This window comes from Saccostrea cucullata, unplaced genomic scaffold (assembly GCF_032062105.1).
Source record: "Saccostrea cucullata isolate Sc308-1 unplaced genomic scaffold, CSIRO_AGI_Scuc_v1 ctg2430, whole genome shotgun sequence".
In the NCBI taxonomy this organism is placed as follows: Eukaryota; Metazoa; Mollusca; class Bivalvia; order Ostreida; family Ostreidae; genus Saccostrea; species Saccostrea cuccullata.
The window spans coordinates 1-115,010 of record NW_026938294.1 but is presented as its reverse complement, the minus strand read 5'-3'; the positions used below and the strand labels follow the sequence as shown (position 1 = coordinate 115,010).

Genomic DNA, 115,010 nt, shown 5'->3' with positions numbered 1-115,010 from the left:
GTACATTTCAGCTACATTTTTACAACTTTAGTACACCTCAGAGAATTATTGTCAAACAAGAATGAATCTAAAAGGGCATTTGATGTCGCTGCTAACAATGTCAAAGTTATGTACTGATCATGACAGTGTATCGTGTCACAGTCCTTTCCTATCAAAGAAGCAAGCAAAGACTGAAAGATCAAGTAGTAGTCTTCTAAATTGTGTCCACAACATTCTCAGTTAAAAGACAAATTAGACAATGTAAACTGATTAAATCACTAACAACAGGCCCAAGGGCCTTGAATCGCTCTTCTGATAAATTGTACAATCTATCACTTCTATTAGAAGCCTCCAACTCTATTAGTATCATAAGACCCAAAATGCATCAACTTACAAAGTTTGATAATATTTAGCCAGTTAAGACTGAAGATATTATAATATAATTATCAAATACCATAAGTAGGTCAAAGTGACCTACCTTTTGATTGGAATTTTCTGAGGACTCAAGATACATTAATTGACAAAGACTGATGATTCTAATTAAATAAGTACCTGAGATATTCAAAAGTAGGTCACCATGACCTACTTTTTGGTCAACATTCTCTGAAAACCCAAGATGCATCATCTGACAAAGTTTGACAATTCTAAGCCAATTAGTTCCAGAAATAATTAAATATAGCCACCAAATGTCAAAAGTAGGTCACAGTGACCTACTTTTTGGACGACGTTATCCAAACATCCAAGATGCCTAAACTGAGAAAATTTGCTGATTCTAAGCCAATAAGTACCTGAGATATTCAAAAGTAGGTCACCGTGACCTACATCTTGTTGGACATTCAATAAAACCGTAAGATGCCTCAACTGACAAAGTTTGATGATTCCGAGCCAATAAGTACCAGATATAATCAAATATAGCCAAAAAATGTCAAAAGTAGGTTACAGTGACCTACTTTTTGGTCGACGTTCTCCGAAAACCCAAAGTGCCTAAACTGACAAAGTTTGATGATTCTAAGCTAATACGTACCTGAGATATTCAAAAGTAGGTCACTGTTACCTACTTTTTGTCGACATTCTCCGAAAACCCAAGATGCATCATCTGACAAAGTTTGATGATTTTAGGTCAATAAGTACCAGAGATACTTAATTATAGCCACAAAATGTCAAAAGTAGGTCACAATGACCTACTTTTTGGTCGTCACTCTCAGAAAACCCATGATGCATCAACTCACAAAGTTTGATGATTCTAAGCCAATAAGTACCGGAGATACTTAATTATAGCCACAAAATGTCAAAAGTAGGTCACTATGACATACTTTTTGGTCGTCACTCTCCGAAAACCCAAGATGCATCAACTCACAAAGTTTGATGATTCTAAGCCAATAAGTACCAAAGATACTTAAATAAAGCCATAAAATGTCAAAAGTAGGTCACCATGACCTACTTTTTGGTCATCACTCTCCGAAAACTAAATATGCATCCACTCACAAAGTTTGATGATTCTAAGCCAATAAATGCCTAAGATACTGAAATATAGCCATAAAATGTCGAAAGTAGGTCATCGTGACCTACATTTGGTTGACATTTTTCAAAGACCCAAGATGCATCTACTGACCAAGTTTGATGATCGTAGGTCTGAAGGTAATCAAAATATGCATTTTAAACAATTTGAAAACAAATGTCGGCAAAATTTAAAAAGTAGGTCACAGTGACCTACTTTCTTATAAATATGTTTTAAGGTCCCTAGATGCATCAAAGTACAAAATTTGATGATTCTAAACCTCCCAGTGTCTGAAATAATGGGATTTAATGTTTTTAAAAGGATAAGTCATAAAGTTCAAAAAGTAGGTCACAGTGACCTACTTTTAAGTTGACATTGTTCAAGGACCCAAGATGCATCAACTGACAAAGTTTGATGATCATAGGCCTTAAAGTGTCCAAAATATGCCTTCAAATCAATTTGAAAACAAATCCTCGCAAAATTTAAAAAGTAGGTCACCGTGACCTACTTTTGAGTTAACATGATGTAAAGTCGTAAGATGCATCAACTTACAAGATTTGATGATTCTAGTCCTTATAGTAAGAAAAATATACACGTTTTTATTAATTGTAAATTTAGGTCAACTTTGAAGTGACCTTGAGACCACGCCCTTTGCCCCAGGGTCATGCCTTGAACAATTTTTAATCTTCAACATATCCTGATCCTTGTATGTAAGTTTGGTGAAAATCTGCCTGGTGGTTCTGGAGAAGAAGATTTTTTAGCAACCAGTACTTTTGGTTTTGTTTTCCTGATTATCTCCCCTTGTTTTAGGGTCCCAACCCTTATTTTAGTACAAATGGTAGCCCTTGGGCCAAGGATACCCTGTGATAAATTTGGTACTGATTGGCCAAGGGGTTCTTGAGTTATGGCCCATATTCTAAAAAGTTAACGCACACCGCACACCGCACAAATGGCCATAGCATTAGCTCTTTGAGCCTTTGGCTCAGAAGAGCTAAAAATGTACATATAAATACATCTTACACATTCAACCTAATGTTTAAAGTTACAACATCTTCATTTTTCCCCTAACAGATTTTATTTGCTTGATTGTTCTCATGACTGTCCTTTAGTCAAAACTGGTCAACAAAATAAATCTATCCTTTTGCATTCTCCCTATGCTCACCACTTTAGGACCCTATTGAATACTGTGTGATATCTAAATGCGAGAATCTTCCACAAAATTAACTTGAAGAGGTTGTGCTTCCAGTTTAACCTTTGTTTTGTTTTGTATTAGGTTTAATAGATGTATGTCCTACAATTTTTATTATATTATACCCTCCTCAATGGATTTGGAGGGGATATAGTAAGGCAATCGTTTAATTTCTTGGAATTTGTGAGTTGAAGCACTGTACAAAAACAGAGGTGAAGCATAACTTTGCATTAGGATTCATTTCAAATGCTGTCTTAATTCATAGCTATGCTCTTTGTGAGGGGATGCTCCACTTTGCGGTGCCCTTGTTAAAATAAGAATCTATGAGCCTGAAATGTCAAATGGAACTCGTCTAAAAGATCATTTACAACAATATAAGAAACTAAAGAAAAAATATGCATATTCCCTACAATTGATTTTGCTAGGATGAAGTTTAAACCCATCAAGTTTGAGGCATTATATAAAAATTGCATTCCTTCTTGGTCTCATACAGAATCATACAGATGCTTGTTGGACAAGTCATTCACTGTTGTGCGATAATTAACTCATCCATTGCTTACAGTGAAACACCCAAACAAGACTACAGCAATACTGGATGCAATCTTTACCCCAGAGTTATCGTTCCACTTATATGTATGTTGTAGCGAAGCGAATAACAACTCTGGGTAGAAATTGTACTGGATGGTGAAACAAAATTAATCTTGATATCATAATCTCATTATCATTTACAGGTAGCATTTAGTTATTCTTGAATGCATCATTTTATCCTAGTAATGTATTTCAGTTTAATAAAACGGTAAAAATGAAGCTGGTCATACTTGAATAATATTCTTATCAGATTTAATTGATGTTCAATTTCAAAACAAGCCTCTCTGCTTCATAATTTACAAAGGTCTACACATTAATAATTTGCAGGCAGGTTTAATTTATAGAAAAAGAAATATGAAAGTTAAAATATTCTCATATGAAAGTGCAGTGGTGTCAACTTTATTTGTAAGAAGTTCAATTTAAAAAAAAATGATCCAAAAAGTTTGAAACTTATCACATATGTTTGGATTTGTCTTTGATGGTATTTTAAGAGCACCAAGAATATCCTGAGAAATTAATACAATTTATGTTAAGAAACTAACTTGAACTCTCTGGATTCTTCACACAGAAATTAATTTCTTGACTGAGATTTCTGTTAATTATACTGAATTTGATTTTTCATGATCCTCAGAAAAATAATTCAGATGCTCACGTAAGACAAGCCAATACTTGTAATGCTCTAGAAGGAACAGAAACATGCTGTAGGCATCTCGACCCCAATTCCTCCTCTTCCTTCTCCGTACAAAGTTACAGATAAACATGAGCGATTCAAAAAATACAGGAATTATCAATGGAAAAGAATTCTTCTGAGTAAGAGGATGCACTAGCATAGCCCCCCTGCCAAGATCTATATCAGCTAACAACAGGTGCCACGCAATAAACAAAATGGCAACATTTAACACATTTAAGTGCAAACCCATCATTTCTTTTTTGACTTAGCCTCTTTTTACTTTTTGTTTGAAAGACGTTTTTAAAAGAACACTTTGTGTTTGTGATCTAATATTAGTTCCTCTCAAACACTGCTAATTTATCATTATCATACCTTTGCCTTTTGCAACTGTTCTAAGGCAAGTCTTTTAGTCTCGGCTTGCAGTGCACTCCGTTCCTCATTTTCGGAAGCATCTGGGGTTGTTTGACTAATGGAGTCTGCAGATTCCTAGAAAAAAAAAGAGAAAATTTCCTGAGTTACTTACTGGAAAAAAGGACAGCAACACAAACCACTACAAAATATCTTAAATTCTCATCAACACTGATCAAAAGCATGGTTATAATGCATTGATAAAATCACAAACAGTGCATTCAGACACACAGTACTTGTCAAGATCAATGCATACTTGATGCCCTTCCAATTGCACATGCATAATCAAAATCAATTGTCCTCACTATGCACTTACCAAGGAAATGGAGGAAGAACTAAGTAAGAGATTGTACTGTTCCTGTGACTGGCTTCCCACAGCCACCATGATCTCAAAATACTGTCTTGTTAGACCCTCACCCACCGATCTTATAAACCCAATAACCACTTCATTTGCACAAACTTCGTTTTCTGTTTCCAATCATATTATTTTTTTTTTGATATATGACCTAGGCCAGGCTTCGACTTCCTAGATGACACACTTTCCGGGAAGCGAGTTAATCTGAAACCTTAGTTCGAATCAATATCCATGCATACTCGATAACTAAGGTCCCGGAGTAAGACTCGCTAGGATAGAGATATCACCAGGTCTCTAATGATCTCACGAAGAACTTACTAATAAACTCTACAATTCCTGAACCATTAAATAATTTTTGGCCACAAAGTTCTTTGTCTTTTGTCAAAAAGAAAAAAATGTGTACGGCACAAATGATGTCCTATCGTCCCGTTCCCCAACTGAATTTTTTGTAAAACACATTAAAAAAAGATATCTGTCACATGACCGTGCATCAATATGGCTTCTGATAGAAAAACACAACAAATGTCTGTACTGAAACAAGGGAAGCTTTTGCAGCAATACCGCATGCACTACTGCATTATGGCCTAAAAAATCAATATGTCTGTGACTGCCCTACTCTCTTACTGATCAATACCGACTAAAAGGAGCAATTACTCATTACCTATGTTACTGACAAAGAGATTCACCCTAATTTACTTGGAAGGATAAACAATCATATCAAAAGAAACCCGACAGATTTAGGAAGAATATCCTAAGCACATATAGGGGCTCGCTATGAGGCAATACAGAATAGACTACAAGGTTTGATTTCAGTTTGATTAACTCCTATGAATATTTTATAAATCTGCTCCTTGTGTAATAGCTTGGAATCAATAATTCACAAATGTGTGTCACTGCTACAACCATACAAAACAAAACACTTGCGAAACGATAATTCCAAATTTCCCTATACTTCATGAATTATACCATGTCGTAATACTAAAAAATTCAAAACTGCCATTGTTTTTTCCCACTGAAGGGGACGGAAATTTCTACTTAATGGTAATGGCCATTTGAATTCAAATTCAGACAAAAACGTGAAGAAAAAAATGCATGCAATATTCTGAAGATAGAAAAAAATAATACATTCATAAATAATTTTCAGCCTGATCTTGATGGATGGAGTGCATCCCATCTTAATGACGTGCCAATCAATTCCGAGAGGCTTCTGCATTTCATTCAAAAGAGTGCAAATTCCTCTTTGCTGTCTGCAGTCTATACATTCTGCAGGATAGGCTTGTCAGCCAGGAGCCTGCGAGAGAGGCAACAATTTTTTTTTCATGCTTCTGAATGAGATGATGATGAGATATAGGGAGACATAAACAATCTCTCAAACAAAGCAGACTGCCTGTCGGTCGCATCTTAATCCAGCCTTTACTGGAAACTCATAAACAATCCTCCATTCAGCGGAAAAACAAAAAGATCCCATCACAAAAATAATCCACAGTGTACAATTCCTTGTGCTCATCATGTCAACAACATTTCAACAATATTATCTTTGCCATAAATAGCAGTAAGTTGTTATTGTAATCAATACTAAATTCTGTTTCTGAAAGAAAAACATTTTTATTGCTGTTGGGAAAATGTGTTAATCAGTCTGGTTACCATACATGCATATTGTTGAAATACAACATGAGATTTATTATTGTGACCACTACGTCAGACATTTTTTTTAGCATAATTAACATAGGGTCAGAGTGTCTTGACCAACATACTAAATCCTCGGAAAATTTTAGTTCTTAGATTACCTTAGAATAAACAATTTAAGTCACTTTCTAAGGTGGATTTTTGTCAAATATGACACATTTCAAGCAGTGCACTAATCTCAGGGCATTCTCAAGTACTACAGTGTACTAGTTAGTAAATGCACAAAAGTTAAACACATTACGTAGCTAGTTACATATAAACGAACACTGCAAAGTCTCAGAAATGTAATATTTTAAGCATTAAATTATTACATTCATGACTTATTTAACATTAATACAATATTGTAAATTGCTACTGTTTAATTAAACACTGTCAAAACCTGATCTCTTCTTTGACATTGACTTTTGACCCTTCTACCATAAATTTCTATTTTCCCTGACAACTAATGGTAGCTTGGCAGCAAGTACAAGACTAAAATTTAACCTCTGTCTCTCACACAGCTACACAAGTTGACATCATACTTTCTCCAGGATAGTTTGAAAAGAAGCCATATTCATGTCATAAGTACTTCATCATAATAATAATAATGATTCTGCATCTGGAAAATTTCTGTTAAAGCCATTCCCAAGATATAAGAATGTCCTCCTGACATGTTTATATCTCTCATATGTTCTCATTTATACAAATGTTCCTAAATATTAGGGGAAAAATTACACCATGCATAATTTGCAAAAAACAATTAATCTATTCAGACTACTCTGTTTAGCTTTTAGCAATTTCCAGTAAAATATTACCATCAAGGAATCTACATCACTATTGTGTTTCCTGATTCGACCCATCAGAAGAAGTTCTTCATTGGATACCAGCTTCCTAATATTGCCTGATCATTCTTCAACCAGCTTAGGGTATCCACAAACATTCATCATGTGTAGATATATCAGTTCAAACCCTTCACCACTCTCCTCACTAGCATTCCATCAAAACCAGTATAAAATCCCAATTGCCTCTTATTGACGGGCAGGACATGCCTACCACTGCCTAAAGCCTAACTATAATCATCTATTTAACTTGCATTCATCATTAATCCAAACAAGGATATTTCAAAACTCTATAAAAACAAGCTTATAATGAACGGGAATAATGGATGCTCCAAAATGGCTTCTGAATCTAGGCTTAAATGCAGATTTCAATACAATATGGAGGCCTCTGTTCAGCAGCAATGGAAAAATCAATAAATACTATATTTCATGGACAAAAATTCTACAATTGTACCTCCAAGTATGGAGAGTTCCAATAAACTTGGAATGTCTGTAAAACAAAGGAGAGTACCTCACATTGGAGTAGAAAGCCTACAATCCTAGTGTAAACAAAACAGTCATAAAACATGAAAGTGAATAAGCTGAGTATAAAGGGTTTAAAACCTCAAAGCATGACCATGCAGAAAAGAACAAGTGCTTAAAGGCCTAAGTTGTATTGTAAAACTTCGATTCATCATTTAGAACAGCTAAATATGGCTGTGTCCTGATCATATATACATGACTACAAAAATAAAATAATTAATGTCACATAACAAAAACAACTTTCATTAAAAAGAATCAGTTTTATGGGGTCCCTATTATACTGATACTGAAATAACATCAACTTTTGAAATGCATTACCATTACCTATCTATAGGAATTCTCTCTCAATCAAATTGATCTTACTTACTGTTATCAATGTCTTTTTTTATTTATTATAGTTTGCAGCTAACTGTAAAGTTTCACGTTACGTCATGACCTTTTTCGTCAGATGCATCCAGCATAAACAATTCACATGATTGGTCAACTCAAATTATCAACATTGACACGGAAATAGTCTGTTGCACAAGCAAACCAATCAGGGATAAGAAGAAAGTTCCAGTAGTAAAGCTTGTGGTTAGGAGGCATGTACAATTTACTTTGAGCACAACTGTCAACTAGATCATGACGTAATGCGAAACTTTACAGTTAGCTGCAAACTATAACATTTACTTTTGGGAAGGGGGGTGGGGGGTGGTTAAGTCATCTTCAAGAATTATTGAGAAGCTGTTGGTATGAGATAAACATTAAAAATTTATGCATCTATCAGATCTGCCTTTAAAAGATCTTATAAATTGCACAAAATTTTTCCAGAACTATTCCAAAACTTGATACAAATGCTAAATGCTTATACCTGGTATACATGTATTAGGGATATATTTTTATACCAGGTATAAACATTAAGCATTTGTACAGTGCATGCATTAGTCATCTTTATGTTTTTAACTTCCCCCACATATATAATACAATATATATAGATTATAGATTTGTAACATTTGACCACCTGTGATGCCATTGAAAAATTTATATTTATCTTCCCACCTAGGAAAAAAAGGGTGTATAGTTACTGAGTGTGAGAGCAGGGCATCATTTGACATTTTTATCAATAAATTTCATTAAATGTTTAAGGCACATATTCCTACTAGTAAATTTTTGTAAACTTCATTTTTTTTTCTGTGTGAACATCACTCCATAGTTGAAACAAAACCCCCAAATTTCTGCACCTTAAACAGCATGGTGTAATGTCATATGTATATGAGAGATTAAACAGTGCAAAATACCCATGAACATTCAAAACAGAGTTATGTAATTTGGACGAGACTCTAATGATGTTACCATTGTTGTTTATAATGCAGAAAAAAGTTTATTTGTGTTATTTATCCTTAAATTCATCTCCAAACAATGAAATCAACTTGTTATAAAAAGGTATAAAAATTGCACTAATGAACAGTTTAATTTGATTGGCAGTTGACAAGAAATCGAAAATTTCAAATAATTTACTACACCAAACTGAGATATTTTTTCCCCAATTTAAATGACAATCAACAATTTACTATCAACTTCAAGTATAAAAGGAATTCAATACTGAATAGTTAAAAAAAAAATTGGCAAATTCAAACAATTAAACGGAAGGGAAATGAGCAGAGACAGCAACCAATAACTTCTACATGCAGCCAAGTATAGAAAACATCAATATACTTTTTAATCTTTCACGTCAAGTAACATGTAATTTGTACCTTGACCATTTCTCAGAGTTGTCTTTCTTTAATTGCAAATAGGAAATTATTACCAAAACCCATCAATGTTTTACATTTGCAGAAAAAAATTTCCCTTCTCTCTCAAAAGTGCACAAGTATATAAAGTACACCGCAAAGAAATTTATAATTTAAAAAATTAGAAAGCAAGTCAGTGAAAAGTCAATTCATGCAGCATATCCCACACAAGTCATATCATATTATATTCCACCGTATTAAGTAATATATGATTTATTAAAGAAATATATATATGTATAAATATAAATGTATCAATATCATGCATGGTGTGTGTACAAGCACAGACTTACAAAGCTTCTCTCGGTTTTGGTGAAGGTATTTTTCTTTGGCCTGTGTTTGTCTTGCGCCATTTGTCTACTCTTATATCCTCAGTTCATCCACACGAAGAAAACTTCAATCAAAATACAGATATTTCAGAAAACAACTCCATACACACACAAACATTACACCATAAAAGGGGTGGATTTATTTTTCACAGAGCTTACAATTAAAGCAAATTCCTTTTTTATGTGCTATACTCCAATAAAGTTTTAATCCACACCTGTTTTATAAAGCCTTCCAGATATATAAACGTTTACATTCCTCTGATATATAATATTTTTTTTATTTTCACTCTGAATGAATCGGCATAAACAACATCATCATCCGATTTTAAGCTGGGAAACACTTGTCCTATATATATATTTTTCTTTTTCACCACTTTACAGGATTTCACCAGCTCAGTATTTTGGCTGGATGTGAAGATAATATTATCACTGCCGATACCACGGTGGCACCCATCCAGATACACACAGTATTTTGTAAGGCACCAATCCTTTGCCTGAGAATGCAGAGGCAGCGTGTTACAGGGATCATCCTAAAAATTGTTTTATCTACCACTGGGGGTCATCTCAAAGGTAACCTAGCTCCCTTGAGCCTGCGTTAATGAATACACCATGACACTAAACATATGTTATTCATATTAACATTTATCCATCAATATTTTATGCTGGAAAACTTAATATGGAGATTGGGGCTTCATTCTTGACATTTTTTATCTATCAAACGCAAACCATCACGTTTATAATATTGATTTCTATATCAAGTTTTGAAAGTTTGCATGATTGTATACATTTTGTACAATACATATTAAAAGTACGCATATATATATATATTTACTTTCTACATTGTCCTATTTTTTTTCAAAAATAAGACAAGTATTTGTTTTTTTTTTAAATTGCACATTACAACATCATGGATCAAAATCACTTAAATCAGGGCTTATCTATATATTTTTATCTTATTAATAATTATTGTTTCATTATTACATAATATATTATATGTATATACATTGTTGAAGCAAATCTTGAAATCATTTTTTTTTTTTTTTAATACAAAATATACATTTAAAAGTATAAAACAGATCACCAACACTAAGTGAGAATGCAGCAGTAAATTTATTTTGTTGACCGGTTTCGACCTGTGACGGTCGTCATCAGAACAAGTAAGCATGTAAATTTATCTACTGAAGTAAAAAATGCGGATGACGTTGCTCTATATACAAAAAATGCGGATGACGTTGCTATATACAAAACAAGAGGCCCACGGGCCTTATAGGTCACCTGAGCATTCTGCAACAACTTTCCAGTTATTGAATTTGATTCATGTTTTAAGCCAGATGCTATATGGCATTCACAATTTTGAAAGAGGCACCATTGATCATCATAACAATACACTTAGCAGTTGCTTAGCTTGGTTTATTGATTTAAATATGCCCAATAATAAGTTCATAGGATCTTCATGAACGTTTCATGAACATTTCATGAATAAAATTCATGAAAAATTCAAGGTAATTCATGAATTATTCATGATCACCTCGCAGGGGTACTGAATACCCATACGCAAGGTAGGGGAAAAAAAATGCATTCCAACTAATCAGTAATATTCAGCAATAATCAGTAATGCCCCTAACACTGTGAAATAAACCCCTGACCCTAGGTCCACACATTGCACAAATTTTAAAAAGGCACCGTTAAAATTGCCTATCAAAAAATAAATAAATGTTTTACAAATACAAAGGAGCAGATTTCAAACAATTAATTCATTTTCAGTATATAAGTAGAGCCCCACATCCACCCCTGACCCTGGGGCCTTGAAATTCAAAATTTTGCAAGATTAGGGCCCTTGCTCATCATAACTATTTAGGTAGTTCATCTGCTTCATACCCAGAGACAGAGAAGAAAATTTTCAAAGATTTAATGTATATTCACTATATAATCAATATCGCCCCCCCCCCCACCCCCACACACCATAACCCCTGACCCTGGGACCATAAAATTCACATTTTGGTAGAGGCACTCTTGCTCATCATAACTATGTACTTAGTTAGTTTATTTAATACCTAGGAGCAGAGAAGAAGATTTCAAAGAATTTATGTATTTTTACTATATAATCAATAGAGCCCCACCCTAACACCAGAACCCCTGACCCTGGGACCATAAAATTCACAATTTTGGTAAAAGCACTCTTGCTCATCTTAACTATGCACTTCGTTAGTTTATTTAATACCTAGGAGCAGAGAAGAAGATTTTCAAAGAATTCATGTATTTTTACAATATAATCTATAGAGCCCCCCACCCCCCCAACACCAGAAGCCTTGACCCAGGGACCATAAAATTATTCACAATTTTGGTAGAGGCACTCTTGCTCATCATAACTATGCACTTAGTTAGTTTATTTAATACCTAGGAGCATAGAAGGAGATTTTCAAAGAATTTGTGTATTTTCACTATATAATCAATAGAGCCCCCCCCCCCCCCCAACACCAGAACTCTTGGCCCTGGGGCCATAAAATTCACAATTTTGGTAGAGGCACTCATGCTCATCATAACTATGCATTTAGTTAGTTTATTTAATACCTAGGAGCATAGAAGAAGATTTTCAAAGAATTTGTGTATTTTCACTATATAATCAATAGAGCCCCCCCCCCTCCCCCCAACACCAGAACTCTTGGCCCTGGGGCCATAAAATTCACAATTTTGGTAGAGGCACTCATGCTCATCATAACTATGCACTTAGTTAATTTATTTATATCTAGGAGCAGAGAAGAAGATTTTCAAAGAATTCATGTATTTTTACTATATAATCTATAGAGCCCCCCCCCCCTACCAGAACCCTTGACCCTGGGGCCATAAAATTCACAATTTTGATAGAGGCACTCATGCTCATCATAACTATGCACTTAGTTAATTTATTTAATATCTAGGAGCAGAGAAGAAGATTTTCAAAGAATTCATGTATTTTTACTATATAATCTATAAAGCCCCCCCCCTACCAAAACCCCTGACCCTGGGGCCATAAAATTCACAATTTTGATAAAGGCACTCTTGCTCATCATAACTATGCACTTAGTTAGTTTATTTAATACCCAGGGGCAGAGAAGAAGATTTTCAAAGAAATCATGTATTTTCAATGTATATAATCAAGAGAGCCCCGCCCTAACACCAGAACCCCTGACCCTGGGACCATAAAATTCACAATTTTGGTAGAAGCACTCTTGCTCATCATAACTAACTACTTAGTTGGTTTATTTAATACCCAGGAGCAGAGAAGAAGATTTTCAAAGAAATAATGCATTATCACTACCTACTTATTTAGCCCTGCCCTAGCACTAGAACCCCTGACCCCAGGGCCATGAATTTCACAATTTTGGTAGAGGACTCAATGCTGATTACAATCATGCAAACAGTTTGACTGCTTGATGTCCAGGAGTAAAGAAGAAGATTTTCAAAGATTGCATTAATTTTAGTGGTTTTGGCCCCACCCCTCAGGCCCCAGGGGGGCAGGGATCATGAAATTCACAATTTTTGTTCCCTTTCACCCATAGATGCTTTGTGCCAAATTTGGTTGAAATTGGTTCAGTGGTTGCAGAGAAGAAGCTGAAAATGTTCGAAAGTTTACGAACGACGTACGACGTACGACGTACGACGTACGACGAACGACGACGGACGAAAACAGATAGCAATAGGTCACCTGAGTTTACTCAGGTGACCTAATAAAATGCGGAGTGTTTCGTACATATGCGGACTTACTTAACAGTGGTACTTTATACAAGATATAATCAATTTACATTTCCTCTAAAGTTTTTCTGACTTAAGATTTAGTCAGTAGATAACATTATTGTTTTATAATTAATAAAATCGTCCATAAATTGTGTGGATTGTTATTCTTCTGTTACATCATCAAGCTGTTTCGGTAGACTGTGACGTCACAATGGAAAAAAATACGGAGGTTTTGTACATGTATATAGAGTACGTAAAATTATACAAGTGGACATTAGATTACATTTCCTATAAATGTTGGGATAACATAAAATGTAGTTAGGTTTCATAAATTTCTACTTCTGAATAGTCCTATTTTATGGAGGACAATAATTGTTCATAAAATTACATTAAAATAATTAACATGTATAAATATAAACAAAGATAATTTCTATAGAATGTTCAAAAGTTCATTGTAGTTTTATGAGGAAATTCGTTCAGACGAAACGTGAAGGTATGTAGATCCTCGCTACAATTCGTCCATTACATAAGAGGGGGGTGTAGATAACAATTACTGGGATTTTTTATTGACCTTGAATGCTTTTGTTGATTCCTTATCGGCTTCCTTCTTCTTCATAAAGTTCGGGATTGCACTTAATAGATTGTTTATATGTTCCATTTCGTTAGTATTTTCTTTGTTTTTAAGCTGGGATTTTAAATCAAGTATTTGTGTATTAATCGTATTAATTCTCGTATTCCAATATTCATAAAGTAAATGGATGAGGCTGCGGCTAAAATTAAGGTGTGCTTCCTCCCAGTTTAGGAGAAATAAAGCATTACTGTCTGGAATTTGTGGAACAATTTTGGCTCTTAGTGTTTTAGGTATTAGGTCCTGTTGTTGGCATTTATTCAGGTATGCGGCATGACCTTCAGTTCTTTGGAGTTTGATATGAAGTTTTCGGAGTGTCCTAAAAATGGCAACATTTTCTTCTGATATTTTCGGTTTCTCGGAAGATCCCACTGGATCGGGAGTTGCAATAGAGGTTTCTTTCCTTGCTGTTTCTTGTTGAGATTTGTTAATTGTTTCTGAATATTCTATATCTGTATCGGATTGTGAAGAATTGCGGAATCTTTTTTTGGGGTTACTGATGTCTACCTTGAGAGATTCATTCACTTTCTGGTTATATGATTCTTTTAACTTTGGAATGGAGTTGGTGGCCATAATGTATAGCGCAGTTCGGAATGGTGGATACCTTATGGTATGCAGGGGTCCCAGTAACAATGTAGAATACAAAACAAAGAAAAGCTGGAGACCAACACCTTGAGGTTAAAATTGCAGAAGATTCTCACGTGTGGATACCGAAAGGTATTCAATAGGGTCTGTAACTAAAGTTATAAACTTAAAAGTATAAAACAGATCACCAACACTAAGTGAGAATGCAGCAGTAAATTTATTTTGTTGACCGGTTTCGACCTGTGACGGTCGTCATCAGAACAAGTAAGCATGTAAATTTATCTACTGACGTTGCTCTATATACAAAAAATGCGGATGACGTTGCTATATACAAAATAAAATGCGGAGTGTTTCGTACATATGCGGACTTACTTAACAGTGGTACTTTATACAAGATATAATCAATTTACATTTCCTCTAAAGTTTTTCTGACTTAAGATTTAGTCAGTAGATAACATTATTGTTTTATAATTAATAAAATCGTCCATAAATTGTGTGGATTGTTATTCTTCTGTTACATCATCAAGCTGTTTCGGTAGACTGTGACGTCACAATGGAAAAAAATACGGAGGTTTTGTACATGTATATAGAGTACGTAAAATTATACAAGTGGACATTAGATTACATTTCCTATAAATGTTGGGATAACATAAAATGTAGTTAGGTTTCATAAATTTCTACTTCTGAATAGTCCTATTTTATGGAGGACAATAATTGTTCATAAATTACATTAAAATAATTAACATGTATAAATATAAACAAAGATAATTTCTATAGAATGTTCAAAAGTTCATTGTAGTTTTATGAGGAAATTCGTTCAGACGAAACGTGAAGGTATGTAGATCCTCGCTACAATTCGTCCATTACATAAGAGGGGGGTGTAGATAACAATTACTGGGATTTTTTATTGACCTTGAATGCTTTTGTTGATTCCTTATCGGCTTCCTTCTTCTTCATAAAGTTCGGGATTGCACTTAATAGATTGTTTATATGTTCCATTTCGTTAGTATTTTCTTTGTTTTTAAGCTGGGATTTTAAATCAAGTATTTGTGTATTAATCGTATTAATTCTCGTATTCCAATATTCATAAAGTAAATGGATGAGGCTGCGGCTAAAATTAAGGTGTGCTTCCTCCCAGTTTAGGAGAAATAAAGCATTACTGTCTGGAATTTGTGGAACAATTTTGGCTCTTAGTGTTTTAGGTATTAGGTCCTGTTGTTGGCATTTATTCAGGTATGCGGCATGACCTTCAGTTCTTTGGAGTTTGATATGAAGTTTTCGGAGTGTCCTAAAAATGGCAACATTTTCTTCTGATATTTTCGGTTTCTCGGAAGATCCCACTGGATCGGGTGTTGCAATAGAGGTTTCTTTCCTTGCTGTTTCTTGTTGAGATTTGTTAATTGTTTCTGAATATTCTATATCCGTATCGGATTGTGAAGAATTGCGGAATCTTTTTTTGGGGTTACTGATGTCTACCTTGAGAGATTCATTCACTTTCTGGTTATATGATTCTTTTAACTTTGGAATGGAGTTGGTGGCCATAATGTATACCTTTCGGTATCCACACATGAGAATCTTCCGCAATTTTAACCTCAAGGTGTTGGTCTCCAGCTTTTCTTTGTTTTGTATTCTACATTGTTACTGGGACCCCTGCATACCATAAGGTATCCACCATTCCGAACTGCGCTATACATTATGGCCACCAACTCCATTCCAAAGTTAAAAGAATCATATAACCAGAAAGTGAATGAATCTCTCAAGGTAGACATCAGTAACCCCAAAAAAAGATTCCGCAATTCTTCACAATCCGATACGGATATAGAATATTCAGAAACAATTAACAAATCTCAACAAGAAACAGCAAGGAAAGAAACCTCTATTGCAACACCCGATCCAGTGGGATCTTCCGAGAAACCGAAAATATCAGAAGAAAATGTTGCCATTTTTAGGACACTCCGAAAACTTCATATCAAACTCCAAAGAACTGAAGGTCATGCCGCATACCTGAATAAATGCCAACAACAGGACCTAATACCTAAAACACTAAGAGCCAAAATTGTTCCACAAATTCCAGACAGTAATGCTTTATTTCTCCTAAACTGGGAGGAAGCACACCTTAATTTTAGCCGCAGCCTCATCCATTTACTTTATGAATATTGGAATACGAGAATCAATACGATTAATACACAAATACTTGATTTAAAATCCCAGCTTAAAAACAAAGAAAATACTAACGAAATGGAACATATAAACAATCTATTAAGTGCAATCCCGAACTTTATGAAGAAGAAGGAAGCCGATAAGGAATCAACAAAAGCATTCAAGGTCAATAAAAAATCCCAGTAATTGTTATCTACACCCCCCTCTTATGTAATGGACGAATTGTAGCGAGGATCTACATACCTTCACGTTTCGTCTGAACGAATTTCCTCATAAAACTACAATGAACTTTTGAACATTCTATAGAAATTATCTTTGTTTATATTTATACATGTTAATTATTTTAATGTAATTTTATGAACAATTATTGTCCTCCATAAAATAGGACTATTCAGAAGTAGAAATTTATGAAACCTAACTACATTTTATGTTATCCCAACATTTATAGGAAATGTAATCTAATGTCCACTTGTATAATTTTACGTACTCTATATACATGTACAAAACCTCTGTATTTTTTTCCATTGTGACGTCACAGTCTACCGAAACAGCTTGATGATGTAACAGAAGAATAACAATCCACACAATTTATGGACGATTTTATTAATTATAAAACAATAATGTTATCTACTGACTAAATCTTAAGTCAGAAAAACTTTAGAGGAAATGTAAATTGATTATATCTTGTATAAAGTACCACTGTTAAGTAAGTCCGCATATGTACGAAACACTCCGCATTTTATTTTGTATATAGCAACGTCATCCGCATTTTTTGTATATAGAGCAACGTCATCCGCATTTTTTACTTCAGTAGATAAATTTACATGCTTACTTGTTCTGATGACGACCGTCACAGGTCGAAACCGGTCAACAAAATAAATTTACTGCTGCATTCTCACTTAGTGTTGGTGATCTGTTTTTATACTTTTAAGTTTATAACTTTAGTTACAGACCCTACTGAATACCTTTCGGTATCCACACGTGAGAATCTTCCGCAATTTTAACCTCAAGGTGTTGGTCTCCAGCTTTTCTTTGTTTTGTAAAATATACATTTGTAAACTTGACCTTTTGACCTCAAAATTAACTAGGGTCAAGATTAGAAACAGTCAGAACTGCAACATAAATTTACAATCCTCAAAGAGAACTAAACTTATTTAGAAACCATTTAAGGCTATAGACAAATTTGAGACCTTGACCTTTTAACCTCAAAATGAAAAGGTTTCTTTCTTCATTGGGGCACAAGGAGAAATACATGTAATATAGAATTCCATTGCAAAAGATTCAGTCCTTTTGGATATTATTAAAAATGGTTTTAAGTAAACCATTTCCCTACACATATAAATTTGTAACCTTGACCTAAAACCTAAATTAAGACAATTTAGCATTTATAATGGAAAAAGTTTGTGCTTATGTGTTTAATGCCTCACAACTTTTTCTCTCAAACCTTTTCTTCCTTTTTACTATGCAAATACATTGAAATAAGTCCAATACACCATAACGAGAAACAAATGATCATAGGAGCTTCTACCTCAAAAGCTTGCTTAATTTTTTCACTTGCAACCAGTTAATTCCATCTAATGAAGTCACCCAGGACCTTTGTAGACTCCAACTTGTAAATATTGTATAGCAATTAGTCATACAAGTAATTGACTCTTATTGTTAGCTAAAATGCACAGGAGAATATAAATGCTTATTCTGGTCCCAGAAAAGTCAATACTAACCTGAAGTTAGCTAGTTAAGAATGCACCTTATACATACACATACTTCATGACAAGACTTCTTGTATTTATGTATTGACCACAACATGGGCTGATTATTATATACATGCAGAAAACCCTTGATCTAAAAGACAAGAGTTATCAGATATTCAATACATGTTATTTACAAGTCTAAAAAATTTTCTCATTCTGAAAGTAGCATTAATCTCCAATTCTATATTATTTTTTTAAAGTTTCAATCAAATATGAAGATAATTAACAGTAATAAAAGTCGGAGGAAGAGCAAACTTTGACCTCTAAAAATAGAGGTGGGATCAGGTGCCATGGATGAGTAAGTATCCCCTGTCAGCAGGTCACACCCAACATGATCTGCTATGTATTCCTTGTCATGACTGGGCAGACCAAAAAATATGCAGACAATTCAATGTGGAATAAATGGCTTAACACTCTGTGTGCAAAATATCTGTTGACAGATTTGTATGTTTGTGTGCTTTTCGTTTAACATCGCTTCAAGATTTTTCAATCATATTTAGAGGCCAGCACTTCCAGATTAAGGGCTGCAAATTTAGACTTGCACTCAGCATTTACGGCCTCTAAGCAGTGAGGGATCTTTTTTAAGCATCTTCTGTCACAGGATCTCAATCTATTGTGTCATCTAAAGGACCGATTTCTGTGTCACAGATTGAATTCGAACCATAGACATCATGATCAGCTCTTTACTTCCAGATCTCTGAACAACTGTTCTAACCACTGTGCCACATGGGCGACAATTATATATGTAAAAGAATCCATAGGATTCATTCATTATGTAAAATCATGATATTATTGTAACATTTGGGGGAAAAAATCATGACATATTGCGATAAGAATGTTATGGTGAAACCCATCCCTATTGGGATACATCAAATTAGTTCTATCTATACAGTCATATTGCTTCTCATTTAAAAACCATTTAAAACCTTATTTTTACTGGATCCCTTTCAAATTGTTAACTTACTTTTTGGCATGAGCTTCTGTGCAAAATGCATTGAAGTTTAATAAAACAGTCAAAACTGACTTCTGCAAAAATACCAATTCCATTTTTTATCAATAATGATCAAAAACCCATTTCTTAGAAAAGTATATAATATTATTCAAAGTTTCGTGCTTTACTTTGCAGTTAACTGTTTGGTGAGGTGGTTTCATGATGACCTTCCACACAGCTGGTCATCATTAACGGGCCCCATGTATTTTACACTTATCTTCTCCCCGTTAATTGCTGTATGTAATGAGAACAACAGTGCCTGATTATGACTGATGGTACACATTATTTTCATGTGCAGTATCAATTATGCATGACTTGGGAGAGCTGTTGTAACAATGATTTTATCAATTAGATTCATCTGTTGCCTCTGTATCATTGGCAGATCCCAACTCTGACTCACATGGGGCAATGTCTGCATGTAAAGGCCTGGGTTTTTCAAAAACGTGTAGGCTATGCACATGCCTACTATTCAAAAAGGAAAGTTTTAGAAATCCAATCGTGCAAAAACGCAATTGTCAGAAAGATCTAACACGGTTTTTGGTCCATGTTTTTTGACAAAACAATGAAGATATTAGCCATGTTTACAGAGTCTGGCATTTTGTTTCTGGTTGCCAAGATTTTAATTACAAGTCATTTTTGTCATATCTATGCATTAACCAATATATACCAGTAATCATAAGGATGAACTGAATTAATGATTGACCTCATATGAAAATGTTCTAATTGTTTTGGCATGAAAATTGAAACTTATAATACCAATTTATATTTTTCATAGAAGAATATTTTTCATATTCTTCCTCACCCTAACTATATATTGTTAGTTTGGTTAACCCAGGAGCAGAGAAGATTTTCAAAGACCGGGGTAATACATTTTCATTGTGTAATTTATATAGCCCCGCCCTCACACCAGAACCCCTGACCCTGCAGGCCATGAAATTCACAACTTCAAAAGAGACCCCCCCCTCTGCTCATCATAACTATGTATGTAGTTAGTTTGTTTAATACACAGGTGCAGAGAAGAGGATTTTTAAAGAATTATGCATTTTCATTACACAATTTATATAGCTTTACCCTATCACTAGAACAGAAGAACCCCTGACCCTGGGGCCACGAAATTTACAATTTTGGAAGAGACACCCTTCCTTATCATAACTATACAATGAATTTGTTTGTAAATACCCAGAAGCAAAGAGGAAGATCTTCAAAGAAATAATGCATTTATACTATATAATCTTTATAGCCCCCCCCCCCCCCCCAAGCACTAAAACCCCTGAACTGGGGCCATGAATTTCATTATTTTGGTAGAGGACTCAGTTTATATTAAAGTCATGCCAACAATTTGACTGATTGATGTCCAATTTTAACTAGTTTTGGCCCCATCCCTCAGGTCCTAAAGGGGGGTGGGGGTGGGGTACTATGAAATTCAAAATTTTTGTTCTGCTTTACCCATAGATGTTTTATGCCAAAGTTGGTTATAATTGATTGAGTGGTTGCAGAGAAGAAGCTGAAAATATTTAAATGTTAACAAACAACGTACGATGATGGACAAAAACAGATATGGTAGCAATAGGTCACCTGAGTTTTCTTATAGGTGACCTAAAATTACAAGGGTGTTAATTTTATTGGGGCCAGTTAAGCCTAGTTTAACTCCATCAGTATTTTTTCTAAATATATATATATATTTTTTTGTGCTGTACATGCGATATTACCACTTGACCAGTGTATCCCAGAGTTTTTGAAATCCACCGATTCAATCGGCAGAGTGGTAAATTGGTAAAATAGACAATGTTTATGAATGGAGGAAATAGACTTTGTATATGACGTCATATTTTTGTCATTCCAAAGGGGTTTTGGTATTTCAGACTTAGTTGGAAAAAGTCAAGAAGTTAGGAATCTTGATCCCGATGCATGTGGAGTCCATTTGAAAACACTTATTTCAATATCGTCATAAACAAATGCAAATACAACATTTGAGATATGCAGAGTTGTAAAAGTAAACTGTGCTCGCACTAATGGTTTCACCGTCGGACATATTAGTTCATAAAGGCAAAGTCTGTTACAGGAAACTCCTTCAAGTAAACGCTGAATCTGACTATTACAACATGATCCCTAAAAGTTCCTGAGCCATAAAACACTCAGTTAGCCAACTGCGCTGACACAACGTGATCAGGCAATGTCAATATTAACTTATATCTGTTTTCATTTAACATGGGGAAAAAGCAATCAAAGTACTGAGACACTCACTCACTGAAAGACGGGGTCAAAATAATCTTCACATTAGATTTGCACAAAATTAATTTTTTTTATCAATATACTAAACACAAAACTTCGCGTTTTTCATTTACTGTGAAGTAGTTTTGAAAATATTTAAGCATTTTTTAAAAAAAATATCTACCGGACACGGTGCCAGCCTGCTTCTAGAAACTATCGGATTCATAAGTTATTTACCGGAGATCGACAGCTGGCCCGTGTCTTTCGGCTTTGCCAACTCCGAATGTTGCTTTGAAAAGAACTGAAGAATTTTTTTTAATTAGCTGTTAAGAGTAAACATAGCAGATACAGGGAAAGCAACCACCATATTAAAATACTGTAGAAGTACTTTTTTCTGTGCTGTATAAATTTACGTTATGTATGCAGTCACAAACTTTCCGTGGAAATTTGTTCCATCAAACTTAATACACATATAAGGCATATAATGAGGTCTTCAGAAATCTGCGTAATTTTCTACAGCGGATTGAAATAAAAGATTCCATTGAATTATGACAGTACATCCCAGTAACCAAGTAGCCATATCAGTATTCAATACTCAGCTGTTCGATCGAGTACCTGGTTAACCGGGTACTTGTAGCTGCAATAATGTAGCCCTCTCCAATTTTTTTTTTAATCTGATGTTTTCTGGAGAGGGCTACAATTCCATAACATCTTCGTAAGGCCATAATAAATATATTCCTAGATTCTCATCCCCGCCTGCCCCGATTTTTTTCACGCCCGCCTCAATTTTTTTAATTTCTGTTTTTCTTTTGTCTTAATTCTGATCGGGATCGGTATTCAACAACCATTCAACTTTCGTTTTAAATCCCGTGAATGTCGGCATGATTTTGACGGCTGAAAAGATGGTAATTGCTATAATACATGTTAAACTAGGGTCATTGGTTCTGAAAGATTGGTGATGATGTGTAGTAAGAGATAAAAGGACCTCTATCATGACTTTTATTAGGGTATTATAGATAAATCTGCACCAAATGAACAGGTGAATAAAAATTCTGCAAAATGGAAAAATATATAAAATAAAAGCTGCTCACGCCTCGATTTTTAAAAAAATTTGGATGAGAATCTAGGAATTGTTTTTATTATGGCCTAATGGTGCAAATGTTTTTTAAATACGGGCCACTTCGGGCAAAATAAATTGTTTTCACATTCAACTTACTTCTAAAAAGACGAAATTTTTATTCATTGTCAACAACATAGCTTGTTAAATGTGAAAAACAGAAAAATCTGCGTGTTTACCTGTCGCTCTACTCAGCAGCCATGACAGTTCACGCGTTTGAAATTAAGAATAACTCAATAAATAAAGTGTCGGTGTTTACAAATAATTCTTTGACTCCAAAAAATTTATTTCAAGGGATCAAATTGACCTTTGAGTAAACATCTGGAAATAAATTAAGAACGTAGTCCAACTCTGTACTGTTTGAAATCTAATAAAATTAAAGAGGTAATAATGTTGTAAAATAATAAGTAAATAACTTCAAAATCATAATGTATTTCCAAAAAAGAACTGTAACATAGGTACAAGTAATCAAAGATTAGGTACTGTAGGATCCTAAATATATGCAAGGAATTAATTATCGCATAATTTCGCGATAAGCACCACATGCAAAATAAAATTACCCGCCTTTATTCTTATTGTGCTGAAATCTTTGTAAAATCTCATGATCAATCAACCATTAGCGAATTATTATTCTCACGATTTGACGTTAAATAGCCCATTTGCGATAATAATTACTCGTGAAAAATAAGGAATCTAAAGAAGCTCATCTCATTGAAGTTTCACACTAAACGAATAACTGTTTATTAGTATATAAGTATACAATGCTTACCTGTTTGACTATTCTTGATGTATCAGAAGAGGCCCTTGTCCCATCAGACAACTTAGATTTACTTCTTCTTTTGGAAATAACTTTCTGTAAATAATCAAAATGCATAGTGTTCATCTGATCTTATTTTAATAACTGAATGACTATCCTAGAAGAAACCAGCACAGACATTCAACAATTTTTACGATGTTGTTTGAAATTCTTTAATACACAAGGTTGTTACAGGTTTGGATTTCACTAAACAATAATATATTCAATTGTCAGTCTGTTTAAAATCAGAAGCCTGTTCAACATAGCGAACATCCGCGAGCGCTTGTAAGAATTCCTTTCACCTCCAATAGAAATGTTCACAAGCGCTCGCTCTGTTGAACAGGCCTAGGTTATATTCTGTGAATCAACATCAAACTGTGTTGTTGTTTTAACGTTGCCACTAGAAGAGTTACCTCCCGCAATAAACATAATTTACATATTTTCTGTGATTTTTCCTTTCAACTCATCAATATGCCTTGAGCATTATATCTTCTGTGTACTATCAAATATTGAGAGCAACATTCTTCTGTGTATTTGTGGTTCATAACAGAACAAGCACAAATCTAAATATTAACCATAATGCACAATGGCCCAAATGGGGTACGATTCTTGGAATAATAGCCCCACATATCTGGCACGATTATCACAGTGAACAAATCAAATTTACTGAAATTAATTTATTGCTCTAAAGTTTGCAAATGCGTAACAGCAATAAACATTTCTTCATACTTATCAAATCTATCTTCCTAGATTTACACTATGGATACAGCAATGGATGCAACCTTTAAATTTGACATTTTGTTTGGAGTATAAACGAGCACATTTTAAGAACAATTCGTCGAAGTAGAGTTTCTTTCCTTTACCTTTCTTACTGTGTTTGACATTTTACCTGTGAAAGCATGCTGTTTAATACAGAAAGAGGCAATGGGTATCTTCATGCCATTGCCTTAAGCCTCCGTCCCAAAAACCAGCCATTGGATTCACTCCTGGTTAAGAAATAAATGTTGGAATAAAATTTTAAAGTTACTGTTTACAAGTCTGCAATCACTGGTTGCTTTTTTCCATCGAAAAACGACGCACAATACGAAAATACACAAATATCAGCTTCGGTCGAGACGGTATCCGCAAATGGAACCGAACGGAATTGTGGGTCAGTTACGTCATATCAACATTGACGGTGGTTTGCGAAATTTAGAATTCCATGACGATTTATAGCATGAATTCTATTTTATTTTATCGAGAAATAAATATAAATGAAATATTTTAGGGGTTGTGGTATCAAATTTAATATATAACGTCAATTATTTGGAAAATTAGATGGATTGAGCTATGAATAGTACACTGAATTTGATTGGACAGTCTTCCAATTTCCGCAGCTCAGCAAAAGGGAAAGGGGGGGGGGGGTTAAAGATTTATCAATTAGAAATAGAGTAACACTATCGATGACAGGGTACTATTTTGTAAATTATTCATTTATTTCTGAAAAATTTAAGGAGAATAAAATTCATTTGGAAAAAACACTTGCATGGAAAAAAAAATTGCATTGAAAAAAGTGCAGCATTTACACATATTTCACATGGAAACAAGAAATTTCATTTGGTAGACAACACGTAACTGTTAATCTTTTTAAAAATAATTTTTCGGGGATTAATTTCATTTATAACTTGTCTTTCAACTATATAAAAATTATAAATTTTCACTTCATCAATCTTTGAAGCCGTGTAAGATTAAGGGTTAAGAACTGCTATAATCAGTTTTAGGTGCGCACTAAGTTATATTGGTATAATGCAATGATAGGTTAGAATCTTGTAAAAAAAAAAAAAGTGAATGGTCATATTCGTAAGGATAAAAGAAAAAAAAATTAATTTAACAAATATAAAATTGGGTCATTGATACTTTTTTTCCAGCGGAATTCATTCAGTGAAGGTTAGAGGATACTGAGATGTTTCAAAGAAGTAAATGAGTAGATGAAGATATAATATTGCATGTAATCAAATACACATATACGAAGCCTTTCAAATAACTTATAGTGAATAAATTATCAAGGAGCACTGAGTTATATTCTACGATATAATTTACCCCTCCTTTTTCGGAAGGGGGGTATTATGAATTTAAAACAATGAAAGGAGTACACATAACTTGAGTGGTATTACCATGTTGTACACATAACTTGGGTAGTATTATCATGTTGTAAATTTTGAATTTACTAGGGGAAGATTAATGCAAAACGTTGTAAATTTCGCATTTTCTCCCCCTAGTAAATTCAAAATTTACAACAAACATGACGGTAATTTTATTCACTTGGTTTGTATTTAAATTAGAAGCGAAACAACTTTAAAACAGGGGAAATTTAATTGTGTTCACTAAATGATTTATAGAGAGTTTTTCCTAAACAAATGACCATATGGCGCATTTTTGGCAAGTTCAGTTAACCAAAATTAAAAAAGATTTTCCATTTCTCTTCTTCCTTTATAGAAATCTCAGGCACCTGAAGTATGGATAATACCCCCCCCCCCCTTTTTTTAATGGAAAAAAAAATGTAAGAGTGTAAAATATCTAAAAAAATATAAAATTTCCCCATCAAACACATCTATATGTCGTTACATGCATGCAGGTTGCACTTTTTCTCAAGTTTAAAGAAGGGCCCTATTCGGTATAATAAGAATATTTTTATTATACCGAATAGGGCCCGTGAGAAAAAGTACAATCTGCTAGCATCTAACGACATATAGATGTGTTTGACGGAGAAATTTTATATTTTTGAGATATTTTACACTCTTACATTTTTTCCATTAAAAAAAAGGGGGGGTATTATCCATACTTCAGATGTATGCCCCAGGACTTTTCTGTAAATTACACATTTTGGATTTACAAATCCATCAAGGTTTCAAAAATATTTTTTGTAACTTAATTTATTCTTTGTATATATTTACCATATATATTCTATGTCGATTAAGTTTTGATGCATTATTCAGGGATCCCATTATTATAGTCGGGCACGAATTTACAGAAAATCATAACTTACTGCGCATGCGCAATTCTCTTAACAACAGTCAACAGTGCGGTTTTGCTGGGAAAGATATGGTTTCAAGGAATACCTAATTTATTTGTTCTATTCTGATGTAATTTTGGGAATACTTTTGGTAAGACCTATTTTGGCAAGTTAAAGAAGATTAAAATTAAGTTTCCGTCATAAAAAAACACAAGACATATGCTTGATATAAACAAGAAAATCGATCATAAATTGCCTTATTTTTTGGACAAGCATAAGTCAAAGAAGATAGTGAGTTGCATGAGAATTCCGGCGTTTGAAGTTCTTCAACAATCTAAGAACATAAATAATTAAAAATCCTAACTATGCACATAAAATGCTATCACATTATTGACATTAAACATCTGGTAAAAAAAGAAGTGTGTTGTTTTTTATTTATAGTATTTTTAAAAACATTTTAATAACAATTTGTTTTACTTTTAGACTGTTTAAGAAATGTACAGCCGTGGAAATACCACAGGACTCAGCTCCATGAGCTATGGTTCCAATCTGTCTGGTGGTTCTCAGGCAAGAAAACCGGGACAGAAAAATAAGAGAGTCCAAGTTTGGGCCAGAGTACGGCCAACATCGGAGTTTGCTTATGATAATTTGGAGTTATTGCCAGATGGAAAAGTATGAGCCTAGAAAGAGATAAATACAAACTGATTATTTACCTCAATTTGTGATATATATATATTAAAAGTATAAATCAGAAAATAAAGATATATGCTCAGTATTTGTTATTTTCAGCAGAGAGTTTGTTTTTGCTCTCATTAAAAACAAACAAAAAATTTTAATGGTTTTTTTTTACCTTGATATTAATATTTATTTTCAGAGTATTAATGTTCATCAAAGAAAAGATACAAGAAGAGGGGTTGTAAACAATCAAATTCTGGACTGGTCATTTCGGCTGGATGGAATTTTTCACAATGCATCCCAAGATCAAGTATTCGAAACAGTAGGTGCAGATATTGTAACCTCAGCCCTGGATGGCTATAATGGTAAGCTATCACCTCTCTCTGTCTTTTATCTATTTGTTTAAATAGGGAATAAAAAGATTGCATTTTTGTGTAGATTTACCATCTTATACAAATCTCAATGGCTAATGATAAATATAGTATATATATGTTGAAATGTATTTTGATTCATGCCTTGTAGGAACAATGATGGCATACGGTCAGACTGGAGCTGGAAAAACATATACAATAACAGGTGCCACAGAGAGTTACAAGCAGAGAGGCCTAGTACCAAGGGCATTGTCTCAGTTGTTCAAGGAAATAGAGGAAAGACCAGAATATGCAATTACTGTAAGGTAAGTCGATTATTTATGATAGGTTTGATTGCTCTTTTGTCAAAATTCTTCATATTTGTAATAACAATATATAAGGATGTGTGATTTTTCACTTCTTTTAATTTGCTAAAGATTAAAAAAAAGATAAAATATATCAATTTTTGGCAGTCAAAATATTTTTTGTAATATGAATCTAAAGTGATCAAAAGTATTGTATTAAATTTTTGAATCTGTATTATACAGTTCTATCAATTATTTCAATCAAACTTTGCAGAGTGTCCTACTTGGAGATTTACAATGAAACAATGTCAGACTTGTTGTCGACATTGCCCGAGACGTGGCAAAACAGAGAAGATGGTCAAGACCAGAACATGGTGGTGGTTGAGAATCAAGATGGAGTATACGTCAAGGGTCTCTCTTGTCATTTGGCCCAGTCTGAAGAGGAGGCCCTCAACCTGCTTTTTGAGGTCAGGGACAGTTTTGGGTCAGAGTTTTAGGGACAGATTTTTGGGTCAAGCTTATAAGGGACAGAGTTTTGGGTTTTCAAGATTCCTGTTCATTTGTGATTATTTCTTTTACGATAAGTGTTGTAAAGAGTATTTTACCATGCAATTGTATAATCATTCTTGTTTTGGTTTCAGGGAGAGACAAATCGTGCAATTGCAGCTCACTCACTGAACAAGCAGTCCTCCAGATCTCACTGTATTTTTACTGTATATCTAGAGGTATGTTCACCATATTGGCTATGAGATAGAACATAATAAAGCAGAAGACTACTTTTTGGCATTTGACACCTTTTTTATGAACTTATTATTAGTATGAACTTATTTATTATTTTTTTACAGACAAGATCCAGAGTACAGTCCAATGCTAGATACACCATTTCTAAATTGAACTTTGTGGATCTGGCGGGGTCTGAACGTTTGGGGAAAACAAAGGTAGTTATTAAGATTTATAAATCATATAAAACAATTTATTTATTCAAAAAGTGATATTGTTAGGAAAAGAAAAAACAATCAGTTTAATGAATTTGAATATTAATTGATGTACCAATAACTCACTTCCATATCTCTAACATCAATATCTCAAATACCATGGATTTGTCCATGTGATTTGGAAGTCACAACTGTTTAGTCTCGAAGTATTTTACCTTCAATATCTCAAATTCTTGGATATTTCAAAGTTTTTCACTGTCCCATTGAATTGAGATAATGAGTTTTGACCATGTAAACTATTGAATATTTTTAATTAATTTTACAGTCAGAGGGTAAGACACAACAAGAAGCAATGTACATCAACAAGTCCCTGACATTTTTGGAACAAGTGATTGTGGCATTAGCAGACAGGAGGAGGGAACACATTCCTTTCAGACAGTCTAAACTGACCCACTGCCTGAAGGACTCCATTGGGGGGAACTGTAATACCCTACTGGTGGCCAATGTGTGGGGGGAGGAGGCACAGCTGGAGGAGACGGTAAGTGTTTATATACACAGTAAAACTTGTTTAATCCAGACACCATTGCTTCCATACATTTATTGGCTGGATTAGGCAACATTCCAGATTACACTACATTTATTGGCTAGATGAATTCACAGAAATAGACTGAAAGTTAAAGTTTTTTGCAATACACAACATTCCAGATCAGAAAAAGTTCACTGTACAAGAAAAGGAGATTGGGAATGCGGAAAAAATTAATAGGGAGAAAAATGCTTATAACATAAAAAAAAGTTTATAAAATGCTTGAAATTAAAAAAAACTATTTTAGGAGATTGTAAAAGTTAACAAAACAAAATTTAAAACAATATTATTCTTGAAATTATATTGTATAGTGTTACATTGAGAACATAAAGAAATATAATGTAGAAAATGAATAGGAAAACTTATGAAATATGTATTATTTTGTTGTTGACTATTAATATCTATAAATTTTAGGTCTCCACTCTGCGGTTTGCCACCAGAATGATGTGTGTAGCCAGTGAACCAGCCAAAAATGAACTCTATGACCCTGTCGTTTTAGTCAAAAAACTAGAGAGGGAAATTCAACATTTAAAGAATGAGCTTGCTATGCATGATACATTGGTATGTATTATAATCATTTTTTTTTGTTGTTGTTTAAATTGAAAAAAAAAAAATCATTTTTTCAATCATGAATGTAAAATTGATTCCTTAATAATAAATTTATATACTTGCACTATATGAATCTTTTAGACAAATCGGAGCATGGTTTCCTATGATCCACTTTCTGAACAAAAGCGATATGAAATCCGACAGCAAGTTCGAAAATACATAGAGGGATCTATAGATGAAATTGATGTAAGTAGAAATTCCTTAAAATATACAGTGAAAATAGCAGCTTTAAAGATATATCCCTGTTTTATTAGACTGAGTGTCGAGTGTGAGTGATATGATTTTAAAAGTGTGATGATCTATTACAGATTGTAAATATTAGGCAGATTCACGGAACATTTGAGGCATTTAAGGAGGTTTGCATGTAAGTAGTGACATTATATCTTGCTTTATTGTAAAAAAAAAAAATTGTTTTATTTTTATATTGTCGTGGCAAATACTCTAAAATGAATATTTGAACAGGGAAAACAAATTCTCCGTCATGAACCCTTTATATGAGGGTTATTTTAGCTATTAGAATTGAAGATTTTACAAAATGAGTTAGTCAAAATGTATTTTTGCGCACCTCTTTTCAAGACTATTTATGTGGTAATAAATTATGCTTAACTTAAGTCATTTATCAAAGAATTTGCAAAAATTTTACCCCACAAAAAATATTTTACATTTACAGATAACTTCCAATGGTTATATTTGCTCTAAAAATAAATAAGTAATAAAAATGATCACTGATTCACATTAAATTTGAAAATTCTACGATGAATTTTATTTTACTACAGTCAGATGGAGTCTGACATTGAGCAAAGGCTGAGAGAAAAGTTTACTCTAATTGACAAATCCGACCCAGCTGCCATTGCTGCTGCACAACAGGTAAATATCACGATTTATCACTTATTTCACACTGTTCACATTTTTGATGTGTTTCAAGCATTCTCTTGTAGGGGCATTTGCATGAAAGACAATGTTTTGTTTTAATTTGATTTTTTTGAGTTTTATTTTTTTTAATTGTTTTATTTTTATTTTAATAAATGATATTATTCTTTAGAAATAGCATAAAAGATAATTTCATTTGTTTTTTAAATAGAGTGAATATGAGGTAAAAATACTTTAGTAATTTTCTTACATTTGTATCTATTTTATTTTTAAATTCTGACTTTTATCTTTTTTACTCCTATTCACATGCTATCTGTAATAATAATTGTCAAGAGCACAAACAATATCCGTTAGATGTTTAATGTTACAGACGATAACTGCAAATAATATCACTCTGTTGCTTATACATATCACAGTATTTCAAAAATGTCCGGAGTCTATTTTACAAAATGCATGAAGCTTTATTAAGGTCATGCATATAACTGAATCATGTTTAACTTGATGTAACAAAATTTACGACAAAATTCACTAATTAAGTTTAGTATTTTATTTATAAAATGTAGCTTATAATAATAAGAATTTGAATTAATTAAGCATTCATTGAAATTTAAAGAAGCCATATAAGAATTAATTCAAGAAATTGAGTTGAATATCTTTAAGCACACTTTCTAAAACTTTTTGTGATCACAATATTACTCAGAGATTTTTTTCCTTTCATTTAGATTTTATCTCAGTCTTAAACATGTTCATATTATAATATAGTCATAAAGATGCTTTGTACAAAAAGTTCTTGCATGATTTATTTTTTTTTTTTATATCAGAATCATTTTTCTTTCATATACATGTACATGTACCAGTAGTTTGATTTTTTTTTTACCAGCAATATTTTACTTAGCTTTGGAATTAAGAGTAGAAGGTTTTTCTGGAAGTATATATATATGTCTATACACTGTGAAATCACTAATTTTCATGGGTGTTTAAATTTTCTTGTTTATTTCTTTTATGAAGATTCCCACTAATTAATGTCCTCCACAGAATTGTAATATTTTCAGCATTAACAAATTGACACTTTTTCCAAGCAATTTCCCATAAATGAAAAACCACAAAAATTTGACCCCCACTAAAAGAGTGATTTTACAGTGTATGTCAGCAGACAGACATGTTGTGATGTAAACCAGTTTATATAACTAAACTTACAGTTTCCAAATTATACTAGAAGAATCACTGGAGAAAATACAGGAAAATATTGAAATCTGATTTCATCCTATCCTTTCTTTAACACAGGCTGGAGTGAACATCACAGACGAGGGGGTCTTGGTTGGGGATACAGACGGTCAAGGATTCGGAGTCGGGGTGGCCCCCAAATCGGCCAAAGCTGACCCCTCAGCTGTTGTCCAACTTAAAAAGAAGGAAAAAGAAAAGGAAAAGGGGGGTAAAAAAGGGAGGGATGCCAAGAGGTAATTTGAATTATATGCACTGTATTGTGTGAGGTATTCATTGGAACTGTGATAGTTAGTGATGACTGAAGACAGATGACTTTGTTAAGTGACTTTGGGTTTAAACATAGTTAACTCAACCCTCCATATCTAAAATACGCAACAGAAATGTTTTAAATTATGAAGAAAAGAGAAATTCAAAAATTTTATATTAGACCCTTTCCATAAATTGCAATTACAGTTTTAATATGAGAGAAACTGCTGAAGGCTAATAAATAAAATACATGTAATTACCTTTATGGGTTAATTAAATACTGTAAAAGTAAGTTTTCATGTGGTGTTGATTAAAACTGTGATTCTACAGAATGGAAAAATTGTGTTTACAGTTTGATTACTGGAATAACTGACGTTTTTTACATTCCTGCTTCAGTCCTGTTGGTGGTAAGAGTGTCAGCAGTCCTTCACACAGTGCTAAGGGGGAGAGGGAGGTGAAATCACCACACCCATCAGTGGAGAAAGACCGGCCTGATCACGAGGATGCCCCTACCCCCGTCAGCTCTACAGGTCCTCCCAGGGCTGACAAGCTCACCCGCCCAAGGTATGATTTTCCAGTGATTAGAAATAGGCATAAAATTCTTTTATTTTCTCAGTAATACATATACACTGAAAATAAATGGGGCATAAATTTTTGCTGGAATAGACAAGGTTATCAGAATTGCAATTTTGCTTTGTAAAGAATGTTGAGAATCATTAAAATAAAGCTTGCAATGACAGTGAAATGGATTGCACAGGTGCTGGATTAGAAAGTTTCTACTCTATATCTGAATAAAATTTAAATTTTTTCTTTCAACTTTGTAGCACCCCACCTAGTCGCACAGCCAAGTTTGAAGAGTTCAAACAGGAAAGAGGGGTAGAAATCAACAAAATCCTTGTAGAAAATAAAGAGATTCTAGCAAGCAAGAAGAAAGCCTATGCAGATTTAGCTAAACAAATAAATAACACAAAGATAGATATTGATGCATCAAGAGAAAAATTGGATAGACTGAAAGAAGAAAGAGAGGCAAATGGTAAGTGTTATACTTGATTAACAGTCCCTCATATTAAAATGATATTTCAATGTTTTCACTGATTTTTGTAATAGTGTATTTTATGATGGCCAGGGTTAAACATGTTTGCATTCAAGACAGGACTTTAGCTGAAGAAGAATAAAAATAAATTCACAAATAATACATGTACAACCTATTGTAAACCAGCTCATCTTTGCTGGACCTTCATTCGAAATTTCACATTTAGAACAAGGAATGCAAGGAAACTTGTTTTGATAATTCCTTATTATTTCACAAAGTCTACAACTAAACTACAAACTCCTTAGTCATTCTTTTTTCTCAATAAGATTCTTTCACCTTTAACCTTTGTGAAAATTAGTTACATACAATGGAAAATCAGATATATTAATTTACCATTATAAAGCACAATCTCTATATGGGTGCCCAAAAACTCGTATATTCTAGCCATCTTTTATTTTCTAAGTTTTGTTTTCCTCATTTCACAGGACCTCAATACAATGAGGACGGTGATGTCATTATCAGTGAGGAAGAGTTCCTGGAAATCAAGAGATTAAAAGACCTCAAACAACAGTACAGAAGTGGTTACGACGAACTGAAGAACCTGAAAGCTGAAGTCCAGTATTGTCAGAAATTGGTTGACCAGTGTCGACAAAGGCTCATCAATGGTCAGTTGTCTTTTCTCGTTTCTGTAGAATTATCTACCTTTGAAAAATTAATTTTTCATAGTGATTAATTGTAGTTGCAGAATTGAATTTATCAGTATTACATCATAAATCCATATTTTGGCAACATTTTTAGCAAGGGTTCTGAGATTGCTGAAATAGAACATTATTAACCTTTATTTTGTACCAATTGTCTCTTGCTAAAATTACTTCTCACTAAAAATATTGTACCAATTTTTTAAAAAGATTGCTAAATTTGAGTTTTGATAAAATTTCTTTTATATACAGTAGTATTATTCATTATTAGTTGTAGATAAGTTTTTAAGATTTGTAATAAAGTATGTTGTTTTCCTGTGCTTACAGAATTTGACACCTGGTATGCGGAAAGCTTCCTGAACCAGACAGATGACATCTCCAGCTCGGCGGCCGGTCACGGAATGAGACCGGGAGTGATCCTGCCATTCAATCCCAACCAAGTGGTTAGTTATATATTTAAAAAAAAAATCATTAAGGATAATAATTTATAGGAGATTAAAATTTACTGAATTCATATATGAGCAAAAGTGAGGATGTCATACAGTTTTTCTGTTAACTGTGATTTGTCAATATTTTAGCCTGAGGATGAACAGGAGAAGTTTGATCGCCTTCAGATGGAGCTACTGATGAACAACCCTGATTCTGCCGCGTACTATAATGCACAAATGAGGACACAGAGACGAGTAAGTACAGACTAGCATGTAAAATACTGTAAACAAACTTTAATTTCAGTACTAGAAGTATCTGCATGTTTCACAAACTTTTAAACTTTTATTTGTGTATATGTACTAAAGTAAATGCATGTTTCACAATCTTTTTTTAACAAGCAAGTTTTTCTAGCTGGGAACCAATAATTCATTTGTGTATTAACTATATTTATGAATGTTAAAAGGAGCAAAACCTGATTCCAAGTCTTTCATTGATCATGAACTTTGATGTTTTTTTTTTCTTCTAGAAAACATATGAACATGCCATGTCCCAACCCCAGCCTTCTCTGCGCCCCTCCCCTGGAATCCCCAAAATGACCGTCAGGAACAAACCTCCAACCATGCTACAAATGTCCAATTAGACAGTATTAATTTTAATTGCAACTTGGATATTTTCTGTAGTTGGGGGATTGGATTATTTCTTTCCTATTCTCATGACAGTGTATTTACCGAATTTTTACATAGATATCATTTTTGATGACACAATGCTAGTACTTAAAATTCTTTCCACAAATATTGAAAATCTTTATTGTATACAGAAGTCTATGTACTTATGAGTCTATATAAATACCATTCAGGTATCTTGTTATTTATATCCACTGTACATCAATATTTCAATGTTGATATATATTTTAACTTTTGTATTATAAGTATATATTTATATGTTTTATTTTCTGAACACTGTTATCACACGGATCTAGTGAGAATGGCTGTGCATTATGTGATTGGATAAATGACTTCTTGCAGTTCTGTTCAAGATTTACATTTCTGTGATATGGTTTTGTGTGGTATGCTTCCGTCCTCTTGTTTTTTTTTTTTTAAACCTTTGGAAGTATAATGTAAAATGTTAAAAATAAAGATCAGGATTTAAAATTTATACATTTTCTGCTAATTATTCATTATGACACACAAAACATGCAAGGGAAACGTAAATGTCCACCTTATGGCAATATTCAAAAAGGATCACATTCAATTTCAGAATGCCTGTACTAAAACTTGAAAACTGATTGGGGGTTAGAGTACCAAGTTTGCTGTCCACTATTAAGGTTCATTGATACTCTGATAAGAGAGATAACTTTTAATGACATAAATGTCTGTTATTCCTTAATAGATTTGCCAAGTTGAAATGTCTTTTTTATCCAATTTTGCCTCACAAGCTATGCTATAATTGTTTGTATTTTACTCATAAAATACATTTCTTTTGGAAAATCATTATGGTTCAGGCAACATTTTATATGTCAGAGTGAGCAGAATGTTTATGAACCTTAAAAGAGATCAACAATATTTCAAGGACAATACTGTATACAGGGAAATTTTCGCCCCAGTTTTATTTTTGCTCCTTTCGCCCTAGCTTCAGTTAGGCGAATTTAAAAAGGGGTGAAATCAAAGAATACTGTATAATTTCTTAAACAAACTGTAACTGGGCAAATTCAAAGCGGGGCAAAATTGTTTGCAAGGGTGAAAGGGCAAAAATAAAGCGGGGGGCAAAAATAACCCTGTATACAGTAACTTATGTCCAGAGTAAACTGCAGAATTTTGATCTTGACATCAGTAAGGGGTTATATGTGCACTAAGATATTGAGATATTGAATATCCTTCTCATCTGTTTGCAGAGAAGTTTGACCCTTGATGCAAGACCCTTGATGCAAGAATCCAATAGAGGTTATCTAAACCTTAAGGGATGGGGGATGCAAAAGTCATGCAAAGGGTTTTAGGATCAACCCCAGGTGTGATGCACTCCTGGGATCAGCCCGTAGTGTGGGCTCTATTTCTAGCCTTTAGGGATCAGTCCTAGGCTATGTATCTTGTTTACATCCTCTCGGGATCATCCAAGAGGTCCGTCAGGTTTTGTTACGTGCTGGGATCAGCCCCAGGCATAATCACTCCTGGGATCAGACCGGAGTGGCAATTTGTGCTTGCCTCTAGGGATCAGCCCTAGGCAATGTTTCTTGTTGAGCGTCCTCTTGGGATCAGCCCAGAGGTTTGTCTTGTTTGAAGCCAGCTGGGATCAGCCCCAGGCATTGTGCACTCCTGGGATCAGCCCGGAGTTGTAATTTGTGCTTGCCTTTAGGGATCAGCCCTAAGCAGAGTTATGTCTAGTAGATCAGGCTGGAGTGGCTTTAACAGTTAAGAGTAGGAAGGAAAGGTACAGAAAGTATGAGTAGCCCCCAGAGCGCGAAACAAGTATTGAGTTTTGTGATTTACATTAATGTATATATTTTTTCTATGAGTTTCAAGTGTTTGTATGGATTTGATATGTTAAATATTGAACCAACTGAACCTCGTAAACCTTGTTTTGTTTTGTGTATAAAGATGACCTTTAAAAGACAACAGGAATCGAACCTTACACAGACTGACAAAAATCACAAGAAATTGACATCTTTTTAAAAATGAATTTTAATAAAAGTAAATTTTTACATTTAACTATCTGGCTTGTGCAGTGAGAAAACTCTTGCTGTGTTGTCCTCTGAAACTGATACCAAAGTTTTTCCATCACTGAAATAGAATTTTTAACAAATCAACCTCAGATTCTTGTACTTACTTTTCTTTTTTACAAGTACATGTAGTAAAACTTTCCCCAAAAATTTTCAAAAGAAAAAGTTATGCAGCAGGTATTTGGAGAAGCTCCTTATTAGTGTTCTAATGCACCTGCATTAAATCTAAAACTTTAAACTGTATAGTAAAACTTGTTTAGTATGAACACGGATATTGCAAATTCATGGATATAGCGAAGTTTACTTTGATCCCCAACTATATAATTTTACGAATTCCTTATACGGATATAACGGATTATGGATATAGTGAATTAATTTCACCGCTCCTAATGACTTTGTTACAACTGAGTTTTACTGTGGTTATTTTTCACAACAATTTGAAAATATACACAACAAAAGCAGTATCATACTTTGACAGATCAAAGTCCAGCAGTGCGTCCTGATGCCCCACCCACTCTGAGGAGCACTTCCCATTCCTAGCGTCCCACAGTCTGATGACCCCGTCCAAACAGGCGGTGTAAACCAGGGGGGAGGCTGTGTCCCATTTAACCTTCACCACACCTCCCTGTAGTAATTAAATAAAGTTACAATTAGTCTTGGTATGAATGTGTTCAAAGCTATTATGATTTGTCTTAGTGGATTTCAATATGTTAAATGTATTACAGTTTTTCTAGGTGGAATTCCATGTGTTCACTGTAGGTATTATGAATTGTCTGTGTGGACTTACAATGCGTTCATAGATATAAAGATTTGTCTGAGTGATTTACTATGTGTTCACAGATGTTACGATTTGTCTGAGTGTAATTACAATGTGTTCACAGGTGTTACGATTTGTCTGAGTTGGACTTACAATGTGTTCACAGGTGTTACGATTTGTCTGAGTTGGACTTACAATGTGTTCACAGGTGTTACGATTTGTCTGAGTTGGACTTACAATGTGTTCACAGGTGTTACGATTTGTCTGAGTTGGAACGTCCCAGATAATCAGCTTCCCTGTCAGAGTGCCTGTGGCTGCTAGGGAGGACTGCCTAAAGAAGAAACCATCTTGTCTTCATATTATTACTATGGGGACAGGGGGAACAAAACCATGGAAAATTGGAATATAAATGCAATAATATATCTGAACTTACGAGTCTGAGAATGCACAACTTTCCACTGAATTTTCTTCCTCTGAATTTTCTTCCGCACAATTAAATGTGGTCACTACCTATACAATGAAATATGGACACAAAATTATTTAAACTTGCACCATAAGTCTATGGACCACAATGCACCATAAGTCTATGGACCACAATACTCACCTGAGTCAACATTCTCTTCCTGACAAAATGATTAAACACTGTTTAGATGAATAAATGGCATGCCCTTTAAATGGCATCAGATTTCTATTTTTCTGTATACTGAGGCTAAATGTTAACTTCATAAACTGTGTCCTTCTTGTTCTTGAAAATATCAACACATATTTCCATTGTGGTACAAACCTAGTCAATGAGATTTTGACAATGACAGTTAGCTATAGAGATGTACTGTATTCAGCACATCCATATACTATTTAATTGTTCTCTGAGTTTTAAACTTACTGTGTCTTTCGTGCTGTGGATAACCATGAATTTTACACTAACCTTGCCTGTGGTGCTGTGGATGACCTTGAGTGTTACACTTACCTTGCCTGTGGAGCTGTGGATGACCTGAGTTTTACATTTACCTTGCCTGTGGTGCTGTGGATGACCCTGAATTTTTCACTTACCTTGCCTGTGGTGCTGTGAATGACCCTGAATTTTACACTTACCTTGCCTGTGGTGCTGTGGATGACCCTGAATTTTACACTTACTGTGCCTTTGGTGCTGTGATTGACCCTGAGTTTTACACTTACCTTGCCTGTGGTGCTGTGAGTGACACTGAATTTTACACTTACCTGGCCTGTGGTGCGGTGAATGACCCTGAGTTTTACACTTACTTTGCCCGTGGTGCTATGGATGACCTTTGCTGTGGCATCCGTGGATCCTGTCAGTATCAAGTTGTTATCTTGGTGACAGTCTACACAGACCACAGATGAGGTGTGAATGTCTTTGCCTGAAGTATACAAAAGTACATACCGTAAATATAATGTCTTTGCCTGAAGTAGGAAAAATGCATTAATACAAAGTAAAGTAGCATTCCAACATTAAAAATTCTATAGGTAAGTGATAGTTTGTTTCACATTTAAAAAGATTAAAATTCTATATTAAGTCAGTGACTGGTTCACATTTAGGTAAATAATATCAAGTTTTTGAAAATCCCCCCCCCCCTCCTCTATACGAACCATTCAAGTGATGTAAACATGTTGCTGTTTTCATGTCCCAGACTTTAACTGTTCCATCTTCATATCCGACACACATTCTCTTTCCTAAAAGAAAATGGGTAAATACCAATATATACAAGAACATTTACATTTCCAATGTCTTTGTCGGAGATAAAATTACAAATAGTAAATGTACTTTATATCCCCATCAATGTATTGGTTCATCAATAGGCACGGTTAAAAACCAGAAGTCTCTGTCGAGACTGAAGCTCTACTGGTTTGAACTTATAGCAAAGGAAGAGAAGAGTACTTAAAGACCCAATTTTTTTACCGTACGGTTACCTGAGAAGGGGGAGTGGTCAGATCAGTACTAATGTTATTTACCTGGAGTGCCCTAAGCTCTAGAGGCCCGTAATCTGTGTACACTATGAAATACACAGGAAGTCAGTCCATGGTCGTTAGAATTGACAATTAACATTACGTACAGGTGTGGGAAAATTTTCAGTGAAATAAAATAATTTTCAATTTTACATTCAATAGTTTTATAATAGACTTCAATCTTGTTATAAATCAATTACAAGTAATTAAAAAGGGGGGACGTCTACTGTAAATATCGCAATAATTTTTTTTTTCACACAACCATACATGTTTGATAATTTTCATTTGAAATCAATTTTAGTTATTAATTGTGAGGACGTTAGCCATCAGGAAATTAGGAATTTTTTTCTCGGATTCGGTGGTCTGAGCTGCTACTGGAACTTCTTCTTCTCTCTCAGGTTCCCAGTCCCATTCATTGAAAGAGAAAAGGGCTCGAATAGCCGCTACTTGTTCTTCTGAAACCTCAAGAGTTATCTTGGACGCCATATCGCTTGGGAGTATAAAACAGCAGTGAAATATTGGGGAAAAAATCCTAAAGTCGAAGTTTAATTATCTACTCTCAATTATTTTTTGAAACATAATTATTATTCAGTATAACAGCGATTGGATTTTTTTTTACCTGTGTGTGTACTAAGCGACTATTGACGCGGTACATGAAAGGGTTTGACGCGCGACCAGGTAAATTGTTATCAAAACACACAATCTCAAATTATCAAGTAGCACAGGTAGCTGGCCTGTCAATCAAATCAGTAGCTATTGTTTTTTTTATGATTGACAGGCGGTAAATTATTGATCTTGAACCAGGTAGATTTTGGGGGCGTTAACATAAAATTGGGTGTTTAAGCAGCTGGGATTTGAAACTTTACAACAGCAATATATAGAATAATGATCGTTGATAAAGTCTCTTTATGTTCTTAGTGTAGTCTACTTGTGTGCCAAGTTATACTGAAATCAGACCAAAACTGTAGGAGGAGTAGCATTTTGAAAGAATTTCACTGAAATTTCTATTTTTAGTAACCACGGCAACACCGTTCATCGAAATCAAAAACCGATACACAGAATTATGTATCTTAGTGTATTCTACTTGTGTGCCAAGTTATATTGAAATTAGACCAAAACTGTAGGAGGAGTAGCATTTTGAAAGAATTTCACTGAAATTTCTATTTTTAGTAGCCACGGCAACACCGTTCATCGAAATCAAAAACCGATACACAGACTTATGTATCTTAGTGTATTCTACTTGTGTGCCAAGTTATATTGAAATCAGACCAAAACTGTAGGAGGAGTAGCATTTTGAAAGAATTTCACAGAAATTTCTATTTTTAGTAACCACGGCAACACCGTTCATCGAAATCAAAAACCGATAAACAGAATTATGTATCTTAGTGTATTCTACTTGTGTGCCAAGTTATACTGAAATCAGACCAAAACTGTAGGAGGAGTAGCATTTTGAAAGAATTTCACAGAAATTTCTATTTTTAGTAACCACGGCAACACCGTTCATCGAAATCAAAAACCGATAAACAGAATTATGTATCTTAGTGCATTCTACTTGTGTGCCAAGTTATACTGAAATCAGACCAAAACTGTAGGAGGAGTAGCATTTTGAAAGAATTTCACAGAAATTTCTATTTTTAGTAACCACGGCAACACCGTTCATCGAAATCAAAAACCGATATACAGAATTATGTATCTTAGTGTAGTCTACTTGTGTGCCAAGTTATACTGAAATCAGACCAAAACTGTAGGAGGAGTAGCATTTTGAAAGAATTTCACAGAAATTTCTATTTTTAGTAACCACGGCAACACCGTTCATCGAAATCAAAAACCGATACACAGAATTATGTATCTTAGTGTATTCTACTTGTGTGCCAAGTTATACTGAAATCAGACCAAAACTGTAGTAGGAGTAGCATTTTGAAAGAATTTCACTGAAATTTCTATTTTTAGTAACCACAGCAACACCGTTCATCGAAATCAAAAACCGATATACAGAATTATGTACCTTAGTGTATTCTACTTGTGTGCCAAGTTATACTGAAATCAGACCAAAACTGTAGGAGGAGTAGCATTTTGAAAGAATTTCACAGAAATTTCTATTTTTAGTAACCACGGCAACACCGTTCATCGAAATCAAAAACCGATACACAGAATTATGTATCTTAGTGTAGTCTACTTGTGTGCCAAGTTATACTGAAATCAGACCAAAACTGTAGGAGGAGTAGCATTTTGAGAGAATTTCACTGAAATTTCTATTTTTAGTAACCACGGCAACACCGTTCATCGAAATCAAAAACCGATACACAGAATTATGTATCTTAGTGTATTCTACTTGTGTGCCAAGTTATACTGAAATCAGACCAAAACTGTAGGAGGAGTAGCATTTTGAAAGAATTTCACTGATATTTCTATTTTTAGTAACCACGGCAACACCGTTCATTGAAATCAAAAACCGATACACAGAATTATGTATCTTAGTGTAGTCTACTTGTGTGCCAAGTTGTACTGAAATCAGACCAAAACTTTAGGAGGAGTAGCATTTTGAAAGAATTTCACAGAAATTTCTATTTTTAGTAACCACGGCAACACCGTTCATCAAAATCAAAAACCGATATACAGAATTATGTATCTTAGTGTATTCTACTTATGTGCCAAGTTATACTGAAATCAGACTAAAACTGTAGGAGGAGTAGCATTTTGAAAGAATTTCACTGAAATTTCTATTTTTAGTAACCACGGCAACACCGTTCATCGAAATCAAAAACCGATACACAGAATTATGTATCTTAGTGTAGTCTACTTGTGTGCCAAGTTATATTGAAATTAGACCAAAACTGTTGGAGGAGTAGCATTTTAAAAAAATGTTTACAGACAGACGAACACCTTACTATAGCATAAGCTCTTCTGGTCTCTGACCAGTAGAGCTAAAAATCACGTGCAGGGCAGGATAAATAGCTAGACAGAAGGCTGGGCTTGGAGCACCTGAATTGGCAGAATCAAAGCATGTAAATATAAGGAATAACTGTCTTATTTTTCAATTTCATGACGATTAGCTTGCGTGATAACTTTATGCATAAACGCCTTCGGCATTTATGCAAATTATCACGCAAGCTAATCGATTGATCTCTTCATGAAATAAAAAAATAAGACAGTTATTTCTCAAGTTATTTCAGCATCTATAAATTAGTTTTTGGAGTTCTGCATAAAATTTGAAAATTACTACATCTAAAAGACTCAACCAGACCTGAATTAGTTAATTTCTATTAGCTTGCCCAATTCTTGAATCAAAAAAATAAAAACTTACTAAAATAGTCGAAAAATGTTACACAACTATTCCTTACTAACCATCTGGCAGAAGACATCCACTTCCTGACGAAGATCCGTGTCCCTGAAATGTTTTACAGTCACCACTGGGAATCTTCCACATCCAAGTGTCTCCATCCTGTGTACCCACAATGAGGACGTGGGCAATCTGGTGCCACTGCATCCACTGAAATAATGAGCAATTATTACTGAAGTTTTGCTGGTAAAATATTGCTCACTTATGCTGGATAATGCAATGGCATACAATCTTAATATTCAAGTGTTTGATTAAAATTTAGTAGTTGTAGCTTAAATGTTGGATAAAAATTTTGTTGTTGCTTAAAAATACTGTAAGTTTTGTTGTTGCTTAAAATAAAATAGATATTGTTTAGCTTTTGTTACATTCATTTTGCAAAAATAAGCCCCTCCGGCTTCTGCTTAGTAATTTAGACCCAGTAATATCTCTATTTACATTTATAAGATTCTGATTTTTATGATCTTATTGTCTTTTTGTGAAAAAAGCTTGTTATGGGTCCTGGACTTGATAATCGACATGATCAAAACTGATCGGTAAAACCATTTATCAACTATTGACTATTGGCAATGAAAAATAGTTTCCTTGCCTCAATATCTGAGCACTCAAATGACCAGACTTCTTTTCCAGTGTCCACTTTCCACACTTTGACTAGTCCACTTAAATCTGCTGATGCTGCGTACACACCATCATGGCTGAATCCAACACACGTCACTGAATCTTTGTGGCCTTTAAAGGATGTAAATATGTTACAATATCCAAATTTGACTGAATCCAGCACAGATTTGAAGTTGATGGATAAAAATAAATACAATGTGAGATATATCTGAAAGACTATGCACCAAGATACACATAAGAGTTGATACTTTAAAATGGTTCTCTTAAAGGTCAGGAGAACCAATTCTGTTTTGACAAACCGGTGTACCCAGATTCAGATTCTTCGGTCTTCCACAAACTTAAAACCAATTTTCTACACATGTACCTCTATCTATAGTGTTTTATATCTCACCATCACACTGGAATTTAGTTTCTCCTGAGGAAGCTGACCAGACATAAGCCGTGTCATCCTGACCCCCCGTGATCACCAAGTCACTTGTCTTACTGTCAATCCGTGCAGTAAACACAGAATCTAGAAAAGAAATCAATGGAATAATTCCAAGATCTTGAAATTATATACATTACTTATCATCAAGGATACAGGGGTTTCAGAATTGGAATAAAAATGCAAAATAATGCAAAGTTTCACATCATTGTGTATGTATGTTATGCAATAGATGAAAGATCAGAAAATGTCATAAATTCACAAGTGATGGCCATTAGAATCATAGGGAAAGAGGGTAAGGGCTCAAATACCCCCTCCTCCCACAAAATGGCAACCTTTCATCTTTAGAACAGATAATGAGTGAAAATTAATAAAATACATATGGTAAATAGATATGCAGATGTAAGCACAATACATGTACCTCAAAATGCTCAAAATTAAAATTTTGAAACAGAATACTGTATGCAGGGAAATTTTTGCCCCTTTGCCCTCTTCTTGATTGGGCAAATTTAAAACGGGGCGAATTCAAAAATTACACAGCATAATTTCTTAAACAGAACTATGACTGGGCGAATATGAAACGGGGCAAAATTGTTCGCAACTGCAAAAGGATAAAAATTTCACAAGGAGAAAATAACCCTGTATACAGTAGTTCTTAGTCATAGTTAAATACATAGCACATTACACTGCTTACCTTCTTTAGCATGATATCAATTTATTTATTCTTCAGAGACATAGACAAAGACATGAATTCACAAAAGAAATGTAAAAAATTAAATTGGAAAAAAAATAATACAGCAAAAAGTTACCTGCATGCTTCTTATAAACAAAGGTAGCATCATCTCTGTAGGTTGCTTCATCATCAATCTCATCCGAGTCATACTGGATTTCATTCTCCAAGTCCATCTCATTTATATCAGCTGACAAATCTGGATTTAAAAAAGTAAATCAAGTTTTGTTCATAAATCAATCCCGAAACTACTAGGAATAATGTCTGACTCTGAAACACCTAGATACGTTGTAGCAGTTTATGACTTCGTTTTAGTGCATGCATTAAATCTGTCAAAAATGCTTAATGCACTTCATGGTAACACCTGCTAGATAACTGAGCATTGCCAAACATACTTATTCTCTATAACAATTTCATTCCATGTATTTAAATTAAAAAAAAAAAATATCAAAAATAGAAATATTTAGCCAGAATATGATTATCAGACATGTCTTAAAATTATCCTAAAACATGTATAATACAGGTTTGAGATACATTACGTGTCTGTTTATTTTTTTCATGAAGGTAAATATTTTGTGACTGTAACCTACTGACTTGCCCTTTGGCCTCTGGGCTTACGAGGTATTAGATAGAGCATTCTATCGTTAAAGTGTTATATTTTCCTACGGACCCGGTTTAACAATTGAATTCATTCTGTGTACTGGTAACTGTTATTTGACAAAGTCTGTGCATTTACTACCAACAATCCAGAGTTCTGAATATAAACATGGCCTGTAAATTTAAAGCGAGAAAAAAGCACAGATTTTTTTTCTTATGATTAATTTGATAGCTATTCTCAGCACAAACCCTTTTGTGATCTTTGAATCATTGGAGGAAATCCGCTTCGATTTGCTACATTGCAAGTGTATTGGAAGTATTCTAACTGTTGTGACGGTTTGTCCTGAGACAAAGTTAGCTTATTATTCTAACTAGAAAGATGTAGAATTTATCAAAGTTAGCATGTTAATTGGGTTTGTCTAGTTAGAATAATCTAACTGTGTCTCATGACAAGCCTTTACCATATCATTTTAACATAGAACATTCTATCTAGGGTACACCTATTCTCTTTAGAGAAGTGGGCAGGCTTTCGCTACGCCAAAGCCTGTCCACTTCTTTAAAGAGAATAGTGTACGTCCAGAAGTTCACATACCGGTACTGATTAGTTAATTTTGCTGCACTGTCTGATTATCTCTGTTTTCTCTATGAAAACCTTTTTGGTAAACTGGAAAAATTTCAATTTTGTTTGACAGCTGATCTGTCAAACAATATATTTTATATATACAAATATCTTTCGGATCGAACACAGGTTGATTTCAGAATCAAAACATTGTGAACAAACCCCCTCCTTCGTCGTCATCATCTTCATCTGGAACAGGTTCATTCTCATCAATTTCAATCACTTCTACTTCTTCTTGCTCAGGATCCATCGCGTGCAATATTATCAAATCAAACCAAAATAGAGCTTAGTAAAGTACTTTATAAAACAGTAGCTTAAAACAGTTAAGTGACTAAGACACTACTCTTTAAGATCGGAGATAAATTTTGTCCCAAATTCCATCTGCGTCAAGAAAACGCTTTAAAGCAGCCAAAACGAGCGTGTGTTTCAAGCGCTGAATTTACAGCGATAGGGTCAACAAAGTTGTGTCCGATTTTCTTTCGCTCATTTTCACAGGAAGAAAACACGCAATAAGTGATTTGTCATGAACAGAAAAAGCAATCGTGGAGGAGACATGCACTCAATTTTCAAAACCAAAAAAGTAATGGGTTCAATGTAAGTACAAAGCTTGAAAAGAGCTATGCTTAAGCTACTTACGTAAGGGACAGAGGAAATTCGAACAAGAGGTCTAAATTCTTTAGGTAAATGATGCAATCATCTATCTATATTTCGTTTTGCTTTTTGATAGGCCAAACGGTTTTTTGCTCACCTGAGTCGAAGGTCAAATGAGCTATCTGTTCGAAATTTGTCATTGTCTGTCGTTTCATTTGTTATATTTTCTCACTACAATGCAATATGTTGACGGTGCGACCGTTAGCACAGGAGTCGGCAGTTTTATAAAAAAACTAAAACTAAAGTCAAAATCAGTAAAAACCTAGCCATGAACTTTGCTCACGAAGAAGTCGGCAGCCGACTCCTGTGATGTTAGGACGAGCGCAGATACTTATACAGTTTTAATTTAGATTGGGCTCGTTAAACCGCATGTGACATTTGGTGCGTTTAGACTCTGACGTCATATGTATGCCGCATTGCAAATCCAAAACCTGATGAACAAGGCTGATTTTAATGAGGAACTGTTTTATTGACTATTTGTCAGCTATTTATTTATTAAATCAAGGTAAACTTATTATCTCTTTAATGTTTGTTGTTATTCTTGTGAGAACGTTGCTTTAAGAAGCGATGCACTGTGGGTCTAAAGTTACTGAGGAAAAAAATTCTATTGAATGAATGTGCAAAGTCCGAATTTTCTCTTCGCCCAAGTGGTGCTGTAAGAGCTTGCAGTGACGAGCATCGTTTCGCGACGCCCGCTATAATCTTCATCCCTGGAGACACTAGGCCAATTGAAATTTCAATTAAACTTCCCACAGAGTATCCATGGGTAAAAAGAATTAAAGTTTATTCTAACAAAGGGCTACGCCCCCGCCCAGTGGGAGAAATGGTGAAAATTGGATGTGGTAAGCTCCATCCTCGCAATGCCCGGGGCCCCGAGTCAACACATTGCCGTTGGACCCCTTGCATATTTTATTAGATATTTTAGGGCTTGCTTTTCTCTTAGTTAAATCTTTTAAATTTATGTATTTGGAAGAAATCTGATAATTAAAATAACTAAATGATAATGAAGTACCGGTAACTCAGTTAAGAATTGTGGCCCTCAGGCCTCTTTTTAATGGTAATCTTGGTTATTGGTTCAGTTGGACAGTGAGGTATTGATATGAAATTTCAATGCAACTCAAAATGAGATAAGCACTACCAGCTGCATTATGGTATGTTGACTTCTAGGTGTTCTTTTATTTTTGAAGGTATATTTTTTTTTACAGGTTATTAGTTGGATTGATTTCTTTTCCCATATTCTTTGTTGTAAAAGAATGGCTTGTGGTACAGAAGAGAAAACACAATGAAGAGAGAAAGAAAATAATCACAGAGTTAAGGAGGAAACAAGAAGAAGCATTCGAGGAGATGGAAAGAGCAGAAAAATTAAAGGAAAGTCAATCATCAAGCTGATAAACCCACAATGTATAGGCTGACTTTGAAAAAGTATTTAATGTTTGAGGATAACTAAGTGGGAGTGAAGGACTTTTAAAGTATCTGAGTAAGTGCATTTCTTTGTTGATGGCAGGTCCAGCAAAACAACAGAATGTACAAGGAAAAAGTTATATATTCCAGGGAACAATATTTGTGATGTTTTGATGCCTGGAAAACAACTGTCTACTGTTGTACATGACATCTTTGTATACTGGCATTAAGAACATTTCAAATTATAGATATTTATTTGCTGTGAAAACAGATTTGATTTATGTTTTATTTTGTATTTGCAGGTAAAATAAATTGTTCATCGATATTAAACATTTTTATTTTTATTTGGCTGGCTTTTTTAACCTAATATTTGGCAGAAGATGGAGAGGGGGATTACTCACTACATTGTAGCTTCCTGCATTATGATTCTTTTTCATGGAAAGCAACTACCATACAGGATGGAAAATTATGGAATCTGTTTTATAATCTTTTCTCCAGGAATCTAGCTAAGCCATTGAACTGTATCATAAAATAAAACACTGGCATTTTTATTTTTATCTTCAAGAGTCTAGACTTTGGTTTAGTTCAAAGTTATGAGTCTTGAAACTAAAGATCCTCTGCTCTCATAGCAAAATAGAATAGACCCCAAATATACTCTTTCTAATGCAAAACTCTTAAGTACATGTACCAATAAACGATTGCCGCCCCTGTGACCCTGTCCCATACTAGCAAAATAATTATGCAACGGTTTGGGCAGTAGATAATATTCATCCCAAGCAACTCAGTCAGTAGACCACCTGTCTAGTGATAAATGGAGACCAGGTTTGAATCCCTTTAGGGTCCATCACATTTTTCTCCCTGTTATTTTAGTGCCATGACCATACCTTGGATGTGGCATTTGAAAGACCAACCAGGGAGGACCTTTGTGTCTTTGGGGGCCTTCAAGGAGGAAGGAATGTGATGGTTAGTAAGGTTTGAATGCAGGTGTCCATATAGCTCAATTGGTAGAGCACCTGACTGGAGATTCTGGGGGTTCTCTAAAATGTATCTTATCAACAAGACATTCTCAATTCAGAAAAAAAAAATTGAAACATCAGGTTTAATAGATTCACACTTACTTTATTAATCATACTTAATAAAAATAAAAATATAACAACAAATCAATTTGATTTACAAGTTGTAGTTCTTGTAATCTACTCTTGAGAATGACAGCTTTTATTAATGTCACTTCACACATCACTCTACTGCAAATCACTAAATTACCATTTGTTAAATTAAAACTATGAAGGAAATTGATGGTGTTTCTTTATGAATTTGATGACAAGTATATTTATGTTGAAAATGACCAAGCACATTATGCAAAGAGAAAAAAGCACTTGAGTGATACTATTATTTCTTTGTATGAAAGTAGGAAGCACTCATTGTTATTCACCACCAAACCTTTCGGAGATTATCTGGTATGTTTTACATGAATGTTTTTTTCCCCGTTGGCACACTTTAATTTTTGCTTGACAATATTCTAGCTTTTGCTATTGAAAATTTTCAAAATATTAGTTTTTAAAACTACTATTTCTCACAGGGTAAATTGTATCCCATATCAAAGAGATAAAAATAGAATTTTTCTTGTATTGTTTCCATAATTTGAATGAAAAAGAGATCAATCAAAAATGAATTCAGGCATATAAAGTACAAAAAGACAATGTTTGAGACAAATCGTTGAAGATGAATTTATTAATATAGAGAGTTGTCTCTCTTGGCAGAATGTCCATTTCTACCTAAATGCACTTCAATTAAAAAAAGAAAAAAAAGCCAAATGCAACGTACAGGGGGCTAGATCATTTCTTAGCTCATATAACTTGCTGCTGATTCTAAACAGCATAACAAATGCCACATTAAAGTTAGGCCTGGCCAAATAACATTTCATACTGTTATTTTGACAACTTAACAAAATGATATACACCAAAATAGTCATAGATCTAGCATGTATTTCAAAGCCAAACATTTAAAATAGAAATCACAGCCTCTTTTTCAGGGTATAAATATCCAATGAACATCATGATCAACACAACTGGGCAATGGTCCAAATTTTAAATCTTATTCCTGAGGTAAAAATTAATTTTTTGTCTTTTTACTACTCCTAAAAAATGCTCTAAAATCTAACACTCTCGGGCATCATCACCTGTCTTTATCACCATTGCTGCAACATAAAAGACAGATTTCAAGTTATCAGTGAATTCAGAGAGGACAAAATCATAGTTTATACAGATTTTTCACTTGCAAATTGGGAATCTCTTTTTTTTTGTTTTATATTAATTCAACCAGTGTCTGGTTTTGCTCCTAACATTTTCTTTGAAAGAGCAAAGTGACAGTGACAACTAAAGATGAAAACTTTTCATGAAAAGAAAAGGCAAACCTTCTATGAAACGAAACATGCACAATAGTGACGGTAAAGCCTATGATATCAATTAATGATTTCATTTGCAACCATTAAAATAAAATTGATGATTTTTCAGCATTGGGGAAATCAGTGCAAACAAAGTTGAAGATTGATAAAATAAATTTCTGACATAAATACCAAAACCGACAAACAAGTGTCCTGGTCCATGCATTAGTAAAAGAAAGGCAAACTTTCACTTGTTAGTAAGAAAAAAAGAAGAGCTGTTACCTGTACTTTCCTTAATTTTGATTACAATCCACAAACAATTTTTAAAACAGATAATCAAATTTATATGTGATTTATTTTAAAAAATCCATATATTTGTGATAATTGTAATCAGAAATTAATGAAACTACCAATTAATATTGTTCTGTTCAGAACAGATGAGAAAGTACTAAAACTAATACATTGTGTACATGCAAACATAAATAGATACAAGTCCTTCAGAGTACAGTAATAATCATAAATACTGTGCAAAAAAGCAAACAAAATAACAATATAAATATATTATTAATAACTAATCAATAAATCCTCCTAGTTGTGCATATTTTAAGTGTCAGTGCAAGAGAAATAGATACATGAGTGCTGTGTGCATTGAGGTGGTATAAATCAGAATTGGAGGTTAAGAGCCAACCTTGTCAGCATATCTTCTATTCCCTTTGTAAGACCATCACACCTGTCCAAGAGGGTCTACAATAACAAATGAAGTTTAACAGAATATTTCACAAAAGATTTTAAAAATAAATACCCCAGTATCTATAGGTCATAAAGCTCAAATAAGTTATATTTTCTTCTTCTTCCACCCTGGCTCCAAAGACAATGTATTCTGCAACTTGAAATTGAGTCCAAGACCTAGGCAAAATGTTGATACTCTGTTGTGAATCCACTCTAGTTCCTGTTTAAACTACTTTACTGTGTCATAATTTAAGGGAAAAGGTGATATGTGCCACAATATATCAAAGAAGTACTGGCTAATATGACTTTTCTTTTTGCAGACAGAAAAAAAATTGATAAGAAAAAATTAAAAAGAGCATTTTGCAAACCCTTAAAACTTCGTTGAGAAAAACCCTTTGCAAATAGAATGTATGAATAATCAAAAGCATGCTCCATAATCCCTGAATGCATACATACCTGAATTCTGTCCACCAGACTCTTACGTTTTGCCCTCCCCCCAGTATTGTGTTCATCTAGATTTAAGCTGTCTAAGGCCTCCAGCATTTTCATGTATTGTTCTATCACATGGGCAACTCTCTTCTTACTCTTCTGTAAAGCTGGGGCCTTTAGAGATTCATCCATAAATCCCTGTAAAAAGAATAAGCAGTTTTGAATGCAGTATTTTTGAAGAATGAAAACAATTTTATTTTGCATTTTCACCGTTTCAAACAGGGCACCGCTATATCAGGTATCCATAAATAAATTTACCTAAAAAAATTAATGAATTTATCATATGTTTTCCATCAAGAATTAACAGTTTTGTTATGAATATCAAAACTGAATGTATTGGATAACATAACTTTGAGGGAAGGAAATATGTGTATAAAATAACATTCTTCCATTTTGGGTGAGAATTTCCCCCTACCCTGTGTATTCCGTCCAGATCGTACGTGACATCACTTAATTTTTCTTCCTCCTTCTTTAGAGACTGCTCTATGTTATGTAGTCTCCCCATCTCTTTGTCATCCAGGGGGTCAGGCTAAAATCAGCAAGTCAGAAAATGTGGTTGACAAAGCTGTACTTAATTCATGTTAACAATAGATAAGCAATATGTTCAAATATTCTACTCTCTCTTTAAAGTTAGTACTATTTATATCTCCCAAACATGATAATTAATGCCCTTAATGGTATATATTTCTGAATTTGTAAAACAGAAAATATATATACAGTATATATATGTGTGTTAAGTATTTACTGAAAAACTGAATATCAAATGTGGTTTATTCCTATTATCTGCTTTCATGAAATAATCTTTGATTATCACAAAAAGGAACCTATAAATTATTGTAGACGGGAAACTTTAAAAAATTAATTTAATAGTTTAAAATGAAAGAATGACCCCCTACCCGTTTTCCAAGAAGCATGACTTTTGCATTGTCACTTAATCCAAGGGAGCTCAGATATGCCTCTGGGTCTTTGTTTAAAGTTTTGCCTAGAAACAAAAATTGTTCTTATGAGCAAAAACAGAAACAATGTTTTATATCAAGTAAGAAATATTTGGACTGAAAAATATATGCAAATAAATTCAAATGCATCTTTACTAAGGATTTTATTATCCCCTCACAAGAGTTGGAAGGGATGTAGAATTCTGAAACATATTCATTTAGGTTGGTTAAAAATATTCTGTATATCATGGATCTTTCTTCAAACAAAACAAGAAAATAAAAGAAATTCAAAATATTCTTTCTTTAAATTTTGAACAAAAAATTATTGAACCCTTTTACCTTTATAAAGAATCTTTTGATTGGCTGGTGGAATTTCTGTAACTTCATAGATCTTTTTCACTAGGTCTTTGACTGTCAGTACATTCCCTTGGTCAGCCTCTAACTTAATGTCATAAACCTTGGTGCCTGTAAAAATAAAATCTCATGTCACTATCACTGATTAGTGCCAACAGTCTGAGCATACATATAAATAGAAACCTTTCAAGAATAATATAAAACGAGTCATCATTTACCAGGTCCAGCACAATCTCTAAATTAAGCTATATAGCTTTAAAAAGCTATATAGCTTTATTAAGCTATTCAAAATAGCTTGATAAAGCTATTTATATGCAATTTTTCACAAAAACGTTTTTTGAAAGAAGTAAACAAAAAGTCGCAAATATTTGACTATTCATATATGTACTATGGACTATCAAAAATACGGGTGTTGCTAAAACGCGGAACGGAAAACGGAACGGAAAGCGGAACGGAACGGAAAACGGAATATATTATTTTGGATTAAATCACTTAAAATACACAAATTTTATCATAAACGATATATCTTGTACATACTCAACCCCCACTGTTAAATAAAAGTTGATTTTGTCATGCTCAGTCTCATATACAAAAGTCGCTAACATAGCAGTCACATAGAATCGAATTTGAAAACAGGGGGGGGGGGACGAACTTGAAAAGTGTTTGACAAGCAAAAAACACAAAAAGAAGACAACTGTTTGATTCGGGAGGGGAGATAAAACACAAAAAGAAACAATTGTTTGATTCGGGAGGGGGGATAAGTTCCAACTCCCAACATCTTTCAGTACTATTTTTTACACTAACTTACTACATTTATTATATTCACAAAAAGGGTGAGAATGTGAACTTGAATGAACATTTCCGTAGTAAAAAGGTTATGACTGGGGGGGGGGGGGGGGGGTATTCGATATCTAAATGAACCATGGAAAGAGAAAAAATGTTTTAAAAAATTATTAAGATTACGTTTAGGGCAAACCTTTACGGCAAGCTCGAATAAACATCTCATACACACTGGTTCTTAAAGCCATATGGCGTATGTACAATGAAAATTGTTAGACTAAAATTATATGAACTTATTAATTGTATCATTACTTATATAAAGATAGAACTTTTCCGTAAATTACAAAATCTAAGTCAATTGCATTATAAAGATTTCACAATTTAATTTGGATTCTCGGAATTTTCTCCGACTCGGAAGAAAATACAAAATATTTAAATAACACAATACAGAGAAGATAAAATCGTATTATTAGATAAAACGAGGTGTTCTCCGTGTTCAGAATTGTATGAAAAGTTTTAATTTAAATGTAGTGAGTATATTTCTTTACTTAATTTTGTATTTTCCAAAAATATATTTTATTGATCAGTTATGCCATATATGGCTTTAAAATTTTATTCAAAAATAGAGTCCTTTTGTGAATTGACAAAGTTGTGGTAGATATAATGCAGACTGCAGAATCTTTGCATTCATTGAAGTTAAATTTTGTTTGTATGCAGCACATATGTGTGCACGTTTTTTTTTTGTTTTTTTTTTTTTTGGGGGGGGGGGTATATGAATTACCCCGTAAAAATGAGTTTGTTTTCCCGCTCATCGGAAATGTCTTAGAAGTTGTAGAAATTGACACTGGAAACAAATTGAAAGAGGGGGTGGGGGTCAGAAAAAAATTCCAACATACAATAAATTTGACAAGCAAAAAAAGGGGGATATGTCCTTTGCCCAAACACGAAAATCCCACTTCGTGTGTGTGTGTGGGGGGGGGGATTTCTTTTAGCATTTTTTCCACGGAGGGTGTGTATAACTCATGAATATATAATAGTTTACAATTAATTTTTATTAGAAATGACTTTTACAACAAGAATATTGCTCTTTTATCTGATTTATATTGAATCTATGTTATTTGTTTGACAAAAAAATTTTCCGTTTTCCGTTCCGTTCCGCTTTCCGTTCCGTTTTCCGTTCCGCGTTTTAGCAACACCCCAAAAATACAACCTAAATCATAGAAAGTTCTAACATTGCTGCTGTTGAATACTTTTAAGCAAAATATGAATTTCCATTGTTTGAGTAACTGTGTGTGCAGTGAGGCATGGGTAAGTATGATTGCTTCTCATTGTGCTGAACTGTTACTAATCAATTATCCTGTTGGCCGTAACTGGACTCCTTTATAATTTCATTCAAGAAATAGCTGTGTGGTCACTCATCAATAGCCCCAAAACTTTTCAAACTTTGAGTACAAAGTCTCTCAAGTAGACGCAATTTGGTGAGTGATTTTTACATGCATTGTATTCAGAAGAGTACAAAGTTTAAGATTTCCACTGCACCAAGGTGCGACTTTTTGCACATGTTGAAAAAATAACACATTAGAGAAAAAAGTCTGAGAAAATAGCTTATTAGTTAATCAAGCTATTCTGAATAGCTTAATAAAGCTATATAGCTAAATCAAGCTATATAGCTTAATCAAGAGATTGTGCCGGACCTGTTTACTACATGTACTACAAGTTACAACCTGCAGGGCTCTCGATTCTCTAAATCTAGGGCCGATATTCGGCCCCGTTCCCAATGCAAAAAAGGTACCTTTTTTTCCCAAAAGAAAGGTGTAAATTTCCCAATTCCCATAGCAAAATATTTATTAAAATATAAAAGTCCATGAAACTTAATAGCAGAAAAAAAGCTCAAACAAAACACACTTGCAAATGAAAGTGAAACTGTATGACTGTTTCATTAGTTCAATCCAAATGCATTTGGTAAACTGGTTCGGGGAACCAGGTTATTATTTTTACAAAAATGTGTACTAACTATGAATGCAGAGTATCTTGTCATGTAGTTTTGACAAAAAAAATCACTTTGGTTTCAAAAATAGACATTTCATATAAATATTAGTACCCTGCACCTAGAAACATACCCGCACTTCGGCATGTTCAGTCTTGCGCTGTATTGGTAAGCAAAGTTGTCCATGTGATCGAGGAAATTCGGGACTATGTGACTAGCGACTGTCACTTAGAAAGACAGATAACCAAAACATCAACACTCAAAGATGGTTATGACAAAGCTAATGTACTTTCATAAATAACCTACATACCCATGTTTGTTCTGTTTATCTGTTTATTCAAAACCAGAGTTATATTGATGATAAAATGCTAGGAAAGCAAAATTTGAGGATTTTTTTAATGAATGTTGGTTATCCAACTTTTCCCAAAATGACGATAATTTTCCCAATTTGAACGGCCCCGGCCCCAATCCCCAAAAGTGGTGTGAGAGCCCTGACCTGACTACTTGAAAAAAGTGACTGTGTTAGTTTCATGCTTGACATAATTTCAACCTTTAATAGCTCAAAGTTTAAAAAAAAAAACATGCCTTAAAGTCTATCACTTTTCAACATTGTTCCTACTGAAAATACTTAACAGTTTTAGGTTTACCGAGAAAATTCGGAATGAGTAAACTGACGTACAAAAGCCTGTGAAATAAAATTTTAAAAACCCATACCATGTTTAACATGGAGTTTCATACTCTTTGCTGGTGGTTTTGCGAATGCCATCAATCTGCACCTTTTAAAGCGATCCTTTTATGATGATTTTGTGTGTTTATTTTTCAAGTTTGAAACTTTGTTGTCATTTAGTTTGTTGTTCTTCAAAGTAAAGCAGAAATAACTAGTACAGAAATCTTTTTCCCGGATGCAGGTGCGCAAACGATATTTCCCGGTATTTTATCTGTTCAGTGTGATTCGTGAAATATGACGAAAGAATTAAGGAATTTCTCTTTTTTAATTGTTTATTTCATTTAATTATTGTATAATTTTTTTGTACACATAATGTTAAACAATTACAAATATGTGAAGAGAGAGGAAAAACACGAATCCCTGGAATTATTTAAATTCCAGAGGTTGAATCAGATGCCTAGGAAGAGTAAACATCCCCTGTTGATCGGTCAAATCCGCGTGTGCCCTCTATATATATCAAATTATAAACGGAAATTCCCGTATAAAAAGGCCGCCTAGAAACAAGTCATCATAAACAGGACTTAATGATTGGTTATCTTTGCTAACAATGTACTGACTAAAAATGCCGACTTAAAAGGAGGTTGTTTATACCCCTGTAACATCAACTTCTCAATTAGTAGCATATGTCTTGCTTTAAAAATTGATTGTACTTAGAGCATTAAGCTGCTGAGTAGCGGATTGTAAGTTTAGGGGACATAAACAACATAAACAGGTAATAATGGGATATTACTACATTAAGACGACAGGAAAGCTGAGTTCATCTTGTTTGTCATACTTTATTTGGTGTATAATTATCGTCTATAGTCATTAAACATCCAAATATCCTGAGTAATGAGTGTATGAAACATACTAGTATGTGGGTTGTGGAAGACTCTGTTGTTTCTTCTATTTCAAGTATATCTCTGTATTTTTGACGAGCATAGCATCTTAGTTTCTTTTATCTCACTCAGTGATTCTTCAATCTTCAACCACAAAACTAAGCACATTTATTAATGACTTCACCTCAGTTATTACATCTACATGTATTTGTTTCAATCAATGCTTTAGAAATAAGAATTTAAGAGTACAGAGACTTAAATAATCAACAAACAAAATTTATGTTAGCATAATGGATGAGCAAGAACGATTTTTTCTTACCTATTTTATTGCAAATCAAAATTTAGAGAACCTTAAAACACTTTGCATCAACGCTAAAATTTATTATTATACCTCATTATAAATATTCTATACAACGCATTATCTGATTGGTTCTAGATTGTCACGTGATCGGGCCTTAAAACTTCATATTTCACAGCCGTCGGCACGCTTTTCATCATATTCCACCTCTTCGGAACACCTAGTGTATTTTCCCGCAATATAGTTTTCGTTCGTTAAACGAAAACTCCCGAGAGTAGTAGACGTCACAATAGCCTGGTTTACGTCACAAAATTGATGATAATGTGTTGATCAAAGGGATATATAGTAACTAAATACGTAAGGAATATTATTATATGATTGAATAATTTCCATCTCTCTGATTGGCTGAGATCCAACTATTTTAGAAAAATACTACGTTGTATTGACCTGCACGTGACGTTCCAGGTCAATACAAGGATTTATTTTGCCTACATTGATCTAAAAATACATCCGGATGTTCCAAATTGATACAAATTGATTTGGAAAGCTATTTAAACTACTATAACTTTTTTTCATGTGAAGAAAAGATAAGCGAATATATATTTTTGGGTGAGGGTGGTACGTAGGAGGGGATGCAGGGACACTCCTCCAACACTTTTAATGAACAAAAATTTTAACTTTTTGGCAGTCAGTTTTCCCTGATAATACTCCTTCCTTTAAAAATCTATCCTAGGAAAAAGACTGACATAATTTTTTTTTCATGGCAACTAAAATTGATAAAAAAAAACTTGAAAAAAAATAAATACGACCTGTCAGGTTGATTAATAACATTTTAATTCTGTTTCTCTCTTCATTGTATTTGGATAGGACTTAATTAAATGCAAACAAGTAATAGGTTTTATCATTTTATTAGTGAATCATATAATAAAACAATTATTGCTGTTTTTTCGGTCAATACAATGATTTAGCCATCTTCGAAGTATAATATTCACCTCGCCCTCCGGGCTCGGTGAATATTGTACTCCTCAGATGGCTAAATCATTGTATTGACCTCAAAACATAGCAATAATTGTATAAAAGTGAATTTGAGAGCGTTGCCGAATTTGAAAGTTTATGTTTATTTCAAAGGTTTTGCTTGTTTCGGTATAATAAACAATTCATTGCATGAATGTTCGGGAAACATGAAGACTTATTCAGCCAAAAAATATATTCCCCTCGGGCGAAGCCCTCGGGGAATATGATTTTTCTTGGCTGAATAAGTCTTCATATTTCCCTCACTATCATGCAATAAATGTATAAACTTGTATCGAAACCGTGAACACAATATAGACAAACAAGTCACATGTGAATGTTCCCAGCAGACAGTAAATACTTAAAATACTAGTTAAAGTATCACTAGTTAAACCAGCTAGAGCAGGAAGTTCATGAGTATAGACGCCATGTCACAAGGTAATTATTCAGTTAGTCTTCATACATGTATAACTGAGGGGAAAATAACAAACAATTTCAGAGAATTTACGGCAAAGCGGAACTTTTTATTATTTTTCAAAATTGTCTTTAGCTGGTACCAACATAATATAAAATTAAACGATTATTGTTTTTCTTATGACAAGGTTCCCAACACACGACAAGCATGTTTTTTTGTGACTCAAAAAGGAACTAGGCGATAGGATTTCTACAAAGGCCCTGTCGCCAGTGTAATGCTATGATACCGAGTCTTTGAACGTGCATGATCGAAGCATCAGCATAATTTTGGTATTGTATTAGTGATTGCAAAAACAATGGAGAATAACCAAAAATAGTAACTGCATTTCAAAATAAATTCCATCTTTTTCAGGCATATCCCAAAAATAATATGGAAGCTGGAAAACATTCCCAGGACGTCGTAAGATGTGATCTTTGCAGGAAACACATAGTTCAGATGTTCTGTTCTCCATGTCTCACAAACCTCTGTAAAAAGTGCGTCGGGGAGCACCTTTCTGACAATTCAAAAAAACATGATATAGTAGCTTTTGATTTAAGAAAATCAAAATTCAATTTCCCCCGGTGTAATACTCACGACGAGGAGCAATGTGAAATGTACTGTGAGGAATGCAAAACTCCTGTTTGTCCACAATGTGTCACATCCATGAAACACAAGAGACATTGTTTCAGACATATACAGGAGATGCATAACTCAAAGAAAGAATTTCTGGAAAAGGAAGTAAGCAGAATTAGGAATAGTATTTATCCAAAGTATAAAGATGCCTCAATTGATTTAAGAACCAATTTATATGGCCTAAATAAGGAATATGAAAAACTTGAAAGCGCTGTAACAAAACAAGGAGAAAAATGGCACAAAGAAATTGAGATGGTTGTTGAAGCATTGAAAAAGGAAATCATTCAAGAGAAACAAAAACACTCAGATATCATGCTAAGGAATTTAAGCTTTATCAAAAGATCAATTTCAAATATTGAAATTACTTTATCTCAAATCAAGGAAATTCTGAAATCAAATGACGTATTCAAATGTTTGTCTTTTGAAATATGTACTGAGGAATTCAAAAAAGATCCACCGTGGGTTGACGTTAAGTTTCCGGCGTTTGTTTCACAAAGTTCTCCGAGACAGCTCTCCAAATTGTTTGGTTTTCTGACACCAATCTCCATAACACATAGAGAGCGAGGTTACAGTAGGAAGGCACCAGAAACTGCATCCTCTCCGCCACTGAAACAGCTGCTCCTTGAACCAACTCTCATAACCAGCATATATACTGGATACATATCGCTAAACAATGTTACCTGCCGAAATGACGAGGAAATCTGGATAGGAAACCTGACCAATGAAATAAAATGCATTAATGTTAGTGGTTCATTGCTGAACACCATTTCCACAAAATCAGGTAAAAGTGCCATGGATCTTGCCATAACAAATACAAACGATCTTTTCTATACCGATTCAACTACCAGAACTGTTAATGTTGTGAGGAATAATGGTAAAACAGAGGAATTGATCCAACTTCAGGATTGGGTTCCTCAAAATCTGTGTGCTACCTTTTCTGGCGACATCTTGGTTACCATGTACAGTGTTAATACAACACAATGCAAACTTGTCCGTTACTCTGGTTCCTCAGAAAAACAAACGGTTCAATTTGATGATCAGGGCAATCCTCTGTATTCCGTGAATTCCGCTAATATGGTTAAACACGTTAGCGAGAACAGAAATCTGGATATCTGCGTTGCTGATTGCGGTGCTGGGGCAGTAGTGGTGGTCAATCAGTCAGGGAAATCGAGATTCATATACAGGGGGCAGGCATCCATTGCCAGAAAGAACCCTTTCAAGCCACATGGAATCACGACAGACAGCCAGGGTCAGATCCTGACAGCAGACACTGACAACCATCGTATACACATATTAGACCAGAATGGCCAGTTTCTGTGTTACATAGATAACTGTGATTTATGTCATCCATATGGTATATGTGTTGACAAAGATGACAATCTGTTTGTGGCTCAATTTACAAGTGGGAAAATTAAGAAAATTGAATACATGAAGTAGTTATAACGATAGATTATTCATACGATTTTCTAGTCTGTTTTTTTTTACACTGCACTTAAGTTGAAGTCTCAAGTGACCTTTTCTGATCGAAAATGTCCAGTCCCAGCGCTTGTCTTTCTTCAGTAGTGGAGTCCATAAATTTTTTCATATTTTTGACTTCTCATCTAGGACCAATAGGCTAAACAAGAATTCTCACTTGTCACACAGCACCCTTCTGTTAAGGGGATTCATGCTTGTTCAAATGAATGAAAATTGGTGAATTTAGAAGAAATGGCGGAATCATATAAAGAAAAGAAAAAATCTGAACCAAAATTAAGAAAATTATGAAAAAGCTCTTTGACAGTTTTGTTTCAAGTTTGTTCGAATGGAGGCCCCCATGGACATGGCGGGCCCACATCAAAGCAACAGTATTTTGCATTGGGATGTGCTACCAATATAACTCATTGAAAGGTTACTACGTACTAGTATATTTACAAAAATGGATGACCAAAGAAATAACAAATTAAAATGCTTATTTTAAACAGGGTAATTGAAATCTCTGTAAAATTAAATTATTTGTTAGAAGCCTGGCGGCTCGGTTTATACTCCCTATCAAGAACATGCTATTGAGTATCGAATATGGTGGAAAACGTAAACATAGTGTGCAGGTGATAGCTGAATACAGTGTACTGTAAACCAACTTTTATTCGCGTGCGATAAATTTTCGCGAGGTTCACGAAAGCCCAGTCATCGCGAATATTTCTCGACGCGAACCGGTCTTTAAAATCTATGTGCCTCATAACATAACAACAGATCCAAAATAGGCTTGATCGCGAAATAAAGTCGTCGCGAATAAAAGTTGGTTTACAATATTTGCTACACACTTAAGGAAAGTATATCTATAGACAACAACAAGTGTTTTTTACTCCTAAAAAGTTTTTGAATGAAGTCTGCTTCACAGAAATATAAAATCAGACTGGCTTATAAAGGAGAGCAAATGGTGCCCATACGAATTCCAGCAGTCCAAAGATTGACGTAGATAGCACATATCGATATTGTCAATGTGGAACTCCAGCACCCTTTCTAAATAAACTTCAGATAACTTGTGTATAGAAGCAGAGATTTTTAACAAAGTAATTTGTTGATGGCCAATCACAAGATGCGGCTTTTTTTTTTTTATCGACCCCCCCCCCCCCCCCCCCCCCCCCCCCCCCCCAAAGTGTCTATGATATGAAAAAGCCTAAAACGATTGTCATTCCAGGAAATATTTTTTCTCTAATTTGCCTTTTTTGCAAGTTTTTGTTTAACGGAACTTTTTCGCCTATTTTCGAAAAAGGTTTTTTTTACATGTATATTTGTTTTGAATATCTCTGCATTTTCAGAAATAGTGTAAATTTTAGGTATGACTGTTTCGTCTTTTTCTACAAATGAACAGAATTGAATCTGAATTTGGAAACTGGTTGAACATTCATTTGGAGCCTGGGTGCAATCCTTATCCAGCATGCATTTCTTGTTTTAAGGCTTATGAATCGAAGGCATGATAAGATATTTTATACTGAGGATTTTTTAAATTCAGCACCTCATGAAAATAATTCTTGTGCGAAAAGAAAAAGCAATATCTTCATGAAACGGGAATACTGAAGTTATTTACTTAGCGGTGGCTTTTTTTTTTTTATCTATTTTCAAAAGTATCATAGAAATTGTTAAGATTTTTGGTTTAATTGCTAGTACAATTTTAAACTAGAACCGTTCTCTCCAGTATCATTGAATAATTTCAATCAACAATTGCATAAAGTCCCTTACAGTCTAAACTTTCAATCAAAAGAAAAAGACATAAAAATGAAGTGTCTCAATAAATGAATTAGAGTAGACAATCGTACATTTGAACGACTCCGCCATTTTCACTTCATCCAAATACGTCACAACCGGTGCGGATATACAACAGTGTTCACACCCAAAAGTTTTTCTCTGATCCTCTTACCATCTTACTACACAACAGTTTTTCCATCATAGATCACTCACCAAATTCTTTCCAAATCAACACTGGGACAAATCTGTGGACTTTTTTTTTTTTTTTTTTTTTTTTTTAGATCATTTGTATTTCAATAGGAAACTTAACAGTTATAGGAAGGCAAACCATTACAAAACTTTACTTATTCATAAATAACCACATTTAATGCTTCTATAAACATTGCATGCTATTTCATCGACCATCTTTTCTCCGGTTTGCCTTTAATGAACTATCCGAAAAATGTCTGTAAAAAGTCATTTACAAACATGTATAAGTTAAATTAATTAAACAAAATGTGTATTTTAATGAATAAAGTAAAAAAAATGTTTATAGCTGGCCTGAAAAAGTTGTCAGTGAAATTTTCCAGATTAAGGAAATTGTACTTAAAAATTAAACTGGTTGAACGTGTGTTCAAACTCCACACCTGATATCGATTAATCTATTATATTGCACTTAAGCCTGCATGGAATTTAAACAAAAAACTAGGAAGAGAACATGTGCAGTTCTTAGAAAGGAATACCCAATTTGCAGTACAACTTTCAGTGTGGTGTTTTTTCTCAGCTTCTTATTTCACAACATCTGGTAAGATATTTTAATTTATATATTATAAAAATGGAAATGACTCACAAAGAACTACTGAAATCGAAAAGTAAATTACATACTATTTTATCTGGGAGTCAATGACTCAGAATACAATACAAATGACAAGAAAAAGTACATGTATACAAATTAAACAAAACTCATTTATTTTTTCTAATCGCACTTTCTTTCTTATACAGAAACATAAACATTTGGTTACAAGCATAAATAAAAGATCAAATTTTATAATTTCTTACAACAGTTGTGAAGAATAGATCATGGAAAAGTCTGCTCCAGCAACCAGCGACAACATATACGTCACCATTGGGAAAGTAAAAGTTCGAGTCATTAAGGGGGACATAACAGACCAACATCCTTACCCTCACCATCATCATCATCATGAACAACAACAATAACAAATCATCATCATCAACAACAAATCATCATCAAATACAACAACTAATGTCGAATGATCTGTTTTTAAAGGTTGACGTCATTGTAAATAGTAATGGACCTGACCTTGACCTGAGTAAAAGATTAGAGCCTCTAATGCTTTGCTCTCGGCTGCTGGGAACAGCATTCAAGCGGAGTGTGAACAGGACTACTAGTATCCAAACGGGATTCAGGACGGAGAAATTGCCATTACCTCTGGAGGAAATTTATCCTGTAATGCCATTTACCACGGAGCCCTGTCAAAATACTCATCAACACAAGATGAGCAGGTATTGTATGCTAAAACACATTAATGGAAAAACCGAATCTCTATAAATTCAAACCCGAAAACAGAAGAAAAGTAAAATTCTGAAAAGAAATTAACGTCCAGACCCTTCTAAAACAACAATTGAAAAGCCAATCAAGTTTCTGGCAAATTTAAATTTGAAAACTTTGGAAAAGCGAAAATCTGAAAGAGGTTATTGTCTTATCTGTTCTATTTGTTCTAATATCAAACTCTTAAAATGCTTTATCTAATAATTACACTTGAAAGCCAAAGGTCTCAAAATTTAAAACTAAAAACTGAAGAGAAGCAAAAATATGACACCAAATTAATGTTACAGTTGCTCGAAATTTTTCTTCTTTCAGACTCTCGAAAAACCTATCAATGCCTGTTTGGATCTGGCGAATACAAATGTATACCAGACGATGGCGATTCCCGCCCTTGGTACTGGGTTTCTTTCCTTTCCAGTCCCCACTGTGGCTAGGATCATGTTTGACTGCATACAAAACTTTTCACCCTAATCCTTAGATGAGATTCGGATCGTTATATGTGCAACAGAAAATGATACTTTCAAGGTAATACTCTTTCTTTAAACGACTGCATAAAAATAAAGTGTTTGTAACTCAGTCTGATGCGTAAAGAAAGTCGATTGCAGGAATAAACCAAATATTACTTTCGGTTTTCATTTAAGCAATTCAAAATAAAAAGAATGTTTAAAAACAAAACTCATGCAAACATGTAAAAACCCTTAGCATTCTGTGCATTGTATATATTCGATATTAACTTCATATGTTTTGTTTTGTAATTCAAATAGAATTTTTGACGGAAGCGAAGAAGTTTCTTCATAAAGATGAATTTATACATTGATTATTACTAGTATACTAAGAAGATCTAATTTGGACTTTTATTTTAAAAGCACAACTGATTTTTGGGGCATCGTGTATGTTTGTTTTAGTTCTTTATTTTAACTTGATATTAAGATAGATGTTGTTATTTAGACATATTTTGAACGATTAAACAGTAAGATTCCAAACTTACATAAAAGAGCGACGATTTGTACTCTATTTATTATAGGTAAATGAGGTCAAAGAAGACCGATGTCCAACAGTCATTAAAAAGGGAAAATGACTGTTGAAGTAGTGGTGGACACACTGAGTTCTATTCAAGTACACACTGGGATTTACTTAATTAGCCAAGTTTTTGCAATGTCTTAAATAATTATATTTACTCTTTTAATTGCCTACTGTGCTGAAGAAAAAGCTCCGACTCAGTTTTTGTAGCTTCAGTGCAATATGAATGTTTTTTTTTCATCTAGACCACATTGTCTAAATCAAAATGCCATGTTTAAAAAATCTGTTTTAATATGCCAGAACATCCTGATTAATAACTTACTCTAGCCTATTGTTATTGTTTCATCTTCGGGATTGCTAGTTAAACCAAGTACATTAAAAAATCATTTATAAGTATATTTAAAATTATAGGGTGATGTTTTAGTGACCTTTTCTGCAGGTCTAAGAATGTCCAGTGCTTGTCTTTCTTCTAGAATAACGTAAAATCAAATTAAACAGGTATTGGGCTATTAAAAAAAATTCACTTGTCACAAAGCACCATTGTGTTAAGGGGATTCAAACTTGTTCAAACGAAGGAATATTTAGGAAATTAGAAGAATTGGCTGAGTCATTTAAAGAAAAGAAAAAATCTGAGCCAAAAATGAAGATAATTTTGAAAAAAGCTCTTTGACATCTGTTTCAAGTTTGTTCGAATTGAGGCCCCAATGGACATGGCGGGGCCACCACAGAGGGAAAAACCCCCAAAATTGGTATGAAATACGTCCGCCAAAATACAATTCAGTGATAGATTTCTGCTGACAAGTATATTTACCAAAAAGGATGATCCAAAAAATTACAAAATGCCTGTAACATCAATTAATCTGTCAGAAGTCTGGCTCGGTTTAAAAATTAAACACTATCCAGATCATGCTATTGAGTATCGAATACACTGGAAAACGTAAACATCGCGTGCAGGTGATAACTGAATACTTGCCACATACTTAATGAAATTAATATTCAAATATTTGAAGCAGTACATGCTTACATCGCAGCAACCAAACATTTTACATGCATTTGACACTGTCATGTATGTTATTTCTGCCAACATTTTCTAACATGTATTACATTGTGACTATTTTCTACTTTTTTTCTAGTCTTGTTTTTTTTACTACGTTTGTGTATTTAGTTTCATACTTATATTTAGTGTGTGTTCACCTTGACCTTGTAGGGAGAGGGCTAAAATAGACTTTACCTGCTGCCCAATCCCATTCACTTTTATTTGTGAATAACATTTTGTATAAATAAAAATATAGATAAATGAATATTGACGAAAAACATGATGGAAATACTGAAGTCATCTTGTTTGTCATACAATTTAGTTGACAACTGAATTGACGACGAATTTATCGTTATAACAAGAAGCACACGACAGGTATGAACGGTCGACATGGGGTGCTCACTCCTCCATGGCACCAGATTCCACCTCTGATGGTTTGGAGCTCTGTGTTTGCTCTGCTCCTATTTTGTATTGTTTATGGGTTTTTGATCTTGAATACTGTTCGTTATCTCCACATGTTTCATCAGATGGCCCTTATCGTTTTATTCAGTTCAACATCCAAATTTAAAACAGATTTGGCAGTTTGTGGTTTAGTGATATCTTTTTTTCAAGTTCACAGGGAAATATCGAGTCGACGTATGAGTAATTATTGCTGATCGATAAAAAGTTAGTATATCTTAAGACCACAGCAAATGTTTTCTTCTCATAAGAAGTTCGAGAATAAAGTCTGCTTCACAGGAATATAAAACGGGTCTTTTTCGTGCCAACACCTACTGCGACACGGGGCCTCGGTTTATACTGTCTCATCCGAAGGACCGGTTTCCACGTCCCGCAGTGGGATTCGAACCCGCGACGTAAGGATTGACTGATAGACGTAGATATATAGAACATAGATATTGTCAATGAGGAACTCAAACATTTTATATTGACTTCAGATCTAGAGAACTTGTGTGTAGAAGCAGATATTTTTAAAAAGCCAGTTGTCTATGATATGAAAAAGCCTAAAATGGTTGTGATTCCATGGAATATTTTTTCTTTTATTTGTCCTTTTGAAATTTAATTTTTTGCTTAACGGAACACTTTTGTCTTTTTCCTAAAGGTTCTTTACATGTATACTTGTTTTGAATATCTTTGCATTTTCAGAAACAGTGTAAATTTTATGTATGACTGTTTTGTCTTTTTCTACAAATGGATGAAACTGAATCTGGATTTGAAAACTGGTTGAATATACATTTATAGCCTTGGTGCAATATTTATCCAACATGCATTAAGTATATTACCTATCGATGGCTTTTTCATTTATTTATTTATTTTCAAATATTTACATTTCCTTTTCCTTTGTTCGAGATAAAATTACAAAGAATACTTTATTTCTACATAAATCTACTGGTTCATCAACTGGCGCGGTTAAAAAAAAATCACGTGCTTCGGAGCTTGTAGCACTTCAATTTGAATCAAAAGCAGGTAGATGTAAGAAATAAATGTCAAATTTTTAAACTTTTATTTTAAACTATATAGTAGCGATCTCTCCAGTGTCAATGAAATTATTTCAATCAACAATTGCAAACAGATGGTCTTTACTGTCAATCAAAAATGCAAAAAGACACAATAATGAAGTTTTCAATAAAATTATTCGGAGTACACAATTTTACCTTTGACTCTACCATTACACTCTACTATTTTCACATCATCCAAATATGTCACAATTAACCAGTGCGGATATACAACAGTGTTCACACCCAAAAGTTTTTCTTTCATTCTCTTTCCATCTTACCACACAACCGTCTTTCCATCATAAATGACTCATTCTTTCCAAAATCATCACTGGGAAAATTCTGTAGATTTTTCCACATCAATCGTATTTCCATAGGAGACTAAACAGTTATAACAAGGAAAACCATACGAAAACTTTACTTATTCATAAATGACCACAAAATGTTATTTTCAATTTTTTTGACAAAAGTTTGTTTGTATCATCTGTCCTTCATGCTTCTATTAACATTGAATGCTCTTACATCGACCATCTGTTTACCGTTTTGCCTTCAATGGACTATCCAATAAATGTCTGTAAACAGTCATTAACAAAATGTTTAAGTTAAATTAATTTTAAAAAATATGTATTTTAATAAATAAAGTTAAAAACTTCACAGCTTCCCTAGAATAAAAAAAAGTTGTCTCTGAAATTTTCCAGATTAAGGAAAATGTTATTTAAAAATTAAACTGTTTAAACGGGTATGGTTGAACGGGTACGTGTTAAAACTCCACACTTGATATATCGATTTATCTATATTGCACTTTAGCCTACAGGGGCTTTAAATGAGGACTAGGAAGAGAACATGCGCAGTTCTTAGAAAGGAATACCCGATTTGCGGTACTACTTTCAGTTTGGTGTTTGGTTTTTATCTTATTTACATCAGAATTGGTAAGATATTTTAATTTCTTTATAATGAAAATTGCAAATAAATCACAAAAAACTAATTTGATTAATTAATCTTAATTTGAAAAGTCAATTCCACACTTTTATATATTTTGAAAGTCAATGACTCCGAAATACAATACAAATGGCAAGAAAGCGAGCATAAAAATTCAATTATTAAGTATGTTTTAAAAATATTCAAGGAAATGTGTAATGTAAATTTTTCCAGATATGAACAAACTATTAATAATTTATTATAATCATAATTCAAGTAAATCACACTTTCTTTTCTTTTGTTTTTGTTTCACATTTTCCTACCGAGTTTATATACACACACACACCCTCACCTTCACATAGTTGGTTGGTTACAAACTTAAATAATTCAAGATATGTTTTATAATTTCTTTAAACAGTAATAAAGAAAAGATAATAGACATGTCTGCTGAAGCTGACAGCGATAACAAAAACTTTGTTACCGATAACAAATTCGTTACCGTTGGGAAAGTAAAAGTTCGAGTCATTCAAGGGGATATAACAGACCAACAGGTAAATATACATCTTTCTTACCCTCACCAGCAACATTAGTTCATCATAATCATCATCATCATCAACAACATAATCATTAAGAACATCTTTATCAACATCATCATCATTAACAACAACATCGTTATTATTAATCATCAATAACATCATCATCATCAACAATATCATCATCATTAACAAGAATATCATCATCATTAACAACATCATCATCAACAACAAAAACAAAATTGACCAATAATGTTATTTCATGAATGTGTATTTTAAGGTCGACGTCATTGTAAATAGTAATGGATCTGACCTTGACCTAAGTAAAGGTAAAGCCTCCAGTGCTCTGTTATCGGCTGCTGGGAACAGCATTCAGAACAGAACTATCCTAATGGAATACTGGACGGAGAAATTGCCATAACCTCTGGAGGACAGTTATCCTGTGATGCTATTTACCATGGGGCCCTGTCAAAGTACTCTTCATCACAAGATGAACAGGTATTGTATGCTAAAACTGAATCTCTATAAATCCAAGGCTGAAAACAGAAGAAAAGGAAAATTCGGAAAAGAAATCAATGTTCAGACATTTGAAAAACATAATTTGAAAAGCCAATTAAGATTCTCCTATTTTATATTAAAAAAAAAACTATAGAAAAGCAAAAATCTGAAAGAGGTTATTGTTTATCTGTATTATTTGTTCTAATATCAGACTCTTAAAATGGTTTATCTAAAAATTATGTTTAAAAGCCAAATGTCTCCAACTTTAAAAACTGAAGAAAAGCAAAATATATGAAACCAAAGTAATGCTTCAACCTTACTGTAATTTTTTTTTCTGATTTCAGACCCTCGAAAAACTTATCAATGCTTGTTTGGATCAGGCGAATACAGATGGATACCAGACGATGGCGATTCCCGCCCTTGGTACTGGGTTTCTTTCCTTTCCAGTTACCACTGTGGCTAGGATCATGTTTGACTGCATACAAAACTTTACACCCCAATTCTTAGATGAGATTCGGATCGTTATATATACAACAGAAAAGGATACTTTCAAGGTAATAATCTTTGTTTAAACGACTGCGTATAGATAAAGTGTCTGTAACTCAATCTGATACGTAAAGAAAGTCGATTATAGAAATAAAATAAATATTACTTTCGGTTTTTATTGAAATTATTTAGAAGCAAATTAGAATAAAATAATTTTTTTAAAAACAAAAAAAAATCATGCAAGAATGTAAAAACCATCAGTATTCTGTGCATGCATCGTATATATTTAAATATTAACTTCATATGTTTGTTTTTTTTTATTCAAATAGAAATTTTTGACGGAAGCGAAGAAGTTTGTTCACAAAGGTAAATTTATGCATCGCTCTATTACTCTAAAAAGATGTGATTTGGAATTTTAGTTTAAAAACAAAACTGATATTTGGTCACGTGTTTTGTTCTTTATTTTAATTCAATATAGATGTTGTTCATTATACATTTTTTGAACGATTAAACAATTTGACTCCAAACTAAAAAAAAAAACAGCAACGATTTGTATTTATTTATTATAGGTAAAGGAGGTCAAACAAGACCAATGTCTAATAGTCATAAAATAGGGAAAATGACCATTGAAGTTGTGGTGGACACACTGAGTTCTATTCAAGTACGCACTAGGATTTACTTAATTAGCCAAGTTTTTCTAATTTCTTAAATCAGTTAAATGATTACACATTAGATTTTGTTTTACTCTTTCAATTGCCTACTGTGCTGAAGATTTCTCTCTGACTAAATTTTTGTAGCTTTAGCGAATAAAAATTTTGAGAGGACTATCAGAGTTTTTTGCAACTTGTGTCCAATCCCTTTGACATTTTGTCAATAAAATATATTAAAAATCATTTTGAAAAATTTAAGTTTTATGATTTTTTTTCATCTAGGTCATATTGTCCAAATCAAAGATGCCATGTTTAAAAAAAAGTATTTTAATATGCCAGAAATCTTTAAAAGATAACTGATCTAGTCTAATCCTAAAGATTGCTAAACCTAAGTATCCATTGAATATTATAGGCAGATGTTTTAGTATGTAGTGGACCAAAAGACTTAAAGCTAAATAATGGTGGCTTATCACAATCACTGCTAGATGTGGCTGGAGAAGAAATGCAAAAAGAACTCGACGACAATTTTCCAAATGGCATCGACTATGGTGAATGTGCTGTGAGCAAAGGTTATAAACTGGATTGCAATTATGTTTATCACGGTGCCTTACCGAAATGGGGATCCAACTCACCAGATCCCTCATACGTAAATAATAAAGTTTTGTTTTGTTTCTGTGCTGTTATATTTTTTTTTCTAATTTTATTGTCAGGTATGTTTTTTTTTTACATCTATCATATATTAAGTTTTTTAAAATTTGTTTTCACTTAGATCCTTAAGAAATTTATGTCAGATTGTTTAGAAGAAGCAAACAAACATTCAACAAAATCAATAGCGTTTCCGACCCTTGGTCTTGGATCACTACATTTCCCTGTGGATCAGACAGCTAAGCTAATGGTGCAATGTATCCGTGACTTTAATATGACACATCGTCAGATAAGCATAAAGATTGAGAAAGTTATCATTGTTGTGTACGGCAACGAAAAGAATTGGTCACAAGCACAATCTGTAAGTACATATAATCAATAATATATCAGAAAATTAGTCTGCTGTACTATGCTACTATAACTCGTTTAAATGATGAAGGGTGAATATTACAGGCAATATTTGTACACGAAGGTTTATTAAAAGGTTCAAAAGTTATTGAATGTCTTTTGCAGAAAATACTTCAGGAACTGAAAGGCCAGACGTTTGGTAAGTAAATGTATAATTCTTTGATTTGCCTAATTTAAAGTATTTTAAATTTATACATGTATATGAATTTTATATTTAATGTTTTTATTCTTTACCACAGCTGCAACTGTTACAAAGACTGTATACTCTAGTAAAATTGACAGCGTTTCGGTGAATGTCAAAGTTGGAAATCTCACGGAAGAAAAGGCAAGTTTTCTTTCGTCAAACGAAATATGATGATAAATGAACTTGATAGGTTATTTATTTGGTTCTTTGGTATTTTAGGTAGATGTCATTGTGAATAGTGTCACTCCAGATCTAAGAATGGGGGCGGGTACTGCTGCAGCTGTAGCCACAGCAGGCGGTGCCGGGCTGACCAACGAACTTGCCCAGAATTACCCAAATGGAATTCAACATGGCGAAATTGCTGTCACTGCCGCCCATGATATATCCTCAGTCAAAGAAATATATCATGGCGCTCTGCTGCCGTGGTATTCAAAACGGTCAGGATCAACAAAGCCTCCGGCTGAGGTAGCGAAGTTATAACTGGAGAAAAAATTTCAGGACATTCTTTTCGATTTTCTAGTCTTTCTAGAGACTAGAAAATAAACAATTTTCTAGTCTCATATATTTACATTTATTGTTATCTTAAAAACAAGAAAATAAGTTAAATATATTTGATCTTTGTTCGATATTTTATCTTTGTTGATATGGGTATAAATAGTTGCGACTATACCAAACACATTACATAACTCGAGTTCTGAACATTTAAAATTTATTATTAGAAAATTCATGTATGTCATCATAGTTATTGAATTTTATTTTTTAGCTTTTGGAGGAATTTGTTATGGATTGTCTACAGAAAGCCAACTCTTCAGGACATAAATCGATAGCTTTTCCTGCCCTCGGAACCGGATATCATAAAATCCCAGCAGATATTGCAGCTTCCAGTATGATTTCAGCATTTGAGAAATTTTGCAACAAAACTCCAAAGAAAACTATTTCCGATATTCAAGTGGTGTTATTTGGAGGTTCTAGTGATCTTCAATATTTGGAAAAGGTTTAGTCTTGATTATTTTTTTTTAGTGTTGTACCCTTGCTTCCTGATTAAGAGTAACTGTACTAAAATGCAGTAAATTGTGACTTAAACAGTGCAAATCAATGGATCATATTTCATAAAATTTTCAAAATAAACTAAAAAGCAAAGTTCAAAGAGCAAAGTTCAAAGAAAACTTTTTTCAATTATTAACTTATGTTTTTTAATGAAACTCCACAGGCCTTCCAGAGTGAATTGAGTCATATGACAACCGAATTGTCAACAGAATCTGGAGCAAATGGAGGAAGGGGTAATTATGCACACGCTTATAAATAAATTGTATATTGCATAATCTGAAAGAAAATTAAAACACCACCATTTTTTTTTTGCTTTTATTTTTCTTTATTTATAAGATAATATAGCGGACGAAAATAAAAAGAATTTTAAAAAATTCAATGAATTTGATTCATGGCCGGTGATTTTTCAGCACACAGAAATCACCACAGACATATCCAAAGACGAGGTCTTAAAGTGATGCCACAACGTGGAACAAAGAATTATCTGATCTGGAAATACCAAGAGGAGGCTCGTACTCCAGCTTACTGGACAAAATTTACCAACAAAAAGAAACTCAAAGAGTGGAATTTAGCTGTGAAATCCGGAGCAACACATTTAGAAAACGTAGATCAAAACACGTTCCAAAGCATAGAAAAAGCTTTTAAAAGTACATTAGGTAATAAACAAATAGTCAGCATTCAAAGAATCGAAAATGTGGAACTTTTTTCGAAATACTCGGATGAATGTCAAAGACTATTTAGAAAAGCAATAGCTGAAGGAAACTTTGTTCCATTGGACAAGGTTAATGGTTCAAGTGGCCCGGCAAAGACAATGGGTCATTTGGACTCTGTAATGATAAATCACACACATCACGAAATCAACGAGTATTACTTCTTTCATGGAACACAACCGGGCTGTGTTTCAGTTATCACTGGTCAAGGACTGGACAACAGATTAGCTTACTCAGGAGGATTACTTGGAACAGGTGTTTATGGTGCAGAAGATTCAGCAAAATCCGATGGATATACAGGTACTTAGTAAAATGAAAAAGTCAAGTAAAGATGTCAAGATAACTTGAACATTTTAATACAAAAAATATGTTTAATAAATTGCGAATTTCTTTGAGTAAAATTGTTATAAAATATTTCAAGGTAGGATCTTTGCACCTTGTTCTATAAAATGTTATTCTGGATAATTTGAAATAAAAGAACTAGATATTATAAGACATACTAATTATGATAATTATCATTATATTACTAATTATGAATATGATCGTTTTAGGAGTTGATACAAATGGAAGTCGTCCAATGTTTCTGATGAGAATGTGTCTTGGTGATATATACATGACAACTAAAACTGGTAGTTTTAAGAGGCCACCTTGTAAGAAGTGTGGTCAGATGGTATGTACCAGTCACCAGGAAATATATGACAGTGTTGTGGCAAGCTTCGCGTACCGTGAGTTTGTTGTATATGACAGATGCCAGTCCTACCCTGAGTACCTTATTTGGTATAGATAATCTATTGAACAAGAAATTGTGATAAATATTAATGTGTTGATATAAAGAGTGATAAATTTGACTGTGATAATAAATTGTGTGCTTGTAACTTGTAATCATTCGTGTGTTATGATTTTAAGTAAAAAACATAATTACAAAATACCAAAACTTTTGTTTTCCATTTCCACTTTTGAGAAAATATTGACAAATGTTTTATGAAAAAAATATCATTTTATGGACGGTATATTTACACTACATTTATAAGCCCTTGTAATTTTAGCGGAAACCAGCTTTTGAGCACTTCAAATTAAGAAAAAGCTCCTTAGTTTCCAGAAGTGATTTTCGTTTGTAAATTAACTCTAAAGTGGGACAGAGGGATATTCCTGCACTGCATGTGATAGATATAGGAATTGATTTCCTTTCAGCCAGTGTTACATCACGGAATTCAATTTAGATTGTGGGTTTTTTGTATTCAATTACATCTAGCTTTTTTACATATCTTTCATCAACTTTCATGCACTTTGTTAATGCGCATTGTGTAATGTTGGTATATGTATATAACACTATACATTATAGAATACAATACTAGCAACATTTTATGTGATTAATACGGATTTGCAGAAAAATGCTTATATGGGATGTAATAAAAATACTGAACAGATATTAGGAACATTTGTATCATACCCGTTTTTCTTTTTATATATTTACTATGGTTTATTTCAAGAGGGAAAAACGAACTTTCTTTGTATTTTCTGTACAACATTTTTTCGCAATCTGCTGATAAAAGTTGAAGTATTACATTTTGAAAATATACATATCTCAATATCATATGGTTAAGAATGTTCCCTTCATTTGATATTACATGTGTTATAATTTTGAAGCAAACATTTGTGGTTTTTCATAACTCTATTGATGAACTTCCGAATGAAAGAAAAATAACAATTGGATCCTTTTCCTGACTCGTGTTTTTTGGGACCGATTTGTAAAAAAAAAGTTATTTTCAAATTTCATTTTTGTTCAATTTTTCTAGGTCGATTTGATCAATTTGGATTCTGAAAAAAAAACTTCCTGTAGCTATCAAAAAAGCTCTGGAAAAAAATATATAAACTTGTAAATATCAGCTTGAGTAATGTTACTTTCGGTTTGGCTTTGGTTCGACAGCAGGACTTTTAAAGTGTATAACAGGTAAGATTTTACATGCTTTGAAAATGAAAAAAAAAATTTAGTTTTAAAAATTGACATTTAAAGTTAATTTAAATAGAGTAACCTAAAAAAAATCAAGGGGAATTATTACAGATGGTCTCTTTGGGTTTAACATTTGGGTTGGAGTTCGCGTGGTAAAATACTTGTATTCAACTCAAATTATACGACATGTTTGAAAATTTATTCAGATTATTCAAATTCAGAGTGAGTAGAGAGTAATAATTTTTTTAAAAGTAAAGATTATTAAGCATATGCATTGATTGTATAAATCATCGGCAAGTTTACAGAGATCAGATTGAAAAACAAGCCAGTTTTTTTTAATTTTATAAAAGCAAGTTGAATATAACGCTTACCTTTGATCTTGGTTCTGTTGTTCTTCAAACTATAAAATAATGAACACATATAAGTGTCCTTTCTGTTCTGGAAAAGAAGATTTATTTTTATGAACAAACACTTTCTGGACAAAAAAAGATGCGTGATATTGCCACTTTAATAAAAGCAAGTTGAATATAATGCTTACCTTTGATTTTACTCTAAACTATAAAATAATGAACCATTATCCTGAGGCTAGTGTACATACTGCTTACTTTTGCAGTCATTTAGAAATTGTCTTGCTTTGAGAGACTATAAAGACTTGTGGAAGATGTCCAAGAGATCATGGTTAACACTGAACAAGGATTGAAAGATATTGCCAGTTTGCAACGCTCAGCAATATCTCAACATCCGAGAGTAACAGCAATTGTCTTTCATATAAAAGATACATGGTCTATATTTTGAAAACATTTCAACATAAATAAAATTTTCTTAATGTTTTTTGTAGTTTTGAGAATCATTTTTTCTTATTTTCAAGGCGTCTAGAATATGTTTTAGGACAGGAAGTCTGATGTTTAGCCTTTATATGCAGCATTTAATTTTTTTTTTAATCAGAAGTAAAGATAGAGATTAAGTACAACTTATGACAGACCTTACCCTGTATGGCCAAATTAACTTTAAAAAAAACACATAAAAAATTCAGGGATATTTAAATTAGGGTTATATCAGAGAGGAAGCAGTTAATAAAAATATCTTCTACCTTATGTTTATAACCGAAAAAAATCCCCCCAAATTTGGTAATTTCATAATTTTTTGAGTAGGAAATGGAGCGTGATATTCGAGCATGTCTATAGCAAATTTGCCTAAATTAATATTTATCAATATAAAATGAAATTTTTATCAAGGATTCGCATACATTTTTCCTTCCTTTTTCAAAATTCCAGACTTGTGTCACTTAGCTTCGGTATCTCTGTAAAGAAAAATTTCCTGATACTGTAAAGTGATGGCAACAGATGGCGGTAGCAGATTCGTTATTGTGGGGAATATCAGAGTTCGTGTTATTAAGGGAAACCTTTCTGACCAACAGGTAACTGGGAGTGTTCTCAATTATTTCATAAACTGTCCTTTCTAAAATATTACTTAAACGACACTGTTCGACCAAAAGAAAAAAAAATGAAAACGAGTACGGTTTAGTGGTTTACAAGACAGAGTAAAAGTATTTAAAATCATCCAACAAATTCCGTATGTTGAAATAGTAACAAAATGATAATGTCATTTCCTTCTTTTTTTAAAGAAATGAAAAGATTTAAAAAGTTTACTGTCTTTTATAAATAGGATTCAGTACTCAACTGAGATAGGCAGAATCATTTTTAGAATTACCTCTTTCTCTGATTAATTCATTTTTCATTATTTGAAGATTCAATCTTGGGTTTTGACCCTTTGTCCTTTCATTGTGATTCAAGGTTGATGTAATAGTAAATAGCAATGGGTGTGACCTTGACCTGAGTAAAGGTCGTGCTTCAAAGGCTTTGTTAAATGCTGCTGGTTCCGGAATTCAGAGGGAATGCCAACAGAAATACCCTAATGGGATACAGTACGGAGATATTGCCATTACCTCTGGGGGACAACTTTCTTGCAAGGCGATTTATCACGGGGCGCTGTCAAAATATTCTTCAAAACAAGATGAACAGGTTTATAATATTCAGCATTTGATTCCATTACACTGTTGTTCTTTTTTTACGAAAAAAGTACTTTTTTATACGATGAACATATTGGGTACAATTTTAATTTAGAAATATATTTTTATGACACGTAAAATTTATAAGACATATAGATAGGAATGAAAGTTACACTTACTTCTTTTCAGACACTTGAAAATCTCATCGATGGCTCATTGAAACAAGCGGAATCAGATGGCCATCAGACGATCGCTTTTCCCGCGCTTGGTGCTGGAAGGCTTGGATACCCTGCAACAACTGTTGCCGAAATTATGTTAACTTGTATAAAAAATATTACTCCACAATCACTCCAGGAAGTCCTCGTTGTGATCTTCAAGAAAGATCACGATCTTTTCAAGGTAAGTTGTGGAACTCAGGGCAATATAAATTCCTTATTTAAAAAACCCGACTTGGAATCGGTTGACAAGGAATCCTTACTCCTTCTTGACACATGAACTGAAGTGTTTGGATGTTAATATTTGTTCAATCTCTGTTTGTTCAAATTTTATATGTCTAAATTAACCTTTGAGCTTGATTACTTTTTGTTATGTCCTTCTTTCAGATTAACTGTTTTGATCTAGAAATATAATCTGAATAAGTTCACTTTTACTTTTAACTATCAAAAATGAGCTTTTTTCGGAAGTATGTTTTATATCCGGATATATGTTTTAATATTTGTTTTCATTTCTTCATTGATTTCTTTAAAAATTGCTTTCCAAGAATCATTTTCAGAAGTGTTTTCAAATGTTAGTTAAGTTAGTTAATAAAAATATTATTGATACCTTTTCGTAATAAATCAATGATAGTTTTTAATACGTAAGAATTGATAAATAAAACAACTTCAAAGATGGTTAACCTTGAATGAGGAATTTAAAAGTATATATGATGTAATGACTCGGCATGGAAAATTGCCAACAGGTTAAATTACGAGGAGGATATTCAGTACTTTGAGACTGATACCTATTATGCTTTTCGAAGTAAAGTGGTTTTATCGACTTGTTTAACTTGATTCTTTCCTCCTACTTATTTTATTCATTTTACTTGCAGACATTCTTGACAGTGGCTAAAACATATACATCTTTACAGGCAGGTGAGGTTGTATGTGATTTTGGAGTTGTAACAAAAGCGTATTATCATATATATACAGTTAAATAATAGAATCTATTAGTTTTTGAGTTTGTATACTAGTAATCGAGGAATATTTATTTCTTTCTTATAATTCAGAGGTCCATTATCCTACTCCACAGCCACATGTATCGAAAAAAGGTCCACAAAATAGCGCTAAAATTGGCAAACCAGACGTTGAGGTCATTGTAGGCGCGTTAAATAGTGTTCACGTAAGTATTCATAGAATCCCAGAATACTGAGTAAACCCCGTTTCTCGAATTAAGATGCATTTAGGGGTTTTCAACCTATAATATCTCAATGTCAATCAAATTGGAAAAACATACCTTTTATATGATGAAAATGCTTTGTTGAACGGTACAGGCAGATGTGTTAGTGTGTAGTGGACCAAAAGACTTACAACTCAGCAATGGAGGATTGTCTGAAGCTTTGTTGAGGATTGCTGGTCGACAAATGCAAGATGAACTAAACAATAATTATCCCAATGGTGTTGAATACGGAGATGTTTCAGTCAGTAGAGGTTATCAACTTCCATGCAAATTTGTGTACCACGGGGCTCTGCCAAATTGGGGCACAAGTCAACCTGATCCATCATCAGTAATTCTAATATTATAATTATGTACAGGTCTCTGTAAGAATCAGACAAAGGGTGAATCATGAGGGTTCTCAGAATTCGATGATTTTACACACATAGGTTTCTCTTACCCTATGAACCACGTATGTAAAATGAAAATTATTTTGGGTCCTGGTTACTAAGGAAACACGGCCAAAGAAATTTTCCCTAGCAACCAGTCAATTTTTCATGAGAATGGACAAATATATCACTAAACTTAGAGGCTTGAAATGGAATGTGAATATTATCAGAGCGGTTCTTAAATAATGTTATCATAAAGATAAACATTTCAAATAATAAAACCATGTAATACATGGAATTTTTATTTTTAGATGTTTCTTTTATGGGCAATGGAAGATATACATGTTTAGCATTTTTTGCTGATTCAGCATTTTTGTTAATTTGGGCAATTTTCGAGGCCATATATCTCAAACTTCTGGCACAATACAAGAGTATGGTATATTTAACATAAAAGCAGAGGAATATCCTGTTTGGAATATAAATTCAAAAACGTGTGTTTTTTGATATTTACAATCGGTTGCCTAGCAACAAAAATGGATGTTTTGATTAAGAGAAAGAGAAAAACTGTCAAATGTGCGAGTTAATTTATGGAATTAAACCTTATTGGTGGATACCAAAATCAGTTTTTAAAGTAAAACATATTTCTGAGACTTCTTTATGAATCCAGGAATATTTGCAAATACTAATCACCATAGCAACAGAAACTTCCCCATAGCAACAAAGGAAATAAATCCAGTTTTGACAGGCACTCATTTACAGTTTTGATTATTTTCGTCTAGAAATGATGACTTAGTATACATAAGAATAGTGTTGAACTTTAACAATAGTAATTTTTGTTCTTAATTAATGCATAGCAGTATTGCCGAGTTTATAACGATGATAAAATTATACACAACAACGAGCTCAAGTTATTCTTGAAATTCTCTGTACATAAGCATTTTAAGACCAATTCTCCGTAATTATCAAAATTTATTGGCATCGCATAGTTATAGATTTGGATTTTTTCTATCATAATTTTAAAGAAATGTGTGATTGATTGTGAGATCTATAAGTATTTTTGAATTATAACTTCGGTTGCCATGGAAACGTGATGCAAACTTTCTCATTTCTGTAAATCATGAAAATCTGCACTTTTCATAAAGATATCCAGAAATGAAAGGAGATAATCAAATTTGTGTTTAATTTTTTTTTTTAAACCAATGCTAGAGATTCAAAGAACGTTTACGGTTCAATTTTAATTTCACACTTGTAAGTGGTCATGTTATTTACTGGAAAATATCAAAATATGGTAAATTCTGCTCGGTTTTTAAAGGCTTAAAACAAATAAATACAATGATTTACAAATTCAGCATAGAAACATGAAGATCAATATTTCATTGTATTAAATATTTTAAATAAAAAAAAATCGGTGTGCAAATGATATGTGTAAAAGAATTTTAAAAGTGAATATTCATTTTTTCTGCATTTTGAAGCATTTTTGCTTCCCAATAACTTCCCTTGTATTTCTCCCTATTTGATTTTTATTTAATTATTACACGCTGGGAGCAAGCTCCTGTGCTTTTTCTTTCCATTGTTTGGCTTTCATGCATTAAACCCGAGATTCCTCTGCTTTGAAAATTGTGAGACCTGAAGAGGCCTCTGTCCTGACTCTCTCCCGACCCCGGTACATTTCGCAATAAAAATATTACATTAACACACATTAGTGAGAGACAATGTACACATGTGTCAGGTCAGACAGTGACAGACACAATCCCTACATAACACTGCATGTATACTAAGAGTAGCTTGATTAGACGGATAGATGTTAAAGCAAGCATGATTTACAATTTTTACCACACTTTAAGCTTTCCTCATGCTCAATCTTTTTATGAAGTTACAAAATGCATCTTGGTGCACAGGGGCTTGCTCCAGCTGTTTAAAAAAATATTTATATATCATATATATAATTGATATATGATATTTTTTTTTTTTTTTTACAATAAAAGCACATCTTCATCTAGCACGAAATTTTTTTTTAATGCAATTAGAGTGTTCATAAACTTTTTTTTACCATGTGGACATTTAACACAATTTGAATAAAATTTATTAAACAAAAATTATAGATTTTAGTAATTGAGAGAATTAATTTGTAATAATTATATTGTTGAAAAAACGTTTTGATTTTACATGTATTGATTTATTCTCGTTGAGAACAAGAAGATGATTATACACGTAAAAGGTCTCTCAGTCAAACTCTTTTTTCTTATGCATAGCTGTCGGTAGCAAATTGAAACCCCCCCCCCCCCCCCCCCCCAATTTTTAATGTTTACATTATGTGTGTAGACCCCACCGCTACCGATGCCTATGCTACAACCAGATATATTAATTTGCATAAGTGGTATGACGATGAAAACTTAATTTCAATAAATTTTAGTTTACATTAAATGCAAATCAAGTGTGTTGTAACAGAGGACCCATGTCGCAGTAGGTGCTGGCATGAAAAAGATCGCTCCTTGCCCAATGTTCCCCAATGTCGTGTATAGGACAAAATTTGCAGCTCTCCACCAGCAAGTGGTGGCGTCTCCATGTGAGTGAAAAATTCTTGAGAGAGACGTTTAACAATAAACACAATCAATCAATCGAAGTGTACAAATTCTCTCTAATTTTGTGTGTATTTTTTAAACTTGAAAAGAATTAGTTTTAAAAGATTAATCAAACTATTTTTGTAACTTAAAATGAAATATAGTGTTATTTAAAAGGAGGGGTGTTATGATGTATTCAATAAGTATAACCGTATACATCAATACACTAAAAATTGTACAACAATACATAATTATATTTGCACACCGCACTATGTACCCTTTTCAGAAAACATATTACATTATGGTAATATATTGTGAATTAGGTGAATTTTATATTGAACTCGTCAGGGAAAAGAAAACCCTTAAATATTGTGTTTTTAGCTCTACTGGTCAGAGACCAGAAGAGCTTATGCGATAATAATGCGTCCGTCGTCCGTCCGTCTGTCTGTAAATAATTTTTCAAAATGCTACTCCTCCTACAGTTTTGGTCTGAGTTCAATATAACTTGGCACACAAGTAGACTACACTAAGATACATAATTCTGTGTATCCGTTTTTGATTTCGATGAACGGTGTTGCGGTTGTTACTAAGATTAGAAATTTCTGTGAAATTCTTTCAAAATGCTACTACTCCTACAGTTTTGGTCTGATTTCAATATAAATTGGCACACAAGTAGACTACACTAAGATACATAATTCTGTGTATCCGTTTTTGATTTCGATGAACGGTGTTGCTGTTGTTACTAAAAATAGAAATTTCTGTGAAATTCTTTCAAAATGCTTCTCCTCCTACAGTTTTGGTCTGATTTCAATATAACTTGGCACACAAGTAGACTACACTAAGATACATAATTCTGTGTATCCGTTTCTGATTTCAATGATGCCGTGGTAACTAAGATTAGAAATTTTTGTTAAAAATTCTCAAAATGCTACTCCAAATACAGTTAAAGTCTGATTATAATATAATGTGGCATGCAAGTAGACTACACTAAGAACATTAAGAGTCTTAATCAAGGATCATTATTCTTTTTATTGCCGTGGTAAAGTTTCAATTCCCAGCTGCTTAAGAACTTTTCTCTTCCTTTGCTATAAGTAAAAACCGGTAGAGCTTCAGTCTCGACAGAGACTTCTGGTTTTAAGTTGTGATAATTGTATTCTTCAAGCATGTCTCCAAAAAAGGATAGAAAAGAATGATGACTGCATTGTAAATGTTAACAAGATGTGTTTGTGAAACACTATGCGCCCGGCCGCAACAAAGTTCTAAAAAGCTATTTTTAGCATATAGGTTACAGTCAAGGTCACAAGCTCATTGACCTTCGTGTCAGTTGAAAGTGTTAAATTAGTGGAGTATGCATTCCAAATATGAAGTCTCTATCTCGAACGGTTCAAAAGTTATGCCGAAGGTTAAAGTTGATAACAGACAGACAAACAACTAGACAGGACAAAAATATTCGGGCGCATAAAAATTAATTTCATTGGCTAGGCTTAGGAAAATTGTTCATGTTCGATAGAAACTGTAACACAAAGTATACAGGTAACTCTCGATACCTCGAAATCCGCGGGACTGAGAAAAAACTTTGAGATATCAAGAGTTCGAGATTTCAAGAGTCCGGAATTTTCCGGGTTTGTTGACCGGTTTTGAAATTAGTCTTACCGAATGTAATAATTTTCATGCAGTGCTAACCCTTTACACGTGGTTTTTATAAAACAGCACCGTATGTTTTCGTATGGTAGATATATTTATTAAATTGAGTAAATAGAAAAATGTACATCGTCACTTCAAGTTTATTTATGTATTCTTTTTGATACAGACGTCAAACTACGCATTCGTTAAATAAAAACGACATTTTACCGCGTCGTACATAGCATTGACTACTTCAAACAATATCATTAAACGTTGGACGGGATTCTGTAAGTATTTGTGCAACAATAGTCGTAATATTGACATTGAGGCTGTTTCTGCATTTTCATATTTCGATAACCTTTGACACTGACTCGAATAAAAATTAAACTAGTTAGTTTTTCGTCTTGTATTCAATTTACTATTTTTCATTCACACCGCTTCTCTGAATTATCGTAAGACAGTCTATGATAATTTTTTTAATAGCATGTAGGCAACATATGATTAACTATAAATCAATTATCACCTAGCAGTACAAGTGTCACCTGTATAAACATCCCGTTTCTCGAGACCCGCGTCTTCTGCCTTGGACCATTTAAATGTCCAGGTAATTGTGTAACATTCATGATTGTATACACATAGCCACTTCGAGGTTTCAAGGGTAAATTTTAATAGAATATGCATAGCGGGACTACATTTTGACTTCGAGAGATCAAGGGTTTCGAGAGATCAAGAGTTCGAGAAATCAAGAGTAAATTTGCTTAGTTATATAGGGAAAAAAATCGGGACCGGATACTGACTTCGAGCGATCAAGAACTTCGAGAGATCGAAGTTCGAGCCATCAAGAGTTACCTGTATATATTCTTTTCGCCCGCGTGACGCAGTAGTTAGAGCGTCTGCTCTATAGAGTCATAAAGTATTGAGTCAATCCTTACGTCGCAGGTTCGAAACTTGACTTCAATAAACTGAACTAAACTGAGATAAAATAAATAGAATTCCTAATGCCATTGATGTACTCGTACCTTAATTTTCAAAGAATAACTTCATTTCCAAATGTTTGAATTTAATAAAAAAATGTTGGTTTTTTTATATTTGAAAAATCTGACTTCTAATTCATGCATTATTTAGAATACCTGTACCCACTAGATTTTCTGACTTCAACATTAATTTGTATGTTTCAGTAGCTATCTGTTTAGTTTACTTAAATTGGGCTATTGCTCCTATCTTGAGAAAAAAAACAGGAAAATTCAAGAAAGTCGATCAAGGAATCTTGTCATGGGGGTGGGGGTGGGGTAGAAGACCGGGGGTCCTGGACTGCATTGAAGTTCCCAGTGGGTTTAGGGCATGTCACTAGTTGGGGTCCACAAATGAAAGATGTTTTTTCCTTGATTTTAGGATAGTGGACATATAAATTTTATATATTCTACTCTACATGCACAAAATCTTCAAAAAGGGGGGGGGGGCACACCGGCCCTGAATCTGCATTTGTGACATGAACACATCTTTTTCAGGACCTTGCAACTCCACAACACCAAAAACATAAGAACATTTGAGCATTTTATACCTTGCAGTGTGACCACAAAAACCAGAAGTCTCTGTCGAGACTGAAGCTCTACTGGTTTGTACGTATAGCAAAGGAAGAGAAAAGTACTTAAGCAGTTGGAAATTGAAACTTTTCAACAGCAATAAATAGAATAATGATCCTTGATTAAGTATCTTTATGTTCTTAGTGTAGTCTACTTGCATGCCACATTATATTATAATCAGACTAAAACTGTATTTGAAGTAGCATTTTGAGAGTATTTAACAGAAATTTCTATATTTAGTAACCATGGCAACACCATTCAGAGAACTATGTACCTTAGTGTAGTCTACTTGTGTGCCAAGTTATATTGAAATAAGACCAAAACTGTAGGAGGTGTAGCATTTTGAAAGAATTTCACAGAAATTTCTATTTTTAGTAACAACAGCAACACCGTTCATCGAAATCAAAAACCGATATACAGAACTATGTATCTTAGTGTAGTCTACTTGTGTGCCAAGTTATATTGAAATCAGACCAAAACTGTAGAAGGAATAGCATTTTGAAAGAATTTCACAGAAATTTCTATTTTTAGTTACCACGGCAACGCCGTTCATTGAAATCAAATTCGATACACAGAATTATATATCGTAGTGTAATCTACTTGTGTGCCAAGTTATATTGAAATCAGACCAAAACTGTAGGAGGAGTAGCATTTTGAAAGAATTTCACAGAAATTTCTTTTTTTAGTAACCACGGCAACACCGTTCATCGAAATTCAAAACCGATACACAGAATTATGTATCTTAGTGTAGTCTACTGGTGTGCCAAGTTATATTGAAATCAGACCAAAACTGTAGGAGGAGTAGCATTTTGAAAAACTGTTTACAGACAGACAGACGGGCAAACAGACGGACAGACCCACGAAATGCAGGTTATGTGACTGACAAATTTATGTGACTTTTTCCAAAAAAATTATGTGGCGCAAAACATGATACATGGGGTAAGGGAGGTAAATCTCAAAACCTTTTGACGGACGTCCATATACGGACAATATTGTCCGTATTTTTTTATGTGACACTTCTTTAGAATGATTTTTAAGTCACATAACACTCATTTCTGCTAAAAAAAATCAAATTTGTATGTGACAGTCACATAAAACAAAAGAGTCACATAAATCTTAAATGGGCACAAAAACTGTCACTTAACCATTATTTCGTGAGAACGGACGGACGAACGGACGCATTACTATCGCATAAGCTCTTCTGGTCTCTGACCAGTAGAGCAACAACAAAGTACCAGTGGTTTAAAGTAATACCTTGCTGCTTTCAGGCACCTAGCAACCGAGGGGGGGGGCTGTTTGCCCCCCCCCCACTTTTTCTTGTAGAACGAAAATATAGCATAATGAATCGGTACTGAAAGATGTTGGCACCGAAAAAAGTTGGTCTCTAACACCCCCCCACCCCCCCCCACCCCCCACGAAATAGGATTTTCGTCTTTGGAGAACTTATTCTTTTTTTTTCCTTGTCAACTTGTTTAGGTAAGTAAAAAAAAATTTTCTCTGGCTGGCCTCCCCACTTTCAAAATCGATGATACGTGCCTGGCTTTTGGAATTTACTTTCTTGGGTACATTTAGATGTAAAGCTGAACATTTCTCATAAATCGGCACTGTCAGACGGGTATACAAAGTTCGATTTCGTTGCACCTGATTGCTCACTCGAAATGTGATTTTTTTAAAATGTAGGATAAAATAAAAACATGCAAATTTTACAGTTGAAGGCTTGTTGTGGTTGTTGTTGTGGAAAATGTTTCAAGGCTCTTTTCTCTAATATTTTGTTGTACATGTATATCAACCTTTAACTGTGAGATTGAGATCGAAAGAAAACTTGTTTAACTTATATGGCCTGGAATCTTGTTTAGGTATAAATGTTAACTATAACACTCTAAACATGTTAAAAAATGCCATATTTTTGAAAATTTATGACATGTTGCCATGGTAACAATGACACATAGCAACTTATTCTTTGCATACCTTTCAATGACAATGTCACAGACTTTAAAGGGAGTTTTAAGACTGAAATTCAGAGACAGTACATATCTCACTTACAGCTCCTTTATAAATGTTCAGGTCATTATAGATGATGGTGCTTTATAACTTTTCATAATAGCTACATGCTCAGTGTTGCTGCCATAGGTTAACAAGCATTTTGAGATTATTGCGGAAGCAATGCATGTCCCCTACCGGGTTCCCCCTTTTCTCTAGAACGTCAATTTATAATATCATGCAAAAGTTATGACCAAGAAAAAAGCGTTTGATGTTAAAATTTTGCGTATATGCATGCCTTTAATAAAAAAAACCATAAAGACGGAAATTCAACTCATTTTTTCAACACCTTCTTTTGGCTTCATATTTACCATGTTGACCTTTGGAATTTAGCGCAGCACGAACCCGATCTTAAACCATTATGAAAAAATTAAAACGCCATTTTATCAAAAATCAATGAGCTTTAACGACATTCAAACTTGATCTGTAACTCACCAAGATACACTCACATGCAGAAATTCAGCTCGATATCTACAAGCGTTTAGAATAGAAGTGCGGAAATCCAATTAAGTAGGACAGACTTACAGACAGACATGGGGACAGCTATACCGAAGGACAGACTCAGAGAAACCTAAAGCCCCCTCCAGTTTCACAGGTTAGGGACTTATAAAGTACAAAAAAATGCCCTGATGCACTTAAATCACTGAAGTCAGTCAAACGTTGAATAATCTTTAAAAACATATATATGAGTGTGTGTCAAAAGTGGGTTTATTTCCTTTGTTGCTATGGAGGAGTTTCTGATGCTATGGTGATTAGTATTTGCAAAATATTCCTTGATTCATTAAAGTCTCAGAAATATGTTTTTACTTTAAAAATTGATTTTGGTATTCATCGATAAGATTTTATTCCATAAATAACTCGCACATTTGGCAATTTTTCTCTTTCTCTTAATCAAAACATCCATTTTTGTTGCTAGGCAACCAACTGTCAATACTAAAAAACACACGTTTTTGAATTTATATTCCAAAAGGTATATTCCTCTGCCTTTATGTAAAATATACCATACTCTTGTATTGTGCCAGAAGTTTGAGATATAAGGCCTTGAAATTTGCCCAAATTAACAAAAATGCTGAATCAGCAAAAAATGCAAAACATGCATATCTTCCATTGCCCATAAAAGAAATATCTAATAATAAAAATTCCGTGTATTACATGGTTTTATTATTTGAATTATTTGAAATGTTTATCTTTATGATAACATTATTTAAGAACCGCTCTGATAATATTCACATTCCATTTCAAGCCTCTAAGTTTAGTGATATATTTGTCCATTCTCATTGAAAATTGACTGGTTGCTAGGGAAAATTTCTTTGGCCATGTTTCCATAGTAACCAGGACCCAAAATAATTTTCATTTTACATACGTGGTTCATAGTGCAAGAGAAACCTATGTGTGTAAAATCATCGAATTCTGAAAACCCTCATGATTCACTTTTATACACACATTGCCTGATTCTTACAGAGACCCGTACTTATTTTCTAAAATATGAATTAAATTGAAGGATAAACAAAACCTAAGGTAGTTTTACACACACGTTTTCTTTGGTAAATTGCTTTGATTCAATTGATATTCATATTGTTTGGTATTTTAGACGTTAAAGAAATTCATGGAAAAGTGTCTGGAAACTGCTAATAATCATTCCTCAAGATCCATTGCTTTTCCAACGCTTGGAGTTGGATCCTTACATTATCCTAGTGATCAAACAGCAAAACTGATGGTTAAAGCAATACGAGATTTTACTACAAAACATTCTCGTATGACTATCAGGAAAATTAGCATTGTAGTGTATAATGGAAGCCATGACTGGTCCAATGTTCAAAATGTAAGTATTGCGATAACCGCTTCCGTTTTTGTGTTTTGCTTTGCAATTAATTAATAAGTATCACCTCTGATTATCACTGTTCTGTGCAAATGATTGATTGTTAAGAAATCTACTATATGTTCCTTAGTTTTCCTGCCAAAACTTAGAATTTAATTGAACATATTTTATTGACAAAGAGTCAGAAGGATTAGACACAAGTCTTCTCCTAATACAACATTTTGCAAAATTTCCAAAATAAAATACATATATACATGTACATACTTATGGTCTTCTACATATATTACGACTTCGCTTGTCTTTGAAAATATACTGGTTATAAGCAGAAATGTATATAAAATATATTCTGGAAAGTCAAATGTTTTTCTTGGTATTTTTAATATTCTTCCAATAGCTAAATGATTTTTATTATTATATAAAAATTACACAAAACAATAAGTATTTGGAAATGATTTAAAGTATCTTACATTTAGAAACCATAAGCATGATCTAGAGTAGGGCAGAAGCAGTTGCAAATTTTTATGAACTTCATATTCAATTAATATTATATAATTTTCGAAAATAATTGTAAATTGCTATTTGTTTATTGACTGAAAACTTTAGTTTGTTTTCTTTAGGAATTTATGACAGAATTAAAAGGAGGATCATCGAGGGTCACCGCGGTTCCAGGGACCCCAGGTTTGTGTAACATGAATATGAATATTCAAATACATAGTATTTTTTATTTTATTAATCTGCATTCAACCAGATTTCATATTTATGCCTCCTATGAGAAATATCAGCCTGATAATGCAGTGAAAAATAACCAAACACAGATATGCAGTTTTGTCGAATATATCATTTAATTCAATGACATAAAGTAAAATGTAAAACAAATCATTAAGGGGGAAATTGCGCTGCGATAAAGGCGCATATCCTGCAGACTGCGCAGGGATATGCAGAATTATCCTAAGGTGTAAAATATAATATATTTCTCATAGCGGCATAAATTGAGTTATCTGTGATAATATTGTTTTAAAAAATTCCTTTTGATTTTGAATGCAAATTTGTTTTGCATAGGCATTATATCTTTTTAATGTGGAAAATAATTCTAGTTTTAAAAGTTTTAAAATCTGCATATATTTGTAATTTCGTATCATTTAAGCCATGAGTACTATGACCCGACAGTCATGTTCTGGTCAGGTTGGGGGTATTCCTGTCACTGTTTTGGTTGGGAGTCTTGTTGAACAAAGGGTAAACCTCACTATGTTTTTATCATTCATTAAAGCTCAAAGACATTTTTCAACCAATAATCATTCATAAATATTGAATGCTTCAATTTATACTTAAAATGTTACGATACAGAAATATATTATAATTTAAATATTGAGTTCTAACATGACCATTTCACAAATAGGTGAACGTCATTGTTAACAGCGTTGCCCATGATCTTGCAATGACGTCAGGAACGTCTGCTGCAATAGGTACAGCAGCTGGACATGGGTTATCTCAAGAACTGGCTCAAAATTATCCCCAAGGAATTAATCATGGCGACATTGCTGTATCAAAGGGACACAATCTGAGCTGCAACGAAGTTTATCATGGCACTCTGTTACCATGGTATTCAAAACGTTCCGCAAGTACGAAACTTCCTGATGAGGTTAGCAAAAATAAATCTTGTAACTTCTAACAGATATGCCACAATAAAAAAAAAAAAAAAATAGATAGTTGGATCTTTATGCTAGGGATTTCGCATTGTAGGTGCTAGAGGACTTCGTCTTGGGTTGTCTAGAGAAAGCAAATAATACTGGCTACACATCCATAGCAATTCCCGCTCTCGGAACTGGGAATCTTAAATTTCCTGCAGACGTGGCAGCCGCAAAAACAGTAACTTCTATAGAAAAATTTTCTAAGCACCGACAGCAACAGAGTATTTCAGATATACGAATTGTGCTGTATGGGGGTAGTAGTGATTTGCCTAAACTGGAAACGGTAAATACTCATTTGTGTAAGACAACAGTAAAAACATGTAGTTAGTTTGTATTAAATGTAAGTGTATATTTTTGTAATTCATTCCCACACACTAGATATAATATAGAGTAATTATAGCAGCTAATATATATTTGAGCTATATTTATATAAGCATACCTTGATAAAAATTATAATGAAAATTACTAGTATATGAAATTAAAATTCTGTATCTTTGCTTATATATTCACAGGCATTCAGGGACGAAATAAATCAGGTCAATTCTTCAGGTATAAATACAATAAATAAACTAAGTAGAAATACATTGCACATGAATTACTGATCAGTATTACGTTATTTAATTCATTTAACCATGTTTTATTAAAGGTAAAACTTCTTCAGTCGCTTCAGTCCCTAATAGACCTAAAAACTTGGAATCAATTCCACAACGAGGCACAAAAGCTTACCTTGATTACAAATATCGAGAAGCGCTCAGATCACCACCCTACTGGACCAAATATACCTCCGACAAAAAGCTCAAATGGTGGAATCTGCAAGTAAAATCACGAAAGTTCCATTTAGAAAATATTGACCAAGTCACTCATGGATCCATTGAAAGTACGTTAAAAAAGACTTTAGGAAATGCACGTATTGTCAGCATTCAGAGATTAGAAAATGTCGAACTGTTTCTTAAGTATGGAGAAGAATGCCAGAGGTTATTCCGAAAAGCAAGCGTAGAGGGAAATTTCACCCCACTGGATAAAATTCCACAGTCCCATGGGCCTGTAGAAGTAATGGCTTCGTTGGATCCCTCAATGACGAAACATACTCATTCCGAAATAAATGAGTACTATTTTTTCCATGCCACGAAGTCTCATTATGTTGACGTCATTTGCAGTCAAGGATTGGACAGTCGGCTTGCAGCGAACGGAAGACTCGGAGCGGGAGTGTATGGAGCTGAAGTAGCCTCCAAGTCACATTCATATGCAGGTAATCCCCAAACACTACAATGGACTTATTGGAAGTTCTAAAAATTGAAGAGTACATACTTAGTGCTTAAACTCTGTACTACAAAACAATACTTAAGCTCAAAATTCCTCTCTGATTTTAATAATAATTTTGTGTATAATTATGAGAACAGAGTATCAGTTTGAGCATGGAGTGCGTTTTATAACGTTTCAAAAGTTTTCATAACAACCAGGTCCTGGTCCTTAACTGTTAAGCATTACGAAAAAATGCATATGCAAAGAAAAAAGACTAAAATTGAATTTGTAGGAATATTTAGTACATTCAATATTTATATAACTCCAAAATTATAGAAAATTTAAACAGTTGAACAACTTGGTCAAATCCTTTTCAAAATTTTTTTACAACCATTTCTTAATATATCAGTTTCTTTTATTTAGGATGTGACAGCAAAAACCGTTACCCAATGTTTTTGGTAAGAATGAGTCTTGGTGACATTTATCTGACCAGTTCAGGCGGAAATTATAAAAGACCACCATGTAAAATCTGTACAAACCCTGTGTGTTCGACTCATCAGGAAATCCATGACAGTGTAGTGGCCAATGGTGGAGCCTTTTCAGACCGAGAGTTTGTGGTTTATGACAGAAATCAGTCCTATCCCGAGTATCTTATTTGGTACACTTGTTAGACCGTGATTTTGGTTAGATTTCATTATTTCTGTGCCGATGTGTATACAGAAAAAAAAGGACATTAACTTCAGACGACTAGTTTCTCAATGAATTAAAATTGATTCCTAGAATTTTTCGATTAACGTTTATCATTTTGTTTTGTTAGTTCCCTGATTATAAAATAAGGTTACCAAGCAGTAATGCAAGATATCCGAGGATGGTGTTTCCTATCTATTCTTTTTGGAAATCACCTATATTGCAAATATCGCAACTTTAAGAGTATATTTTTCTAAGATAATTTTAAGACAGTTTAGAAATCACAAAATACGTACTCATTACTATAAATATTTTTTAAAGATTATAAATAGATATAATATACCGTCAGATGATCTGAATATGATTTTTTTGATTGAAAAGAAAAAGATTTTCGTTAATATTTGATAATGACCACGGCGGAAGCGGTAGGTGGCTGGTAGAAAATTATTTTATCTGGCGGCCGCCAGGGAATAATTTTAATTTCGGCCACTAGATAATTTCTGGTGGCCTCCAAAAAAATTATATTACGGGCGCCAAATAAGTATCTGCCAGATAATTTTGTATCCTGTAAGTTTCTGGCGGTGCGAGTTATTTATGTGGCGATCTCAAGATAAAATAATTTTTTTCCTGGCTCCAACCGGCTTCCGTGGTTCCCAGTCTTTTTCGAAGCAGTACAACTCATGTAATTTCGTGCCTAAGGAAATATCTCAAGCCCTTTTCCCTTCCTATAAGCATTGAAGGAAAAGCGTTGACAGTAATTGTTGAAATATTTGAATGTTCAATACTTTGAAATTGATAATAGAGATGTTTTGAAGGATATTGTGTATGTGTACCTAAATTCAACTTTTTAACGTTATTTATGGACCATAATAAACATCTTGTATATGAGATTGATATTCCATTATTTTACTATACGTAGAATTATTAGCGCTTTTTACAAGTTTAAGTGAAAAACAGGTTTAATTGACTCTGTACGTATTGTTTTATTGACCTTGATTTTGTACAGTGTATGTGCTTAAAAAAATGAATATATTGTTTTATAAATTTCTAGTAAGTACAATATGAAAGTATTTGTATGAATGTACCTGATTTACGCCAACTTGAGGACGAACAGCTTAAAAACTTAAGCAGAATAGAAAAAAACAAGATGTGTTGGTATTTGTCACTAATGCCCCATATGGAAAATTGCAAGTCAAACTCCAAGGTCAAGAGATAAAGAAAATCAAAGTACTCAGAAGTGCTGAAAGCCGGGCTCATTTACAGGGTAACGAACAAAGACCGCGATGACAGATTAAAAACAAGCCGATTCAGACATTGAGAAGATAATTATATATCTCTATGTCATATATAGCATTAAAAAGTTTTAAAAATTAATTAAAATGTAGCTAGAATTTAACAGCGTAAAATATTTGTCACATGTATCGTTTCGGGGTTTTATATACCAACAGAAGTAAATAAACACTGATGCAGCAAGATTATTTAAGGTCAAACGATTATGCACAGATGTGTCCTCAGCGGGGAGTTTTGCATCAAAGCGTACATCAAGTCATTAGTTCCTGCATTTGTGTTAGCCTGATAGTACAACCTTTATTTATAGAATATGACGCAGACAGGGATACCTGATGAATACCTTTCGCATATTTTAAGCAAACAATTAATCGTCGAAGACGATAGAAAGTATTGTATTATAATTATTTTTTTGACAATTTCAGATGACTTTGAAAGTTTAATTAAGTGTTTGTATTGCCTCAAAGGTGATTGCGAAAACGTACTATATTCTAAGGCGTAAATTTTATTAAGTGGTGATGAAGCAGCATTTCCTGTTGAACACCGTCGCAAAAGCCGGACATTGCTCTACGAGCAATGAGCCCGGCTGAAAATGGTACTCAAAGAAATATATTGTCACAAGGAAACACATGTAATAAGAAAGCATTTGTACCAAATGTAAAAACGTTTTGGCAAAGTTTAAAGTTTTCACAATACAGGTAAACTTCCAAAGTCAAAGGATAAAAATTAGTAGTGTCCAGAGGAGGATCTTGTCATATGAAATGTATATGTGAATTATGAAAGCCTTAATAGTACTTAATGTTTAAAAAGTACAGACAAAAAAAGTTTTTCAAAGGTTAGCCAACTTCCAAGATAAAGGACAAAAGAAATCGAAATTGTCGGTAGATGTACCCTAGAGAGGCTTTGTCAAAAATATATAAAGTAAAAAAGCATTCAATAGTTATGACCAAGGTTAAAGTTTTCGGTCTTAATAAAAAAAACATATGCACCCAAAGAAATGATCTTAACTATGGAAATCTACAAGTAAAACATGAAAATCCTAGCAGTATTTGTTCATATATATACTTATTCACATATACGGTTATACACAAGGCTAAAGCCTGGATAATAATTTCAAAAATGGGTAAATGACATGCTGTTTTTATGTTGGTACCCAAAGAAAGGTATTGTAACAAGAAATACACCTGTGAAATATGAAAGCCTTGGCTTCCAGCCAATCAAAAGGTGAGGTAGGGTAAAAGTTTTTTTTTTTTTTTTTTTTTTTTTTTGCAAACAAACACATAAACAAACAAAAAGACAAACACACGATCATACAGATGGACGGATGGACGGGGCAATAGCTATATGTAGCTGAATCTTTGAATATGGAGGGGAGGGAATTCTAACTGAATGTTGCTGATCAGAGAATAATCGCTAAGCCATTGTAGACTTTAGACAGTTTTTATTCAGTAGCCCTGTCTATCTTTTTTTTTAAATATAAATAAATACGATTAATACAGAAACTGAAACTCTGCCTATATGAAAAAAAACTTTCTGTTGGGACGCATATTGTATTATACCGCGAAATATTTTTGCATTGCAAGGGTATATATTAAAAGCAAATTTTCTATTAATTACATTTGTATTAATGTCTTATGGTATTTGCTGAAGTATGTGCCTCTCTCGCTTGATAAGTGATATTTGTTTAGTATATCAGCATAATATTTGACTTAGCCACATACTTTCGTGAAAAGTGTCATAATGCAACTTCACAGCTCAATACATTTTTCAAAAAGTTTTAGAAATGTACCGGTATGAAGTTTTTCTCATTGAACATTTCCTTGGGTGTATTTCAATGGAAATAACTTAATTACATCTCTATTAAAAGAAATATTGAAAATGTACCATTATAACTCTTCTTTGTAGGAGATAAGACTATTTGTTTATGGTATGTATCCTTAAAATGTACTTATAGTCTTACTCAATACAAGGTTTGATCTGAAAAATGTTCGAATGACTCATTAATGTAGCAGATGAGATACCCTGTTGTATACATTAGTGTTATATCATGATATGCTATTCTCAAACATGTACTCATGAGGAGCACTCTTCCATTGGGGTTTCATGCTGTTTTAGATATTAATATTGAGGAGGGGCTATGAATATGGGATAGGGGTCTCGATATAGAAGCAAGCGACAAAATTGTCAAACGTGTAGAATGCTAAAACTTTGAAAATAAGAAAGAACATGCATAACTAGAAAATGTATTTAGCATTTTCAAAAAAATTATTTATAAATGCGTTACATGCATAAATGACCCATGGCCTTTCAATTTACAAGTTTTTATGGAGAAAAAATGTGTTGTTTAATAACACTAAAGATCCCATATTGAATAAAAAATTTAATTCTATATCATAAAAATAAAGCAAATATGTTAGTTTGCAAATCTAGCTATACCATAGCTACCATAGATTTGAAGCCACAAGGGAAAATATTTACTGTCTATTAGGAAAAGAGCAAGTTCATTGTCTTCAAAGACAGAAACTAGTTCCAAAAGCAAAGCCGAGTGAAATAGTTGCTGTCCAAAAGGAAACAATAAACTTGCTTTTATCCGAATTTTCAGTAATGAGGTAAATAAGGAAATTTTGCCCCCTGTTTCAGTTTCACTCTTGCGCCCTTCTCACATTATTTGCAATTAATCGAATTTAAAACAGCTCGAATTCAAAAAAACCAACATAAGGTTTCCTTTCTATATATTTGTCTTTTTAATTGGATGTACATTTGACTAGCTGTTGTCAGTCTGTCCCAATTGGTTTTAAACACGGACCCCTAGAAAATTCAGAGTTGGGATTAGGTTGCTAGGAGGAGTAACTATCCCCTGCCGACTGGTCACACCCATCGTGATCCCTTTGTATTCATCAAAAAACATGACATTTCTTAGTCAATTCAGTATAAAAACAAAGGCCAAAAAATCGATATTAACAGGTCAGCCAAAATACGACCCAATGAAAGGTTATACTTGCTCACAATGTCATTATTACGATCATGCTGACTTTAAATGTGGTTGTTTAAGTTCCTGTGACATCAACTCGTCAGTATCTTAAAAACCGATTGTACTCGGAGAATTTTCTTGAGTATCTAATCCGTTCAGAGATGTAAACACCATATGCAGATGATAGTGTGATATTACATGAATAAGGAACGTTAAAAAAATGACGAAATGATTAAAGATATAATGTTAAGTATCTTCTGTTTATAACTGTTTCTTATCAATTGTCTATTGTTTATGACGGCAATTTTTCTCAATCCATCTGTGATGGTTACTTGCAGATAAACAAAGTTTTTTTAAAAAATAATTTTTGGCACCTTAAAACACACACACACACACACCCTCACACACACACTCACACACACAAACACACCCTCACACACACACACACATATATATATATATATATATATATATATATATATAGAAAGCACAAAGAAATTCACTTTTACATGGAGACTCACTTCCGCCCCAGCCTGGGGTTGAACTCTCGACTTTCGGAATCTGTCTCCTAGCAGTGCAGGAACAGCGCGCTAGACCACTCGGCTATCTAGGCAAGTCAAAAAACTTGCTTTCGATGCCGATGGAATTCTCGCGGCGCTGTCCTACACTACACGATCATAGAGAATAGAAGTGAGATACAGTTATTTGGACATTAGTTTTAACAGAGGATTGTTACCTATACACGTTGTAATGAAATTAATTATTATTTATAAAGCACATTGTACAACAACTCTTAAACTAATATAACTGCCCTAAGTGAAGAAATATTAATATACGACAAAACAATATTAGAATATGTATATATATATATATATATATATATATATATATATATATATATATATATATATATATATATATATGTGTGTGTGTGTGTGTGTGTGTGTGTGTGTGTGTGTGTGTGTGTGTGTGTGTGTGTGTGTGTAGATAAAGAGAAGTTTGTTGCACATCTCATTACATAAAAGAAAATAAAAAGGAATCGAGATAGTCAAGTTAAGTCGCGAACTTGTTTATACTTACATTTTTTCGCTTACAAGGAAGATAAACGGCAAATAACATGCTTTTTGTTATCTGAAAGTGTACTGTATCTATTGTCTTAAAAGTAATAATACGTAATTTTTGGAATTAGATAAATTTTTATTCAGATTTCTCAGAAACACCGTCTTTTGTCAGCTTGGATACAAAACAACGTCAGTGATAACAGGAAGACTTTGAATCTATCAAATCTTCTGCTTCTTGGCAACTAAAATTTCAAACATGACTTATATACAGTACTCGAATTATTAACATAGTTTCAATCTTCAGTTTTCAGTGATCAACCGAGAGTTCCATAAGGCACCGTGACAATGGTTACAGACCATGATAGCCAATTTTTTATTGTCGGGAATATCAGAGTAGTCCTTAGCATAGGAAATCTGTGTAACCAACAGGTAAATTTTCGAGCTTATTAGTCCCCTATCGGCAAAACCGTAATGGACCATATCAGAATTCTCCTCTTATGTTTGTCTGTTCGTCTACCTGCCTCTCTGTCCGTCCGTCTGTAAAGTTTTCACGTTTAAGACTTCTCGAGAACCATTGTGTCAGTTTCAACCAATTTTGCCAAAAAACATCTGTTTTTTTAAAAGGAGATAATTCAGAGATGGATATGGAGATGACGAACAGTATTCAATATCAAAGTCCATAGAACAAAACAAAACAGGAGCAGACCTCCAAAACATCAGAGGTGGGATCAGGTGCCATGGAGGAGTGAGCATCCCCTGCTGACCGGTCACACCCACCATGTGCTCCTTGTCATGATCGGAAAATAACGGAAAAATCCGTCGTCAATTCAATGTATAATAATGGACTAACAATTAGTATGAAAAACGTCAGTTAGCATTTGACTTAATGATAAATTCAATTTGCTGACAAGGTCATTGTATCGACCATAGAACTTACGAAATGATGACTTTAAACGAGACTGTTGATATTCTGAATTGTTTCATCAACTTGCTTGTCAATAATTTACCTCGTTTTAGAAATTATTCATACGTAGAGCATGCTCTTGCGTATCGAATCAACTGAGATATATAAACTCCGTATGCAGGTGATGAAGGTATATTGCTGCATAAGTAAGGGAAGTTCACGATAGAAAAGTTAAAGTCATCACGTTTATCATATAGCTTGGTTGTTATATTACCATTTACGTCTTTTTCAAGTAAAATATCGAAGTATGAAACAGATGTGTCAGACTCTGTGGTATCTTTTATCTCAAGCTCTCCAGGATATATTGTATCGACGTAGTAATGGAAATTACCATTGTTAAATGATAATACGTCGTCGATATATCTAAATATCGAGTTGAAGGCCACAGCAAGTGTTTTCTTCTTTTCACGCATAAGATTTTGTATAAATTCTTCTTCATATGAATACAAAAATAGATCTGCTAATAACGGAGCGCAATTGGTACCCATGGAAAGTCCAGTAGATTGTTGGAATACCTGGTCTCCAAAACCACATAGATATTGTCGATCAGAAACTCAAGAATCAAGAATACGTTTAAATTATGTTGAATCTTTTATTATTTTTTTCTCCTAAACTAATGTTGAAACACTGTTGAAGCTGAAACATACATGTATGTGAAACCTTTCATAATGTATGTAATTGTTTTTTTAATAATGTCTCCCGAAATAGTGAGGTGACAAAAGGGGATCCAATTTCAACATAGAAATGTAAGAAAAGTCTTTTAAAGAACATTCAACAAAGCTATGATAAGTCATACTAATATTGAAGCATCTGCAGGTAGTGTGGATCCATGCTTGTTCAAATCACACCCCCTTAAGTAGGGTTGGCCAAAATTGAGGATTCAACATCTTTTGGAAATGCTTAGGGAAAAGATATTTTAAAATATTCATCTAAAGAAAAAGAAAACTCCAATAATCATATCAATATGGAAGCATCCTTAGGATGTAGATTCAAATTTGTTCATATTATAGGCCCTGGGGATTGGCGAGGCCACAATGGGGGATGAAAGTTTTAGAAAAGAATTTATTTATAGGGGGAATCTTCAAAAATCTTCTTCACAAGAACAGCAAAGTCATGTTTAGTCACATTGAAATGGAAACATCCTTCGGATTTGTAGATTCAAATTTGGGTAGGATGGGGAAGTATGAGATCAAGATGAACATAGTTTGATAATTCTCTAAAAAAATTTCTAAAGAACACCACGCCATGTTTATTCTCATTGATTTAAAAGTTATTGTTTGAATGTTAACATGAGTGAACATATAGACATCCTGAAACTTTTTAGTTCAAAATAAACATAAACTAGAGTTTTGTGAGCAATGAGTTCACTAAATGATACCCCCGCCTCCCACATGAATATAATGGTAGTGTCCATGTTTTGCTATGGGAAACCCAAAATATGTGTAGGATCAAAAAGTTGAATAGGAGGTGCACAATGGCAATATGTAATAAAGAAATAAAGATTCGGTGAAAGTTTCATCAAATTTCATTTAGTGGTATGAAAGGAGTTGCAGATAAGAGATGGGTACCCCAAGCGTAACAGACGGACATGCAGACGGACGGACATAACGATTACTATACACCCACCCGCTTTTCAAGCAGGCGGTATAATAAATGAACCAAAATACCAACTGTGAAAGAAATGACTTCCATTTACATGAAAAAAGTTTTGTTTAATGAAAAAGGAAGATGTGTTGGTGTGTAGTGGACCAAAAAACTTAAAACTCAACAATGGAGGATTGTCTAAAGCTTTGTTAAGTGCTGCCGGTAGAGAAATGCAAGATGAACTATACCAGAATTATTCTAATGGCGTTGAATACGGAGGCATTGCAACCAGTAGAGGTTATCAGCTTCCTTGTAAATTTGTGTACCACGGGGCTCTGCAAAAATGGGGAACCAGTCAACCTGATCCATTATCCGTAATTTTAAAATCATAATTGTTACTGTTTATATCAATGAAAAAACCATGTTTTGTAAAAGTTAAATATAATTTCTAGATTCAGTAAACTATATCATTTTGCAGATTTTTCCTGCAGTAAACTGCTATAGTATAATTTGTATTCTTGATATTATTTTGATATTTGTAGACGTTAGAGGAATTTATGATGACGTGTCTGGTAATGGCAAACAGTCATTGTAGAAGTTCCATTGCTTTTCCAACACTTGGACTTGGGTTTCTAGATTATCCTAGTGATCAAGTAGCGAAACTGATGACAAAAACAATAGGAGACTTTAGCTTCAAACAATCTGCTGTGAATATCAAGGACATTGTCATTGTAGTCTTTGAAGAAGAGAGACTGGTTAAATATTCAGAATGTAGGTGTAATAATGTCTATTTCTATTATTTCTTTCAATTGAAATGTATTGTTAAATGTTGCGGAAAAAATGAATGAAAATTGGTTTCTTTAAAATTGAATTGAACGTTTGGAAGCTTATTGTTAACAATTTGGGACCAAAAAATAAAATATAGATAATATAGATGATAAATGTTTCATAACAAAAAAAAATAAAATAAAGTTATTTTTTATACTAGGTATTCATGAACGAATTACAGTCAGGAAGTGGATATTCTAGAGCCCAAGTTGCCATAGGTTTGGGAATGTATATTTTGAAATAAGTTATGTGAACCTTTAGAAGAATCTAATTTCCTTCTAGTAACCTTCTCTTGTTAGGTAATGCAAACTTTTTACTCCTTCATACAGAAGCGATTTTACATTAATTAAATTAATGTAATTGCCTTCAAAGTACTGAATATGAACCTGATCATTCAATATTAAATATTTACATCCTCTTAATATTATCTTCTTTATTTCTCAAGAAAAGCTTTATTGTTTATTAATCAGAAAACGCCGTTAAGTTTAGTATTCTTTAGCAGTGGCGCTTCCATCAATGTTCATAATATAAAATGCAATATTTAACCTACTTAATTCTACGTTAGTCTTTCTTAATTTGTAAGTCCGGAAATGAAATGTGGCAACATGTGCAGGATAATATTCCCGCTTAGCTCTTTATTCCTTTAGAGTAAGAGACAAATTCCAAAAAGGGATGAAATCGTTCTTGAAAAAGATGTAATTTATGGAAAATTCGAATTTCTGAATGTAAAACACCCAAGGCATGAAGAATGATCATTCTTTGCAAAAATATGCGTAAATCCGAGTATAAAATCATAATATCACAGTTTTCCTCAATTTTCAGAACATTTTATTATACAATTAAATACTGTAGACGTACTTTTTTCCACGGGGTCATAATTCCGCGGAATAACAATTTCTGTTTAATCCGCGGGTAGAAAATTACGCGGATTTTCTAGATTGTCACTATATGCCTTACATTTATATTAAGTACGCTTGGACAAATTTCCGCGGAAAAGTTGTGACCGCGTACATAGCGTAAATTAATACCACGCGGAAAAAAGTACTTTTACAGTATACTGGCCAAAATTATTTTAAAAAAATAAAAATCAGCAATTCTTCTTATTTTGAATTTTATTTACCGATGAGTATTACGTAATTTAAATCATTTGTGTATGTGTTATTAAAAATAAAACTTTTTTAGTCGCTTCAGTCCCAAACAGATCTAAAAACTTACAATCAGTTCCACAACGAGGCACAAAAGCTTACCTTGATTATAAATATGAAGAAGCGCTCAGATCTCCACCCTACTGGACCAAATATACCTCCGACATAACACTCAAGGGGTGGAATCAGAAAGTAAAATCAGGAAAGTTCCATTTAGAAAATATTGACCAAATCACTCATGGATCCATTGAAAATGCGTTTAAAAAAACTTTAGGAAATGTCCGTATTGTCAGCATTCAGAGATTAGAAAATGTCGAATTGTTTCTGAAGTATGGAGAAGAATGCCAGAGGCTATTCCGAAAAGCAATCGTAGAGGGAAATTTCACCCCACTGGATAAAATTCCACAGTCAAGTGGGCCCGTAAAAGTAATGGGTTCATTGAATACCTCCATGACAACACATACTCATTCCGAAATAAATGAGTACTATTTTTTCCATGCCACGAAGTCTCCTGATGTTGACGTCATTTGTAGTCAAGGACTGGATAGCTGTCTTACAGAGAACGGGAGACTGGGGACGGGAGTGTATGGAGCTGAAGTAGCCTCCAAGTCACATCAATATTCAGGTAATCCCCAAACACTCAATGGTCTTTTGGGAAATTCTCAAACTTGATGAATACGTACACCATACTACAAAATCATACGTAGGCTCAAAATCGCTGCCTTATTTGTATTTAAAGATTCTTTTGTGTATAAATAAGGTTCTAGATAAAGTAGTATGAATTTGAGCACTGAGTAACTACTCGAAAGGTTTTATAATTTCTAGGTATCTAGACTCTAAATGCAAAGGATTACGAAAAAATACATACATAATTATAACAAAAAAGGCCAAAATATGTGCCTAAAAGAATATTAAATGCATTCAATTTTTCGATAAATCCAAAATAACAGAAAAAAAAATAAAACAGTTGAACCACTATCAATATTGATTTTACAAATCTTTCTTAATATTTCCGTTTCTTTTATTTAGAATGTGACAGTCAAAACCGTTATCCAATGTTTCTGGTGAGAATGAGTCTTGGTGACATTTATCTGACCAGTTCAGGTGGAAATTATAAGAGGCCACCATGCAAAATCTGTACGAACCCTGTATGTGCCACTCACCATGAAATTCAGTGTAGTGGCAAATGGTGGAGCCTTTTCAGATCGAGAGTTTGTTGTTTATGATAGAAATCAGTCCTATCCTGAATATCTTATTTAGTACACTTGTTAGAGGAGGCTGGCTTCTGTTTTATTACCGGTACATTTCATAATTCATGGCTGATGTGTATAATAAAGGGTCAGTTGACACGTTTCTCAATAAATTACAATTGTTCCAAAGAATTTGCCGTTAATGTTTTGCTAATTTAAAGTTTAAAAATATGTTTTATTGACTTTGTACCAATTGTTTTATCAACTTTTTAAGCTATGAATTATGTCTGCAATGAAAATAAACATATATGTATTATGGATTATTTTTCTAGTTGGGACACAATGTAAGTTCGCAGAGAATATATTATGCTAAATAAAGACATACTAGGTTTTAATTTTACGCTGCAAGAAATTAATTCAAAATTTCGCATAAGGATTTAAACGCTTTAAAATAATAATAATAAAATTTACGATGGGTTTAATTTCGCGGAAAATTAACAAATCGCGAACATAGCGAAATTAAAACCATCGTTAATATTTGCCAATCTACAGTATTTGAATTTCTAACGAGTGCAATACGAGGGCTGTTCGGAAATTATTGAGACATTGTGTATATTTTGCTTTCTAATGAACGCCTTTCGGTGAAAATTTGCTTATACGTTTGACATACACTAAATTTATATGAGCAAGAAATATTTTACAAATATCAAATATTTTCTCTACAATGTTATATAAATGTGTCTATAGTAGGGGTACCCGGAGCAGTCGCGGAATCAGATATTAAAAATATGTAACACCAAAATTCTAACTCTTCGTGGATCCATAAGGAGAGCGAATATAATTAAGTTTAAGTGTATAATTTTTCAGCTTTGTTTCAAATTCATGTTGTGCAACTTTGATAGAATTTTGATCAGAAATACGGAGATCATAAAAAAATTAAGCGCGGTAGAGAAATCTGCTAACGACGAGAAAATAGATTTTGACGACTCAAGGGCGGAGCAGCCAGAATACCTAAAATTTTGTGTAGCGCAATGTAGAACTCTTTTTAAAACTGAACGACCTGCTAAAACAATAACAACGAGAAAAAATGTGTTAGGGTTTGTTTTTTCAGTGGTATACATTTTTTTTACAATAATTTTAACCAGAGTTAAATTAAAAGATCTGAACGACCATGAGTTATTACGTACAGTATTGATATCGTTATGGTATTAAACCCGCGTTGCATAAATCGGCACTGCATGATTCTTAGTCATCCTTTCCCACAAATGAACATTTTTCACTTGGGTATGGGGTAGCAACAGCATACATTTTTAAAGAATAGTTTAAGAAAAGAGACTGTTTGATGTTTGTAATGTTATATATAATAACAAAAAAGGAAGAGTACTAAACGCTTTCCGATCGTTTCACAAGCGAAACAATCTACGGCTAACGTAACGCTAATTGACGTAGCGATGCTGCTCCGGGTCGATAGACATATGCATATTTATTACTTCACTGAAACTTATCTAATTATCATAGGAATTTGAAATTTTGCATTAGCTCTTTAGTCGTTCTTTATAAAATGTTGATGAATTTTCATAAAATTATCTCCGTCCATTGTAAAGTAAATGTAATTGTCTCAATAATTTCCGAACAGCCCTCGTAATTTCAATACAATGTTTTGCAAGAAGAAACAGGAAGTTTGAAAACTTCAGCAGATAAGACAGAAAACAAGATTTAAGCATTTTTGTGAATCTCTAATTATGGCAGCTCATGGGTACAGGTGAAAGTTTCTCAAATGCAAGACAAACTTCAAGTTCAAATTCAAGAGAACGAAAATAATGGTACCCAAAGAAATGTATTGTCACAAGGAAAACACCTGATATAGGTGAACTCTTACACCAATCGTTGAAACATTACGGCCAAGTTTATGTATTTCAAAAGGAGTTAAACCTCCAGGGTCAAAGTCAAAGGGTCAACATTGATGTTGCCTAATGGAAGGTCTTGTCATGAGGAATACACAAGTGAAACATTTTCAAAATGTTTTAGAGATGTATGAAGTTTTTCAACTGCAAAATTTATGGGGGTATGAGGTATTTTCAAGAGTGTAAATTTTACATAATTCAAATTTCTTCATTACATTTTCATTGAAAGGAAAACTGAAAAAAATACCATTCGGACTCTTCTGTGTAGGAGATAAGAAAATTGTTTATGGTATATATCCTTTAAATGTACTTATAGTCTTGTGCGTCAAGATATAAATCCCCCCCCCCCCCAAAAAAAAAATCGCGAGGTTAATGGATTGCCGATTTATAGTTCGATTACTATTTCCCCATTACTAAATATCAGAAAAAACAGTGGGTTTGTTTTAAAAAGATGTTTATTCGTTATATTTGTATATTCATGTTATTTTATAAGGGCATGCAACGTCATTGCTAAAATGTTCTGCAATCATCTTAAAACTTGAATATCAAACTCATAACGAGTGATCTCTACAGGTGAAACCAACTATAAGTCTCCTTTCAATATGTCTGTCTTTTTGATAAAATGTATCTTTGACTGTCGTCAATCTGTCCCAATTGATTTCAAACAAGGACCCCTAGAAATTTAACAGGTGGGATCAAGTTGCTAGCTAGAAGGAGTAAGTATCCCCTGCCGATGGTCACATCGATCGTGATCCCTTTGTATTCATCAAAAAGACATGATATTTTATAGTCAATTCAAAATAAAAACAAAGGCCTAACAATCAATATGAATAGGTCAGCCAAAATACGGCCTAATGAAAGGTAATATTTGCTCACAAGGTCATTATTACGACCATGAAGATTTAAACGGGGTTGTTGAAGTTCATGTGACATCAACTTATCTGTCAGTATCCTATCTTGCTTTAAAAACTGATCGAACTCGGAACATTTTCTCGCGTATCGAATAAGTTCAGATATGTAAACACCATATGCAGGTGATAGAGTGATATTGCTTCATAAATCAGGAAAGTTGACGAAAAGATGGAATATATACTGTAACGTGTCTTATATTTATTGCAGTTTCTCATCAATCGCTTATTTCCTTATGACAGCATTTTTCTCATTCCATCTGTTGGTGGTTACTTGTAGATTAACAAAACAAATTTCCTTTTAAAGACAATTCTTAGATACCTTCATAGATATATATTCATGTCAGATAAAATATTCTTCTCTTGCACATCACATTACATAAAAGGTAAATAAAAAGAAAATTATATAGTCAAGTTAAGTCACAAACTTGTTTTTGCTTACATTTTTTCGCTAACAAGGAAGATAAACTTCACATGACATGCCTTTTGTTATCTGAAAGTATACTGTATCTTGGAAGTACTAGTATGTAAAATGTTTTTGGCAATTTCACACATTTTTATTTAGATTTCTCAGAAACACTTTTTTTTGTCAGTTTGGATACAATGTAAGTGATAACATTTAAGACTTTGAATTTATCAAATCTTCTGCTTCCTGGTTAATAAAAATTTCAAACATGGCTTATCAAAAGTACTTGAATTATTAAAATAAAATCTTCAGTTTTCAGTGATCAACAGAAAGTTTCCAAAGGCATCGTGACAATGACTACAGACGGTGATTGCAAATCTTTTAATATCGGCAATATTAGAGTCCTCCTTAGGACAGGGAATCTTTGTAAGCAACAGGTAAATTTTCGAGCTTATTTGTCCCCTATTGGCAAAACAGTAATGGACTCTATCAGTTTTCTCCTCGTATGTATGTCTCTGTCCGTCTACCTGTCTGTCCGTCCGTCTGTAAACTTTTACATTTTAGACTTCTCCAGAACCATTGGGTCAGTTTCAACCAAAGCCATGAAACGTTTTTTGGTCATATTCTGTTTTTTTAAGAGTAGATAATTTAAAATAAGTTAAAATTAAATGGCATCTTTATTTTTTTTATCTCCTGAACTAATGTTAAAAACTTGTTGAAAGTTGACACTTACATGGTTGTATATGAAACCTTTCATAATGTTAATTAAAATTCTTTTAAAATCATGTCTCCCGCGGGTAGATTGGGGTGACAAAAGGGGATCCAATTGAAAGAAGGGAATGTAAGAAAAGTCTTCTCAGGAACAACAAACCCATGATAAGTCATATCAATACTGAAACATCCGCAGGTAGTGTGGATCCAAGCCTGTTCAAATCATGACCCCTTAAGTAGGGTGGGCCAAAAATGGAGGATTTAACTTTTATTGGAAATGTTTAGGGAAAAAGTTTTTAAAAAAATTCCTCTAAAGATTGTTCATATCATGGTCCCGAGGGTTTGGTGAGGCGACATTGGAGGATCAAATTTTTACAAAGAAATTTATCGGAGAAATCTTCAAAAATCTTTGTCACAAGAACAGCAAAGCCATTTTTAGTCATATTGAAATGGAAACATCCTAAGGAAGTGTAAATTAAATTCCTTTCAAATCATTGTTAGGATGGAGTAGGATGAGATCACGATGAATAGATTTAATTTTCTCAAAAATCTTTTCTTTTCCTCAGGAACTCCAAGTCATATTGATTCGCATTGATTCAAAAATCATTGTTAATATTTGTAAACATATAGACAATCCGAAAACTCTTTAGTTCAAAACAAACTTAAACAAATGACCCAAAACCTGAATTAGATCCACCTCCATAGGCGTTGGAAGCAAATTGAAATGGGGGGGGGTAATTGAAAAGGGGGCTAAACCAACAAAAAGGTAAACACCAATGTTCAATGCCTATATAATATATAGATTTGCAAAAAAAGTGGGGCCCCCCCCCCCCCCGGTTCCGACGTATGACCTCAATGCTCTCGAACTTTAATGTACAAATACCAAATTTGAAAGAAATTACCTGTTTAATGATACAGGCAGATGTGTTAGTGAGTAGTGGACCAAAAAACTTACAACTCAGCAATAGCGGGTTATCTGAAGCTTTGTTGAAAGTTGCTGGTAGAAAAATGCAAGATGAGCTAAACCAGAATTATTCCAATGGTGTTGAATACGGAGACATTTCTGTCAGTGGAGGTTATCAGCTTCCATGCAAATTTGTGTACCACGGAGCCCTGCCAAAATGGGGAACTAGTCAACCTGATCCATTATCAGTAATTTTAATATTATGATCATTTTTTAATATATTATAATTTAAACATGACGATAAATGCATTTAAAATTTTAATTGTATTACACACCTGTTTTCTTTGGTAAATTGTTTAGATTCGATTGATAATCATGGTATATATTTTGGTATTTTTAGACGTTAGAGAAATTCATGAAGAAATGTCTGGAAACAGCAAACAACTATTTTACAAGATCCATTGCTTTTCCAACTCTTGGAGTTGGGTTTTTACATTATCCTAGTGATCAAACAGCAAAACTGATGGTCAAAGCAATACGAGATTTTACTACGAAACATTCTCGTATGAATATCAGGGAAATTAGTATTGTGGTGTATAAGGGAAGCCATGACTGGTCCAGTGTTCAAAATGTGAGTTGTGACACCCCATTTCGTTTTTATTTTTTTAAGATAAAGAAGTATCAATTCTGCTGAGAGAAAAATAATTAACTGTCAGATTAAGAATGTTCTTTGCAAATGATTGACTGTAATTTGATATCTTCTTGGAGTTAAAAATACGTTGATAATATAAAAAATGTATTTTTGGAAGTCATAACTATTTGTTTTGTTTTTTTTTAAATATTCTTCCAATTGTTAAACTAGCTTTCTTATATATAATGATCACACATAACAATGATTATGTGGAAATTAATTACATTTTCTTACACCAGCAAAGTCACCAAAAAAATCTAGAATAGCACAAGATACCAAATGAAAGATATGGAGGTAAAGAACAGTATTCAAGATCAGAAGTCCATAAAACAAAACAAAAAAGGAGCAGAGCAAACAAGGACCTCCAAAACATCAAAGGTGGGAATAGGTGCCATGGAGGAATAAGCATCCCCTGCCGACCGGTCACACCCGCCGTGTGCTCCTTGTCGTGATCGGGAAATAACGGCAAAACCGTCGCCAATGCAGTGTATAAATAATGGACTAACAATTATTTTGAAAAACGTCAGTCAGCTTTTGACTCAATGATAAATTGTATTTGCTGATGAGATCATTTTATCGACCATAGAACTTACTAAATGATTACTTTAAACGAGACTGCTGAAATTATTGTTTCATCAAGTTGTTCATTCGTAGAGCATGCCTTTGCCTATCGAATCAGCTGAGATATATAAACTCAATAAACGTCAATACCCTTACTGCATGAGTAAGGGAAGTTGACGATAGAAAAGTTAAAGTCATCACGTTTATCATAATGCTTGGTTGTTAGATTACTATTGATGTATTTTTGAAGTAAAATATCCAAATATGAAACAGATGTGTCAGATTCTGTGGTATCTTTTATCTCAAACTCAACAGGATATATCGTATTGACATAAGAATGAAAAATTACCATTGTTAATTAACAAAACGTCGTTGATATATCTAAATGTCGAGTTGAAGGCCACGGCAAGTGTTTTCTCTTTTTTACGCATAAGCTTTTGCACAAATTCTACTTCATATGAGCACAAAAATAGGTCTGCTAATAATAGGGCGCAATTGGCACACATGGGAATTCCAATAGACTGTTGGAAGACCTGGTCCCCAAAAACAACCTACACATTGTTCCATTTGTATTGAAAAAGCAGCTGTCAATGATATTAAAAAGGCTGATCTTTAATTTATCGTGGGGAAGGTTGTGTATAAAATTGAAAAGTCGTACTTTTTTAAGCTGTTGATTTAGGTAAAACTTGTGATTTCAAATTGTCCAAAAGTTCTATGGAATACATATGTATCCATATCTGATTTACACCACTTTTTAAATATATTGTTGCACAGTACTCTTGTTTCTGATTTACTACCGTTTATATCTTAGTGAGGCGTAATGAAAGAGGCTTGGTTGAATATTGACTGGAACCTGCTATGTATCTTTTTTTGAAGTTTCTGAATCTAATTAAGAAATAAAATAATGTTATTTAGTGAACATGGCGTTATGAATAACAATTGCTCTGCTGGCATATTCCATGATGCGCGCTAGCGCATCATGGAAAATATGCCAGCAGAGCTATTGCTATTCATAATGCCATGTTCACTGAATAATCGTTGTTTATTACTTATATTTGCATTCTTTGATTTTTTTTTTCAAGAATATCAGAGGAAATCCTGACTTACATAAGGACGCAGCTTCTTGTCTTCAGTAAAGAAAAACATACGGCTTTAAAATCAGTAAACCTGATTAATGCTCCTTTTCTCTAATAAATCACAAACATATTTATAAAGTTAAAGTATTTCCCTCTCAAACACAGTTATCTGGATACATTTTAGCAGCGCCGTCATCACATTTTTGTTTTGTTGCAGTTGTGACGTCATCGATCAACATTATTAAAACCCTCTGACGAAAATCAATAATTTAACACTATGATGAAAAATGAGAATGTTTTTATAATGGTTATTACTCCAGAATGCTTTTCTATAATTTTTTTTTAGTTCTTCTATTTATTTTTTAATAGCTGAAATCATTCTTGAAAAAGATATACTAGCTAGAGAATTTTTTTCTTTCTGAATGTTATTTACCCAAGTGTGAAGAGTTATCGTTCTTTGTTCAAATATGCATGATACAAAAAATAAAAATATGACAGTTCTCTACAATTTTTAAAAAGTTTTATTATACAATTAAATACATTGACCAAAATTGAATTTTTAAAGATATAATTCAGCAATTTTAAGTATTCTGAATTTCCTTTTTTTTTCAAAGAATATTGTTAAAAACTTATTTTTATTCCTCTTATGAAACAGTTCGTATATATACTTCCCAACACTAGTACCAAATCTAGTAGAGATTGTTCTACACGAATGTGATAGAGCAATTGCACTCCTAGTGGAAGCATTTGCGTCTATAGTGCTATGAATGCAATTGATGACTACATGTTCATAGCTGGAGAGTGCAGTGGCTATTTAAAAATTCATTTTGATTCTTTGGGATATTAAAAATATTCAAATTGACATGTATTATTTAGACAGGTACCAGTTCTTACTGTATCAGAGATACAGGACGGGGCTTGAGGCGAGAGCGATAGCTCGAGCCGAGCCCCGTCCTGTATCTCTGATACAGTAAGAAACGAGTATTCTAAATGACTTGTGACATGACCTTTCCAAGGACCTCACTAATTTACATGCGTATTTGGGTGTATATCTCCCAACCAATCAGATGATTTTGCAGAAAGTTGATTTAGTATCCCATTTTAAGCATTCTCAACTGAAATGCCGAGTGAGATGGACGTGCAGGTATATATCATTTTAAAATTATTTAAGGGATGCATAAATTAATTTGTTTTCCATAAATTTTATTTGGATTTGATTGCGCAGGTTTTTTTTCTCTATGCAGCTCTCGCTGACATTTTTTTATTAGTTTAAGCTACGATTTAATGCAAAACATTTTGATATATGAGAATCATGTGGGAATATTTTTGAAACAAAAATGCTTCGGGAGATCGTAGATTCTGAGAGAAATGTCCGACAATGTCCTCCACCGGTCGTCATATACAAAATTGAAATAAGCAGGGAGGAAAAGGGGAGGGGGGGTATTTTATCTTCACTTTTCATTAAAATGTAGAGTAACCAAACGGGGATACAGCACTCACTGCTGCCCCCATCCCAAATTTGAGTTTTTTTTCTTTTTCGCTTTCTTAAATTTTTTTTTCTAAACTTGTATACATACGGTTTTTATTTCAACAACAAGTAACGAATTGACGCACATAGGTGTTGGTTGATTATAAGTCTACCCCCATGGAATACGATTTTCCGCTTTTTTTTTGGGGGGGGGGGGGGGGGGGGGTAATAATTTGTTAACTGCCCCACTCCTTTTTAAAATGTTGAATCCGATAATACCTTTACGTTGTAAAATTTTATTTTTAATTCACCTCAGTTTTTGAGTAAATACTAAGAGTTCTATGGCGAATTGAACGATTGTTGTGTCTGTATACGGATACAGCTTTCCGTCATCGTTAAAAATAAACCGTACTTTATCGTTGATATTTTGCAGATACAGTACAGTTTCTGCTCATTTGCATAAGAAACGCCCACAAAAAGTGTTCTGTATCGCAGTTACAGTATGCTTGACTTCAAAGGAAAACTCGCCGGGTCATGTCACAACATTAGCTACTAATTAAATATTAAGATATAAAAACACAAATAAAGTTTTTTTACCTGCATTTAAAAAGAGTCCAAAATATAGAAAACCATTCCCCCTTATTTTGATAATAAATCTGATTTACATAGGCGTTATACATATTTTTAAGTAATTTAAGTGTTTATATCTGTGGAAAATCATTCTGCATAAGTTATAAGCCTTAAAAGTATGAGTGTTTCGTATCATTTAAGCCACGATTACTGTGACCCGACAGTCTTGTTCTGGTCAGGTTGGGGTATTCCTGTCACTGTTCTAGTTGGGAGTCTTGTCGAACAAAAGGTGAATTTCGTCATATTTTTCTTTGATCAATTTTTATTTATAGATCTGGACATAATTTTACTGATAATAATAAATATTGAAATTCTTAGATTTAAACTTAATATCACAATATAGAAATGTGCTAAAATTTGAATATCGAGTCTCAAAATTTCAAAGATATATTTTTTGAAATAGGTGAACGTCATTGTTAACAGCATTGCCCATGATGTGGCCATGACGTCAGGAACATCTGCTGCAATAGGTTCGGCAGCGGGACCTGGGCTATCTCAAGAACTGGCCCAAAATTATCCCCAAGGAATTAATCATGGCGACATCGCTGTATCCAAGGGACATAATCTGAGCTGCAACGAAGTTTATCATGGTACTCTGTTACCATGGTATTCCAAACGTTCCGGAAGTACAAAACTTCCTGATGAGGTTAGCAAAATTAAATCTTGTAACTTCGAACATATATGCCAAAAAGAAAAAAAAATAAAACAAAAAATGCTAGTGGGATCTTTAAGTTAATGACTTTGCATTGTAGTTGCTAGAGGACTTCAGTAGTATAAGGGTCTGGCCGGCTGGGTCAACTGAGTGCACTTTTGGGCTGAGGGGGATAGGTGGGTCAACTGAGTGCAGCCCCTGGGGGATAGGTGGGTCAAGGGAGTGCAGCCCCTGTGGGGGATAGGCGGGTCAGGGAGTGCAGCCCCTGGAGGGGATAGGGGGTTCAACGGAGTGCAGCCCCTGGAGGGGATAAGTGGGTCAATTCAGTACATATGTTGCATCATCTTTTTATATCTGTTGCATCATCTTTTTTAGACTCGTTGCATCATCTTTTTATATCTATTGCATCATCTTTTTTGATACCTATTGCATCATCTTTCAAACTGGATTTCCTCAAAACATTAACAAATAACACACAATAGAAACAAGAACACAGCAATTTTATTCAAGTGAAAAAATACATCAATTTACTTCTTCTTCTTCTGTGCCTTA

At 33.5% G+C, this 115,010-nt stretch overlaps 6 protein-coding genes and 3 long non-coding RNA genes across 11 annotated transcripts; 6 read left to right on the top strand and 3 right to left on the bottom strand.

Moving 5' to 3' along the window:
- Positions 1-4,273: 4,273 nt before the first annotated feature.
- LOC134249928 (uncharacterized) lies at positions 4,274-24,916 on the bottom strand. Its single transcript, XR_009988398.1, has 4 exons — positions 24,651-24,916; positions 23,735-23,818; positions 9,773-9,873; positions 4,274-4,410 (listed from the first exon to the last, which is right to left on the bottom strand). It is a non-coding gene; the product is annotated as an uncharacterized LOC134249928 (long non-coding RNA).
- A 1,905-nt stretch (positions 24,917-26,821) lies between these two features.
- LOC134249927 (kinesin-like protein KIF9) lies at positions 26,822-35,865 on the top strand. The gene is made up of 19 exons (XM_062732281.1): positions 26,822-26,904; positions 27,237-27,425; positions 27,628-27,793; positions 27,951-28,104; positions 28,358-28,550; positions 28,725-28,808; positions 28,929-29,021; positions 29,344-29,556; positions 30,016-30,162; positions 30,292-30,396; positions 30,519-30,574; positions 30,987-31,077; positions 32,365-32,537; positions 32,947-33,114; positions 33,375-33,583; positions 34,069-34,248; positions 34,609-34,724; positions 34,860-34,964; positions 35,237-35,865. Exons 2-19 carry the CDS (start codon positions 27,249-27,251, stop codon positions 35,348-35,350), a joined length of 2,544 nt encoding a protein of 847 aa, XP_062588265.1. The 5' UTR covers positions 26,822-26,904; positions 27,237-27,248; the 3' UTR covers positions 35,351-35,865.
- A 1,502-nt stretch (positions 35,866-37,367) lies between these two features.
- LOC134249924 (angio-associated migratory cell protein-like) lies at positions 37,368-46,808 on the bottom strand. Of its 2 annotated transcripts, XM_062732280.1 has the most exons (12): positions 46,630-46,807; positions 45,331-45,450; positions 44,489-44,608; positions 44,069-44,208; positions 43,488-43,632; positions 39,786-39,869; positions 39,465-39,556; positions 39,106-39,129; positions 38,614-38,690; positions 38,418-38,511; positions 37,894-38,048; positions 37,368-37,484 (listed from the first exon to the last, which is right to left on the bottom strand). In XM_062732280.1, exons 1-12 carry the CDS (start codon positions 46,715-46,717, stop codon positions 37,409-37,411), a joined length of 1,215 nt encoding a protein of 404 aa, XP_062588264.1. In that variant the 5' UTR covers positions 46,718-46,807; the 3' UTR covers positions 37,368-37,408. The 2 variants fall into 2 exon arrangements, with proteins under 2 accessions (XP_062588264.1, XP_062588263.1); XM_062732279.1 differs by lacking the exon at positions 39,106-39,129 and having other exon boundaries at positions 39,441-39,556; positions 46,630-46,808.
- A 104-nt stretch (positions 46,809-46,912) lies between these two features.
- On the top strand, positions 46,913-48,849 carry LOC134249926 (uncharacterized). Its single transcript, XR_009988397.1, has 2 exons — positions 46,913-47,061; positions 48,324-48,849. It is a non-coding gene; the product is annotated as an uncharacterized LOC134249926 (long non-coding RNA).
- Positions 48,850-49,633: 784 nt separating this feature from the next.
- On the bottom strand, positions 49,634-57,044 carry LOC134249921 (BAG family molecular chaperone regulator 1-like). Of its 2 annotated transcripts, XM_062732277.1 has the most exons (7): positions 56,891-57,044; positions 53,395-53,520; positions 53,017-53,102; positions 52,536-52,649; positions 52,088-52,258; positions 51,591-51,646; positions 49,634-50,716 (listed from the first exon to the last, which is right to left on the bottom strand). In XM_062732277.1, exons 1-7 carry the CDS (start codon positions 56,940-56,942, stop codon positions 50,695-50,697), a joined length of 627 nt encoding a protein of 208 aa, XP_062588261.1. In that variant the 5' UTR covers positions 56,943-57,044; the 3' UTR covers positions 49,634-50,694. The 2 variants fall into 2 exon arrangements, with proteins under 2 accessions (XP_062588261.1, XP_062588260.1); XM_062732276.1 differs by lacking the exon at positions 49,634-50,716 and having other exon boundaries at positions 51,484-51,646.
- Positions 57,045-59,666: 2,622 nt separating this feature from the next.
- On the top strand, positions 59,667-61,645 carry LOC134249920 (uncharacterized). Its single transcript, XM_062732275.1, has 3 exons — positions 59,667-59,714; positions 59,857-61,586; positions 61,621-61,645. Exon 2 carries the CDS (start codon positions 59,875-59,877, stop codon positions 61,552-61,554), a length of 1,680 nt encoding a protein of 559 aa, XP_062588259.1. The 5' UTR covers positions 59,667-59,714; positions 59,857-59,874; the 3' UTR covers positions 61,555-61,586; positions 61,621-61,645.
- Positions 61,646-69,097: 7,452 nt separating this feature from the next.
- LOC134249923 (uncharacterized) lies at positions 69,098-93,566 on the top strand. Its single transcript, XM_062732278.1, is given in 31 exon segments — positions 69,098-69,366; positions 69,774-69,906; positions 70,169-70,268; positions 70,271-70,386; positions 70,731-70,940; positions 71,202-71,238; positions 71,442-71,533; positions 71,935-72,168; positions 72,292-72,528; positions 72,681-72,714; positions 72,815-72,900; positions 72,979-73,224; positions 73,523-73,753; positions 73,970-74,039; positions 74,217-74,816; positions 75,068-75,196; positions 75,769-75,798; positions 77,799-77,884; positions 78,261-78,488; positions 78,665-78,874; positions 79,563-79,605; positions 79,740-79,852; positions 80,004-80,237; positions 89,673-89,903; positions 90,518-90,578; positions 91,045-91,133; positions 91,297-91,539; positions 91,641-91,871; positions 92,101-92,137; positions 92,235-92,837; positions 93,254-93,566. Coding segments are annotated over 30 exon segments (5,220 nt in total). The 5' UTR covers positions 69,098-69,366; positions 69,774-69,795; the 3' UTR covers positions 93,502-93,566.
- A 7,949-nt stretch (positions 93,567-101,515) lies between these two features.
- Positions 101,516-103,526, top strand: LOC134249919 (macro domain-containing protein PG1779-like). The gene is made up of 3 exons (XM_062732274.1): positions 101,516-101,758; positions 101,927-102,139; positions 103,395-103,526. The coding sequence occupies exons 1-3, from the start codon at positions 101,516-101,518 to the stop codon at positions 103,524-103,526; spliced, it is 588 nt and encodes a 195-aa protein (XP_062588258.1).
- A 10,425-nt stretch (positions 103,527-113,951) lies between these two features.
- LOC134249922 (uncharacterized) lies at positions 113,952-114,574 on the top strand. Its single transcript, XR_009988396.1, has 3 exons — positions 113,952-114,035; positions 114,210-114,452; positions 114,559-114,574. It is a non-coding gene; the product is annotated as an uncharacterized LOC134249922 (long non-coding RNA).
- Positions 114,575-115,010: the final 436 nt, after the last annotated feature.

What these genes read in the sequence shown, in the direction of transcription:
- LOC134249921 (XM_062732276.1), bottom strand. Translation starts at nt 56,942, where the DNA reads ATGGCATTCGCAAAACCACCAGCAAAGAGTATGAAACTCCATGTTAAA. An exon ending in TCAAAAGATTCTTTATAAAG is followed by an intron (nt 53,103 to 53,394) that starts GTAAAAGGGTTC and finishes TTTTGTTTCTAG; the next exon opens with GCAAAACTTTAAACAAAGAC. An exon ending in GTCTGGTGGACAGAATTCAG is followed by an intron (nt 51,647 to 52,087) that starts GTATGTATGCAT and finishes TTGTTATTGTAG; the next exon opens with ACCCTCTTGGACAGGTGTGA.
- LOC134249924 (XM_062732279.1), bottom strand. Translation starts at nt 46,717, where the DNA reads ATGGATCCTGAGCAAGAAGAAGTAGAAGTGATTGAAATTGATGAGAAT. An exon ending in TGATGACGACGAAGGAGGGG is followed by an intron (nt 45,451 to 46,629) that starts GTTTGTTCACAA and finishes TTTTAAATCCAG; the next exon opens with ATTTGTCAGCTGATATAAAT. An exon ending in TGGATGTCTTCTGCCAGATG is followed by an intron (nt 39,870 to 43,487) that starts GTTAGTAAGGAA and finishes ATTTTCTTTTAG; the next exon opens with GAAAGAGAATGTGTGTCGGA.
- LOC134249919 (XM_062732274.1), top strand. Translation starts at nt 101,516, where the DNA reads ATGAAAAAGGAAGATGTGTTGGTGTGTAGTGGACCAAAAAACTTAAAA. An exon ending in GTCAACCTGATCCATTATCC is followed by an intron (nt 101,759 to 101,926) that starts GTAATTTTAAAA and finishes TGATATTTGTAG; the next exon opens with ACGTTAGAGGAATTTATGAT. An exon ending in TCTTTGAAGAAGAGAGACTG is followed by an intron (nt 102,140 to 103,394) that starts GTTAAATATTCA and finishes AAACTTTTTTAG; the next exon opens with TCGCTTCAGTCCCAAACAGA.
- LOC134249927 (XM_062732281.1), top strand. Translation starts at nt 27,249, where the DNA reads ATGTACAGCCGTGGAAATACCACAGGACTCAGCTCCATGAGCTATGGT. An exon ending in GAATATGCAATTACTGTAAG is followed by an intron (nt 28,105 to 28,357) that starts GTAAGTCGATTA and finishes CAAACTTTGCAG; the next exon opens with AGTGTCCTACTTGGAGATTT. An exon ending in AAATGAGGACACAGAGACGA is followed by an intron (nt 34,965 to 35,236) that starts GTAAGTACAGAC and finishes TTTTTCTTCTAG; the next exon opens with AAAACATATGAACATGCCAT.
- LOC134249920 (XM_062732275.1), top strand. Translation starts at nt 59,875, where the DNA reads ATGGAAGCTGGAAAACATTCCCAGGACGTCGTAAGATGTGATCTTTGC.